At 42.5% G+C, this 144,179-nt stretch overlaps 1 protein-coding gene across 1 annotated transcript; it reads left to right on the forward strand.

Moving 5' to 3' along the window:
- Nucleotides 1-16,507: 16,507 nt before the first annotated feature.
- Nucleotides 16,508-86,600, forward strand: PFDN1 (prefoldin subunit 1). Its single transcript, XM_036241412.1, has 4 exons — nt 16,508-16,574; nt 19,030-19,196; nt 43,227-43,311; nt 85,666-86,600. Exons 1-4 carry the CDS (start codon nt 16,542-16,544, stop codon nt 85,747-85,749), a joined length of 369 nt encoding a protein of 122 aa, XP_036097305.1. The 5' UTR covers nt 16,508-16,541; the 3' UTR covers nt 85,750-86,600.
- Nucleotides 86,601-144,179: the final 57,579 nt, after the last annotated feature.

Below are 144,179 nucleotides of genomic sequence, written 5' to 3' on the forward strand. Positions count from 1 at the left end.
AGTTCACTGCTCACGTGTCTTTATTTATAGATGCACATTGATTTCTACTTTGTTCTAAAAGCTAAGAAAACAGGGGTGGCCCTGGCCGGTTTGGCTCAGCGGTCCAGAGAGACCCGGGTTCGGTTCCCACTAAGGGCACGTACCTCCGTTGCAGTTTGTCCCCGGCCCTGGTTGGTCCTGCAGGTGGCAGCCACTCAAAGCATCCCTTTCACGTTGATGTTTCTCTCCCTCTCTCTTCTTCTCACTCCCTCCCACTCTATCTGTACAAAAAATGGAAAGATGTCCTAGGGTGAGGATAAAAAAAAAGAAAAAAAAAGAAAACAGGTGAACAGGACCCAGGCTCTGACCCCTAAGAGCTTGCACTATAACAGAAAAGATAGACAATTAAACAAGTCATGACAGTCAAGAGTCAAGATAGCCCTGGCTGGTTTGGCTCAGTGGTTAGAGTGTCGGCCCACGGACCAGAGAGTCCCGGGTTCGGTTCCCACTAAGGGCATCAGGGACGGTTGCAGTTCATCCCCGGCCCCTGTTGGGGTCGTGTGGGTGGCAACCGGTCGATGTGCCTCTCTCACATCGATGTTTCTCTCTCTTCCTCCCTCTCTCCCTACCACTCTATCTTAAGATAAATGCAAAAATGTCCTTGAGTGAGGATTAAAAAAAAGAGTCAAGATAGTTATCATGGTCAGTAAAGATGTCAGGGACTGAGGCTGTTCCAGGGGTCAAGGAGGCCACTTTTGTGAGGAAGTTAAAGTCAAGCTAAGGCCAAAAGGATGAGTAGATGTGGTCTAAGGGAAGGGGATGAGTTTTAGAGTATCTGAGCAGAGGGATAGTTAGAGCAGAGAGGAAGGATGATGTGAATGAGGAAGTGAAATGAGTTTGTTGTGATGGGAGTGGAGACAGCAAGGTTGGGGTCTGCAGAAGCAGTAAAGAGGCTGCAGAGGGAGGGCAGGCCTGATCATGCAGGGTCTTTAAGATTGTGCCAAGGAGTTTTGAACTGGATCCTCAGGGCGATGGGGAGCCAGCTGAAGATTTTAAAGTAAGTGTGGGTAGAAGGTGGCATGATGGGATCTACTTGGGGTAGATGACTCAGTCTACATTGTGGAGAATGGGCTAGAGGGGTAGCTATAGAAGAGCAGGGGGACCGGTTAGTTGGTAGCTGTTATAGTGACTAGGTAGTCTGATGGTAGTAGCAGTGGAGAAGAGAAGTATATGAATTCAAGAGAAATGTAGGAGGTATGTGGAGGATAAGAGAAAAGGAAAAAGAGTGAAGGATGACACCGAATTCTAAGCTTGTATGCTGGGTGAAAAGCAGTGCCATCCACTGAAGTGGGCCACACTAGAGAAGGAGAAGCTGATTAGGGGTGAAGATAGATAGATAGTTTTGGTCACATTAAGTCTGAAGTGGTGATCACCATGTCAGTAGGGATATCCAGTGCACAGTTGTAGAGCCAAGTCTGTTTAGCCCAGGAGAGGGTTGCGGGTTGGAGAGGTGTCATCGTCCTGGAGAGAGTGGGGAATTGTATAATTAAGACAATGCAGCCCTGGCTGGTTTGGCTCAGTGGTTAGAGTGTCGGCCTGCAGTCCAGAGAGACCCGGGTTCAGTTTCCGCTGAGGGCGTGTGCCTTGGTTGCAGTTTGTCCCTAGCCCTGGTTGGTCGTCTGGGTGGCAGCAACTCGATGTGTCCCTTTCATGTTGATGTTTTTCTCTCTCTTCCTCTCTTCCTCTCTCTCCCTCCCACTCTATCTGAACAAAAAATGGAAAAAAATGTCCTTGGGTGAAGATAAAAAAAACAAAAAACAATGCAAGCTGCTCTAACAGGTAAACTCCCAGTCTCAGCAGCATATCACAGTAGTTGATTTTTTGCTCAGGTTAAGGCCAAAGTGGGTGCTCCTAATCAATGGGTTCCCCAAGCAGTAGTTTGGGGACCCATATCCTTCCATCTTGTGTCTCTGTCATCTTTATTTTATTATTTTTTTTTATCCTCACTCAAGGACATTTTTGCATTTATCTTCAGATAGAACGGGAGTGAGAGGGAGGAAGAGAGAGACAGAAACATCAACGTGAGAGAGACACATCGACTGGTTGCCACCCACACAACTCCAACTGGAGCCCAGGACAAACTGCAACCAAGGTGTGTGCCCTTAGCGGGAACGGAACCCGGACTCTCCGGTCTGTGGGCCAATGCTCTAACAGCTGAGCCAAACCAGTCAGGATGATTTTATTATTAAAAAAAAAATTGTTTTTTAAATTGATTTTAGAGAGAGCGGAAGGGAGAGAGGGAGAGAGATAGAAACATTGATTGGCTGCCTCCTGCATGGCCTCCCACTGGGGATCAGGCCTACAACCTGGGCATCAATCCTGACTGGGAATCAAACCAGTTACCTCTTGGTGCATGGATCGACGCTCAACCACTGAGCCACACCGGCCAGACTCTGCCATCTTTAAAAATGACTTCCAAGGTCACTGAATGGGCAAAATGCATGAAGGATGATGAATAGGCGATTCTAACACTGGCATCTACATTCCACTGACAAAAGCTTATCACATGGTCACACCAACTGCAAGAGAAGTGGGAAAATGTAGTTTAGGTGGGTGCCCGTGACAAAGAGGAAGTGAGTTTAGCAATTAACAACTGGCCACTGGCACAGGAAGGCACAGAAGTGGATAAGATCACTTGGCAAATCTGGGGCTTGTACTCACTCATGTGTCCTGATTTTTATATGCCAACACAGGCACCGGACAGATAGGAGTGAAGATAAGCCACTTTCCACCTCCCCAGACTCATGTTCTTGGAAACCAACGGGAGAGAATAGGCTCCAATCCATTTTGGTCCCTCTTGTAAGTTGGGCAGACCTTCTGGGTGTAATGATCTTATACTAGTTTGTTGTATTGGCTCTGACACTGGTCTTCACTGAGGCTGGTTGCCATTCTCCCTCACTTAACTTTCCTTCACCTCAACAAGCATTTGTCAAGTATCTGCTATGTGTGAGGTATAATGTCCAGTTCTATAAACGTAGCAATGAATAAGGCAGAGGCCCCTGTATTCACTTGCTTATGTGTTTATTGTCTCTCTCACTAGAATGTCAGTGTCATAAGTAGGGTCTGTGGTTTATCTTGCCTACAGCTATATCCCCAGCCTCCAGAACAATGCCTGATACATAGTAGAAATTCTGAAAATAAATAGATGGTTGAATGAAAGCCCTTTGGGAACTCACATCTGTAATGAGTGCTATGAAAGGAGAAGAGCAGGGTTCTCTGGGGATGGCCTATAGCACAGTGATGAAATCTGGTTTAGGGGGTCCAGAGAGGTGTTCCTGGGGAAGACATTTTTAAGTTTAGAATTATAGGATAAGTGAGTGACAGACAGATGAAAAGCATATGCAAAAGCCTGGTATGAAAAGGGCGCAGGAGGAACAAAGGAAGTTCAGATGGCTGGAGCCTAGAGGAGAAGGGGCAGTACTGTAAGAAGAGACAGAAGGGGCAGGCACTGATCAGACTGCATGTGACCTTGAGACACCTGCTATGTCCCTGTATTTTGATCTGAGGACATATCACTCAGTGGCTTCTTTGACATGCAAACATTATATTTCAAGTCATTGTTTAAAGAGGGCAATTTTTACTTTTATTAGTGATTCTCACATCATTGTCTCAGTAATGTTGAACTGGGATTGGACTTAAGATTCTTGTCTGCCTGACCCTACTTTCCATGCAGACACTTCTTTTTAGCAAAACAGGCCAAAACTCTTCTTTTTGCTGCAGCGGGTGGGGGAAGTAGACAACTGCCTTGATGTGCTCAATGCTTTTACATAAGACCTCATTCAATTATCACAACCCTGGAAGGTTGGCACAGGTATTCCCATTTTATAGATAAGAAAACCAAGTCCTAAAAGAAACAAGAATCTCTGCAGTTAGGCTCAAGTGAAATGCATCTCTCTAAAGTAGAGCTTTTGAAGAAAACACGAGTCTTTATTGGAAAAATAACAACTATGAACTGCTCTAACAGGCTGCAAACTGGCAGAGTTTGAGAAGAGAGTTGCAAAGGAGCCAACAGTCCGATGAGTCAGATTAGATAAGCAGCCAGTCAGAAAGTATTCATTGACTTCCAGGGTGCTTAGCACAGCATTCCAGAAGAGTAAAATGTGCTCCTTGCCCTTAAGGATCTCACAGTCTCCTGGGAGAGACAGACAGACAAGTGAACTATAATTTCAGCACCGTGTAAGAAGTTGTTCTCACAGAGGTATAAATTGAGAGTTAGGGGAGCACAGGAAGATCAATAAAGTTTACTGTGTGCTCAGCACTGAGCTGGGGCAGGGAAGATGTACAAGAGCTGGCAGTTTTTTATTTTTTTTATTTATTTTTTTATTTTTATTTTTTATCCTCACCCGAGGATATTTTTCCATTTTTTGTACAGATAGAGTGGGAGGGAGAGAGAGGAAGAGAGAGAGAGAGAGAGAGAGAAACATCGATGTTAAGAGACATATCGAGTGGCTGCTACCCGCACGACCAACCAGGGCCGGGGACAAACTGCAACCGAAGTACGTGCCCTTAGCGGGAACCGAACCCGGGTCTCTCCGGACCGCAGGCCGATGCTCTAACCGCTGAGCCAAACCGGCCAGGGCGAGCTGGCAGTTTAGATATTGACCCAATCTCTCTGTTCTTTTAGCATCTGTTCATTCATCCCACCAACACCTATACAGTGCTGATTATGTGACAAGTACCAGGAACAATGCAATGAACAAATAGACACAGTACCCACTCTCAGGCTAGTAGAGGAGATAGCCACTTAATAAATAATTACTTGGACCCACAAAATTACATAACATATCTATAGAATATAAGTGATAATGCATTTGCCTGTGGGAAGAGGAACCGAGAATTAGGGGGTCAGGAGCAGGGAGCTAATTTTCTTTTCCTGTTATATAGTATACTGTTTTCATTTAATATGCAGTTATTGTATGAATTGCTTTATTTTCTTTCTTTATTGTTAATCCTCACCTGAAGATATTTTTCCATTGATTTTTAGATAGAGTAAAAAGGTGTGTGTGGGGGAGAGAGAGAGAGAGAGAGAGAGAGAGATGTGAGAGAGACACATTGATTGGTTGCCTCCTGCACGACCCCGACCAGGGCTGGGGATTGAACTTTCAACCCAGGTATGTGCCATTGACTGGGAATCAAACTCGTGATGCTCTGGTCCAAGGGTCGACACTCTAACTGCTGAACTAAACCGGCCAGGGCTGAATTACTCTTTTTTTTCTCTCTCTCTGTCTTTTTTTCTTTTTTAAAAATCTTTATTGTTGAAAGTATTACAAATGTTCCCCCCTTTTCCCTCCACTGACTCCCTCCTCCCCGCTCCCATCCTCCTCCTGCTTTCCCTGCACTATTTTCTGTCTCCATTGGTTATGCATATATGCATATAAGTTCTTTGATTTATCTCTTGCCATCCCCCCATCCCTCTTCCCCCTGAAGTGAATTACGTTTTTGTGTTTTTTTTTTATCCTCACCCGAGGATATTTTTCCATTTTTTGTACAGATAGAGTGGGAGGGAGAGAGAGGAAGGGAGAGAGAGAGAAACATCGATTTTTTGTTTTTTTAAAGTGAAGTTTAAAAATAAACACACAAGTAAATATACTATTAAAAACCGCAATAAATGTCATGCAGAAAAAGTGTAAGGTGCTCCGGGGGAGGATAACAGGAGGAACTACTTTAAATTTAGGAGTCAGTTAAAGGCCTCTTCAAGAAAAGGGCCTTCAAGCTGACACCCACAGGTGTAGTTGTAGGTGACGGGGCAGAGTGCAGGTAGGAATGTTCTAGAGGAGAGCCAGCATGTGTAAAACCTGGAGGAAAGAAAAGGCTTGGTGCCCTGGCCCTTTTGGCTTTGTGCAGGAAAGAATTCAAACTCCAACTAGCATGAAGTGAAAGTGAGTTTATTAGTGAAGCCGAGACAGACAGAGCAGCCCCCTTTTAGTGGAATTTGCTTCCTTTATTAAGGAAGAGGAATATTCAGGATTCCGGGAAAGGGGTGGAGATTTCTTGGAGAAGCTCTGTCAGCCATTTTGTGTCCTTGTAGGGGCTTTCCATTTCCAATCATGGCCTTGCTAGGGGTTACCATTAGGTGAAATTAGCGGCCATTTTGGATCAAGCTGGTCTCTGCCTTTTTTTTCCCCTTTATTGATTTTAGAGAGAGAGGAAGGGAGAGGGAAAGAGAGATAGAAACATGGATGAGAGAGGACATCGATTGGCCGCCTTCTGCATGCCCCCCACTGGGGATTTGGCCCACAACCTGGGCATGTGCCCTGACTGGGAATTGAACTGGTGACTTCTTGGTGCATAGGTTGATGCTCAACCACTGAGCCACACTGGCCGGGCTAGTCTCTGCCTTTTTAAGCTATAAACCTGGTGGGGGTGGTTTTATTTCCTTGTTCACATTTTTGGTAGCTGCTATTGTCTGCTGCTGTTTCACCCACATACCCTATCTCAGAAGGTAAGTGACTACAAAAAGGAGCCCCATGTTCCTGAGACAAATGAAGCCTCTTGGCTCCAGATTCTTTTGTGTGAGATGTAGTAGTAGTCTTGCTGGAATCCACCAAGAGATGCCACAGGGTGAAATGGCAGGAACTATGGCAGGGAATTCAAGACTTCTGGGCTCTAGTCTTAGCTTGGATACCAATTTGCTATGTCCTTGGCTTATTGCTTTTCCTTGTGAGCCTCATTTTTCTCAACCAGAAGAACTCAAAGGTCCCTTCCAGCTCTTTGAATCTAGGATTCTTTTCTGAAATTTGTACACAGGACCCTGTGCTTCAGATGGCAGAACACAAAGGAGGTATGTGACACATGGATAAACAAATAGTTTTCCCCTTGATTTTATATGGCCTTTTGCCCTCAGATTCTAATGTTCCAGAATAAGTATGCCTGTTAGTGACTTCTTATGCAATCTACTCATCGCTGTGGTTAGAAGGAAGAACCTGTGAGGTCTTGAGGCTACTCACCCACAGCCAACCAACCATGCTTTGCTATCTTCCCAAATGAAGGCTGAGGCATTTGACCTTAGTTGAGGGGACAAAAGGAAGTGGTAAGTTCCACAATCCTATGAACAGTTGCTGCTACAATTTGTCTTTAATGATGCAGAGAGACTTAATGTCTCTGAGCTACAAAAGCCAAACAGCATTAAGTCTTAGATTCAGACCCCTCAGAAGGGACCCTCAACGTCCAATGATCTGAGGACTCCATTGCAAAGCAAGACTGTTACCTTGAGGTCTTTGACCAGCACTATCTGGGGAAGAATTGGGGTTCACCATCATGAAGTTCATGTAACCACTGAAATGAAATAGACTTATTCAGAGAGAGAATTGAAAAAGTTGAAATTTTGGCAGCTAAGGTATAGTGGACATTTATTTTTTCTCTCTTTGTGATATGCATTACCTCTACCTTTGATAGTTACATATTACACTCTTTTTGAAATATGTTTTTATTGTTTTTTTTTAATCCTCATCTGAGGACATTTTTGCATTTATCTTCAGATAGAGTGGGAGGGAGAGAGGGGGGAAGAGAGAGAGAGAGAAGCATCGATATGAGAGAGACACATCAACTGGTTGCCAACCACACAATACCAACTGGGGTCAGGACAAACTGCAACTGAGGTATCTGCCCTTAGCGGGAACCGAATTCAGGACTCTTTGGTACGCGGGCCGACGCTCTAACTGCTGAGCAAAACCGGCCAGGGCTTATTGATTTTTTTAGAGAGAAAGGAAGGGACAGAGAGAGAAACATCAATCAGCTGCCTCCTACATGTCCCCTACTGAGGATCAAGCCTGCAACCCGGGCATGTGCCCTGACTGGGAATCTAATTGGAACCTCTCAATCCATGGGATGAAGCTCAATCCACTGAGCCACACTGGCTGGTGGCACTTGAGTCTTTTGTAAAAAAAGACACTTTTCCCAACTTAAGCTCAGTCCATGTGTTTTTTTGCGGGGGTGGGGGTGGGGTGAGGTTGATAGTCCTAGCCTTCCAGGAGGGCTAGATGACCTACACCCAGCCAATAAGAGCATTCCATGTCTCTGGCAATTGTGACTGCTTCAATGATGGACACATGACTCCAGCTAGGCCAAGAAAATCCAATCCGAACACTCTTCTGGAACCAGAAAGGAAAGAGGCATTGTCTCTTTCCACTGTGGAGGCTAAACTGGTCAAATGCAAGCCTGGAGTTGGTTGTGGCTATATACAAGGTAACAAGGTAGACCATGTGGGGCTTCCAGTTTTCACTAAATTTCTTGCTTATTAGGTGCTACACGTTTTAAAAATTTAAACAGAAAAAATATTAAATTTTTTAGCTTCTCACAGTTAAAAGTAAATTTTAAAACTTTTGGAGCTGCAAATGTTGGTGCTCTGGGGAAAAAGCTTTAGTCACCTTGTCCTAGGTATAGCTCTGAGGGCGAAAAAAACATTCCTTTGTGCTGGAACTTTCTGGTGCCTATTTATAAAATGCATGGGGAGTTTTGTCCAGATTTCAACTCAACCTCATTGTATTCCTCTTCCTGTTCTAAAGGTCTGTGAACTTTTCCCGTTTGGGGTAAGCTGGTAGATTCTTCACTAGGCTTTTGATTTCCCTGATATTATTCCTTTCCTATTTTGGGCAGTCTCCTATTCTTGGCTTTTACGTCTGGTAGGCCCCACACCCTTACTTTCTCTGGTGAGCAATGGCATAACTAACTCAGCCTTTGTTATGCTGTTATCCAGCTTCATCTCCTACAAAGGTTTAAATCATTAAATTGACTTATATTCACTTTTTTTGGACTTCTCATAAACAGATTGAATCAGATGTGGCAAGGTGCCTGGGAAAAGCCACCACCAGTTCCTGCCTCCGACTCACTTCCTCTCCTTGAACAGTTTCCAATGACTATTTCATTTGGTACGTACAACTAAGCCCCCCATTTGCCTCCTAGGAAGGTCCCAGCCCCAGACCTTATTTTGTCAGCTAGACGAGTTACCTCAGATTTTCTTGGCAAATGTGTCACTTGGGGAGGCTTGGTCCCCACCCCTGTCCCTGAGGCCCTCAAAGAACTATCATAGCCTTACAAATGCCTCACCCCATTCCATCCTTCTCTTAGACAGACAGTTGTACATAATTTATTTTCAAAAGAAACAGGTGCAGATGTCCCTGTTATTAGGAGGCTGTCTACTTAGGAGAAAGTTTTAAAAGCCTTCAATTCTGTTTAATTCAATTTAATACTCTCAGAGGCTGCCCACAGGCCAGAGACTTTCCTGTTATAGACCTTTCCTTGCCTTGGGTGGGATGCCTGAGATCTTGAAGTGAAGGGTCTGGAGACATCTAAGAAAGGATGACAGAGCAAAGGGATGTGTGGAACAGAAGTGAAATAAACCAGATGGCAGTAGGTTTATAAAAGCTATAATTTCGAAATGCTCATAGCAAATACAATGTTCCAGGCACCATTCTAAATGCTCAATATATGTTGCCCTGGCCGGTTTGGGTCAGCGGTTGGTGCGTCAGCCTGCGGTCCAGAGAGTCCTGGGTTCGGTTCCCACTAAGGGCACGTACCTCGGTTGCAGTTTGTCCCCGGCCCCAGTTGGGGTCGTGTGGGTGGAAACCAGTCGATGTGTCTGTCTTACATTGATGTCTCTCTCTCTCTCTTTCTCCCTTCCTCCCTCCGGCTCTATCTGAAGATAATTGCAGAAAAATGTCCTCGGGTGAGGATTAAAAAATCAATAAATAAGAATCTTTAAAAAAAAATGTCCTCTGGTGAGGATAAAAAATAAAATAAAAATATAAAATGAAATAAATGCTCAATATATGTTAATTCATTTAATCCTCATAGTGACCCTTTTCATGTGGGGAAACTGAACTACGGAGAGATAAAATCACTTATTTAAGGTCCTATACCTGATACATGAAAGGGCTAAGATCTGAATTCAGGCAATCTGCCTCTAGACACTACATTGCCTCTCCCCAAGGCTCTAAAGGTTGAGTGAGCAACTATCCCAGCCTGCCCAGGACTGAGGGGTTTCCCAGAACACAGAGTTATCAGTGCAAAAACTAGCATAGTCTTGGGTGAAACATGATGGTTGGTCAACCTTATACAGAAAAGTTATCAAAGAAGATGTTTCTCTAGTTATTTAAGTGATGCAAAAGCAGCTGAGAAAAGGCAGCGTTAAGAGAGAACTTGCTCAAGACAAGACAGGAATTTTGAAGAGCAGATAAACTCTGGGGCTTTCCTCTCCTCTTCCACTATTTTAGGTCTAACCCCGTGGTGTCTGGATGGCTACTCTAATTCTGATTTCTCTTCTGCTTTTTGGGAATCACTCCACATAAAACAGCCATGGTAATCTTCTGGAAAATAAATGTGACCAGTTACTCCCCTGCTCACAACACTCTTTGCACTCAGTGACCACAGGGTAAAACCCAAGTTCCTGAGCTTGACCAGGAAGGCCCTCATCTATCTCTGTCCCTTTCTCTTAGTAGTTAACATGCTTCCATGCTTCAGCCATACCAAGAAACTTGTATTTCCCCGAAGATACCAGGTGTCTTCACCTTGATGTTTTTGTTTCTTTTTTTCCTTGCCACAAACTCCCATGTTTTCTATAAGACTCCTGATTTAGGAGCCCTTCCTCTGTGTTCCTCCAGTTGCTGGGGTCACTTTTTCTATAGCAAGAATTTTCATATTTTCTGATAACTCTCTATATCCACCACCGTACTATGAACTGCATTTTTATTTATCTGTAGGTTCGTCATACTTGACATATAATAATGGCTAATGTTGATTAGGTGCAAATATATTAGGCACTTTTCAAGAATTATCACATTTAATCCTCATAACAATTGTGAGATGGATACTATTATTATGTCTATTTTACAATTGAAGAGATGGAAGCTCTGAGAGCTTACATAATTTTCTTTGGAGTCTGACATCATTGGTGGAAATGGGATTTGACTAGGATGTCAGACTCCAAAACTTATACTCTTAACTACTCTGCTAAACTCCCCCTCAAAATCAATGAACCCTTTGGAATCTACTGTCTTACAAAGCTGTGAAAATCAAATGACATGATTAATAGAAATGGCTTTGTAAGCTGAAAAGCTCTGATGTCAAAAACTGCTCATTTCTCCCCAATAACTGATTTCTGTTTTCCTTTCATAATAATTGAATTCCTGGTGTTTAACTAGACATATAGTTGCCCATAATGATAACTGTATTTCCCAGCCTCTATTGCAGCCAGGAATGGCCATGGGTTTCTTTCTGGACCAATGTGATATGAATAGAACTACACCTACAACTCCTAGGACATGCCTTTAAAAAGGAATGAGCCTGTCTTTATTTCCCCCTTCCATCTAGCTAGGCTTTGGACATGGTGGTGATGAGTTATCTTGGATCATATGGATAATATAGAAAGGGGACTGGGAACTCTGGCATTGTGAAACTCAGATACTTATGCCTGGATGATTGTGGCAAAGAGAAATAAGCTTCTATACTGTTTCAGTCATTGCTATTTTGGATCTCTTTTATAGTAGCTGAACCTATACTTTCAACTAATATAGTCTACAGTTGTCCCTCACCACTTTGCGCTTCGACTTTCACGGCTTCACTCTATCGCGGTTTTTTCAAATTACTATACTATACTATACTATACTATACTATACTATACTATACTATACTATATTTGAAAAAACCGCAATAGAGTGAAGCCATGAAAGTCGAAGTGCGAAGTGGCAAAGGACAACTATATAAATAAAAAAAATCCTACTTCACAGAGATTAATTTATTGTGGTAGAGTCTGGAACTGATTAACCGTGATAAACGAGGGCTGACTGTATTCAAAGGGGGATGGGTTATTCTTATTCCTACAGAGTGGCTTTGAGACTGCATGCAGACTATATCATAAGAATTAATGTTGTCTTCTCAGTAAAGGACATTACCATTCAACTAGTTTGCTCAGGTCAAAAACTTAGGAGTCTTTGTTTTCCTTGTAAAACAACTGTATTGAGGCATAATTGACATACAATAAACCAAATACATTAAAGTGTACAATTTGATAAGTTCCCACCCAAGACCATCTCCACAATCAAGAGATCATAAACATACCCATCACCACAAATGTTATCTAATGCTGATTTGTAATCTCTTCCTTCTGCCCTCTCCCCAGTTTCCCTCACCTCTAATCCTATCTGGCAACCACTGATCTTTTTGTCACTTTAGATTTGTTTGCATTTTCTAGAATTTTACATACATAAGATCATATAGTGTGTTATTCTTTTTTTTTTCTAGCTTCTAACCTTATTTGGAGGTTAGAAATGATCTTTGATTCCTCTTCTTTCATTGCCACCTCCTGCCCCCAATCCATTCCTTCATCAAGTTCAGTAACCTCTACTTGAATACATGTACTTCTCTCTATCTCCATTGATATTATCTTTGCCTAGATCACCATCACCTCTCTCTCTTGTACTATTGCAATAATCTTTTAACTGGTCTCTTTGCTTCCACTCTTGCTCCCTCCAATCCATTCTCCACCTAGAACCCACACTGATCTCTTTAAAATGGGATTATATTAGTTTCTTCAGATAATTTTAATCCCCTTCTTGAAACCATTCAGTGGCTTCAGATCACACTCAAAATAACATTCTAACCCCTGACTGTAGCTTATAAGGCCTTTAATGGTCTGGCCCCTGTCCAACTCTCTGATGTTATCCTCTGCTATTCTCCCTATCCAGCTTCTTCAATTTGTTCTTCAAATATGTTAAGCCTGTTCCCATCCTGAACACTTTGCTCTTGCTATTCCTACTGCCTGGGTTGTTCTTTTCCCACCTCTTTGCATAGCTGGCTCATTCTCATTTTTTTGGTCTCATCTCCTTCCAGAGAGCTTCCTATACCTAAGTGGCCTCCACCTAGTCATTTCCTAATCACACTGCTATTTTCTTCTTTATTAATATATAAAATTATTTGTTTGCATGTGTATTATTTGTCTTTCCCCACTGGAATAGGTGCTCTATGAGGTCAGGGAGTTTGTCTTTTGCTATATTATATCCTAAGGGCCTAGATCAGTGCCTAACAGATGTTCAAAAAATATTTGTCAAAGCAATAAATAAGTGTATTGAGCATGGGTAAAGCAGAGCTGAGGGACAATAAAAAATCACTTTTCTAATTTGCACAACTGATTAAACCGCAGAAGTAGTATATTACTTTACTAGTGAAGTCTTCGGTGTGAAGTCTGGTTTTTCTATGAAAATAATAGAAGAAAGCACATCTTGGTTATTCTCTGGGCACATGTCCAAATACTGCAGTCTTGAGGGCTTTCATAGATGGTCTCTTCCTGCCATTTTAGAGGCTCTAGAAAGAGATAGGAAATAACTTTATTTTGAAGACCCAAATGAAAAGGAGATATGGCAAAATAATACAATGGCTTCTAGTCTATAACTGTTATTACATTCTGCCAACTTTATGCTCAAAGAAAGTTTTATTTTCCCCCAGATTTGATTCACTCATGTGGTATCAAGAATTAACATAAGAACTGGTCTGGAACCATGAATCTCCTAGGGCTTTGGTAGAAGTGAATGTGAAGCTACCGCGAGGAACGTTCCCACAGCCCTAAGTGACATGTAGACACTAAAGATAAGTTTTTAGAGTCATATGAGAAAATCAACTGTCATAAGAAAGACCAGCAGATACTCCCAATGGAAGAATTCACATCCGAAAACCTCAGGTGATAAGACATTGTAAAAAATTTTTAATTATGTTAAATATGTTCTAATTATGTTCACTACCAGGCAAGATTGTATTATTAGCCCTGGCCAGTTTGGCTCAGCGGTTAGAGCGTCGGCCTGCGGTCCGGAGAGACCTGGGTTTGGTTCCCGCTAAGGGCACATACTTTGGTTGCGGTTTGTCCCCGGCCCTGGTTGGTTGTGCGGGTGGCAGCCACTCGATGTGTCCCTTTGCGTCGATGTTTCTCTCTCTCTCTCCCTTCCTCTCTCTCCCTCCCACTCTATCTGTACAAAAAATGGAAAAATATCCTCGGGTGAGGATAAAAAAAAAAAAAAAGATTGTATTATTACATACCATTATGAAAAAGAAAAGAGCAGGTAGATTGCTTCCACATTTTGGATGTGAATTTGCTGCTATGAACATAGATGTGCAAATATCTGTTCAAGTCCCCGCTTTCAATTATCTTGGGTCTACACCCAGAAGTGGGATTTCTGGATCTTATTAAAGAAACCCCCACAGATATCCCTTGCCTTTTCCACCAAGTGAGGACACAGTGAGGTCAGCAGTCTGCATCCCAGAAGAGGACCCTCACCTACGCATGTTGGCTCTCTGATCTCAGACTTCCAGTCTACAGAGCTGTGAAAATAAATGACTTATGAGCTACCCAGCCTGTGGTATTTTGTTATAGTAACCTAAAAGAACTAAAACATATTGGATTAGGGCCACCCCAAGATCTAATTTTAATATGATTACTTCTGCAAATAGACGTCATTTGGAGGTACTAGGTGTGTGTGTGTGGGGGGGTGGGGGTGGGGGCGGGGTGGAGGAGACACAATTCAACCCCTAACACAAAGACTAAGAGAATTTACTCCTCAAAGACTCTTCCTGAAGAAATCCACTGAAGATTTACTTTATCAAGGAAGAAAAATGACCAAAGAAAATAAGAGAGGACTCTTTCCTAAGGTCACATTGCTGTTAAGTTGTGCAGGTAATACTTGAACCCAGGTTGTCTGACACCTTAGCTCATGCTCTTAATTTTTATATTATACAAATATCTATGAAGAGTATTTAAAAATCTCATGAAGAACAGGAAAATATCTGAGACTTTCTTTAAATTTCAATATTCAGTCATTTACTGATCACCTATAATGAAATTCTAAGAAGACCCCCCAGAGTAAAATTAGGCCCTTTTTTTCCTTTCTCAAATTAAAGAGTGATGGCGAATTTTCTTCTGAAGAATTCATTCTCATTGAGTGTTTAATTTGTATTCTTTCAGTGAGGCATTGTGATAGGTATTCTGAGTAGAAGTGCTGGGAGTCCAATCATTATTCTATAGTTTTTATTTCAAGGACTTTACAGTCTAATAAGAAAAAAATATTTTTTCATCCTGGCTGGTGTGGCTCAGTTGGTTGGACATCCTTCTGTGCACTGAAAGTTTGCCAGTTTGATTCCCAGTGAGGGCACATGCTGAGGTTTCAGGCTCAGTTCCCTGGGGACAGGTAGGAGGCAGGAGGCAGGAGGCAGCAGGCAGGAGGCAGCAGGCAGCAGGCAGGAGGCAGGAGGCAAGCTGATCCATGTCCTGTTTCTTTCTCTTTTTCCCTCTCTCTTCCTCTCTTTCTAAAAATGAGTTAAAAATCTTTAAAAAAGAAAAAAAAAGTTTTTTTAAAGGTAAAAAGTGTCATGTGCCTTCAGAGAGGAACAGATGTAATCTTGAGGAGAATACAGAGGAGAGATTATTTTTGATCTGTTCAATGAGTGAGATTAAAAAAAAAAAAAGAGGAGGAGTTGACCTTGAAAAACAAACACGATAAGGGTAACTACATCAACTTAACTACAACTATTTATTGAGTACCTACTGTGTGCATGGTGAGATGCTTGGAGCTTTTCATTCTGATCTTATTTATTCCTCACAGTAACCCTGTAAGGTCAATATTGTTACTTCCAAATTAAGGGAGATGACAAACTCTATTGCCACACCACTAGTAAATGGAACCAGACAGACCTAGGCTCAATGTAGACCAAACCTTCAATCCAGATCTGGCTGGTTCCAAATTCCTGCCGTTTACCCTAACTCACAAGTTTTCAGAGTAGGTAAAACAATCATTTTCTCCATTTTCAAAAGTCAAATTTCTATCCATCCTTCTTGTTCAAATGCTAGGTCTTTTACAGCAAATTCTCAAAATGTGGTCTGCAGATGACTTGCATCAGATCATAAGGGTTGTTTGTAAAAGTACAAATTTACGGGCGCCAATCTCAAAGATTATAAGTAAATAAATTTGGGACAAGAACCAGAAAATCTGTATTACTATTTTTTAAAACAAACTTAGTTGGTCTCTCTTGAGAACCGCTGTGTCAAAAGATCTTCCAGGAGCATTCAGTAGAAATAAGTTCTTTGAAAGAACACTTCAATAGCATTCTAGTCTTCTCCATGCTGGCATACTTGCGGCGCGGGCTGATTTTTTTCTCATCCCTGACATTATGCGGACTAGCTGAATGACTGTAGAGGTTTCGGCCTGATCCACATACATCTCAATTTAAGAGCACAAACTAAGCTATTTGTCAAAATGCTTAAAACAATACACGAAATCTGAGTGTTGTGTGGTGTCTGGAAGGATGAGAAGCAGGGCAGGCCTGGTAGATCAATCACATGGAGAACACAGACCATCGGAATCCCGGTTATTTCAAGAGCTACTAGCTGGGGAGAAGGGAAGAAGCCCGACTAACTCGACTCATGCGCAGGCGCAGAAGAGAGGGAACTAAATCTCCAAGGAGCGCCCTTCCCCCACACTCTTTCCGGCTTTCTCCCGCCGCGCAGGCGCAGAGAGTGAGCCAAGATGGCGGCGCCCGTGGATCTCGAGTTGAAGAAGGTAAGAAAGCGTCTGGAGCATACCGAGGCTTCTCTTTGGTAGCTAAGGTGACTGTAGACAAGAATATCGGGGAAGTTTGAGTCTTTTAGCAGGAAAGAGGCCCCAGGGGACTGGGGGGTGCTTTTCTAAGGCAGGACTGGGTCTCCTTAGGTTGGAGTTGGGGGCGAGCGGCTTTTGCTGGAGCCGGTTGGGCTGGGTTTGGTTGAGTCTGGTGGGCCGATAGCTGGCCTAGCCCCTTGTTTCGAGCTCCAGAGCCGTTTCGTTGCGCTTGGCGCCTTCAGGTCCATAGTAAGGTCTGAAATAAGCGTTTTATATTGGAGCTCCTTACTACGGGTTGCCCGAGCTGAGGCATCTGTAATACTGCATCTTAATTTGGTTTGAAGAACTCCAAGCCCGACCTGTGTTTTTAGACCACTTATTCGATCCCAAACCTGAAAAGGTCGCACTACAGTTCAGTCAGATATGCTCATAGTAATGTTCATCTCAGGGCTTTGGCTCCCCACCCCCACCGTTTTTGGAGGAGTTGTCTGAGAAAGAAACAAATCCCGTAAAGGTTTCCAAATAAAATTGATATCAGGAGAAATTAGGTTTCTCTCTTAAATTGCTTTTAAATGTATTGTTACTCAGAAACGTTTCCACCAACAAAGAGTCGTCAGTATTCTAACACCACTACCGACCCCAAACCATATTTTTGGGGGGTAGAGGAGGGGAACGGGGATTGAAAAGAATCCTAGGCTTCATCTACTTGAAACCTATCCTTTTGTAGAAAAGGAAACTGGGTTCCAGAAAAGACTCCGTCAAAGGTTGGGGCTAGAATCCAGTATCCCCTGCCTCACCTTTTGGCTATTCGTTTAGGTTCTTCAGAAGAATACATGTTACTTAAGACTGCTTTCTGGTCAATCTGTGCAAAGTAGTAGGACAACAAATAGCTGTTGATCCTATTAAATGCAGCTGTTTGTTATTGCAGTATTTATGTGTGTGTATGACTTATTTTTTGTCATTTTTGTTTTGAAACTTGTATATTTGGCCCTTATTGGTGTTCTTTCAGGCTGTAGTATCTCAGCTTTAACAATATACTAACTTCCTTAGCAAACTATGTACCCAGCAATCAGGTAATACCTGTAATTTTACATGCAAAACAAAATTCACTTTAAGAATGCTTAAAGTATTCTAAAAGTTTACATTTTTTATCCTGTTAAAAGTTCAAATTTAAGTCAGGGTCTAGTGAAAGAGTTAATAGTGTACAGCTGTGAATGGACTTACCTCCCAGTATTTGAATTTTTTGCGAAGAAACCTGTGGACAATGAATGCAAACCAAGAAAATGATTTCAGCCTTAAATTGGATAGTTTTGACAACCAATTAAATTAACTAAAGAAACTTGTTTTAAGATTTTATCTTCTAATTATGTATTTATTTTTGTGTGTGTGTGTGTGTATATATATATATAAATATATATATATATATATTTTTTTTTTGGCCTGGAAACTAATAGGAAATTTCAGGCTCCTCCCTTCCCCCTAAATAAATCTTTTGAAACCTTACTTGTAGGTGAGAACCAAGTCAAAATAAAAATTAAGCAGTAGCCTTTGCCATATGTTGCAGCCACAAATGTTAGTATTAAGGCATTAATTTAACAGCATGTGAAAGTCATTCCAGGCACTTCAACAAGAGTATCCAAGAACTGTGTTTATCTTTGAGTTAAGTGCACACACCAGTCAAATTTGGCTTGGCATGTGCATATGAAGATGATGATGCAATTCTTCAAAATTTTTTTCTTTTTTGTCTTTCTCTTAAAAATATTTATATTCTGGATGTTACTGTAGACAGTAGAATAAAAAAGATACCTGAACTAGAGGTCAGAAGAAATGGATTTAAGTACCTGCCTTTTCACCTGGTTGTTATTTAATCCTGTGCAAGCCACTTATATCTTTTTAACACATTTAGTTACTTAATTTGTAAACTGTTATGGTGAAACTGCCACTTTAACTCATAGGATTTGAGAGGAGTAAATGAGATATTTATTATGTCCCTCAGTGTTCTCATATTAATATACCTATATTAATTTTTGAAACAAATGTGGGAAAGTGCTTTGAAACCTAGTTGAGTAATGCAAATATAGAGAGTTGTTCCATTTATGGTTCTTGATTTGGAACTCTGGGTTTCATCCTCTGACTATTGCATTTATTTCATTACTCCTTGGGAACCTGCTACTTGATGTGCTATTATTTAATGTGCATTTGTTTCTGCTTCTTCAAATAGATTCCATATTCTGGGGATAGGGTAAATTCAGTATTTAGTTTAGTGACTTGATTGATTACAATTATACTCTTATTGATGTTTGCTTTAGACAGCTTTGTCTCTGGTTAGCATGCTTTATTTTAACATACTTAGATTTGACATAAATGTTTCCTATAAAGTATTTTATCTACTAAATCAAGGACTTGTTTTTATTAGGCCTTCACAGAGCTTCAAGCTAAAGTTATTGACACCCAGCAGAAGGTGAAGCTTGCAGACATACAGATTGAACAGCTAAACAGAACGAAAAAGCATGCCCATCTTACAGATACAGAGATTATGACTTTGGTAGACGAGACTAACATGTATGAAGGTGTAGGAAGAATGTAAGTAAATTATGTCCTTAAGGGGGTTATGTTGGGAGATGTTTTGTCTGAAATAAATCATAGAAGTTGTTAATTTTAAAACTTGGGTTAAAGTGTCACAGTAACTTTAAAGATGATCTAGTTAAATGCCTTTTTTATTATTTTTTATGAGAATCTGAATCCCAGATAGATGTGTTTAATTTTTTTTTTTTTTCAAATTGTAAGAGAAAGTTTATTTAGACAGTCACAGAGGTAGAAATGAGCTGTAGGAGAAATGGGTTCAGGAAACAAGGTACACTGACAAAAAACAGGCCCTTGGAGCTTAGGAGAGAGAAAGGTAAAGCTTATGCCCAGGGAGGGGGTTAGAAGAGGGGGCCAGATGTGTTTAATTTTAGACTTTGAAGTACATTTCTTAAATATTTCCCTCTTCTCTCTATAATTAGATACTTAAAAGTGTGTAACTTTAATGATAAAAATGTGATTTGTCATGAAAAGATGTTCATAGTAATTGTGTGTGTAAATTTATTTAATTAGTTGTAGTTTTAACCTCCTCTTCCCTACCTAATTTATTAGAAGTCATACAATACAAATTATAAATCTTTCATATACCCTAAAATAAAAACATTCAATTGTCATTTAAATATACTCATTCTGTCATACATGAGATATTGAAACCAGTTTACCTTTTGTTTGCTCTAATTGTTATTATGTTTAACATATAATAACACTTCACTTTTTTCTTTTATGAGAGAACAGATCTGCAGCGTGTTTTCTGAGCAGTAAGTAAGGAATGGAAAAGCCCTTAACTACAGGTCACATTCCATCACAATGAGCTAAAAGGAGAAGACTGATTTTGGGAGGGGGGATAGGAGGAGGAGGGTTCTTCTGGAATTTGGTCTTTGACTGTTACTTAGTAAGTGGACCATTACTTGAAGTTTGGAGAGCTTTTAGTTCGAATGGAATTTGACCTTAGTCTTGGGATGACTTGTTTTGTGATTGATTTGAAGGAAACATAACATGTGTAATTTAGTAATGGCTTTGGAATGACATCATGAGAAGTAGACCCTGCTTCTGACTAGCTAATCCATATCTTTCTGGAAAACAGATAGATTATGATAAACTGTTCATCAGATTTGCTCTTTCAGAATAAACAGTATACCACAAATACGTTTTGACTTCAGAGTTCATATTTTTCATTTTAGCTTGTTTTAAAGAAAGAGAATCCCAATTTGAGAGTTTGTTACTGGGGCACAAAGCATTGAGTTGAGAACAAAGGAGAACCCTTGAATATGTGTCTATGTAGTATGAAGTGAATTGTTGGCATTCATGACAGGATAATTTTATCCTTAATGTGAATATCCTTAGGTCTTAAAACAGTAATGCAAGCTTTTCTAGCATGGTTAACATGTTGTCCTTGGATTTCACATCACTACATTAGCCTGTTTGCAACAGCTAAAGAATCTTTTTCCAAAATAGAAAAACTCTTTGACTATCTTTGGCTTTTGAGCTACCAGTGAAGTTTTTATTTTTAATTAGAATAATTTCATTTATTGAACATTCTACAGAAGTGATAGGAGTATTGCTTTTTTTGCACACTGCCTGAAGTGCTACAGATAGGTTGCATTCCACACAAAGAATTGTAGAATTCAAAGGCTGGAATATGAATTAATGGTAGAACAGTAGTATTTCCAGAAGAATTATTTTAGATTATGTTTTTAAAAAGCAATATGTAGTTTTAAATGTTTGGATAAAGTAGAACTCCTATATGGTTTCAAATTTTGGTTTTAAATTTGACTTCTGTGCTTTTTGCATCTCACTGGGAGTGTGCGTTTGACCCTGCATTGTAGGGGCATGTAAGGTGAATAGTGTTTGTTGCTTGGCTAGAGTATTAGTGCCCTCAGGAAGAAAAGACTTGCTGAGTATTAGTCTGGTCATGAGGAGGTTCTTTTTCTTGATTCTAAACCTGAAATATCTATTTCTGAATTTATAGTCTTGGGTAATCTTGAATATCATTGTGATTTACTTTTAATTCTAGTCTTTACCTTACGTTGTCTTATCTTTTCCTTTTTGAGTATTATTTGGGAATTCTAATTAGAATAATAATTTTTCTCAAATTGTTGTTTTGAAACCATGACTTATAAAATCCAAAGCACTCCATTTTTGTTTTAGAACCTGCAGTAGATTTTTGCCACCACTGAAATGAAGGCCTCATTATATCTTGCCTAGATTATTGCAGTAGCATCTTAACTGTTCTTTCTGCCTTTATTCTGTCTGTCCAAATGCATTCTTACACATCTGCCCGAGTTGATCACATCAACTTTCTTCATAAAGTCTTCTGTTCATCCTCTGTTTTCCACAGGATAAAATTTAAACTTGTTAGCCTGGCATTTATGATCATTCATAATCCATCTTTAATTTATCCTTTTAGCCTCAACTCCTCCCACTTTCTTTTCCCAGACTCAAGATACCTTATAAATTTCATCTCATGGACTTTCTTCCATTGGTTTTGGGTTATCTGTTGAGAAGAGTTTGAGTCTCATGTGAACTTAAAACATGTTTTAATTGATTAGTGCTGTCTGTCATGGAGTAGCACATATAACTAGAAATTTTTATCCTTACCCTTGTCACATGGGCTTCCTCACATGTGCCATGTTTTGTGCTTTATTGCTTTTGCTCATTTTGTCCTTCCTGGCCTGAGATATTCGACTTGCCTTTGTGAAATTATCATCTTTTAAGACGTAGCTCATATTCTCTTCAGATTATTCCCTTCTGGCAGAGTTAATCACATTTCTGGGATGGTATCAGCGCTTTTTGTTCCTATAGCTAGTAGAGAACACACACACACACACACACACACACACACACACACAGCGCGCTTTTGTTCCTATAGCTAGTAGAGAACACACACACACACACACACACACACACACACACACGGAAAGGGAGAGATTGATAAACGGACCAGTGTCTCAAACTACATTGTCAGCTCTGTGAGACCACATACATACATATTTATTTTTGTTTCTTCAGTTCTTAGCATAATGTCTGGCACAAAATAGATGTAAAATGTGTGTTGATTTGAATTGAATGTGATTCTCTTGCCTAAAATACTGCATTTTCTTTTGGTTCTTTAGAAAGAAAATATGTTTAGAAAATGTCAGAGACTTAGTATTAGACTTTATTATTCTGTTTTAATATTATAATTCAATAAAGATGAAATTATAAAAGTAACAGATATTTTTACTAACGTCAACGGAATTGTTTCTGACCAAAATTATGTCCTTTGATCTGACTCAATTAAGTCTTTATTAAATTTATTGAGAAGGTTGACTAATTCTAAGTACCAACCAGTTGCAGAGAGATGCAGTCAGAACTGATTATATAGAAAAATCCAAGCCTTTGAAATTAAGGTGAGCGCAGTATAACTCTTGGAGAATAAAGGCTATTCTATGTACAACAATATCAATATAATTATATCTATTTTACCTTGCTCATGTTCACATAGGATGAAAGTCAGATTTTTCTTTTTAGGGTATGTATTTAGTTTACGAAATCATTGCAAGCCCAGATGCCTTTCAGGTCACAAATATGGAGAATTTGGTAGTGTTAAATACCTCTTATATATGGCTGTTTTGGACTTAAAACAAGGAAAATTAAGCTGCAGTGTGAAAGGTGATGAATTGCTATATACTGTAAGCTCTGCGTATTTGTTACTCAAAGCTATATTCCATCCAGTCCCTTGGCATGTTGCCAGCACATTTTAGTTCTGTTACTTCATATTCTTTGGAGAGGCTGTTATGTAGCCTGATACTACTACCACCAATTTCTAGTTTTACTCCTTAAGCTGTTTGTGAGCTGACCTCACCATACTGCTTTGAGAACTATGATGAAAGTTACAACTGTGGAATGATCTGTCTGAATAGTTGGAAGTGTTTGTCTTTGCATCTTTCTAGCATGCAAGGAGGGAATCAAATAAATATTACATAAATGTTTCTTGTATCTTTTTTTTTGAGTAAGAACTTGTTCATAATGGTATATGGTAGTTTTCTTCCTTTTTACTTTGCATAGAAGTAGAGTATTTTTAAAAAAATAGGTTTTTAATGATTTTTTTAGAGAGAAAAGAAGGGAAAGAGAGATAGAAACATTGATGTGAGAGAGATAAATCATCGATTGGCTGCCTCCTGTATACCCCTCACTTGGGATTGAGCCTGCAGCCCGAGCATGTGGCCTGACCACAAATCAAACTGGGATCTCTCAGTCCATGGGACCACGCTTAATCCACTGAGCCACACCAGCCAGGCTAGAGTCTTTTTTTTAAAAAAAAATAATTACATTTGAAAGTACACATAAATGACATTTAACCATGCTACTATTTGAAAGGACCATCATTAGGATACATTTCAGACTTATTTTTTATTAACAATAAGTATGATCCTGAGCCTAATTTGATGTCAGGTCTATTATTCTAATATCCTTTTGCTTGAGCATTATATAAATAACATTTCTTCTTTCCAAAAGAGACAAATTAAGCTTTTTATTTTTTTAATATGAGAGGAACTTGAGTAGATTAGCCTTTGAGAATGATTAGTGCCTTTTTAAACTTGAACCTAACCAAAAATAACTTTGTACCATATTTAAACTAATTTAGAGATATGCCACCATTCTGTGGGTATTTTTTACATTTAAGGAACTAAGAATGAACAATGGTATAAATCTACCAACTAGATAAGTGTCTAGCAATGCAGAAATTGCTGTTTGGGAGCAGTGTTGCTATTTCTACTTGTTGAAGTAATTTGATGGTTGATCTCTAATGGTTAAAAGATCCAGAAGTGTAAGACTTGAGATAAATGTGGCACAGGTAGAAAGTGAAAACAGTAGGTCTATTCCTGATTGGTAATAAATTTTTAAAAATATATAAATAATTGAGTAATTTTTCAACTAATTAGGATGTAGAAATCTGAACTGTCCACAGCAGCTTGGTTGAACTGCCTGCCCTTTGTTTAAAATGTTATGTTGGTTTTGTAGTGATTTTAATTGTAAGTTTGGATGTTGATCTGTAATTTGAATCATGACATTTAGTAAAGCCAGGATGAAATTTTTGCAGTTTCTCTAAGTTTAGTTATGTAAATATTAATAGAAAGGGATCTAGTCATGCTGCCTCAAATTTTGCAACTCTCTTATAATTTCGTATGGATGTAGAGTTGGTATTCCAGTCAATTTGAGATATTTTTAAAGTGAAAAAATAGTTGTATTATATTTTATTCTTAAGAAATTGGGAAATAAAATCACAAATGGTGGTGTAGTAAATATTGTTGGTATTATAGTAAAAAATAGTTTATATTCTCACTGCAATCAAGTTTAGATATTTTTAGTGCTTACTATAGGAGAAAAAAATGTGTAGATTACTTTTGTGAGAGCACATTGCAAATTCATAAGCTCTTTTTATGCTCTGTTTAAAGGTGTTATCTATATTTTAGAATAGAGAAAATGAGCAAAGATAAAATAACTTTTAAAGGTAAGAAGGAATTTTAAGTTATTTTTTAGATTTTATTTTAAAGTAAGAGGAGTTCTTGATGTTGAGCTGCTTTTACTAATAGAGTATGACCCACCCTTCATGTGTTTTTATACAGAGTCATTTAAAGTCATGGCTTTCATTGCTCAGAGTTCTAAGGGAAAAAACACAACTTTTCCTGTTGTGTAAGGAAAAATGACTTCAGTTTTGTTGATGTTGAGTATGTATATAACCCCAGATGGGCACACTCTCTTCTTCCACAGATGTGATACTCTAGGGAGAGGAGATTTTTGAGTAATATTCTTAATTTCCGTAAGTGTCAGTGATTTAAAAACTTGGTGTTCATTATAACTCTGCTGTACTGCTGTGTAGAATGACGTCACTGTTTTTATGCTAAGGGAAGTTAACAAACATTTACGTAGGAATTACATAGCCATGTTTCTTTTGCAGAAGAGAACTTTTAATAATTATTTCCCTTCTTTCCCTCTCATGTCCTCCAGGATCCGAACAATTTCTCTGAAATACAGGAAATTAATTTTGAAAAGGTGCTAACTAGAAGAAGTCTATTTTTGTTTTGTTTTTGTTTTAATCCTCACCTGAGGATATGCTTCTATTGATTTTTAGATAGAGCAGGAGGAAGGGAGGGAAGGAGAGGAAGGGGGGGGGAGAGAGAAACATCGATGTGAGAGACATCCATTGGTTGCCTCCCACATGACCCCAACCAGGATGGGGGATGGAAATGCAGCAGAGGTATATGCCCTTGACCGGAATCAAACCCATGACTTTGGTCTGAGGGCCATCACTCCAACTGCTGAGCCAAACCGGCCATGGCTAGAAGTCTATTGTGAAGGACAAAGAAAGTTATTATACTTACGTTGGGTTGTACGAACATGCTGAACTTTAAAAAATATATTTTTATTTGTTTTTGTTACAAATGTTTCTCCTTTTTCTCCCATTGACACCCTACTCCCCATTTCCCCCACCCCTTCCCCAGCTTTGTTGTCTATGTCCATTGGTTATGCATGCATGCATATAAGTTCTGTGGTTTATCTCTTCCCCCACAACACCCTCTCTTCTGGGGTTTGTCAATCTGTACCCTACCTCTATGTCTCTGGGTCAGTTTTGTTCATCAGTTTGTTCAGTTCATTATATTCCACGAATAAATGAGATTAAATTTTTTTATTTAATGTGTCATTGTAGGTTACTTATTTTAGGCATGAACTTGTTTTAAAAAAGGTAAATTTAATTGATTCATTTCTTTGGGAGATTTGCTTCTGCATTTCCTGACATCACAAGGCCTGACCTTTTTTATATATATATTAAGCTGAAAAAAAATTAAACAAAATCTGCTTTTGTTGCATGAAGTAGCAATTATTCAACAACACAAGAGGATACTACAGTGTATTCTCATTGGTGATAAGCAAGAATCAATTGTAGTTAACTGAGGGAAGAGTGAAAAGTACCATTACCTTGTTGATCCTATGTAAATAAAAATAGCCTGGCTGGTGTGGCTCAGTGGTTGCACCAAGAGGTCATTGGTTTAATTCCTGGTCAGGGCACAACTTGCTATCTAATCTCTTTGAGAGAGGACTGAAGTGTTCATGTCGAGGAATATACCTGCTTAGAAACAACCAAAAAGCTCAGAAAAAGTATTTTAACCTAGAAGGTGTGAGTCAGTCTATATATATATGAACACACACTTAATAATGACTTATTTTAGCCCTGGCCGGTTTGGCTCAGCGGTTAGAGCGCCCGCCTGCGGTCCGGAGAGACCCGGGTTCGGTTCCCGCTAAGGGCACGTACCTCGGTTGCAGTTTGTCCCTGGCCCTGGTTGGTCGTGCGGGTGGCAGCCACTCGATGTGTCCCTTTCACATTGATGTTTCTCACTCTCTCTCTTCCTCTCTCTCCCTCCCACTCTGTACAAAAAAAAAAAAAGGAAAAATGTCCTCGGGTGAGGATAAAAAAAATAATAATGACTTATTTTAGTATTATTTTCTTATTATATCAGGAATTGCTGTGAACTGCAAATGTTCTTTGCCCAGATGGAATAATTAGGATTGCAATGTGTTGCATGCACCAATAGTGCCTGTGGCTTTGTGAAGAATGTATGCTCAATTTGTTTTTAGAATTTAGGTTTGAATGGACATATCTAGGAGAATATCTTATTGTCCTGGCCAGGAGCTTGCACTAACTCTTGTTCTAATGAAAATCTGTTGCCTTGAAATGGGCCCGATTATCTAGAAGACATTATTCCTTTGGCTTTGAAAGAGGACTTGAAATGTTCTTGTAACAAAATTTGCACAGCAGCAGGAGCCCAGTATTAAAAGTGTATCTTTAAATAGATAAGAACATGACTGCCGTAAGCTGAGCCTTTTACATTGTTTGGCTCAGGGTAAAAAGATTTGGACCACAATATGCATCCTGTATGTGTTTGTCTGACTGAGTCTTTTGCATTTGTGCCAAATATATTTATATTTCGCTGTGACTTTCTGCATTTGTACCAGGAGTCTTCTGTTCTGTTTGTGTCCTTCAGTACTTATTGGGTAGTAATTTTTTACTATCCAAGGGTTATATTTTATTCAGTGTTACATTGTAACCTACTAGTGAAATAAAGATCACATCTTTGAACAAGTTGTAGCACAGCTTGATGCTTATATGTGGAAATGTTTGGGGTTTGATGAGGCCACAGTAAAAGTGGTAAACATCAGAGGTAATTATTTACCAGAATACTTAGAATACCAAATAGTGACCAAAAATAAGCATCATTTTAAAAATAGAATAACATACTACTGCTTCCATTTCAGGAATAACAGTTTCATTTAAAAATACACAGTGATTTTTAATTAGAGTAGATTGAACCTAGCAGTGTGTAAATTACTCATCCAGAACAAAGAATGTTTACATGGGATTGGGTTCCTGAAGGGACTATGATTCTCTAATAGTGACAGTGAATTCTCTGTCCTCATCTGATTGGACCTATCAGTAGTGTTTAGTCTAGTTGATCTTTCTTTCCTTCTTGAAGCACTTCTTCCCTTGGTTTCAGGATACCACCTTTTGGTTTTCCTTCTATTTCATTGGTCATTCCTACTGTCTCCTTTTTTTAAAATCCTCACTGAGGACATTTTTCCATTTTTGGTTCAGATAGAGTGGGAGGGGGAGAGAGAGAGAGAGAGAGAAACATTGACGTGAAAGGGACACATCGAGTGGTCGCCACCTGCACAACCCAACCAGGGCTGGGGACAAACAGCAACCCAAATACATGCCCTTAGCAGGAACCGAACCCGGGTCTCTTGACTGCAGGCTGATGCTCTAACCTCTGAGCCAAACTGGCCAGGACTCCTTTTTTTTTCTTTATTGATTTTAGAGAGGGAAAGGAAAGGAGAGGGGGAGAGAGATAGAAACATCAGTGAGAGAGAACATCAATAGGGTGCCTCCTACATGCCTCCCACTGGGGATTGGGCTCACAACCTGGTCATGTGCCCTGACCGAGAATCGAACCAGCGACCTCTTGTTGCATGGGTCAGTGCTCAACCACTGAGCCACACGGGCCGGGCCCTACCATCTCCTTTACTGTTTCCTTTTCTTTCCCATTTCCAAATATTAGATTGACCTTGGACTCAGCCTTTAGATTTTTTTTTTTTAATCCTTACCTGAGGATATTTTTCCATTTATCTTCAGATAGAGTGGAAAAGAGGGAAGGGGAGGAGAGAGAGAGAGAGAGGAACATCTATGTGAGAGAGACACATCGATTGGTTGCCTCCTGCACTACCTGAACCAGAGTCAGCAACTGAAGTATGTGCCCTCAACTGGAATTGAACCCAGGACTTTTTGGTCAAGGGCCGATGCTCTAACTGCTGAGCCAAACTAGCCAGGGCTGGATTTTTTTCTGTTCTCTTATCTGTGCTCACTCTGTTAGTGATCTCATCCAGGCTTATCTCTGACAACTTTATTTTTGTCTTAGCTTAGACCCCTTCCCTGAACTCCAAATTTGTGTATCCACCTGCCTGCTTTACATTTGATGGTCTAAAAGACTTCTTAAAATTAACTTGACTAAAATAAAATTGTCACTGTTTACAGTTTTGCCCTGGCCAGTGTGGCTTAGTTGGTTGAGGGTAATCCCATGCACAGAAGAGTCACTGGTTAGATTCCCAGTCAGGGCACATGCCCGGATTGCAGGTTCAATCCTCAGTCATGGTGTGTATGAAAGACAATTGATCAGTGTTTCTCTCTTTCTCTAAAAATCAATGAAAACATATTTAAAAAATAAACCAGTTTCTCCAATCTTACTAATTTTCAGTAAGCGGTTTTTGTATCCTTCTAATTCTTGGACTCATCTTTGACTGCTCTCTTTCAAATTCAGTCTGTTAGCAAAGACTCTGTTTTTAAATGTTGTCCAGAATCTGAATATTTCTACTTACCACCACGCTGGTCTAAACTACCATTTGATTATTGCAGTTGCCTGTTAACTGGCTCCTTGTTTCCATCCTTGACACTTTATTTTTTATTTTTTTTAATCCTCATCCGAGGACATTTTTCCATTTTTTGTACAGACAGAGTGGGAGGGAGAGAGAGGAAGAGAGAGAGAGAGGGAAACATCGATGTGAAAGGGACACATCGAGTGGCTGCCTCCCGCACGACCAACTAGGGCCGGGGACAAACTGCAACCGAGGTACATGCCCCTAGCGGGAACCGAACCCAGGTCTCTCCGGACCGCAGATGGACGCTCCAACCGCTGAGTCAAACCGGCCAGGGCCCATCCTTGACACTTTATAGTTGTCTCCAACTGAGTAGCTAGAGTGATCCTTTTCAAACACAAGTCAGACCACTCTAGACAAAACCTTCAGGTGGCTTTCTGTTTTATTAGTGAAAAAGACAAAGACTTTTGTAGTTGCTGGTCTCTCTTCCTGAAGCCTTCTTCCAGATGTCTGCATGGCTTACAACTTCTCTTCCTTCAGCTCTTTGCCAAAAAGTCACTGAGGCCTTTCATGACCACCCTATTTAAAATTACATACTTCCGCCCTGGCCAGTTTGGCTCAGCGGTTAGAGCGTCGGCCTGCGGTCTGGAGAGACCCGGGTTTGGTTCCCGATAAGGGCACGTACTTCGGTTGCAGTTTGTCCCCGGCCCTGGTTGGTCATGCGGGTGGCAGCCACTCGATGTGTCCCTTCACGTCGATGTTTCTCTCTCTCTCTCCCTTCCTCTCTCTCCCTCCCACTCTATCTGTACAAAAAAATGGAAAAATATCCTCGGGTGAGGATAAAAATAAAATAAAATAAAATAAAAAAAATAAAATTACATACTTCCACCCCCACCTACTTGCCTCCTTTACTTTTTCTTTGTTGTTGTTGTTGGCTTTATTTTCTCCATGGCACTTATAACTATTTGGCATAATGTAGTACTAATTATCTCTTTCTTAAGTCAACTTCATTGAGATATAACTTATATACAGTAAAATATACTAATTCTAAGAGTACATTTGGCTTGGCTGATATGGCTCAGTTGGTTGGAGTATTTTCCCATATACCAAAAGTTGGAGGATTTGATTCCAGGTCAGGGCACATGCCCAGGTTTTGGGTTTGAGCCCCAGTTAGGATGCATGCAGGAGGCAACTGATCGATGTTTTTCTCTTACATCAATGTTTTCTCCCCCTCATCTCTGTCTCTCCCTTCCTCTCTTTAAAAATCATTAAAAAATAAAATAAACATACTCTCAAAAAAAAAAGTACATTTGGATGAGTTTTGACAAATGTAACAATATAGGACATTTTTATTACCCTGAAAAGTTCCTTGCTACTTCCAAGCCAGTTCTCTCCAAACCCTGCTCTAAGCAACAGATAATCTGATTTCTATCACTGTCAATTAATTTTGCCTATTTTAGAACTTCATATGGACTATATATAAATAGAATCATTATAGTTTGTACCCCTTTGTTTTTTCATTAAGCATAATTTATCCATGTTACGTTTATCAGGCCTGCTCAGGGACTGTAGGTTGGGCTTCAGTTCCATTTATTTTAGTACTCTTGCTTCTGCCCTCTTCCTCTGTTTGCCAGCCTCATCTTTAGGTTGGGTGAAGAAGGTCCAAGGATTTCTTTCACATATGACAACATCCAGAATTAGGAAGTACCATGTTTTCTGTGTCATCTTTGTTAGAAAGAAATGATTCCCAGAAGTCTTCAAAAGGGCCACCTCTCACATTTCATGACAAGAACTGAGCCACATACTTGGGCTTCTATGTTGGAGGATGGGACTGCCGTGATTGGGAAAGACCAGTCAAGATTCACCCTAGGATTCACTTCCCTGAGTCACTTGGGAAAGTGGAGGGTACCTAAACAAAATTGGGGCTCTGTTAATAAGGAAGAATGGATATGGAGTAGCCAACCATTAGTTGTCTGCTATAATTATCAACAGTAATCAATACATGGACCAACAATTGAGGGCTAGCTACATAAAAACTGTTGGTAATATACTTAGGATGAATTAGGGAGAGTTTAATGAGGGAGTATAGGTAGGGAGCTATTGAAGTAATTTAGGAGTGTATTAGAAGCATAAATTAAGGTGGCAGAAGTAGAATGGAGAGGAAGAGGGTCAGTATGAAAGAAACTGATGAGTCGGTGATAAAGTGGGAATGTAGGGGACAGGAGGATACCTGTAGGTTTGGGACTTAGGTGAAAGTGGGAAAGTGATGATGTCATTGATAGAAGCAGAAGTTGAGATGGGGATACTGCTTTTAGGAATGTTGATATGGGTAGATAAAAGGAGTTAATTTGGGACATGTTGAATTTGAGGAGATGTGGAACATACAAGTAGAAATGACCATTAGATGATGCAGACATCGGACAAATAATAGGGGTTGGTACTGTTTTGAGGGTCATTAGACAACTTGAAGCCTTGAAAATAAATGAGTTCTTGGAGCGACTTTGGGTGGAGATAGCTTAGCTGAGAGCCTTGCTTAATGTTTGCAATAGGAGCCCTGGAAGAGAAAAGGCGGGATGAGTTTATCATTGTAGTAGCTGATGAAGGGAACATGGATAGCATAATACCCAGATGTAGCAGCATTCCTTAGAGTTAGATTTGAACATATCGTATTCTGTAGACTTCGTTTGCCTGAGATATGGCAGGTCTAGGTACTGTATTTTGGGGTTATAATCTATGTTATTTTATTGTTCAAATGGTTCCTCTTTGGCCATTGGCTCTTTTAGGTTGTCTCCTGTAACCATTTGTTTATTTACTTTATTATTATTATTATTATTTTAATCCTCAAGGACATGCTTAGGGAGAGAGGGAGGGTGGGAGGAAGGGAAAGAAAGACACATCATGTTTCAGTGTGAGAGAGAAGTATTCATCTGTTGCTTTCCTTATATGCCCCGACTGGGACTGAACCCACAACCTAGATATGTGCCCTGATCGGGGATTGAGCTGGTAAGCTTTCGGTGCATAGGACAGTACTCAACTAACTGAGCCACTCTGGCTGGGCCCCTGTAGCCTTTATTTAACATGTCCCCAGTTTGTTTGTTTTTTTTAAATTAACAGACTTTATTTATTTATTTACTTTTTGTTAATCCTCACTGGAGGATATTTTTCCCATTGATTGTTTTTTTTTGTTTGTTTTGTTTAAGTGAGGGTGGGAGGGAGGGAAGGAGGGAGAGAGAGAGAGCCAGAGAAACATTAGAGAGACATTGATTGTTGCCTCCCAAAACAGGGCAGGGATCGAACCTACAACTCAGGTATGTGCCCTTGACTGGGAGTCAGACCTGCAACCCTTAGGTTAGAGTGCTGACCATTGACCCACTCTGGCCAGAGCAACAGACTTTTTTTTTTTTAATTTTTAAAAAATTTTTTATATTTTTATCCTCACCCGAGGACACCTTTCCATTTTTTGTTCAGATAGAGTGGGAGGGAGAGAGAGGAAGAGGGAGAGAGAGAGAGAAACATCGATGTGAAAGGGACACATCGAAGTGGCTGCCATCTGCACGACCAACCAGGGCCGGGGACAAACTGCAACCGAGGTACGTGCTGCCCTTAGTGGGAACCGAACCCAGGTCTCTTTGGACCACAGGCTGATGCTCTAAACGCTGAGCCAAACCGGCCAGGGCCAACAGACTTTATTTTTTAGAACAGTTTTAGGTTGACAGAAAAATTGAGCAGAAAGTACAGAGATCTCTCACATAGCACTTCCACCCAACCCCCAAGTTTCCTTTATTAAAGCATTGCATTTGTGTGGTGCATTTGTTACAATTGATGAAGTCATATGATTAACTGAGGTTCATTGTTTACCCAACCTAAAGATGAGGCTGGCAGATACAGTTCTATAGATTTTGACAAATGTATAATGTCTTGTATCTGCCATTACAGTATCACATAGAATAATTTCACTATCCCCCAGATACCCAGTGCTCCACCTATTTATCCTCCCTCCCTCTGGTGACCAGTGATGTTTTTACTGTCTCTATAATTCTGCCTGTTTCAGAATGTCATAATTGGAATCTTCCAGCATATAGCCTTTTCATGTTGGCTTCTTTCATTTAGCAATAAGCATTTAAGTTTCCTCCATGTCTTTTCATGGTTTGATAGTTCACCACCCCCACCCTATTTGGTTTTGGTTGTTCTATTGCTTAAATATGTTTTTTTGTTTTTTTTATCCTCACCCGAGGACATTTTACCATTTTTTGTTCAGATAGAGTGGGAGGGAGAGAGGGGAAGAGAGAGAGAGAGAGAAACATAGACGTGAAAGGGACACATCGAGTGGCTGCCACCCACATGACCCAACCAGGGCCGGGGACAAACTGCAACCAAAGTACATGCCCTTAGCGGGGACCGAACCTGGGTTTCTCTGGACCGCAGCCCGATACTCTAACCGCTGAGCCAAACTGGCCAGGCTTTTGCTTTCTTTTTTATTGATTTTTTTTATAGAGAGAGGAAGGGAGAGAGAGAGAGTGAGTGAGAGAGAGAGAGACATCAACGTGAGAGAATGATTGAATAGCCCCATAATGAAATCATTTGGAGAAGAAAGAAATAATGGTCTTCAAAGTGCTGGATTAGGGATAATAACTGCAAATGAGCTCTGAAACTTACCTGTGATCTTTCTGGCAGTGAGTGCGAAAAGGGAACGCAAGAATTCCACACCAGCCCTGGCCGGTTTTGTTCAGTGGTTAGAGTGTCGGCCTTCAGACCAGAGAGTTGCTGGCTTGACCCTGGTCAAGTGCACATACCTTGGTTGCGGTTTGGTCCCGACCCTGGTCAGGGTAATGCGGGAGGCAACCAATTGATGTTTCTCTCTCTCTTCCTCCCTCCCACTCTATCTGAAGATAAATGGAAAAATACCCTAGGGTGAGATTTAAAAAAAAAAAAAGAAAAAGAATTCCACACCTGTCATTAACTAATAAAAGGAAGAACCTATATCAGGTAGTCATGAGTCAAACTTCCTAACACTGACTACAAGAAGAATTTATTACACTTTATTCAGGCACTGGTCAGCAACCTTATGTGTAATAGTATCTACACAGCACTTTTACAAAGGATTTTCATGTGAATTTCTCTTGTGTGAGTGATTCTCAACCCTTTCACAATTAATATTTTCTTTTTATAAATGCTTACTATCCTGAAATAAAGTTCATAGATAATATCCTATCTGCACATTTACTCTGTAAAGAAAGTCACTACCCTAACTAATATAAAAGAGAAAATGATTAAAAATTTTTGAATTTTTTTTTTTTTTATCCTCATCCGAGGACATTTTTTCATTTTTTGTTCGGATAGAGTGGGAAGGAGAGAGAGGAAGAGAGAGAGAGAGAGAAACATCGACATGAAAGGGACATATCCAGTGGCTGCCTCTCGCAGGACCCAACCAGGGCCAGGGACAAACTGCAACTGAGGTACATGCCCTGAGCAGAAACTGAACCTGGATCTCTCTGGACTGCAGGCCGACGCTCTAACCGCTGAACCAGACTGGCCAGGGCAAAATTTTTGAATATTTAAAAATGCTTGATCTCAACTACTCTAGAAATCTCAATGAAATAGCCCATTGTATCTACACAGATTTTTATTTTTTTTTAAATATGTTTTTGTTGATTAAAAAATTTTTTTTTTCTTTATTGATTTTGGAGAGGCAGGGAGAGGGAGAAATAGAAACATCAATGAGAGAGAACATCGATTGGCCGCCTCCTGCATGCCCCCACCGGAGGGATCAGGCCCGTAATCTGGGTATGTGCCCTGACTGGTAATTGAACCGGGACCTTTCAATCCATAGTGGATGATGATCAATCCACTGAGCCACAACAGCCTAGGCTTGTGATGAGAAATTTTAAGATTTGCGTTCTGCCCTGGCCAGGTTGCTCCGTTGGTTAGAGCACTGTCCCAATGTGCCGAGATTGTGGGCTTGGTCCCTGGTCAGGGCACATACAAGAATCATCCAAAGAATGCATAAATAAGTGGAACAACAAATCGATCTTTCTCTTTCTCACTCACTCTCCTCTCCCCACCCCCAAAAAAGTCAATAAAATAAATTTAAAAGATTTACTTTCTTAGCAACTATCAAATATATAATACAGGTCTTTCTTGATGCTGTGCAAATTTTAGGATTGTTCCATTTCTTTTAAAAATGCCATTAGAATTTTGATAGGGATTGCTTTGGATCTGTAGATTGCTTTGGGAGGTATGGATATTTTAACAATATTCTAATCCATGAGCACAGAATATTTTTCCATTTGTGTTTTCTTCATTTTCTTTCATCAGTGTCTTAATAGTATTCATTGTACAGGTCTTTCACCCCTGCTTGCTGCAGCTCTGTCTGTCTCTGTATCATTCCCCTTTCTGACTTCTCTGTGTCCCTTTGTTGCCTTTCTCTTTTTCTCTTCCTTCTCTTGTTTCCCAGCTTTCACATTTTACCTTGTCTGCCAAGATGTGCCTCAATTCTTATCTGTCTTTTTGATTATTGCCACCCTAGTGGGTATGATTGTGCTTTTACTTTGAACCTATCTGTGTCTTTTTATTAAAAGTGGATTTCTTGCCCTGGCCAGTTTGGCTCAGCGGTTAGAGCGTCGGCCTGTGGTCCAGAGAGACCCGGGTTCGGTTCCCGCAAAGGGCACATACCTCGGTTGCAGTTTGTCCTCGGCCCTGGTTGGTTGTGCGGGTGGCAGCCATTCGATGTGTCCCTTTCACATCGATGTTTTTCTCTCTCTCTCTTCCTCTCTCTCCCTCCTACTCTATCTGAACAAAAAATGGAAAAATGTCCTCAGGTGAGGATAAAAAAAAAAAAGTGGATTTCTTGATGATTGCATATAGTCATGCTTTTATTAAAAAAAAATTTTTTTTTCTTTATTGATTTAAGAGAGAGAGGAAGGGAGAAGGAGAGAGAAACATCATTGAGAGAGAACATCGATTGGCCATTTCCTGCATGCCCCCACTGGGAATTGGGCCCACAACCTGGGCATGTGACCTGGCGGGGAATCGAACCGGCGACCTCTTGATGCATGAGTTGATGTTCAACCACTGAGCCACACCGGCCAGGCACATATAGTCATGCTTTTAAATCCAAGCTGACAACCTTTGCCTTTTTATTGGTGTGTTTAGATCATTTACATTTCAAGTAATGATTGGATTGAAATCTACCACCTTACTACTTGTTGTCTATTTGTCTCATTTGTTCTTTACTTATTTTCCCCTCTTTTTCTGCATTCTTTTAGATTATTTTTTATGACCCTCTTTTACCTTTATTTTTTTTTTAGCTTATTAGTCCTCAGTAAATAAATTAATTAATTAATTAATACACACACACACACACACACACACACACACATACACACTTTTTTCTTCTTCTTTTTTTAGTAAAATATTTCTTGCCCAGCTGGTGTGGCTCAGTGGTTGGGCATTGACTTGTGCACCAAGAGGTCACCAGTTCAATTCCCGGTCATGCCCAGGTTGTGGGTCAAATCCCCAGTGGGGGGCATGCAGGAGGCAGCCAGTCAGTGTTCTCTCTCATCAATGTTTCTGTCTTTCTCTCTCTCTCTCCCACTCTGTCTAAAATCAATAAAGAAAAAAAATTTTTTTGTTAGTTTTGCCCTGGCTGGTTTCGCTCAGCGGGTAGAGTGTTGGCCTGAGGATTGAAGGGTTGTGGGTTCGATTCCAGTAAAGGGCACATACCTGGGTTGCAGGTTCCATCCTTGGCCCTGGTTGGGGTCATGTTGGAGGCAGTCAATTGATGTGTCTGTCTTACATCGATGTTTCTCTCTCCCTCCCTTCCTCCCACTTTATCTGAAAATTAATGGAAAAATATTTTTGGGTGAGGATAAACAAGAAAAATTTTCTTAGTTTAGTGGTTATCCTAGTTTTTATAATATGTCTAAGTTATCTCAATCTACCTTTTTTTTTTTTTCAGTCCTCACCTGAGGATATTTTTATATTTATCTTCAGACAGAGTGGGAGGGGGAGAGAGAGAGAGAGAAACATTGATGTGAGAGAGAGACATACTGACTAGTTGCCACCCACACAACCCCAACCGGGACTGGGGATGAACTGCAACTGACGTATGTGCCCTATCTGTGTCTTTTTATTTATTGGCTGGAATTGAACCAGGGTCTTTCTCGTCCACAGGCTGATGCTATAATTGCTCAGCCAAACTGGCCAGGGTTCAATATACCTTTAAATAATATTATGCCACTTTATCTTATTTTTTTTTAATTGATTTTTAGAGAGAGAGGAAGGGGGAAAGAGAAAGAGAGAGAGAGATAGAAACATCGATGAGAGAGAACATCAATTGGCTGCCTCCTGCGTGCCTCCCACTGGGGATTGGGCCCATAAGCTGGGCATGTGCCCTGACTGGAAATCGAACCAGCGACCTCCTGATGCATCTTAAGCGTCAAATACCTCCCGCAGTTTCATTTTTTTTAGTTATACATTTTACATATGTTATGAAGCCCACAGTATATTATTATTTTTCTTTGGATCAGGAGATGGCAAGCTTGTCTTGTAATGGGCCAGGTAGTAAATATTTTTGGCTTGATAGCCAGTCAAGTGACTTTACTGGCTATATCTTCATTACAATGGTCTCTTTAACTCTGCATTTGTTGTGAGAAAGCAGCCATAGACATTATATAAATAAATGGTTCAGACAGTCAACTATCTTTTAAAATGATTAACAATAAGAAAAGCATTTCTATCTTATTCATCTTAATGTATTCTGTTTCCAGTGCTTTTCATTTCTTTGTAAGTTGCCATATGTTAATATGTTATCATACTCCTGAAAGAACTACCCCTAACATTTTTTTATAGTGTATGTTTGCCAGAATAAGCTTTCGCAGCTTTTGTTTGCTTGAATTTACCCTTTATTTTTAAAGCTATTTTGGCTGTGTATGTAATTCTGGGTTAATACCTGTTTTCTTCGCTACTTTGAACATGTCATTCCACTGTCTTGTGCCTTGCATAGTTCGTGACAAGATGTTGCTGTAACTCTTTTTTTTCCCCTGTAATGCATCATTTCTGTGACTTCAAGATTTTGTCTTTGGTTTTCAGTAGTTTGATTATGCTACATCTAGTTTTTTGTTTTCATTATGCTTGGGTTTCTCTAAGTGTCTTGAAATTGTGGTTTTTTAAAAATTTGTTTTTGAAAATTCCTGTCCATTGTCTCTCAATATTTCTCCTGATCCATTTTCTCTCTCTTCTACTGATCTTTAATTATACATATGTTAAACTGCTCAATATTGTTTCTTATGTCTTGTGTGCTATATTCTATTTTTTTTTTTTTTGGTTGTTTTACAACTTTTTTCCTTTGTTTTTTCGTTTATCTTCAAGTTTACCTGAATTTTAACTCCCCCCCCCAATTAGGAACACTGTAATTTATATTCTGTGCTTGAGATTTTCTGGCCCATTAGGTTGAATTTGAAACACAACCCATGAATTGATTGTTACACATTCTTAGGGGACATTTTTGTTTTTTCACTACCAAGTTATCAATAGACACGTTTCTTCTATTTTACTCTGGCTAGAAGTTTATTTCTTGCCAGTAAACACTGGCAAGTTGGCTCAGTTGGTTGGAGCATCATCCTGGACATCAGAAAGGTCGTGGATTTGATTCCCAGTCAAGGCACATACCTAGGTGGTGGGTTCCATCCCCAGTGGGGTATGTATGGGAGGCAACCTGTTGATGTTTCTCTCTCTCCTTTCCCTTCTCTCTCAAAAAATAATCAATGGACATATCCTTGAGAGATGATTAAAAAATAAAATTAAAACATTATGAAGTACGCCCTGGCCGGTTTTGCTCAGTGGTTAGAGTGTTGGCCTGCAGTTCAGAGAGACCCGGGTTTGGTTCCCACTAAGGCCACGTACCTCGGTTGCAGTTTGTCCCTGGCTCTGGTTGGTCGTGCGGGTGGCAGCCACTCGATGTGTCGCTTTCACGTCGATGTTTCTCTCTCTCTCTCTGTTCCTCTCTTCCTCTCTCTCCCTCCCCCTCTATCTGAACAAAAAATGGAAAAAAATGTCCTCAAGTGAGGATAAAAAAAAATTATGAAGTAGCCCTGACCGGTTAGCTCTAGAGTAGAGCGTCGACCCATGGACCAATGAGTCACGGGTTCAATTCTGGCCAATGGCATGTACATTGGTTTCGGTTTGTCCCCGACCCTGGTCAAGGTCGTGCAGGAGGCAACTTTCTCTCCTTCTTACTCTATCTGAAGATAAACAGAAAAATATCCTCAGGTGAGGATTAAAAAAAATTTTTTTTTTATTTTTAAATTATGAAGTAAAAGTTTTTGCAGATATATCTGTGCACATGCAAATAGTTTTTTTTTTTTTTTTTTTATTCTCACCTGAGGACGCTTTTCCATTTTTTGTTCAGATAGAGTGAAAGGGAGAGAGAGGAAGAGAGAGAGAGAAACATCGACTTTTTTTTTGTTTGTTTGTTTGTTTTTTTTTTTTTTTGTTCAGGTAGAGTGGGAGGGGGAGAGAGGAAGAGAGAGAGAAACATCGATGTGAAAGGGACACATCGAGTGGCTGCCACCCGCACGACCAACCAGGGCCGGGGACAAACTGCAACCGAGGTACATGCCCTTAGCGGGAACCGAACCCGGGTCTCTCGGGACCACAGGCCGACGCTCTAACCGCTGAGCTAAACCGGCCAGGGCTGCAAATAGTTTTTATTGCCAGTGGAATAAGGCTAAGAAGCAAGATAAGCTTATTCTTCCTCACCTTTTTCTATGCCACTTAATTTGTGGATGCCCTGAATGCCATTAGAATATGCTTTCACATGTCCTCTAAAAATTTTCAACCCAAACAGCATTATGTTCAGGTGACCATACTTTGGAAGGGTACCCAAAAGACATCATCTGCTCCTGGATTGTGTTTGGCTAAGTAAACAAAGTGGAAGTCACATATCATTCTGCAGAACAGTTCAGAACACATCCTCTGAGGTTTCTCAAAGAAAACCAAAAGCTGCCCTGGCCAGTTTGGCTCAGCGGTTAGAGCGTCGGCCTGCGGTCCGGAGAGACCCGGGTTTGGTTCCCGCTAAGGGCACGTACTTCGGTTGCAGTTTGTCCCCGGCCCTGTTTGGTTGTGCGGGTGGCAGCCACTCGATGTGTCCCTTCACGTCTCTCTCTCCCTCCCACTCTATCTGTACAAAAAATGGAAAAGTATCCCTGGGTGAGGATAAAAAAAAAAAGAAAGAAAACCAAAAGCCATCATAAAAATGTATCTTTCTTGATGACATAATAGCAAATAAATGAGGAAATAGCAGGCTACATGCCCTTGAGAGTTGACAGTGCAAGGACACATGGCATCGATTTCCAATGTAGAGGCCTTTTACAAAGCAGTGACTTGAGTCTAGATTATGTCATCCTGAGTATTGTAAGCACATTCTGTGCATATCATTTGTCATATAAAAATAAGTTCCCTCTTCATGGTTTATTTTTCCTTTTTGGCACATTCTGAACTCCAGAATGTTATATCTGCTATTTGGCTTTTCATAAACTATCAGGCAGGATCTCTGTGAGAGTCTGCTTTGAGAGACTGTACATAATTATTTGTGATACATGACTCTTAATTACATTGTCATGGTATATCTCTTCAAAATAGCATCTGATCATTTATTGCCTTTTAAACAATAGACAAGGTGTTTTCTAAAGACTCTTTTCGGAAATCTACATGTTTCTTGGAGCCTTTCCCGATCTCCATACTGTGTATCTTGGGCATTTTTAAATGTGAGGACTAAACCAAATTTTCTGTAACTTTATTGTTTGAATTTTGACTTTGTAACTACTCTTTAAGGTAGACATTTGAGTTTACTCAGTACTTATCCTTGTTTAAAACTTGCATGGCTCAGATGTACTTAGGCTTATAGTAGATTGGCTAGCTTTGGTGACATCTCTCTGGCCTTTGAGGTTGGCACAATCCAATATAGCTACCTTAGGGAGGGGCGGTGTGGCTATGGAAAAACATGTTTTTGTTGTTGACTGTTCTTGCTTTCTAGTAATTTTATTTTTTGCTCAAGGGATTTAGTATCTGTTCAGATAATTTATTTTTAAAGGCCACATAAGTAATGACTTGACCTCTAATCTTAGATTTGAAAATTTCCCAGACACTAATAAAGATAATGTCTGATGACCTATTCTTTGAGAATACTACTCACTGGCCAGCAATCAGTGCTATTTAAAAATGTATACTTTACTCTGAAAATGACTTCCATGGCTAAAAGACTTTTTTAGAAAAATTGTGCGTGTAATGACATAATTTGGTGACTCGTAGGCCTAGATTTAGAATACTTTTTTGCATGGTGACACTGAGACTTAGTACAGTTCTAAGCAACTCTTCCTCAAATATTGTACCAAATACAGATGCTCTTCAACTTAAGATGGGTTATGTCCTGATAAATCCACTATAAGTTGAAAATGCATTTAATACATATAACCTACTATAAACATCCTAGCTTAGCCTAGCCTACTTTAAATGTGCTTAGAACACATACATTAGCCAACAGTTGGGCAAAGTCATCTAACACATAGTCTATTTTATAATAAAGTATTGAATATCTCATGTAATTTATTGTGTATTGCTTTCATGCCATTGTAAAGTTGAAACATCGTTAAGACAACTCATCATAAGTTTGTAATTATTTCTGAGAAAACTATTCTATAGACCATAATCTTATCAAAAATAGCACCTGTAGCTTGGACTAATAACAACATTTGGACACACATGGTTATAGAGTAATCCTTGTTTTGCATGAATATATCGGTAAGATTTTTACAAAGGATCAAGTTATGAATGAAGACTAGGATGATCAGTTAAATTATCTGGGCTGTCCACATCAGGACACAGGCTTAATAATTAGTAGAACAAAAGAGACGTTCACCAGACCGTATTAATATGTGTGACAAGGTATATTCATGAAGAAGAGGTGAGGAAAGCAGTTTTCTCCCAGATGTCTGGGGAAAATGAGAGTTGCCTTTTTTGGTCTGTTTTTACTTGTCATATCTGTAATAACAGACCCTCTTGCTAAGAACCTATTGAGATAGTGTTGTTTTGGTGAGGTTGGTAGAGGAAACTGCATATTGCTACCTTGATGTTTGTTTGTTTGTTTGGCTTTTTGTTAAGAGATGATATTTAGTTCTTTGTTAGAAACTTTAAGTTATGTACAAAGAGAAGAAACAGTTCACTTAATTAATTGTAATCTTTCATTGAAATCTGTTATAGCCTAGTTGGACAATCCTGAAAGAGATTTAAGTGATTGAGGTTTTCCCTTACTTCCAGTGGAAGGGAAATATTTCAGTTCACTTACTTGAGACTATAAAATAGTTTGTTCTTCTTTTCCCTACAGCAAGAATTATGAACATAAAGTCACAAAACAGATTCAGTGTTAATTTTTAAAGCTTCCCCATATTTCCATCCTCATCAGTTGTAAATAATACGCCTGACTGGAAAATGGAAAAAATTGAAATTTTCCACTTGTGCATTTTGAGCTTTTCAGAGGTATTATACACTCTGGAAATAATAATAAAAGATACTAGGCTTTATACAGTGCTTTGTGTTAGGAACTCATATAAACACTAAAGCATTGATCCTCACACAGTACTTGATTGTGACTTTAAAAGGTCATGAGTTACTGCTGTTAACAAAAAAATAAAATAAAATAAGATTGGAGGGAGAACTCTAATGTATAAATATTGTTTAAAAATATCTAGATAAAAGTTGATACAGATAACTGGAAAAATAAAAATTTGGGGGATTCTTATTGTTTGTTAACTTTCCTCTTAACTTGTAATAGATTTTTATCCCTTTCTGTTTTTTATTTCCCTTTTGTCTATGAATTTACTTGAAGCCTGATTCCCTTCTTAGATAAGGCAAAATTTACTTTTAAGCTTTTATTCCTTTTTTGCCAAGAAGGCTTAGACCTGTGGCAGTTTTTGGAGTTTGTCACATTAACATGATGCACATTATTAATCCTGAATTGGGAGATTATTCCTCTGGCTTTCTTAGTTTAATATTTGTGATATATAGCTGTTGATTTTGATGAATAAAGTGGTCATGTGGCTTAATCTTCAATTGTTTTGTGTTTTGTAGGTTTATTCTTCAGTCCAAGGAGGTAATTCACAGTCAGCTGTTAGAGAAACAGAAAATAGCAGAAGAAAAAATTAAAGAATTGGAAGTAAGTTTTGAGTGAATATTTAAGTAGTCATCTTCTAGGAAAAAAACAATTATCTCATTGTGTCATAGTAAATTAAAATGTATCCCTGCTAAGGTCATGTCATTATCACTTTCATTTTTAAAAGAAATATGTCTTTATTGATTTATTATTATTACTATTTTATGCAGAACAGAATTTTATTTAGGACATCTGTAAAGCAGATGGGCTGAGTCCAAAATGGCCTCAGCCTGTTTTTATTTATTTTTTAGAGAGAGAGGAAAGGAGAGAGAGATAGAAACATTGATGTGAGAAACATCTGCCTCCTGCATGCACCCTACAGGGGATCGAGCCCAAAACCCAGACTTGTGCCCTGACCAGAAATTGAATAGGGACTTCTCAGTCCATGGGACGACACTCAATCCACTGAGCCACACTGGCCAGGCCGGGCTACTTTCATTTTTTAAAAATTGTGTTAGCTCTATGAAGTAGTCAAATTAATGGCAGTGTATAAGACACAAAAAAGTCTCTTGAAACTGTAGGGAACTTTGAAGAAGATTAGATGCTGTTATCCTGAGTGTATTTTCTCCCTTGTGTTTGAATGAATATATCTGTTTTTAAAAAACAAAAATAAAAACACAACATGCCCAACTGGTATGGCTCAGTGGTTGAGCATTGACCCGTGCACCAAGAAGTCGCTGGTTCAGTTCCCAGTGAGGCCACATGCCCAGGTTGTGGGCCAAATCCCGAGTGGGGGCATGCAGACGATGTTCTCTCTCATCGATGTCTCTGTCTCTCTTCCTCTCTCTCTAAAATCAATAAAGAAAAATTATTTAAAAAATAAAAACACTGCCCTTGCCGGTTTGGCTCAGCGGTTAGAGCATCGGCCTGCGGTCTAGAGAGAACTGGGTTCGGTTGCCGCTAAGGGCATGTACCTAGGTGGCAATTTGTCCCCGGCCCTGGCTGGGTCACGTGGATGGCAACCACTCGATGTGTCCTTTTCACGTTGATCTCTCGATCTCTCTCTTGCTCTCTCTCTCTCTCTCTCTCTCTCTCTTCTTCTCTCTCCCTTTGAACAAAAAATGGAAAAAATGTCCTTGGGATAAAAATAAATAAATAAATAAATAAATAAATAAATAAATAAATAAATAAATAAAAACAAACATTGCCTGGCTGTTGTGGCTCAGTGGATTGAGCATCACCTATGGACTGAGAGGTCCCTGTTCGATTCCTGGTCAGGGCACGTGCCTAGGTTGCAGGCTCAATCCTCAGTAGGAGGCCTGCAGGAAGCAGCCAATCAATGTCTCTCTCACATTGATGTTTCTGTCTCTCCTTTTCTTTCTCTCTAAAAAAATCAATAAAAACATTTAAAAATAAAATAAAAATAAAAACACAACATATATTTAAGTACTACATATTGTGGTGGTAGGGCATGAGCATGGGTAATGAGAATAGTAGTTAAAGGATCTTGATATCTCTTTGATGCATTGTGATTAACATAGATTGGGTTCTAGACAAAGACCAAGTATTAAGCTATAATTAATGAACTGTCTGAAGGATGGTGCTTCAATGAGGAAAACAAATTATTATTATTTTGTTTAGCGAAAAAGATTAGTATAGGTAAACATAATTTAGTGAATTTTTGGAAAATTGGAGTTTATTATTAAAATGTCCTTATACATTAAGACTTTTGATGAGATACTCTTTTTGGGCTTTGGTGAAAGGTGCATTCTGCATATAGTAAAAGTTGGACTGGAGAAAAACTGGTTATTTCTTTGAGAACAAGATTTCCTGAGATGGGGTGGATACAATGACTTCATAGGTCACTTTATCTAATTTGTGTGAGTACTATTTGAGGCAGTGGTCCAGAATCTGAGTCAGCCCTCTGCTGAATTGGTGAAACAATCCCTTGCTCTCTGGGAATTTTTCAGGGGCACTAACTTGGTATGGTCTGGGTGAGCATGTAGTGGCTGATTTTTGTTTGACTACGGATGATAATTTAAACAAACGTAATAATAGATTTGTAGTTTAGAAAGATGTATTATAAAAACAAAACAAATAAGCATACACACAAAACAAAAAAGAAAAAACTGTTATCCTGCAGTAATCAGGTTATCATGTCCTATTTTATCATTTTTGTCAGCCCAACTATGTAGATTGAATTTTATATTCTCTAGTGTTTTCAAACTAAAGTATCTTAACTTGTCCAGCCAGTGTGGCTCAGTAGATTGAGCATCGGCCCATGGACTGAGAAGTCCCGATTCAATTCCTGGTCAGGGCTCATGCCTGGGTTGCGGGCTTGATCCCCAGCGAGGGGTGTGCAGGAGGCAGCTGATTGATGTTTCTCTCGCATTGATGTTTCTCTCTCTCTCTCAAAAAAAAAAAATCAATAAAAACATTAAAAAAAAGTATTTTAACTCCAATCACAGCTGTTTCACGTAGATAACAAAAATATGATTTTGCAACTAACTTTAGGTAAATATATCTAAAAATTGTCCATGTGAATAAGTAGCAAGATGCAAAATAATATGTATAAAATTCTCTTACAATTTTCATCTTGGATAAATTGTAACTTTTATAATTAAAAAAATTAATTATCAAGGTAAAATTGCCACAGATAATAATTTTAGCATATGATTTAGTTTTGATGAGTATTAGGAAATTTATTTTCTAAAAGTTTCCTTTCATAGATTTTCAAATACTGGTTAAGTAAGTATACTGATATGTCAGTTAATAGAAGTAGATTACCTGATTTGTTGGTTCCTGTTTGAAATGCTAGATATAACTAGAAGAAATTAGCAGAGTTAAACCCTAGCTTATACCCTAGGAAGTTATTTTGTCTTATTTTCTTTTTAATCTTTCATTTTACTGTTGTTTATTTTATAAAAGCAATATAAATGCATTATAAAAAAGAAAAAGAAAACAAATGATAAAATGAAAATATAACCTTCCCCTCTTCCCTGCACACCCCCATATGTCTCCTTTGCAGTCATGTGTATCATTCCAAACTTTATTTTATAAACAAATTCATACATATATAAACACATTTTTTTAAAAAGGAGTAATTATTCTGTATGTACTGTTCATCATTTAATATCTTTCCACTTTAATAATATAAATCTAGTTTATATTTAATTTCTTGTTTTCCATTTCTCCTACCATTGTAGGTAGGAGAAATAGTCAATTATTGTATGAGTCCTACCTCTACATTTAGTATATTCTCTCAAACTGCCCTAACCTGTATTGTTAATAGTATCACCCACTACATACTCTGTCTTTCCTGAAGCAATCCTGTACTTTTCCACTGCTGTACCTTTATAGCTTTGTTACTTCAGCCTGAAATGTATGAATGTGTACACAACTCACATGTGCACTCATACACACAAACATTGGTAATTGTAGTGTTCAGATTTTCTTCCTGATATTTTTCTGCTTATTTAGTTATTGAGAGAGATGTATCAAATCTCCCTTTATGATGGTGTTTATCAGTTCCTCCTTAGTCTTTCAGTTTAATGGGCAGTAGTATTTAGAGACTACTATCTGGGTGCTGTAAGTGCTCATTATTGCTGTACACATAATTGAGAGGATATGTTTCGTTTTGCTTAATATGTTTAGGAATTTCTCAGCTTTTTGAAAGGTAACATTCCACTGACTTCTGGCTTCCATTGTTGCTATTGAGAAGTCATCTATCAGTCTAAGTGTTGTTCCTTTCTTTTTTTCCCCTCTCTAGTTACTTTTCATGTTGTTTCTTTTTCTTTTTTTAATCCTCACCCGAAGACATTTTTCTGTTTATTTACAGAGAGAGAGAGAGAGAAACAGAGAAACATCGACATGAGAGGGACACATCAACGGATTGCCTACCAGCCAGGGCTCTCTTTCTTTCATGCTTTATAGTTTCTCTGGGATATGTGTAGATGTGGATTTAGTTTTTTTACTTTTTTCGTAATCCTACTTGGATTAAGTTAGGCTTTCTGAATCTAGTGGGAACCGAACCCGGGTCTCTCCAGACCGCAGGCCGATGCTCTAACCGCTGAGCCAAACCGGCCAGGGCAGGCTTTCTGAATCTAAAGATTAGTGTCTTCCATCAATTCTAGAAAAGTTTTGTTATCTGAATATTACTTCCCTGTTTTCTCTATTAAATGGCATTTTCTTTTGGAATTTTTCCTCCACCTATAAATCATCTACAGTAGCATCTTAACTGGTTTTTCCATCTCCAGCTTTCCCCCTTCCAATCCTTTTAACATATTTAAGTTAGAATGACTGTTGTAAAATGTTAAATTTGGTCATATTGTTACCGGAGAGCCATCTGAGTCTGAGGGGGCTCTGCTCCTTGGCTCTTGTTACACTTGCAAGAAAGAATTCAGATGCGTGATAGAAAGCAGTGTTGAAACAGAGCAAGTGCATTTGTTAAGAATACACTTGGCATAAAGCACAAGGGGGCAACTCAGCTAGTCTGAGTGCCTCGCCTGGTGGGGGGTGGGGTTCAAGGGTTTTATACTCCCCTATAGGTTTCAAGGTTCCCCTGCCTGATAGACTAGATTTCAAGGTCCCCCTGCCTGATAGACTAGATTTCAAGGTCCCCCTTATACACTGTTGTGGCTTTTCCCAGATTTTGTGAGAACATCTGGCGATTTTACCTTGGCAAGTCCCAAGACTGCTGACTTCTTTGTTCAGTGGGTGAGATAAATTCCCCTTTTACCCTCTTCCCTTCCTCCTGCCCTAGCAGCTATTCTGAGTAACATCCCCCCTCAAGTGATACCATCCGATGCTTTTTTTTTAATCCTCACCCGAGGACATTCTTCCATTTTTTGTTCAGATAGAGCGGGAGGGAGAGAGAGGAAGAGAGAGAGAGAGAAACATCGACGTGAAGGGACACATCGAGTGGCTGCCACCCGCACGACCAACCAGGGCCGGGGACAAACTGCAACCGAGGTATGTGCCCTTAGCGGGAACCGAACCCGGGTCTCTCTGTACCGCAGGCCGACGCTCCAACCGCTGAGCCAAACCGGCCAGAGCGCTTTTGTTTTTTTTTTAATTTGTCTCCCAGACTTCATCTGTCCTTCGATTTAGCTGGCACAAATGGTATTAATTGGGTCTTGATTCTCTGTTTTCCCAGGCTAGGGTGGTTTAAGCTATGTATTGTCTAGTTAGGGAGAAGCGATAAAAACCATTTGCTCTCAAGTGTCCTTGGTTGGGGAAGATAAGGTTTTGCAGTTCACAAGCTAGCTGTAAGCTGTTTGGTCTTGTTTAATTTTCTTGTCTTAGTTCCCCCATTCTACTTGCCCAAGAATTCTCCTAGCTTCTTACTATCATGCTACAATATTACTTCTCTTTGTAAAATCCATCATTATTCTTAGGGTAAAAGTTCAAACTGGTTAACATAAATGACTTCTGTTTATTTTTCTCTTCTCTCTGATTTTTTCAGCCTTTTCTTACACTGTATGCTTCAGCCATGCAGAGAAATATTCTGTTTTTATAACTTGCTGTGCTTTCTTTGTTTCTACTAGGTCTTTGTAAAAGTAGTTCTCTCTAACTACGAGGATCCTTAGGGTCTTAGTTTAGGATTATTTATCTTGAGAACCATTTTCTGATTTCTAGATCTTAAATTAGGTGCTTTTTCCTTGTTATCCTTAGTTTCATAGCACAACGTGGGAATTTGGGTATATGAGCTCTCACTAGTTGAAGTAATTACAAATATGGCTTCCTATTACTTGCGAAGCTAGATACAGATTCAGAGCTCTAAGTAGTTTTCCCCAAGGCCTCCTTTCAAATATGTAGTCTCTTCTTCTGGGCCCTAGTACGTCTCACCAGTTTAATTTGTTTTGTCTTAATCCTGTTTAATTATCATTAGCATTGTTAATTTCTGCCCTCAGATTCCTTACAGTTAAATTGGGGAGACACAATTTATACATAACTGTGGAGACTACGGGCCTGACTTTCTATTTAGCAGGTTTTTAATCTCTGAAGCAGTAAGGTTATTTTTGGTCTGGGTCCATAGGTCCAGTTTTTTTTTTTTTTTAATTGATTTGAGAGAGAGAGAGAGAGAGAGCGCAAGAGAAATGTTGATTTATTGTTCCACTTAGTTGTGCATTCATTGGTTGCTTCTTGTATGTGCCCTGATGGGAGATCGAACTCACAACCTTGGTGTATTGGGACAATGCTCTAACCTAGTGAACTACCTTGCTAGGGCTCATAGGTTTGGTTTCTGATCAAAGCAGTTAACTTGGCCTACTGTGTGTACGCCTCCTCTCTTCCCCTCCCAACAGTCTGTATAAACTACACTATAAATAAACCTTTTCTATGACCTGGCGATGGTCTGATTCAGGTTCTCTAATTTTTTATTTTTTTTTAATCCTCATCCGAGGACATTTTTCCATGTTTTGTACAGACAGAGTGGGAGGGAGAGAGAAGAAGAGAGAGAGAGGGAAACATCGATGTGAAAGGGACACATCGAGTGGCTGCCACCCGCACGACCAACCAGGGCCGGGGACAAACTGCAACCGAGGTACATGCCCTTAGCGGGAACCGAACCCGGGTCTCTCCGGATCGCAGGCGGATGCTCTAACTGCTGAGCCAAACCGGCCAGGGCGTTTCTCTAATTTGATAGCTCATTTCCATTAGTATTTCATAGACTCTCTTTTATTCATCTCTATTCTTACTGTTTTTTTATGTTTGCCCTCTCCAGAATTTTTTTTTTCTATCTTTCTTTATGAGTGCAAAGCTTACTTAGAATTTGTTTAGCTTTTGATAACTCTGTTGTACTGTGCGTACATTGTCAACCAACTGGGTGGCCTTACCTGCTGGCCCTTTTCTCTTACAGAACAGAGGTGGGGGTACTGTAACCCTGTCCTCATGTGCCCTTGGTAGGGAGGTAGTTATATTACTAGGAAGGTAAAGACAAGTAGTACTGTTTTAACCTTGGAAAGATAGTCTTACTGTTTCTCTTTTTAAAACTCCATATTCGCATTTTAATACCCCTGTGGGTTATTCGTCAGACTATAATCACTTAGGTGGGATTGTTTAACAAAAATTTTCATAACAGACTCACAATATAATCATGTTAAGTAGATTTTATATTTCCTTTATAAAGATGATAGATCAGATTCTGAGAGAGAATATCACCATTTCATCCTAATAGTGATTAGTAGATCAATCAGTGATGCCGATTCTTGTCAAGAGAAAATATAAAGTGGTTGCTTTAGCATTACAGATAACAGTGTTCTTGATGTCATTGAAGGAATTTTCTATTTTTAAAAATATTGATAATACAACTCTTTAAAGAAGATGGCTGAGTATATACCACATCATATAGTATATGTTGGTCTTAGAAAGTACAAAGCATAATTATTTATTTATTTGTTCTCACCTGAGGACATTTTTTCCATTGATTTTAAAGAGAGTAGAAGGGGGGGGAGAAAGAGAGAGAGAGAAACAAATAAACATTGATATGAGAGAGACACATCGCTTGGTTGCCTACTGCACGTGCCCTGACTGGGGCCGGAGATTGAACCTGCAGTTGAGGTACGAACCCTTGACTGGGAATTGGACCCTCGACCTTTTGGTTTGTGGGCCAATGCTCTAACCACTGAGCTACTGGCCAGGGCCAAAGCATAAATTTTTTAAATGACATGAATATAATTGGGATTTGGAATTATGACTCTGAGTCACATCTGTTTTTGTAAAATATATATATTTTTAAATGTACAGCATTCTACAAAGAGAGAGAAATCTTTTTGTTGAGAAAAGTTAGTTTTACTTAAAAGTTGAGTTAAAACCTATTGATAGCCCTGGCCGGTTTGGCTCAGTGGTTAGAGCGTCCGCCTGCGGTCCAGAGAGACCCGGGTTCGGTTCCCGCTAAGGGCATGTACCTCGGTTGCAGTTTGTCCCCAGCCCTGGTTGGTCGTGCGGGTGGCAGCCACTCGATGTGTCCCTTTCACATCGATGTTTCCCTCTCTCTCTCTTCGTCTCTCTCCCTCCCACTCTGTCTGTAAAAAAAATGGAAAAATGTCCTTGGATGAGGATTAAAAATAAACACAAAAAACCTACTGATAGATTGAGGAGATCTATAGAGTGAAAAATACATTCTGTATTTTTGTTTACTTTTGGGGGCTAATAAGGAAATACTTAACTTGTGGACTTTTTTGCAATTAGGAAAACTTAGATTCAGCATTCAGATGAGCCAACACTCAATTTCTGACCCCTTGCCTTATGAATCTCAGCTATTTGGAATCCTTGAGATAACTAAGGTTTCATTAATGTATTTGAACACATTTTGCCCTGGCCGGTTTGGCTCAGCGGTTAGAGCGTCCACCTGCGGTCCGGAGAGACCTGGGTTCGGTTCCCGCTAAGGGCATGTACCTCGGTTGCAGTTTGTCCCCGGCCCTGGTTGGTTGTGCGGGTGGCAGCCACTCGATGTGTCCCTTTCACATCGATGTTTCCCTCTCTCTCTCTTCCTCTCTCTCCCTCCCACTCTGTCTGTACAAAGGATGGAAGAATGTCCTCGGGTGAGGATAAAAAAACAAAACAAAAAACACATTTTGTCCACCATACTTTTATTTCTCTTCTTTGTTCCAGGTGGGGGCCCGAACAGGTACTGCCTCAGGCTAGTCTGCCTTTAGTCTAAAGCCCCCATTGTATTTTAGGCACGCGCAAATACTGTTTGACTACTTTCCTTCCCCTCTGCTCTGACGTGGTTACCCTCCTTTTCACCACCCTGGTTAGCTCAGCAATACAAAATAAAAATAAGAATAAGGAAACTCAGGACATTGTGGCCTGCATAATGCCACTTGTGACGCAGAATGTTACAAACCCAGGGTTGTGAAATAGCTCTCTAGCCCATGATATAAGTAAAGTCTAAGAAACTGTGTAAAAGTCCTGACTCTCACAAAAATGGCAATTTTGGTTACACAGTGGTTCCTGAAACAAGAAGGAAGAATAGTGGCAAGAGAACTGGATAGGAGGTGCCTGTGACACTGCAGTTGGCTGAGTTCTGAGACTCTGATGAGAAAATGTTTTCGAGTTCTCATGATTGAGGAGATTTTACTCTGCCTATTGAGGATAATTTTTTCCATAGTATGGGTGGTAGACACTTGGATGGATGTCCAGTTTTTGCCCCAAGTATTTTATTTTAGAACTGGTATTATTATGCATATGATGGTGGCCTCCTTGGAGGTGATGTTAAGTGGACACTATGATGTGATAGGCACTGATTCTTGTCTGTCTTTTCAATGAAGAGAGAAGGGCAGGTGAGAGCAGAGCCAGCGACAGAATGTTTTTTATACATTAAACACGAATTACACCCAATAGTTCATCTGCTTGCATAGCTCAAAGTTTAGAATCCATTAAAAAGTTAGTCATTTATTTTATAGTGAAATATAACTTTTACAGAAATATAGAAATATATCTTAGAATCCATATAGCTTAATCAATAATTATAAAATAAATACTTGTAACAATCATCCAGGCCACAAAATAAAAAACTGGCAGGACACCAGAGCCCCTCCTCAACCCTCCCTTCCTAATCACAGTGCCATCCCTGTTCATTCCTCCCCACCCCCAACTACTACCCTAACTTTTGTGATAATTATTTCCTTTTTTGAAAATACTACCGGTGTATCCCCAAAACAGTATAATTTAATCTTGCCTGATTTTGAACTTTTTATGAACCAAATCACTATATATATTTTTTTTTTGCCTAGCTTATTTTGTGTTTGTGAAGCACATCCATGTTTCTGGAGATTGTGATTTGTTCATTTGCATTGCTAATATGGTATTCTATTAGATAGATGTACCATGATTTATCATTCCTGACAGTTCGTTTTTACCCTTAACAAGTCAAGATGTCCTCATAGAATGTTTGCACAGTTTAACTCTTAGCCTCTTGCTGAGGGAAACTATTTTTTCAGAGATGTCCACTCACCTTAACCCAGCAAAATTTGCATCCTGGAGAGAAGTATACAGTGTCTCTACTCTAAAAATTAGTTTGACAATTTCCCACCTTCAGTAGTAGCTAGATAGCTAGGCACCAGAATCTTTTTATTTTTATTTTAAAAACTAATTGCAAGTTAGTAAATTATCTCTTTTTTGTTTTTTGTTTCTTTGACTTGGGGAGTATCCCCCCCCCTTTATTGATTTTAGAGAGAGGAGGGGGGGGAGAGAGAGAGAGAGAGAGAGGGAGGGAGGGAGAAACATTGATGAGAGATAACACTGATTGGCTGCCTCCTGTATGCCCCCCACTTGGGGTCAGGCCCACAACCTGGGCATATGCCCTCACCGGGAATTGAACTGGTGACTTCTTGGTGCATGGGTTGAAGCTCCACCACTGAACCACACCAGCGGGCTGACTTGGGGAGTCTTAGTTGAAGTTTCTCTTATTGTCCCACACATTGGGATTTCAGACATGAATACACATCCCTTTATAGAGTTCATTTGCATTCTCAACATTTATAAAAATGGATGTTTGTTTTTAAAATAGTTTTTAGTTATTTAAGACAAGTCTAAAAGAGCCTAATGGTTGGAAACTGTAGAGTTTATAATGAACTATATATATTCTCTATGTCCTGGTGTCTTAGGGCTTAATGTAGCTATGTAATCCTCCTCTGTGGCTTTCAGAGGAGGGGCATGAGTCTGAGAAACCCTCTATTTGCTCTTTTTTCTGGTTGAGTATTCTTTATTGGTTCTACAGGGGTTTACAGCTCTAATACAACTAAATAATACAATAATTAATAATAATACAAGATTAAACCCAGTGTTTTGTGTACCCACAACTAAACCTTTGTCCACCTCTATATTATCAATGCCTTGGTCAGTGTATATGTGTTATGATCCAAGTGCTAATATTTGCCCAAATATAAACTATCTATGATATATTTAATCTCTTCAATGGAGATATTTCAGATCTGGTGAGAACTTAGATGTAAACAGTTCAAATAGATGTGTCCTACTAACTAGACAGCCTTTTTTATTTCTCTGTAAAATTATATTACAGAGATCTTTACACATACACTCCTTTGATCTGTTCATTGATGTGCAACTTCATTTATGATTAAGACAAAGGAAGGATTTGCATTCCAATTAGCCCAGATTAGCATCTCAATTTGGTTATTTTTTCTTTCTGGATACATTCCCAGGGATCCTTTTTTTTAAATCCTCACCTGAGGACATTTTTCCATTTTTTGTTCAGTTAGAGTGGGAGGGAGGGAGGGAGGGAGGGAGGGAGGAAAAAGACAGAGAAACATGAAAGGGACACATTGAGTGCCTGCCACCCGCACAACCCTACCAGGGCTGGGGACAAACTGCAACCAAGGTACACGCCCTTAGTGGGAACTGAACCCGGGTCTCTCTGGACCACAGGCCAACATTCTAACCGCTGAGCCAAACTGGCCAGGGCATTCCCAGGGATCCTTGATTCCCTTCCTTGGACTACTTGTCTATACCCATACCAGATTATCCCTTTGAATGCTTCAGAGGGGTGTTGACCTCAATCTTCCCTACTGTATGCTTTATATAGTCTATACTTTTCTTTCTTACCATAAATATTTTTCCTTAGGTCCCCTTCCTCCCATGCCTGAGAGTTACTCTGGTCATTTTCAGCCTGTTTAGAGAATGATTGCTTTTGATGAGTTAGATTGTGAATTTTAGTTCATGTTATTGCATGACTTCCTGCACTTATAACTAGATGGTAAGATGAAGTTAATCAGTACACTGTACTTGAGATCTTACAGCTCTTATTCTGAGCAGTAAATCACAGGTCTCCTCTGACCTGAAGTAATAGATGCTGGCTAGAAGAAGTGAATTGTTCAGTACTCAATGTGGACAAGGCCACATCTATGTTAATGAGCACACTGTCCATGTCAGCTCAGAAGAATAAGATCCAAACTGGTGTTTGAACAATAAATGGAGATTTCCAAGTCTACTAGATTTAAAACAGAGCATTCATTACCCTAAACCTCTATTTAAATGCCTTCTGTTGAGTTAGGAGTTCTGGATTCTAGACCTTGCTCTACTCTAAGCCTTAGTGTCCTTATTTGTAAAAGCAAAAGGGTTGGATTAGAAGATATCTAAGGTCATTTCTATTAAATTTATCATTATAACCTTGGTCTTTTATGAATTGCGACTGTAGGAGCAAAAATGCCCCTTCAAATGAAAAGATGAAGGGAGGCAAAGAAAAACAAAAACAGTTTTCTTTCATGTGCAGATCATTACCTTAATTTAAAATGTTAATTGGAATCTATTTCTGAAGCTAAAATAAAAGTAGTCTACCCATAGCTTTGCCAGCTAAAATGTAATACAAGGTGACAGTATCTCCTTGGTAGTAGTTGCTTCTTCAATCACTGAACTCAGATGTACATGTGATGGCCTAAAGGTAGTTTATATTAGACATCACCTGCTTTAGAAATAATTTGGGAATAGAGCTGTATAATAACTTACTAACACCACATACATAAATTAAAATAACATACCTAGGAAGACATTATTATTTTCATTTGTAGTGCTTTGTCAGACTGTACTCTCTCATAAAATACATGATACTTAGAATAGTGGCAAAAAATGTTCAGAAAATGTTGGTAAATTATTAAGTTCCTTGAGTTACATGGACATTTTATAAATGGTATCTTACTGAATTTTATAACATTTCTATGAATTTTAAATTGTTGCAGATAGTTATACTACTTAGGGCTTTATTATTTTTATTTTATCATTTTAATCATTTTTCAGAATTTTCACATTATTTCATTTATAAATACAGTGTCTATGAGTGATGCTGTTTTGCTAATTACAATTAAGTAGAGTAGTTTCTCCCACCTCACCTTGTCTTGCTTTCATACAAAAATCTCTCGACTGCTATCAGTATAATAAAAATATTTGAATTCCATTACTATTCATGAAGCCATTCTTTTGGGTACATAATTAACTTGGGAGGAATTTTTTCAAAATGGACACAGATGCACTGTACTCCTAACTTTTGTATAAAGCAGTTTAGTTCACTTTATTCTGCTTTTGTTTTTAAGAAAACACATGTGAGGGTGGAACAGTACTCCAGGTCAGGAAGCTTTATCAGTTTCCATGATGTTTTATGTGTACTATGTTTTTATATAAGACTCTAAAAGCTCAAACTGTGTGTGATGCTATAAAGACATGGAAAATGATTCTTCCTTAGGATTGGAGGAAGTGATGACTAGTGTTTTTTTGCTGGTAGTATCTGATAATCCCCCTCCCTTTAGCTATTCTAGGCAAGTTTAGTTGTCAGGCGTTGTCGGACTAAATTGCTAAAAATAACAAATAAGGGGGAGGCTGTTCTAAGGCTAGCTCTTGTCACTGTCTGTAATCTGTTTAATTTAGTTCCTAGGGAGAAAGGGCAAAAGGAACATGGTGCCATTCTCATTGAATGGATTTTTTGTTTAAAGTGCTGACAAGAACATTGTTCGAACTCTCCCTTTTTCCAAACCCTATAGGGCTTATGTCCCCACATCCATTTATACTGTGGAGCCAGAGGTGGAGCTCAAGGAGCAGGCTCTGATCAGTGGTTGTGGCAGAGATTAACCAGGAGATTATGGTCTTTTTTGCGCATCTTTTAATGTGTCTTTGACAGTGGAAAAGTGCAGTTAGCCTGTGAGAGAGGGTGAGAGGGAGAGGATGGTGATTAAAAATGGGGGGAGTTAGTGTGAGAATAAAGAAATCTTTCTATTTAATTACTGTCCTCTAGTTCAGTGTTCAGAGACTTAGGTTGTTTGATAAAATAATCATACATGTGACTCCAGTACAACTGCATGTAATTTTTACTCACTTTGCCAGAATAAAGTTTTCGTAGATTTGGCTCTTGACCTCTGTGTGCCTTAACTTCTTCCTAATAATAGAAATAACTTTCTGTAAAGCAGAGATAGCCATCTAGTACTTGTTTATAAAGCTGTTGAAGATCACGGAAGGAATGATTTAAATGCCTTTTCTAGCCCTTGCTTTGTATTTACCAGTGGTGGAGTGTGTGAAAACTAGGATTACATTTTTATTTATATTTCTGGTGTTCTACATTCTTTGTTAACTCACCTGAGGGTTTACTGATTTTTATATTCTGAAATTGCATATTGATTTTTTTGTATCTGACGTCCTATCCAAAATCTTTTTCTTTGTGCAATTCTTTTTTTTTTTCCTCCTTCTTCTTCTTTGGCCTGAACCTGACTACATTAATACCAAAGGCAAAAAATGGATTGCTTTTATTAGAGATTCTTGGGGGATGTCTTGGGAAAGCCTATGTTAATGAAGATCCTGATATTTACCTAAAGCTTTGAAATCTGAGCACTTGGACACTGCAGGCTTTGGGAATGTTTACTTTTAGACATTTCTTAAGTTACCAATCTTCCTTACTCTCTAATTTAATGAAATAACAATTCTAACTGAACTAAAGTGTCTCAGATGTATAATTTAGAACACTGTTCAAAACCGTCTAGGCCCTACAGATGATAAAATCCCATGGGTCATGTGGAATGACATATATGGTAGCACTTTAAATCTTTACAAGTAGCACAAGACAGATATCTTTTCTGGTCATTTTTAATCAACTCTAGAAATTTGTAAAGAAAAACATTAGTTTCCACTCAGAGCCTGGACTATCTTTGGAGTTCATATTCATAGCCTTCATTAATCAGACTCTGTCTTCTCTCTTTAGAGAAGGCATGAGAGGGAAACAAAATGATAGGTGATGTTGGAAAACATGAGGAAGAAGGAGCTTCTGGTACTATCTGTAGTTGAAGCCTTAAACTGGATCAAGTTTTGAACTGAATTGTAAAATATTGATTGCCAAAATGTTTAAGCTTTGATGCTTTCAATATCAGAGGCTGAACTTTTTCACTTACAACTGATTTCTCCTTCCTTTGGAGGACTAAACAGTTCCAAGATTCATGCATATTTTTAAAAAGTATTATTAAATGTTTGTTGTTGTCTTGATTATACAGATTGCTTTGGGATTGTGTCTAATTATGGAAGCTTTTTGTTCTTATGTTCAGTCTTCTACATAAAGAAACCTGTAGTCTATTGTACTTACTACGTGCCATGAACTATTATAGGCAGTGAACACAAAATTAGCAAAGGCCTGTTGGTGCTTGGAGCTTATATTTTGGAGGATGAGAGGGGAGACAGATAACATAATTGATGAAGGCTAAAAAGAAAAACAACACAGGGTAAGGAGACAATGATGGGAGTGTATGAGCTTTTTTATATAGTGTTGACAGGGAAGGTTTTTCTGATAAGGTGATATTTGAGCAGAGGCCTGAGAGCAAACTGAGTACATCTGGGGGAAGAGGGTTCCAAGCAGAGGAAACAGCAAGTATAAAAACCTGGAGGTAAGAGCACAATTGAGGAGTTGGGAGAAAAACAGGGAGGCCAGTTCAGCTGGAGCTGAGTGAGCTTGATAGAGAATAGTAGGAAACGAAATCAGGTATCAGGGTGATGATTATATAGGGCCTTGTAGGCCGTAAGAAGGATTTTTGGATTATGCTTTGAAACTGGGAATATTTGGAGGTTTTTAAAAAAAATTATTTTGATGCAGAGGATAAGTCAAGTTTATTTTTTTATTTCTTTTTTAATCCTCACCTGAGGATATTTTTCTGTTTATCTTCAGACAGAGTGGGAGGGAGAGAGAGGGAGAGAAAGGGAGAGAGGGAGAAACATCGATGTGAGAGGGACACATCAATTGGCTGCCTCCCGCACGACCCCGACCAGGGACCTGGACGAACCACAACGAAAGTACGTGCCCTTGGTCAGTGGGCTGATGCTCTGACCGCTGAGCAAAACCAGCTAGGGCTATTTGGAGGGTTTTGAACAGAGGAATTACATGATCTGATTTACATTTTAAAAGGACCAGTCTGGCTGCTGTGTTGAGAATAGATTATGGGGGGCAAGAATGGAAACAAGGAGACCTGTTAGGAGGCTGTTGCATTATCCAAGTGAGAGAATGATGGTAACTTGGACCAGGGTGGTTACAGTGGAGGTGGTCAGACTCTGGATATATTTTAAGGTAGAGCCAAGATGATTGGGTGTAGGGATGAAAAAGAAGAGTCAAAATTTTGGACCTGTGATTGAGGAATCATACCTCTTTTCTCATTCTCCTGTTAAAGAGATCTTGAACGAGTTCGTGGGAGAGGAGGCATTTCACCTGGGCCTTGAAGGTCAGTTAGAATTTTGCTGGATAGGGCTGGGGCCGAGGAGAGAACATTCATATCAAATAAATAGTGTAGACAAAAATCTGGAAGTGGAGTGGTGGAATGGAAGGTTGGAGTGAGGAATGAGGCTGGAAAAGGCCAAGGGAAAGGAGTTAATGCTAAAATGAATGAAATCAGCATTGTTTCTACTCACTTTGTGTAGGTGCTACTTGTTCTGGGGCAAGTAGTTATTCCCAGTGCCAATGCTATTCTTTCAGTGTATATTCAGTACACAGCAGTCCGTGTCTACTGAGCTCCACAGAGATTCCATATGTTTATCGGAACAGATGTGTGATTGATAATTCACAGGTCAGTGCTTTTTAGTCAGTATTCAAGTTTCAAAAGTAGTTTTAAAAGCAATGGAGCCCAGCTGGTGTAGTTCAGTCGTTGAGCATTGACCCATGCACTGAGAGGTCGCCGGTTCGATTCCCAGTCAGGGCATATGCCCAGGTTGTGGGCCTGATCCCCCGGTGGGGGGCATGCAGGAGGAGGCCAGTCAATATTCTCTCTCATTGATGTTTCTAGCTCTCTCTCTGTCCTTTCCTCTCTCTCTAAAATCAATAAAGAAAAAAAAAAAATAGCAATGGAAAATTTGGTTTGGGCCATGTTAACCTTTGAGATACTATTAGACAGTTGGATAGATTAATCTAGAACTCCAGGCTAGTGAAATAAACTTGAAAATTATCTATATATTGTCAATTAAAGCCGTAGAACTAGATTAGGTCAACTAAGGAGAAAGATTAGCTAGAGCAGCGATGAATGAGGTTCATGATCCGAGTCCAAGGGCACTGCAGGATATAAAGCTCTTGATAAAGGTATGGACTGCAATGAATCCAGAGGACTGAGTGAAGACCCACATGGGCAAGCCTCTTCTGAGAAGGGGCCAAACTGAAGGTATCAGTTCCTTCCATGGTTAGGGGGCTCTTGAGGCCCTTGGTTTGGTGCCAGCAGGGGCTGTCAGCTCAATTAGATCTGAGTTGCAAATGCTTTGTGTCCTTCCCTTACTAGCATTGATTTGGAGCTGGGCAGACCTGGTCTGCTGAGGGAAGCAGGTTTGTTTTCCCTGGGAGGGAAGGTAGAGGCCGACATCAAGTTAGACTCAGAACTGAACACTCTGTCTTTGGGACCATACTGCAAAGAGTGGTTGAACACAGTTCATTTACAGCACTGGAGAAAGGAAACCCTTCCATGTCTCTGTGGTAACTTGAGTAAAATTTGAGGGTACTTACATGGAAGTAGGTACTTACATGGGTGAAATCAAACATGCGTGCTAGTTTTGAAGATTAAAAGTTCCCTAAAGGGCCCTGGCTGGTGTGACGCAGTGGTTAGAGCATTGGCTTGCACACCGAAGGGTTGTGGGTTTGATTCCCAAAGGCACGTGCCTGGGTTGCAGGTTCAATCCCCAGCAGCCTTGGGGTGCATGTGGGAGGCAACCAATCTATGTGTCTCTCTCACATCGATGTTTCTCTCTCTCTCTCCTTTCCTCCTCTTCCCCCTCCTCTCTCCCTTCCACACACGAAAAATCAATGGAAAAAATATCCTTGGGTGAGGATTAATAAAAAATTTTTTTAAGTTTCCTAAAGGGATTTTGTCATAACCAATACCTTCACTGTTCCCTGTACATATTCATATACATGCACACACATACAGGCACTTTCCTACTCTCTTTCGGTATATGCTAATAAAAGCTTCAACCTTCAGAATATTTTTAAAATTCATCTTACTAATTCTTACCAAGTAGTAGGTACTGCTTTTCTTTGCTCTGATATGCCTTGGCATAATTAAGAATATGAATTCTGGAAGTATTTCATCGTTTCTAATGGCTGAGTAGTATTCTGTTGTATATATGTACCACATCTTCTTTATCCAATCATCTGTCAGAGGATACTTTGGTTGTTTCCATGTCTTGGCCACTGTAAATAGTGTTCCAATGAACATAAGGGCGAATAAATGTGAATATCTTTGTGAATAAATGTTTTCAAATTTTTGGGGTAGATACCCAGAACAGGTGTTGTTTGGTCATATGGTAACTCTATTCTTAATTTTTTAGGAACCTCGATACTATTTTCCATAGTGGCTGTACCAGTTTACATTCTCACTGGCAGTGAATGAGGGTTCCTTTTCTCCACAACCTCTTCAACAGTTGTTATTACCTGTCTTGTTAATAACAGCCATTCTAACAGGTGTGAGGTGGTATCTCATTGTAGTCTTGATTTGCATTTCTCTAATTGCTAGTGTAATTGAGCATCTTCTCATATATCTGTTGACCATTTGTGGCAACATGGGATAGACATCGAGAATATAATGCTGAGTGAAATAAGTCAGTTAGAAAAAGCTAAGATTTCACTCATATGTAGGATATAAAACTGAAACTCAGACACAGAACAGTATTGTGGTTACCAGAGGGAAGTGTGATGGAAGATGATTTGACTTTGGGTGGTGGGAACACAATGCAAAATACAAACCATGTATCATAGAAGTGTACATTTAAACCCGATACAAACTTATAAACCAGTGTCATCCCAATAGATTGAATTTAAAAGAAAAAGAATGTGAATTCTGGAATCAAACAAATGTGAATTTGAATTCCGACTCTGCTACTTACTTCCACTTGGGTAAATTACTTATTATCTCTAAGCCTAAATATCCTTTTCTATAAAACAGCAACAACAGTATTGATGGAGAGGGACCCCTTTGTCTCCTGCTTAAGTATGGAACCAACTGAAAGGCAGATTATTATAAACTTTTTTTGTATTTTTTACCTTTATTACAGATAAAGATTAGGTTGAAGAATGTGGCTTAGGTGTGCAGCATTAATAATGGTTCCTAATACTGGTCTAGAATTAGGCATATAAGTTTAATGAACTTACCCAACAAATCTCTAGAAGTGTGGGTCAACTACAGGTCTCTACAGAAGCAGGCAGAGCTTGTCTGTCAAACTCTTAAGGAAAATGTGTACCATCTGCAAGCAGTTTCTTTTCCCAAACATGTTAAACAGAAAAGCCACTAGTCTTTTTGAGAGGAGATTGAGGAGGCCAGGACTATAACTAGTTAAGCTGCAGATGAGTCCTGCCTGGTGTGGCTCAGTTGGATGAGCATCATCTCATGCACCAAAAGGTCCCTGGTTCCATTCCCGGTCAGGGCACATGCTCAGGTTTTGGGCTCCATCCCGAGCAGGGGGTGTGCAGGAGGCAGCCGATTGATGTTTCTCTCTCATATTGATGTTTCTCTTCTCCCTCTCTCTCTAAAATCAATTTAAAAATCATTAAAAAAAAACACAAACCAACTGGAGGTGAGAAAGATTAGCATTTCCCCCTTATAGAACGTATCTATCTAACTTGTAACAAGATACGTGTAAGTCACTTGATGCTGTGCCTGGCACGGAGTAGATATTCGATAAGTGCAGGTTTTGTTTTTTGTATATGGTGGATGCTTAGTAGCTTTTTACTGTTTGAGTATATTGCTACCAGATACTTGTATGATGAAGCTGTCTTTTTTTTAATTTGGAAAAAAATGAGAGATACACAAATGTACACAGCTAATATAACAAACACCGTGTCCTCATCATCTAGATAACAAATGTCATCATTTTTTAATATTTAATCTCTTTTTGGTTTGTTTTTTTATCCTCACCCGAGGACACTTTCCCACTTTTTGTTCAGATAGAGCGGGAGGGAGAGAGAAAGAGAGAGAGAGAGAAACATCGACGTGAAAGGGACACATCGAGTGGTTGCCACCCACACGACCCAACTAGGGCCGAGGACAAACTGCAACCAAGATACGTGCCCCTACCGGGAACCGAACCCGGGTCTCTCTGGACCGCAGGCCGACACTCTAACCGCTGAGCCAAACCGGCCAGGGCGAACCCGGGTCTCTCTGGACCGCAGGCCAATGCTCCAACCGCTGAGCCAAACCGGTCAGGGCTTTGTTTGTTTTTTACAAAAATAAAACAATACTAATGAAATTGAAGTCTCCTTTGTTACATCCCTCCCAAATACCTCAGTTCTATTCACTAAAGGCAAATACTAACAGGTATTTGGTGTGTAGCTTTCCATTCCATGGTTCATAGTATCTTATATTCAATAAATAACATCATACAAGTGTGGACAAAAAGTAGGTTAATAATAATAGTAAATAATACAATAATTAATAAATTAATAACAATACAATAATAAACTTTTGTGTACTCACAACTGTAAACCTACTTTTGCCCACCCCTGTGTTGTTCATATCTTTCAGTAACTTGGATTTTTTGAGCTCTACCCACACTACTAAATATATATAGTTTACTCCTTTAATTGCTGTAGGGTGTCCTGTAAGAACATGCAAGTATCTATATGTTATTCAAAGGACCCATTGTTGATCGCTCCAGTATACACCATGTAAGTGTGGCCAAAGGACCCAATGACTCCTTTCATGTGAAGCATAAATATGGCCATTGGTAGGGCTAGTCAGTGGGCTCAAGGATGCAAGTGCCAGCAAGTCAGTGATATTTGTTGCTCTTATTTCCTAGTAGCTGTGGATTCTGTAGTGAAGCCATCTCATAAACTTGGTGACCTCTGCCCATGTTTTAGAACTGGAAATCACGTGTGTATTTCACAGAACCAGAACCGTAATTAGGGAAGGAGGAGGCGATTAGAGTGGGGATCCAGGATTGCAGATTCTAGATTCCAACCACTATATCCTTCACGTTTACTCTGAAAGAAGTGGGGATTCCTAGGCCATGGTTGGATAGTCCCAATAGCTGGGCCTTCTCATTTTAGTGATTCTTTTCTTATAAAACGATAAGTTCCTTAAACACCAACTCTGAGTAAAGAGAGTATAAGTGGCTTCTAAGTGGCCTAGCATCTGGAAATTGAAGAAAGGGCAAAATGAGAACCACGCCTCGAATCATGTTTGCAAAAGAAGTGTGCCAAGTGCTCTTTTATTATTCCAATGTCATTATAAACTTAATTGGTGTTATGTCAGCTACTTAGGTCAGAGCCAATAGCGTATTAAACTTTATTCTGTTTGTACCAGTTCCATGGTAACTTGGGTGGGTGTGGAGTTAGGGACAAGTGGCATCTGTGATGTCTGGTCTATAGAGTGATTTCATCATGATATGAGCCCTGCATCACTCTGGATGGAGCAATGTCACTGGGTGATGTGACCTGACCTCTCAGTGCCTCTCCACACACTCAGAGTGATATGAGCAAACACCCTGGGTTGCTTGTCTGACCTAGAGGTTTAGCTTAGAGTTAGAGAACAGCAATTTCTTGGTGATACTGACAGGTATAACTATGTCTCTTAATGAAAAGAAAGGGACATTTTTTGAAAGCTTTATAAATAGCTCTTTGATATTGGAGTATATTTGTTGTTCTCCAGCTCTGCCCTTTGCTGACCTCTACAAATCAGCACAGGAGGTGCCCATGAGTCATTCATCTGTGCTCATGGTGGCTTTGAGCTCTTGCTTATTTTCACTGTCTCCAGGTCCTTTTATGGGTTTCCGGTTGCCATATCTCTGTTTTTTTAGTTGTATAAATATGTTATTCGATTGGAAAGTAGTACTGTGATCACATAAAAGTTTCCTTACCCTTGTTTGTCCATTGGCTCTCCCAGAGTGCCTTATTAACTCATTAATCTGAATGTTTAGTGCTTCTGCTGATAACATTAAAGTTAATTTTCAGAAATTAATTACATCATTTTATTTTACCCTGGCCAGTTTGTGTGTGTTACTCTTAAGTGTTTGGGTGGAGTAGAGATTGATTTGCTGTGAAAATAATTTATTAGGAACTTGTCTTGCCATGCCTGTTTTCCTATCTTTTCTCCTCTGTGATGCAACATTTTGAGAAAAGTAGGAATTATTTTTTATTTTTAATTGAGGTAAAATTTACAGTGTTGTGCAACCATCACCATGTCTGATTCTCGAACATTTTTATTACCCCCAAAAGAAACCCCTTACCCATCAAGCAATCACTGCCTGTTTCTCTTTCTCCTAGTACCTGGCAACCATTGTCCATTCTGGATGTTCATATAAATGGATCACATAGTATGTGGCTTTTTGTGTCTATCTTCTTTCACTTAGCTTAAAGTTTTCAAGGTTCATCTTTGTCATACTATTTAGCATGTATCAGTACTTTATTACTTTTTATAGTGGAATGATACTTTATTATATGGATATACCACATTTTGTTTACTCATCAGTTGATGAACATTTGGGTTGTTTCTCCATTTTGGTTATTATGAGTAATTCTGCTATGCACATTCACAAGTATTTGAGCACCTGTTTTCATTTCTCTTGGATATATATGTAGGAGTGGAATTGGTGGGTCATATGGTAATTTTATCTTTTAACTTCTTGAATAACTGCCAAACTGTTTTCCACAGCAGCTGTATCATTTTACATTCTCACCAGCAATATTGGAGGGTTCTAATTTCTCCACATCTTGTCCAACATTCATTTTCTACTTTTGATTATAGCCATTGTAGTGGGTGTAAAGTAGTATCTCATTGTGATTTTTATTTGCATTTCCCTAATGACTAATGAAATTGAATATCTTTTCATGTGCTATTGGCCATTAATGTATCTTATTTGGAGAAATGTATGTCTTTCTGCTGTTGAATTGTAAGAAAATAGAAATTCTTGAGTTGTTTGGACAGAAAGTAGGATTGGTCTGACCTCAGGCTTTTGCTGCACATACCTGCATGCTAGTCTTGCCCTCACTGTTGAGTCACTTACGTTTCAAGTCCAAGAATCCAAGATGTTGCCCTTACTTCCTCATTCAAAAGATACAGGTTTATTCACCTACCCCTTTACCATGCCTACCGGCCAAACTCCACAGTAAACGCTGTTGATTTGATCTTTTGCTCTTGTACGACTAGGGCAGATGAAAGACACAAACTGTAACAGTAAAAATTTGTTTTATTCTCTCTCTCTCTCTGTTCCTCTCTATCCCTCCCACTCTACCTGAACAAAAAATGGAAAAATGTCCTCCGGTGAGGATTAAAAAAAAAAAAAAAATTTGTTTTATTTGTTTACTTGGAAAACATGTAGAATTTTAATAGTCCTTACTGTCTTGGCTTTCTGATCCTGGAGAAGCAGAAATAAAACAATGTATACTGGGAAACTAATTGCTTTTGTAAAATTTGTTTTCATGAGATTATTTACTATGTACATTTATTTTTCACATGTGATATGAAACTTAGGAAAGTATTCTATTTGGTTTGTAGTGATTAGGGTTTTTTGTTTGTTTGTTTTTAGAAAGGAATCAAAGACCCCCAGGGTTGTGATACAGGTAGTGGTCTCTGTGCTTCCTTTTCCTGATCTCTATTTCTCAGTTCCTCCAACAGACAAATACTTGTCAAGTTTATTACACTGTTAGTACATTTATACTGCACACAATTCATAGCTGTGGCATTTAGTGGTCTCTGGAGGACATTCTTTTTGCTCCTTTATTTCCTGAATGAAGCATTTCAGCCCTTCCAATCATTTCCTTGGGCATAATTATACTGACACTTCTACAACTCTTGTGTTGGACCTGTGCAGAGCCCAGTGTCTCATTGAAGATAGGTGTAAAATTGTCCTGACACTCCAGAAAGTGTGCTCTTGGGGCTAATCTGTGACCATGAAAATACCAGATAATTTTCCTTCTTGGAATTTTTTGGTCAGGTCTCAAAGAGCCATAGTGAGGCCACTTGATGTAGCACTTACCTTCCCTGCTCCCAACCATTTCTGACATGTTGTCACTGTTCCTATTTGAACACATCCAGTGATTTCTAGTGATCTCATCCTTTTTCCTGAACTCTTCTCTTGGTTTCTGACAGTTTCCCTCCCTTTTAGTGTTATTCGCTGGTTCTTCTCTTCTTTTCAATCTTACTAAATGTTGACTTTCTACAAGGCTAAGTAATCCTCATATTATGTGTTTTTTTCTCTGGGAATTTCAACCTTCTCATAGCTTCAAGTGCTACCAATGCAAAATTATATCTCTAGCTCAGGCTTTTATGAACTTGAGACTCAAACTAAACTGATAATGTTCCCTTCCAAACCTGATCCTCTTAGAGGTTATTCTTTTTTTTTTCTTTTTAATTTTATTTTTGTTACAGATTTTTACCCCATTGACACTCTTCTCCCCATCCCCCCTGCCCCATCCCTGCCTTTGTTGTCCATGCCCATTGGTTATGTGTACATGCATATAAGTTCTATGGTTTATCTCTTCCCTCCCCGCACCACCCCCTCTTCTGAGGGTTGTCAGTCTGTACCCTACTTTCACATCTCTGGGTCTACCCTATTCCTCAGACTTTTATGTTCATTACATTCCATAAATAAGTGAGATCATGTGGTATTTGTCTTTTTCTGCTTGGCTTGTTTCGCTTAGGATAATACTTTCCAGGTCCCTCCATGTCGTCTCAAAGGATTAGAGATCTTTCTTACAGCTGCATAGTACTCCATTGTGTATATGTACCACAGCTTTGTTATCCATTCGTCTACCGATGGACACTTGGGCTGTTTCCAGATCTTAGCTATTGTAAACAATGCTGCTATGAACATGGAGGTACATATATTCTTTCTGATTGGTGTTTTAGGCTTCTTAGGGTATATTCCTAGATGTGGGATCACTGGGTCAAATGGCAGTTCAATTTTTAATTTTTTGAGGTAACACTATATTGTTTTCCATAGTGGCCACACCAGTCTGCATTTCCCACCAGCAGTGTACTAGAGTCCCCTTTTCTCCACACCCTCGCCAACACTTGTTTGATGTGTTGTTGATGGTGGCCATTCCGACAGGTGTGAGGTAGAGGTTATTCTTGACACCCCTCTCCCAACTTCTAATATCTAATGAAGGTTATAGTAAAGTACTTGGTGAAGTCCTCTTGTTGATTTTTCTTGTGGATATTTCTTAAATCTGTTTTTCTCCATCTCCATTGCCACCACTAAGATAGTGTTATCTCTTTCCAAAACTATTGCAATGGTCTCCTAATAGGTTTCTCAACATTCACACTTGTATTCTCTAATCCAGTGCTTCCCAGCCTTCTGTACATTACAGCACCCAGAAAGTAATATTTGCATGATTCATTGGGATAAGTGTGGACAAAGGATGCTTAAAGTTGGAGGCAACTGCTCAGGGGGGCTTTGACTGCCCTGAACCTACCCAGCCTCTGTAGGAACTAAAGAGATCAGTGTTTTGGGCACATATGTTACCTATTTATGATTCACTAGGAATTCTGTGGGAAGCTTTGTTCTAACTCATTCTCAACATTGTAGCCAGAGAGAATTTGTTTTCAATGGAAATTTGATTTTTATCAGCCCTGCTTAAGATCTGGTGGCTTTCAATTATCTTCAAGGTAAATATTAAATTTTTATAAAAGACTTTTTTATTGATTTATAGAGAAAGAGGGAGAGAGAGAGAGAGAGAGAGAGAGAGAGAGAGAGAGAGAGATGTGAGAGCAAAACATTGATTAGCTGCCTCCTACACACCTCCTAATGGGATCAAGCCTGCGACCTGGGCATGTGCCCTGACTGGGAATTGAATTGTGTAAATCTTTTTTTTTTTTTATCCTCACCCGAGGACATTTTTCCATTTTTTGTTCAGGTAGAGTGGGAGGGAGAGAGAGGAACAGAGAGAGAGGGAAACATCGATGTGAAAGGAACACATCGAGTGGCTGCCACCCGCACGACCAACCAGGGCCGGGGACAAACTGCAACCGAGGTTCGTGCCCTTAGCGGGAACCGAACCTGGGTCTCTCAGGACCGCAGGCCGACGCTCTAACCGCTGAGCCAAACCGGCCAGGGCGAATTGTGTAAATCTTTTTGTGCATAGGACGACACTCAATCAACTGAACCACATTGGCCAGGGCAAATTTAAAAACAAAATTTTTTCTTTATTGATGTTAGAGAGAGGAAGGGAGAGGGAGAGAGAGATAGAAACATCAGTGAGAGAGAACATCAGTTGGCCGCCTCCTGCATGACCCCCACTGGGGATCGGGCCCACAACCTGGGCATGTGCCCTGACCAGGAATTAAATTGGTGACCTCTTGTTACATGAGTCAATTCTCAACCACTGAACCACACCGGCTGGGAATATTAAATTTTTTTTAACTCATCTTTATTGTTGAATGTATTACGGATATTCCCCCCTTTTTCCCCCATTAACTCCCTCCTCCCAAATCCCACCCCTCTCCAGCCTTACCCACACTATTGTCAGTGTCCATTGTTTGTGCATATATGCATAGAGGTTCTTTGGTTTATCTTATCCCGCCCTTCCTCCTCCCGATCCCTTTGAGGTTCATCAGTCTAACAACCAATTTGTACTTCTTAATTCCTTCATCTTTTTCAACCATCCTCCCTGCCCCCACCCAACTGACAAGCAACAAAAAGTTCTCAGTATCTGAGTCTATTTCTGTTCTGCTTGCTCATTTTGTTTGTAGATTCAGTTGTTGATAGATATATTATTGACATTTTATTGTTCATATTTTTGTTCTCTTTTAAGAAAACCCTTCAACATTTCATATAATACTGATTTGGTGGTGATGAACTCCTTTAGCTTTTTCTTGTCTGGGAAACTCTTGATACGTCCATCGATTCTAAATGATAGCTTTGCAGGATAGGGTAGTTTTGGTTGTAGGTTGTTGCTTTTCATCACCTTGAATATCTCTTGCCACTCCTTTCTGGCCTGTAAAGTTTCTTTTGAGAAATCAGCTGACAGTCTTATGGGAGCTCTTTTGTAGGTTACAGATTGCTTTTCTCTTGCTGTTTTTGATTCTCTCTTTGTATTTAACCTTTGGCATTTTGATGATGATGTATCTTGGTGTGGTCCTCTCTTTGGGTTCATCTTGTTTGGGACTCTCTGTGCTTCCTGGACTTGTATGTCTGTTTCCTTCACCAAGTTAGGGAAGTTTTCAGTCATTGTTTCAAATAGGTTTTCAACTTCTTGTTGTCTCTCTTCTCCTTCTGGCACTCCTATGATGCGAATGTTGGCATGCCTGAAGTTGTCCCGGAGGCTCCTTACACTATCCTCATTTTTTTGGATTCTTTTCTTTTTGCTGTTCTGATTGGGTGTTTTTTGCTTCCTTATATTCCAAATCAATGGTTTGCTTCTGGCTTCACCTGCTCTACTATTGATTCCCTGTAAATTATTTTTTATTTCAGTCAATGCGTCTTTTGTTTCTGACTGGTCCTTTGTTGTGTTGTGGATGTTCTAAGTTTCTTGGAGGTCTTCTTAAGTTCCTTGAAGGTCTCAACTAAGTTCCTTGAATGTCTCACCAAGTTTCTTGAGCAACCTTATAACCTGTTTTCTGAACTCTACAACTGATTGGTTGCTTATCTTCATTTTGTTTAATTCTTTTCCTGGAGTTTTGTTTTCTTTCATTTGGGACATGTTTCTTTGTCCCCTCATTTTGGCTGCTTCCCTGTGATTGTTTCTGTGTATTGGGTAGAGTTTCTATGTCTCCTAGGCTTTGTAGGGTGGCCTATTATTGTAGGTCTCCTGTACGGTCCAGTGGCACAGCCCCCTTGATTGCCCCAGCTGGACCCTTGAGGTGCACCCCTAGTGTGGACAGTTCATCCTTCTCTTGTAATTGAGTCTTGATTGCTGTTGGTATGTCAATGGGAGGGATTTACTCGGGCTGATCAGCTGCAAGGATTGGCTGTGCCCACTAAACTCTGGCCTGTGACTACCTTGGAGGATCAGCTGTGTAGGGGCCCATCACACAGAGCAAGACTTACTTCCTCAGGGCTCTGGTACCCACTGAGTTCACTCATTGAGTGTGTCACTTGTGGAGGTGGTGTTTCGATGTGGTCTGGAGCTGTCCACTGTGTGTACTGGCTCGGGGGCAAGATCAGCCATTGCCTGTGTTCTATCTAGGGCCACCGGCATAAGCTACAAAGTGATCTGCCAATGGCTGCTGCTTGTGCTGGGCTTGGAGGTACACAGGAAAAGCCAAGTTGTGAACCAAGGCTGGCTGCTTCTAGTGCCAGGCCTGGGGCCACTTAATGAGAAGTATGGAGCTCGCTGAGACCAGATGCTGCTTGTTTGAGAGATTTTAGGAAACTGAAGCAGGATCCAAGACAGGCAATCCTATAGTAAAGCCTTTGGAAACAGTTTGGGTGGGCCCGAAAGTTGGGTGGGCCCGAAAGTTGGGTGGGTCAGGGCGGGGCAAACAGTGGGATCCAGGTTGCTGGAGTCCCAGAAAGGGTGGCTGTCTGCCACTCCAGGGAAGGGCTCACCAAAGGAACATCAGCCTCCTCCAACACATCTGTCCAGGAGAAAGCTGCCTCTGCAGCCCTCATCCTGAGGCCAAACAGCTCAGTTCTTCCCTGTACTGTATGTCTCTGGCGCCCCTCAAGTTGCCTCCCTGCCCAAGCTTACAGGGAGCATGTCAGAGTAAGCGGAACTGCCTGGCCCTGACCGGTTTGGCTCAGCGGTTAGAGCATCAGCCTATGGTCCAGAGAGACCCGGGTTCGGTTCCCACTAAGGGCACGTGCCTCACTTGGTTGCAGTTTGTCCCTGGCCCTGGTTGGGTTGTATGGGTGGCAGCCACTTGATGTGTCCCTTTCACATCCATGTTTCTCTCTCACTCTCTTCCTCTCTTTCCCTCCTACTCTATCTGAACAAAAATGAAAAAATGTCCTTGGGTGAGGATAAAAAATAAATTAAAAAAAAAAAAAAAGGAACTGCCTGGGGCTCCAGCAGCCATAGCCTCCCTCTGCCTCAGTTCTTGCTGGGTTTTCCAGCCTGAAGTTATGGGGACTTCTCTTCCTGGCCCTAGAACCCTGAGCTGGACCCCTGGTGTGGAACGGGGACACCTCAGTCCTCAGGGAGGACCTTCCCAGCTGAGGTACCCTCCTGATTTTTATTTGCCACACTTGGGTATGGGACCAGCCTGTCTGCGCCTCCAACCCTCCTACCAGTCTCAGTGTGGCTGCTTCTGCTTCTGCTTCTGCTTCTGCTTCTTTAATTTTATAGTTGTAGGACTTCCATTCAGCTTGATTTCAGGTGGTTTTGAATGATGGTTGTGATGTAGTTTAATTGTAATTTTGATGTGGTTGTGGGAGGAGGCGAGTACTGTAGTTACTTACACCGCCATCTTGACCAGAAGTCTCTGGAATATTAAATTTATTTTTATTTATTTTTTCCTCACCCAAGGACATTTTTTCAGGGAGGGAGGGAGGGAGAGAGAGAGAGAAAAACATTGACGTGAAAGGGACACATTGAGTGGCTGCCACCCACATGACCCAACCAGGGCCGGCGACAAACTGCAACCGAGCGAGGCACATGCCCCTAGTGGGAACTGAACCCGGGTCTCTCTGGACCACAGGCTGATGCTCTAACCACTGAGCCAAACCGGAATATTATATTTTTTGTGGTGTAAGACCCTGCACGATCTGATTACAGCATCACCAGCCTCATCCTTTTAATATTCATTCTCATATGTTCATATTCTCTCTCTCTTCTCTCCCTCCCTCCTTCCCTCTCTCCCTTCCGTCAGCCTTACTGACTGTCATTTAGTTTCCAGACATGCCGTGTTCCAATTGACCTTTGCACATGCTGCTGCATTTGCCTGGAATTGCTTTCCCCAACTCTAACTTCTCCACTTAGTTAATTCTTACTCATCCTTCAGAGTTAGTTTAAAACTGCTTCTGTGATTTCCTTGAGTATACTAGGTGTTTCCTCCATTAGACAGTGTGCTTTTCCCTCAGAGCCCTCTTGCAGTGGTAGTTAAATGACTGTGTATGAATAAGTGTGTGACTTGCTTGTTGGATTTGACATGTTGGTTAAATTAATTATGTGTCAGTTCTTGGTGGTGAGGATGAAGCATTAATCAAGTCCAACAAGTTCCCTATTCTTATGGAGCTTACATTGAGATACAGATAATAAAGAAATAAGCAAGAAAATATCATGTAGCAAATGTGATGCTTTAGAGAGTTACTCCGTTTTTTTTTTTTTTTATCCTCACCCGAGGACATTTTTTTATTTTTTGTTCAGATAGAGTGGGAGAGAGAGAGGGAGAGAGAGAGAGAGAGAGAGAGAAAAACATCGACGTGAAAGGGACACATCGAGTGGCTGCCTCTCACACGACCCAACCAGGGCCAGGGACAAACTGCAGCCGAGGTACGTGCCCTTAGTGGGAACCGAAGGTCTCTCCGGACCGTAGGCCGACGCTCTAACTGCTGAGCAAACTGGCCAGGACTAATTTTTATCGATTTTTAGAGAGAGAGGAAGGGAGAGGGCGAGAGAGATAGAAACATAGATGAGAGAGAACCATCAACATTGATTGGCTGCCTCCTGCACAACCCCTTTGCTGGGGATCGAGCCTGCAACCTGGACATGTACCCTGACTGGAAATTGAACCGGCAATCTCTTGGTACATGGGTCGATGGTCAACCACTGAGCCACACTGGCTGGGCAAAAGAGTTCCTTCTTTGAATTGAGTAATCAGGGGAGTCATTTTTGAAAACGTGAAATTTCAGCTAAGGTCTGAATGAAAAGAAGCAACCAGCCACCTAAAAGTACCTGGAGAAAAATCATTCCAGCTAGAGGTACAGATGGTACCTTAAGGTTGGAATAATTTTGATGGAGTTGTTTAAGCAGTGAAAGGGGAAAAGAGGGGCAGTAAGGTTGGAGTGCTTGGCAGGGACCAGATCATGCAGGGCCTTATTGCCCAGGTTAAGGAGTTTGTATTTTATTCTCATTGTCATAGGAAGATAGTAGAGGATTTAGAGCAGAAAGTAACCTGATTTACATGTTAAAAATTCACGACAAACATTCAGGCTTGGATGATGGAGGCTTGGACCAAGGTGGTAGCAGTGGAGCTGGATTGAATGAAGAATATGATTTAGGAATATATTTGGAAGTAAAGAGCTGCTGATGCATTGGATGGGGAATATGAGTTTGCTTTAATCTACATATAAACATACATATTTTTAAATCATACAGATTTGTTTAACTTGTATGGAGAACATATAAAAAATTGGGCTAGACTCAGGATGCAGGGGTGAAATTGGTGGAGGAAACATCAATAACTTAAGATATGCAGATGACATCTTACTGGCAAGAAGTAGTGATGATTTGAAATGACTTCTGATGAAAGTGAAAAAAGAAAGTACTAAAGCAAGATTGCAATTGAACATCAAGAAGACAAATCATGACTACAGAAGAAATACACAGCCCTGGCCAGTTTGGTTCAGCAGTTAGCGCGTTGGCCCGCAGACCAGAGAGTCCCGGGTTCAGTTCCCACTAAGGGCACTTACCTCAGTTGCAGTTTGTGCCCGGCCCTGGTTGGGGTCGTGTGGGTGGCAGCCAGTCCATGTGTCTCTCTCACGTTGATGTTTCTTTCTCTCTCTCCTTCTTCCTCTCTCTTTCCCTCCCGCTCTATCTGAAGATAAGTGCCAAAAAAATCCTCGGGTGAGGATTAAAAAAAAAAATAATATGCAACTCTAACACAGACAATGAAGATACCAAAATTTTTGAAGATTTTGCTTACTTAGGTTCAGTCATCAATTTTAATGGAGACTATAGCCAGGAAGCCAAGAGAAGGCTGAGATTCAGAGTGGTGGCAATGGAAGAATTAGGAAAGATCACCAGTAGCAAAGATGTGTCATTAGAAACCAAAGCTGAGATCATCCACACCCTCATATTCCCAATTACTATGTACAGATATAAAAGTTGGACAGTGAAGAAAGCTGATAAGAAAAAATCAATTCATTTGAAATGTGATGTTGGAGAACTCTATAGGTACTCTGAAATGCCCGAGGAACAAGTGGGTTCTAGAGTAAATTAAACCTGAAACATCACTAGAGGCAAAAGTGACAAAACTGAAGCTGTCTTACTTCAGTCAGAGTTCTTTGGAAAAGAAAGTAATGCTGGAAAAAAATAGAAGGCAGCAGGAAAAGAGGAAGACTAAATGCAAGGTGGATTGATTCTATAAAAGAAACCATAAGCATGAGTCTACAGGAGCTGAGCAGGGCAGTTGAGGACAGGACATTGTGGACATCATTCACAGGGTCGCCAGGAGTTAAGAGCCGACTCATCTGCCCATAACACATGTAGGGTTTGTTTGTTTGTTTATTTTTTATCCTCACCCTAGGACATTTTTCCATTTTTTGTTCATATAGAGTGGGAGGGAGAGAGAGAAACATCGATGTGAAAGGAACACATCAAGTTGTTGCCACCCGCACGACCAACCAGGGCTGGGGACAAACTGCAACCAAGGAACGTGCCCTTAGCGGGAACCAAACCCGGGTCTCTCTGGACTGCAGGGTGACGCTCTAACCACTGAGCCACACTGGCCGGGGCACACATGTAGGGTTTAAAGAGAAGAATAGAATTGGGGATGGCTTCTGTGTTTTGTTTGTTTGTTTCTTTGGTTTTTAAGTTGAACAGTTGGATGAGTGCTATTCACTGAGATGGAGAAGACTGGGAGGGGATGAGGTGACTATAAATCAATTGTGTTTGTTTTAGGTATGTTAAGTTTGGGCTTGACATCCAAGAGGATATGTTTTGTAAGTAATTGGATGTATAAATCTGGAATTGAGGGGAGGTCAGGGTTGGAGATATAAATTTGGGAGTCATTTAAATTAATGTTTACAACAATGAGGCTAGATGAGAGTTTCTGAGAGAACGTATAGGTGGGGAAAAGAGAAGTTCAGGGACAAGTTCCTGGAAAATGCCAACATTTTGAAGTTGAGCAGAGGAATAGTCAGCAAAAGAGAACTTAGAAGGAGTGTAGCAGTGATGGAGGAGGAAAGTAGGAGTGTGGTATCATGACAGCTAAGAGAAGAAATTATTTTAAGAATTGTGTTGAATGCTGTTGATGAGTAAGAATGGATTGAGTAAAAAGGGAATAGAGAAGTAACCACTGCTTTGGGCAACATAGAGCTCATTGGTGAGCTGGACCACAGATTAATAGAGTAGATGGACATGAATGGAGAGGTCAGGAGCAAATGGGAGGTAAGGAAGTGGAGGCAGCTACTAAAAACAAGTGGTTTAAGAAGTTTTGCTAAGAAGGGGAGGAGAGAATGGGAGTAGTACCTACAGGAGAATGTGAGATCAAGAAAGACAAAAAAGTGATTTGCCTCACCAAGAAGGATGTTATAGAAAAAGAGAAATGGAAGAGTAAGGAGAAATAAAAAGGATAACTGGGGGAATGAAATTTTGAGAAGGTGAGTGGAGATGGACAGTGCCCAGGTGGAAGGGTTGCATTTTGATAGACGCAGGGACACTCCATTTTAGCAATAGGGAAAGAAGGGAGTGTGGAGGTGGAGGTGGAGGTGGAGGTTGGGTAGTGGATCTGGTAGTGGGAAGAAGAGGGAATCCTTATCAGATTGCTTGTATTTTTTCAGTGGGCTGGGAAGAGGGTGAGGAGGGGAGAAGAGGAGAGAGTATAGGAGATTTGAGGAGAACAAGGTATGAAGTAGTTATTTTGAAGAGCAGACAAGTGAACATATTAAGGAAGTTTAATAGGATATCCACACAGTGTTGTGTGACCATTTGAGATTCACCATCCTGAGTTTAAAGGCAAACCATTCAGCACAGTTAAGTGATTTTCACCAGCAACATTCAGCTGTTCAGGTACAAGCATGGAGTTGTTAGATGGTTGGGTTTCACTTGGGTTGGCATTTAGCCAGGCAAGTGCAGCAGAAGGAGAGAGTGGCAAAGGAGAAAAGGGTGTTTACAAGGGGAATAAAGATCAGTGATAGACTGGGTAGGAGGGGAAAAGGCCATGGAAGCATAATGGATAATAAAAAACTTGCTGAGTGATGAGGTTGAAGAAGTGCTGGAGAGAGAGTTATCAGATAGAAGTGATCTGAAGAACAGAACTAGGAAGGTAGTGGTAGTGACATTGACATTTTGGAGGTGGTGTAATGACTGGTGTTGACAAGATCTCTAGGATATTACCATGGATCGGTCACTGAGTTGGAGTAAAGTAAAGATTGTGAGGAGAAAGGAGGTCATGGGATTGGTGGATCATCTACATTCTTGTTGAAGTCACCTTGAATGGTGGAAAGAAAGACGGTGAGTCATCAGGGAATGAGGGACATTCCCTAAGGATGTTGGTAGATTGCAGCAACAAGGATGGGGAAGATGATGGTAAAGCATGGTGCCACAGACTTCAAGAACCAGGGTTTTTGGAGGGAAGAAGAGAAATAGTTTGGCAGTTGGCTGAAGGAATGAATGGAAGGATGGATGGATGGAAATTTATGCTTTTATTAAGTAGCTCTCATTGAAAATTAAAAATCTCTGAACTGCTGGATGTGGTTCTACTTTTAAAAACTCCCTCCTTTTTACCAGAGGATGGCAAATTATATAGCCTCCTGGCCAGATCTGGCTTGCTGCCTGTTTTTGTGTTTCTAGAACACAGCTACCGGAATTCATTTATACCACACCCATTTGTTTACACATTGACTGTGGCAGCTACAATGGCAGAGTTGAGTAACTGTGAGAAAGACTACACAATGACACCACAATGCCAAAGATATTTACTGTCTGGTCCTTTATAGAAAATGTTTGCTGACTCCCACTTTTGAATAGTAGCTGTCAAATTTTAGTGTTCCTCAGAATCACGTGGAGAGTTGTGAAAACACAGATTGTTGGGCTCCACCCCTAGAATTGCTGATTTAGTCAATCTGAGTTGGGGCCCAAGAATGTGCATTTCTAATACATTCCCAGGTGTTGCTGATGCTGCAAAAATTTTTCAGGGAACTCACTTTAAGAGCCATTGCTTTAGCTATTTAAGGTAGTGGTCAGGTTCTTTCTTCCCTTAATCTTCTTTGAGCCACATGTTCCTACCTACTTCCGCTACTTACCACTTGACATGATGTACTGGCTTGTCTCACCCTGTTTAAGCCCGGTGCCTACACAGGTCATAATTCTGTGCATGAAGCCTGGTCAGCGCCATATGCTTTTGAGCAGTTGCCCCTCCTGGCTCTTCGCTTACCAATGAGCTTGCTTTCTACGTTCTTCCCTGGGTTGTTTGATGGACGGACTCTCTCTGGGACTACATGAAGCTGGTGCATTAGGGAGAGATCACCTAAACCCTAGAAGGACTAAGAGGCCAAACACTGCTGTTTGGAGGAAATAAGAATTTCCCCCATCAGTGTGCCTCTGCTGTAAGGTGCTTGAGTAATGTAAAGGTTCCTTGGAAGTCTGACCCCATATGGTACCCAATGTCAGAGTTTCTTAGCAGGGAAAAGAAACACCTGGGAGAAAAACAAGGTCAGTCAGCTGGACCAAGTCTTTCATCCTTGTCTTTCAGCAGAGGAACCTCTTTTTTTTCCCTGTGTGGCAGAAAAGGGGCTGTATTAGTTATTTATTGCTACGTAACAAATTACCCCCAGACTTAGCAGCTGAAAACAACAAATATTTCTTTCTTTTTTTTTTTTTTTTTATCCTCACCCGAGGACATTTTTCCATTTTTTTTTTTTTTTTTTGTTCAGGTAGAGTGGGAGGGAGAGAGAGGAACAGAGAGAGAGAGAGAGAAACATCGATGCGAAAGGAACACATCGAGTGGCTGCCACCCGCACAACCGACCAGGGCTGGGGACAAATTGCAACCGAGGTACGCGCCCCTAGCGGGAACCGAACCCGGGCCTCTCAGGACCGCAGGCCGACGCTGTAACCGCTGAGCCAAACCGGCCAGGGCAACAAATATTTCTTATTTCAGTTTCTGTGGGTCTGGAATTTGGGCATGGCTCACTGGGTGCTAGTGGCTCGGGTCTCTCACAAAGTTACTATCAAGTTGTTGGCAGGGCTGTGGTCTCACCTCAAGGTTCCACGGAAGGGCGAAGAGGGCTCTGCTTCCAACCTCACTCACATAGTTGTTGGCAAGCCTCAGGCTTTTGACACATGTGGTCCTCCCAGGTGGCCTCATGGTGTGGCAGCTGTCTTCCCTTAGGAGGAACAGTCAGGATGTGTGTGTGTTGGGGGGTGGGGTGGGGGGGGAGACGAGAAGAGAAACCTCTTAAAGATCTTCTCAAAGCAGTTTCTAAAAGATGCAGAGACAGTAGCCCCTTCTAAGATTTCTCTCTATTCTCCTGCTTCATGCCTAAAATTGATTTGTCTTTCTTTTGCTAGTCATATATATAACTTTTTCAGAAGTTGCCTTGTAGCCTAGCTATGTCCTTAATGGTGAAGTGGATGTACCTGAAGAGTTCACAAGTGAACATGTGTCCCTGGATCAGTGGTCTCTTGGGTTTGGCCTTTCCTGCCCCTGATGAGTGCTCCTTGCCCATCTGCACGTTCGGAGCTCTGCATAGCTCCTGCTCTGTAGCTCTGCCATCTCTGTATCATTTCCCTTTCTGACTGTGCCCCTCAAAGCCTTTCTTTTTCCCTCTTCCTCCTCTTCTTTTCTGGCCTTCTCATTTTACCCCTTGTCTTCCAAGACATGCCTCCTCAGCCCTCACTGAATTCTTGGCCTCTTGCTAAACTTCCCCACTGTGGGCAGCTGGCACCCTCTGGCCACTTACAGTTCCGCAAACTGAGAGAACGTGAGCATCATTGAGGCTCTTGGGTTTTTAATTTGGAGGTCATGGGAGACAGTGAGAAGGTAGAGTTTGCCTCAGGTTTTTTAAAATTATTATTATTATTATTATTAATAGTAGAGCTTGAAGTTAGCAGCTGTCTGAAGAAGCTGAGGATTCAGCAAAGAAGTGTATGGCCAGGGTAGGTTAAACTCAAGGTCAGAAACATGGAGCTCAGAGCAGAGGGTCTCTGAGCACAGATCTCACAGAACATCAGGGGCAAAGGGAACCAAGACTGTCTGTCATGCCTGCTGCCCCTGTAGACTGGATTGGAGGCAGGGGACAAGCCAGCAGGTCTGCTTTTATCTGCCATGTCTCCCCACTTCCCTGAGCTACATTGTACCTCTTACTTATTTTGTCCTTAAGAGTTCATTTGAAGAAAGAGTTCTGTGGCTAAAGAAAAATAAGGGAGTAGGGACACTGATGTTGTCCAAATTGTCATTTTACAAATGGGGAAATAGAGGGTGAGGGCGGGGGGACTCTGTTCTGTACCCCAAGAAATGATAAACAAAGTATTTAGAGAAAGAGAAGACAAACTTCCTGAGAAAAGAAAATGTCTGTAGAGATAGCATCACAAGATGGATTACCTCAGGAGTCTATTTGAGAGATCATGTCATGTCAGAAAAGTTCTAGGGACTTGAGTCTCTTTCTTCTGTGAGAGGATAAGAATGCAATACCAGCCCCTCAGTCTGACTCCCAGAAAGAACCTCCGGCCAATGAGCAATAAGTCTAACAATTTCAGTTCCCTGTCCATGCTGAGCCCCACAGGAAATCTCAGAATTTCACATCAGGACAAGGCCCCACAAGAATGTCGCTGCACCCAGAGCTCTGTGGTTTGGTGTCACCAGAGACTTTCCTAGGGAAAGAGTTCTGAGGGAGATTGCTCAGCAAGACAAAAATGCTGCAGCGAGGCCAGCAAATGCCTTCCCAGGACTCCTGGTGGAGGTTTGGGTTTAAAATGCCTCCTGGAGTTTATATAGCATAGCCCCCTTGTAGCTTCCAGCAGCCCTGTTACTGAGCAATTTCTCAAGGATTTCCAACTTCAGGATGTGGGAAATTGGGATGGTTGGTTTTACATGTTGGCCTGATAAGGTGTAAGGACCTGTTCTGTTTGTGGGAGTAAGGCTTTGATGCCCCAGGATCGGTGAAGTTTGAGTTGTAGACCTATGTATATCCAGGAGCAGAGGTTAGAGGGCAATGCCCCAAACTACAAACCATCTTGAAGGGTGGCTTTGGTGGGTGTTCCTCAGTCATTCAAGTCAGTGGGGAGAAAGAACTAAAAAGGAGCAGTAGCCCTGGCCGGTTTGGCTCAGCGGTTAGAGCATCCGCCTGCGGTCCGGAGAGATCCGGATTCGGTTCCCGCTAAGGGCATGTACCCGGCCCTGGTTGGCCGTGTGGGTGGCAGCCACTCAATGTGTCCCTTTCACATCGATGTTTCCCTCTCTCTCTCTCTTCCTCTCTCTCCCTCCCACTCTATCTGTGCAAAAAATGGAAAAATGTTCTCGGGTGAGGATAAAAAATAAAAATAAAAAAATAAAAAGAAGCAGTATATGTACAGGTAAATCAGTAAGGCATCATTTCCTATAATAAATGCATTTTTATTCAACAGGTATTGAATTATTATTATGTGTCGTTCATTCTTCTAGACACTGGGACTGTATCAGCAAACTAAAAAACTCCTGCCCTCACAGACCTTTTCTTATAAGGGAGGACAGACAGACAGATTCTGCTGGTGGTTGATAGGTGTCATGGAGGAAAGTTGGGGTGAGAATAGGGAGTATGGGGCTGCACATAATCAAGAAGGCCTTTCCCCTAAGGTGACGTTGAGAAGGGCCGACAGAAGTGAGGGAGCAAGTAATGTGGCTATCTGGGAAAGGTTGTTACTGCAGAGAGAGCCAGAGGGCAGAGGCCAGGCAGGAGCACAGCAAGTGGACTGGAGGGACAGCTCAGAAGACATTGTGGCTGGAGCTGAGAGGGAGTTGTGGGCGGGGAGGTCAGCGAGTCAGCTGAGAACAAAACTACATGATTTTTTGAAAAGTTGTTACCTTTTACTTTGAGTAAAAACCTATTGGAGGGTTTTAAAAAGTGTTAAAAGATGACTGTGGCCACTGTGGAGAAGAAACTGAAGGGGGTCAAGGGCAGAAGAACAGAGACCACTTATGAGGCTGTTCGTTAAGGTCAGATTCTGGATACATTTTGAGATAGTGCTAACAGGATTTGTTGGTTGGTGGATATCAGCTGTGACAGAAGAGTCAAAGATGACACCAAAGTTTCTGTCTTGAGCAATTACAAGAGTGGAGTTATTTACAGGAATGGGGAAGGCAGGGTCCACAGAATTGACTAAGCAGTTTTAGGAAGAAGCTGTGGAGGTCATTGGCGCCTTCATTCTCTCCGTTGTCTCTGACAGTCTTGATTTGTATTTGGGTCAATTCTACCACAGTTTTGGGGGGAGAAGTATGGTCCCATAATACTAACTTTTAGGGATCCTTACTTATGCCTGTACAGTTCAGTGTGGTTAGAGGCTGTGGGTCCAGAAGAGCCTTGGAGTAGATTCTGTCTCTGGGGGAATCCCCCATTTCAGGTGCTATGTTGGTTTCCTAGGGCAGCATAACTAATTACCACAAAGTGGGTGGTTTAAGACAACAGACATTTATTCTCTCATAGTTCTGGAGGCTAGATGTCCAAAATCAAAGTGTTGTAGGGCCCTGCTCTCTCTGAAGGGTCTAGGGAAGAATTCTTCCTTTCCTCTTCTGAGCTTCTGGTGGATGCTGACCATCCTTGGCCATCCTTGGCTTATAGATGCAACCCTCCACTTTCTGCTTCCATCAATGTATTGCATTTTTCCTGTGTGTCCCTTTGTCTTCATGTGGCATTCTTATTATGAGGACACTAATCATTGGGTTTAGGGCCCAGCCTAATCCAGTATTACCTCATATTAACTTGGTTACATCTTCAAACACCTTATTTCCAAATTAGGTCACATTCACTGATACCAGTGGTTAGGACTTTAACATATCTTTTTATGAGACAGTTCAACCCACAACAGATGCTTCGGTCTGAGTTTGACAAATGAGAGTCTTTTGGGCTTAGATGTATTTGAGGATGAGATAGGACCTATTGAAATACAGTTAGAAAACAGGTCCCTCTGTGCTAGGGATCCCGTCTGCTGGGATGAAAAAAAAATTTAATGTCCAGTAAGTTTTTGTTTTTTTTTTAAATCCTCACCCAAGGAGAGTTCCATATTTTGTTCAGATAGAGTGGGAGGGGGAGAGAGAGAGAGAGAGAGAGAGAGAGAGAGAGAGAGAGAAACATTGTTGTGAAAGGGACACATTGAATGTCTCCACCCGCACAACCCAACCAGGGCCGGGGACAAACTGCAACTGAGGTAATTGCCCTTAGCGGGAACTGAACCTGGGTCTCTCTGGACCGCAGGCTGACGCTCCAACTGCTGAGCCAAACCAGCCAGGGCAGTTCTGTAAGTTTAGTTAAAGATTTAAAAATAGACAAGTTCATTTTGCATTATTTTTTTGAATCTTGAAGACTTTAGGATATGAAGTGGTAAAGTCATAACTGGAAGTGGAAGACAGAACAAATAGACATTATGAAATGAAGACTTTCAAAGCTAAGAATTACTTTGATTTTGATCTAAATTTTATCTGAATCGATTGTCCAGAGGCCGGGGCAGTAGGTAGAAAAGCTCTTGCAGATGATCCAAATTTGTGCTTTGCCAGTTGGGGCAGCAAGTCGGCAGAGATGGAGTGCAGCAACCTGGGGCCCTGAGCCCTGCGCCTTGAGCTCCGGCTGACTACCAAAGGAGTACAAACCTGTGTGCTCCACTAGCCTTTTCCCTAGATTCCCACGGGGCTGGATGCCACATGGCACTCACTGTCTAGCTACTGCCCCCCTTCTCTGCAGCACCCAGTACATGTACATTCTTCAGTGGTGTGTCAGGAGTTATTAGTATTTTCTTCTTTTTAACTCACCACAAGTACAGTCTAAAGGTTGTTTATCAAAGGAAGTTTACGTTCCCATTCTGATAATCACAGTGATAGGACTATATCAGGTTTAGCAATATAATTAAACAAAATTCTTTAGCAATAACATACACTTGTGGTGACCGTGACCAGATAATGGTTACATGAGTTTTTTGTTTGGTTTTTTAATCCTCACCTGAGGATGTATTTACTGGTTTTTAGAGAGAGAAAGGGGAAGAGAGAGAGAGACATCAATTGGTTGCCTCCCATACATGCACTGACCAGAAATTGAATCTGCAACCTGGGTATGTGCCCTGACTGGGAATTGAACACGTGACATTTCGGTGCATGGGATGACACTGCAGCCAACTGAGCCACACCAGCCAGGGTGGTTCTGTGAGTTTTTATGGCGTTCCTGTTGTTTGTAAGGAATTGTGTGCAGGTTGGACAGATGGTAGATAGGTAGAGATAGGGCTCTTTCTAGTCTTCAGGAAATTTGAAGTAGGGACTAGGTAAACAGGAATAAAAACTGATTAAGATTTGTGGATGCCATAGCATTTCGCATACGGGGGGGGGGTATCTAAATGTATCATTTAATAAGTATCTGGGCAGAGAGGGAGAAATTGGAGGCAGGGATATGAAGAGAGGTTTAGTGGTGCAGGCCTTGAGCAATAGAGGCATTTGTTTAGATTTTCCTGCAAGGCCTGTCAGACCAGGCTACTCACCTGTCCTCTGCCCTAGCTTTCCCTGGGTCTCCTGGGTACTCTAGTGGTCAGTGTGAAGCCACGGTTGCTTGTGCGAAGGTAGGTTTGCGAGAAGGGCACTGGCTGTGTCTGGACTGCCTGGGCCAGGGCTCTGCATTACTGGCTCCAGTGTGGCTTAGTCACATACATCCTTGGAGGGGATTATTTTGAATATTCCTTGAAAAGGGACCTTCATTTCATGTCTGTTAAGTGGGAATGCAGCCACAACTATGTCTTCAGGGCAGGGACCAGTGGTAAAGCACCATACTTCTGGGGTGACCACAGGGCAAATAATGTACAGGCATCATTTCCTTTGACTAATCTTTTGAAATCCTGGTCCAGATGTGACTCCTGAAAGTAAAGTTCTTTGTCTAAATTGAGATTTTTAATTTAGGACCCAGATGGGAAAGGAGGTAAACTTCCAAAAGGTCTGTTTTACTCAGTGTGTCACTGTCCTGGATTCCTGGCAGGCAGCAGTTTCATTAGAAAAGCAGATTTAATCCTGACTCATCTGCCTCAGTGAGACGTGTGATACAACTTTTTAGGGCTCACAAAGCCTGTCATGTCGCTGGACAGAGCAGAGGGTACACTGTCCATTCTGCAGTGGTGGCGGCTACAGGACCTGGCCAGGGCCATGGAAAACCTTCAGAGACAGTCTGCTATGGGGCCGGAACTTTGTCCTGGAATTTCCTGGCCTTTGTCTGGTGTATCTTCATGTACCCAGACGACTGTTTTTAGAGTCTACTTCCTTCTGGGGAAGAGTGCTACTGCCTTCTACAGCGCTCTGCTTTCTGTACCAAGCGACCTCCTCCCCCCACAGGTCAGGGATCAGTTATGTGTACCTGGCTCCCAGTTGACAACATGCTCCTGGAAGTCACTGGTCACAGGGTAGAAGCCATGACCATTGGGCATAAAAGTCACATCTGCCAACATAACCCGTTCACCCTAACCCTTGTTTTCTTTCGCATATTGCAGCAGAAAAAATCCTACCTGGAGCGCAGTGTGAAGGAAGCTGAAGACAACATCCGGGAGATGCTGATGGCACGAAGGGCACAGTAGGAAGCCTCTAAGGAAGCTTTTCCCCTCCCATTCCTGGCAAGGACAAGGGGCCTGTGCAGGGAAATGGCCTCTGCTTTACCCTGATGCTGTTTTATCTGGATGGTCTGGTAACCCTGTTTTTTCTACATCACCCTGAGCCCTTCAAAACCCACCCCTCTATTATTTATCCTGGCTCTGCCTGCCACCCCTGCCTAAGACACTCCTCCCCTGGGTTGAGTCATGAACTCCCCAGAGAGGGAAGATGGGAACCAGGACAGATAGGGGAGCTCTGCCCATGCCCCCTACTAGTCATGGTGGTCAGACCAATAAAAGGCATCTGTGCCACTCTGCCAAGTCTGCTTTTCTTGAGCTGACAAATGAGAACAGAGAGGTAGAGGCTATCTCTATCTGAGCTCTTCCCTGTCCCAGTGCATGAAGCCTTCCCCTCTTTTGCCATTTCTTATCCTTTGAGTAAACCCCTCAGGCTAACAGCCTTCATGGAATGTGCAGATAAGAAAGGAGACCAGGGCATAGCTGAATTTTAAGTGAGGACAGCAGTTCCTTGGTGGCAGTTTGCCTAAAGATTCCTGCTTCCTCATAAACATTCCAAAAGAAAATTCAGTAATAAGCCAGCAGCACCTCCAAGACTCTCCCCCTTTGGTCATTGTCATAAGAGGGGACACGATGATCCTGAGGCCTCCTAGAGACTCAGGGGCAGCGGTGTGCTGGACTGGCTTACACTAGCTTGGGAGAGCCAGTTACTCAATTTTCAGGAATTTTGTTGCAAGACAGTTGTTAAACACAGCCATTATTAAACATTAAATTATGTAACTTTACAATTAAATTATTAAAGAACAAGGGTAATAAATGTTCAAAACATCTCTCTTCCTAATAACTAAATCGGCTGATGTATATTTTTGAGGTTAACAGTCTATATTGTATCTGGACAGTGGAACTACTACATAATGGTGCACTCTTGTGCTTCTCTTCCCAACTCCACTCAGAATATCATGGTAGCTTGACATCAGCTGTGGTGGGACCATTTACTCCACAGAAATCAGGTGATGCTACAAAAATGTTTTTTTGTTTGTTTTTGAAGAGCTGTTAGTTAAATATTTATAAGCACATCACGGCTCAGAGGGAAGTGGGTAGGCTGGCAGCTCAGCGCCACCCTGTGGCCAAAGCTGAGATAAGTGGCTGACTGGTTTGAATTATTCTCTCTTTCGTTGGGGGGGTAGGGGGGGCGCGGCGTCGCATATTTACCAAGAGGCCCTTTCCTAGGCTCTGGATAAAAGTAGGTATGGCTCATTGGTGAGGGCCCCGTGACCTAGCTGAAGGCTACCCAGTCTTGGGACTACTTTCCTAATGACACCCACTCTGTTCATGTAGCAGAATGAAAAGGTAAATAGGCTCCTCATCATATACTGGGCAGTGGCCACTAGCTAAGACACCCAGGACTTTATCTGGAATAATTCAGACAGTTGAAGTTTAGACATGTTTATTGAAACATACAGGGTGTTAGCAGAGTAATCAATCAGTGGTATGTTACATTACGCTACTACCTTGAGTGTAATTTAAAAATTATAAATATGTATTTCATAACTAAGCCTTTGGCCAAAAAAAAAAGGAAAATCATTTAGCACATTTGTGAAAGGCCAATAGGAAATGGATTTTGAACATTAGAAAGATCAAGTCATTGAATTAAATAGCTAATCTAGAATCCCACTGTGTTGAAGTGTCTGCGCAAAGCTAGTCATTTCTTTCAGCGATCAGAAGAGATGGGGGCAGTCACCCCTGGAGGTGGCAGAAGAGTTGGCAGGACGGCAGGGCCAGGCAGGTCAGGTGAGCATGTCCCAGAGACAGCAACAACAGAGAGCAGTCCAGCAGGCTGTGAGGCAGGTAGATGGGCCCAGGTCATCCCTTCTTTGGTCTTCCACCACATACACTGGCATGGAGAGGAGAGGTGAGAATGAATGAATGTGGCAAAAGCCCTGGGCCCTACAGCAGAGCCCAAGCCTTTTAGACCAGGGGAGGGTTCCGGCCACTATGGATGATGAAGGGAGGAAGGGTGGCTGAGCTCCACAGCTGCTTTCCCTCCTCCTCCTCAGGACACACATCCCTGCAGGGCCAAGCACTGGGGAACCTATACGGCAGCCAGAGTTGAGATCAGAAATGTCCATTGCTATCTGGTCAGTGTTGGCTAACCCAACTTGTTTTCTAGACCAGGTGGCACAATGTCCCATACCCTATTGGGGTCTGGGGGGAATGTTTTATTTAAATACAGCTAAGCTCTCTACCAAGAGTGAAAGAGTAACCACAAATCTTAGTTTTTCATACGTGGGCAATGCACAGTATCAGAATGTGCCCCTACCTTTGAACTTGTACACAAAGCAGTGGAAGGCAGGAGCCTGTCACTCTTCCTTTTTCTCAGAATGGAGTTGGAAATCTGAGCCCTGTCAGGACTTAAGTGCTCTGTTAAGAGATTGGAGTGCAAAACAAATCCGCAGGTCAAGGACCCCAACCACCCTTCACTCGTCAGCTGACTTTCATCCAACATCAGCCTCTCTTCCTTTAAGGACATCCCTAAAATGGCTGATGATGATCAGCCTTGGCCTCAGAGAATCTGTGGCCATTTTAAAGAAAATCTCAAGAACCACCACCATCATCAGACTTAGGTAAAGGCAATAAGGATTTTAAATTTTTTGAAAGTCCATGAATCTTATCAATTAAACCAGTCCCTTGGCGATCTTCTTTCAGTTCTATTTTTGCACATCTATTTATACACCTCCTCTCTTTGTAACTTCCTCTTTGGAGCCTTGTATAGGAGCTAGAATATGCTGGGTTAGTAGTGAGCTTTCCAAGTTCTCCCATTGTATCACCTGATACAAGACATCCCTTTCCCTTCTCTCCAGGCACATGTTTAATCTCAGTCTACTTTCATTTGGCCCCACTCAGCAACACAGGCAAAATTGTTCTGGGTCAAAAGACAAGACTCACCACCGGGAAAGCCAGTCAGAGAAGACAACCATTTATTCTGAGGCCTGATAAGGTGTATTACCTGATTTAGTCCTAACAGTAATCTTGAGGTAGATATTACCATCATTCCCTATTTGACACATAAGGAACTCCGGGTTTACAGAGGTTAAGTGTCTTGTTCAAACACACGTGACCAGCCAGAGGCAGGGGTAGGATCTGAACCCAGGTCTGACTGGGATTGAAAAGGGACCAGGAGTGAATGGGCTCCAGGACAGTCCTCTCACACCAGCCAGAGCCCACCCTACCCACTGAAGGCCTGGGTATTCCAGACTCCAGGGTCACCGCAGCAAGGAGGCAGGGTGTCATCTGCCCAAATGATGGGCAGCTCTGGACAGGGAAACTAAGGACACAATTGGCTGTGGAACTCCTTGCGTAATCCCTTCCTGTATTCTCCCTGCCAGAGCACTAGCTCTGCTGCCCCCTGGTATAGAAAGGCCCCCTCCCCTGCCAGCTCTAGAAATCTGCTTAATCCAGGCCTGAGACCCAGCCCAAGGTTGGGTTGCCATATGAATGGTCCTACAGTTTCTCTTAAGCTGCCGTGTACTGAGGTGTTCACAAACGGGCTAGGACCTGTGCTGAGGGCCTTCCATACACAGTGCCACTCAGTCTTCCCAACCCTGTCCCCTCACCACTTCCCTCCTTTTAGAACCACTGACCCTCAGGCAGTTTAGCTAGGGAGACAAACATGTCCCAGTCTCACTTCCTCTATCCCTTTCTCCTTTATTTAGTTCAGTTTGTCCTTGCCAGGGCATATTTTGCATGACAAACGCGGAAACCTGGGGTGATAAGTACTTTGAGCTCATTACTCCCAGACAATGCCCACAGACGTTAGAAATAATCAGTCTGGCAATAGAACAGAGGACTTCTGACCAAGGGCTGCGTCAGCCTTGATAGGGGTGGTTAGTGCTGTACACACCTTAGAAACCCAATCACTTATTGCCTGGAGCACCAAGTCTTCCTTCCAAAGCCCTTATGACTTTCCTTTCCATTAGCAGAGAACAGAACCTCTGTCCTCAAACTGTCAAGATGGGGTGGTGGAAGGGGGTGGGGGGTGGGGGTGCAGGTGTGGAGGTAAGAGTGACTTGTTGAGGAAATCCTCACAGTTCCTCATATTTTACAACTATATCTTCTTAGATGCCTTACCTGCCTGGAGGGTCCAAGGTACTGCACCCCCAGAGGGTGCCCTCTGCACTGAGCTGCATGGCCTAGTCTGCCCCAGGATAGCACCCCATCTGGGGGCCACTGCTCCTCACCTCCACTCTCTCTTTCCCCATCCCTGCCACCCAATGAGTGAATCTGCCTGAGAGTTTCTACACCACCCTGGCTGGTCAGCCAGTATACAACCCCTGCTGCCTGAGTCCTGGGCCCTGACACCCTCCCTGGGTACTTGAAGCCAGGGGACCCATGTGCACTGAAGCTTCACTAGCAGCGCTGGTTATCCAGCAGGAGCTGAGGCAGAGTCAATGCCAGTGACTGGTTCCCCACCCAGGCCACATGGGCTTCCTCACCACTGTTTTCTTCTGGCAAGCAGGACATAAAAAGGGGGCAGAACCATGGTTATGTAATATGTTAAACATTAGAGGAAGCTGGGGGAACAGTATATAGAAACTATACCTTCTCTGCAACTCTTATGTAAGTCTAAAGTTATTTGAAAATAAAAGGTTTACAAAAGATGAAAAAGGGGGAGGGATCAAAGAGCAGTGGGTGGTGGTGGTAGAGCAGGCACCGCCCTTCCCAGGCAGTTGAGCAGTTGGTGCCTGCAGGGCTGCTCAGTTTGCCTTCCATGCAGATCAAGTGCCCCCCTGTGGTCAGCTTGGGGACAGGACAGGCAGGGCCTATCAGTTTACCTGCACAACAGCCAAAAGGCTAACTCTTATTCGCTGTCTAGTATCTCAGTAGCCAAGACCACCCTGTTCAGCCAGTGCCAAAAGCCTGTGTCCTGGACCCAGACCAGAAGGGGCTGAAGGGACACTCTATTCCCAGAAAACAGTAGTTGAATTGGATATCAGGTCCAGAGGAACCCTTCACTGGCTTGTGTCTCTTGCCCCCAAACAGCCCTTTGGCACCAACCCACAGGGTTTTCGGCCCCAACTCAGGGTGGGGCCTACAAAGGGGCTTTGCCAATGTGAATGCAAGTGGGAGAGGGAGATGCAGGGGGTGGGGTGTATGGCATTACAGTTGTGACCCAGAGGCCCAGACTAGGTCAGAAAGGCCCAGGCAAGTCTGTGCAGAGCATCTTTGTCAGGGCTCCCACTTACCCTCTTGCCTTTGTGCTGGAAGCAGAGTAGACAGATAGAAGATGCTTGGAGGCATACAGCCCCTTCTACCCAACTACCTGTCCACCAAGCCCTGGGATCTTCTACAGGGTCACCAGCCCGTCCTCCAGGGCCACCACCCACTACAACCTAGCCCACCAGACACATCAACCAGCAGCTCCAAGTTCTAGGACTACCGTATTGTGCAACCCCAGGGGTGCCACTCGCAACATCTGGTTCTGGACAGGCAATGGGCAAGTGGGGCTCCAGGGGCCAGGGCAGAGATAACTTGCAAGAAATGTGAGCAGAGGCCTTTTCAGATGAAGGCTCCTGTCAGCTCTTTCCTGGAATCTGAAACCTTTACTTGCTCAGCTCAGACATTTTAAATGATTAATCAGGTGCTGGTGGTAACGGAGCCTTACTAGGCCCATCCATTTGTGAATGCATCTGTAATTGGTCACAACCAGGAAGGCTAATAAGAAGCAAACAAAAAGATGGAGGCCTCCTACAGAGTTCTGACAGCCGGGGCCTTCTTGCTCCAGGAACTAGGAAGCCGCACCTTGGCCTCTCGCAGCCCAGACCAGTGATGGTACCCAGAGCCGCTCCTCAGTTGCTAAGACCACCACAGCCACGGCACCTTCCAAGAAGTGCCCCCAGGGGAAATGACAGCTTTGCCAGAGGCAGGAGGCTTGGCGCCTGTGCTTATCTCAGCTGCCCTCGGCCCATCTTGAGAATCAAAGCCAACAGAAGACACCGGTCAGCCTTCCCAGAGGTATCAGGGTACTAGAAAAGCTACCCTGCTGCTCAGACCAAGAGGCAGGGAGGGAGGGAGGGAAAGATCTCAAAGCATTTTAGGAGTAAACTCTCAAGGTAGCTATAGGATGGATCCTGTCCCTTCCACGCAGGGGCAGAGGGGAGAGCACACGACTTGCTGAGGATTTGCTTCAACTTTCCATGGATGTGCACATGTAGTAGGATGACATCACTCAGCACGGGGGGCTGCACTGGTGAGGAAACAGGTCCTAACGGCATTGCCACTGTGTCACCTGCAGAAGCCCGTGAGCACCAGGTGAAGTATGCTGAGGGGGAGAGTGATGGGGAAAAGGGTGGCTAGGAATCGCAGAGGCAATCAAGTATGTCGTTTTCGCTGGAGGCTGATGGTTAAGAGCAGGAGAGGTTAGGGATATCTTCCACTCTCCTCATCCTCCCGAGGGAGGTGGGATATGGGGCTGGCACAGCCTTGGCCCTGGCTCTGCAGCAGCAGCTGCCTTTGCCTGCTAAGCTTGGGGCCTTCCCAGGCCTCTGCCTGCCCTGTTCCTCAGGCCTCCTTCTGTAGCTTCAGCTCTGGCCTCTTCTGTGAAGCTGTGCACCAGGTGAGGCCATGTCTCCCAAGTCTCTGTTCCACTCTCTGCATCAGTGTCCCAGGATACCCACGCCAGGGTAGAACAGACTGGGAGCTGGCCAACCAGTTCACCTGCCCACTCATGACATCACTGACTGCCACCCAGCTGGTAAGTCATTCAGCACGTCATCACTCTCCAAACAGTGCCCAGTGTTTATGTGGATTGGTCTAAAAAGGGTGAGAGCTTGCTGACCTGTGTGTGGGTCCCTGTTCTGACATCTCCAGAAGTGCAGCTGCCACCATCCTATGAGGAATGCAGTTGCTAGACAAGTCAAGCAGCTCTCTCAGCTAAGACAAACAGAGATGATGAGTCTAGTGAACCCTAGCCCCGTCTCACCCAGAGCATCCAGAGGAGGGGTGGGACCCAGCCTTCCGCCCCCAACTCAGTCACAAGGCCAGCTTGCACTTTAGCCCTGTCCACCTCAATGTAGACCTGATAGTTTTTTCATAAACAACAAAACCAATTAGGTACACTGCCATCACCTCCTGTGGCTCTGTCCTTGGGCTAGACCTGCTGGGGCCACTAGGACAGGGCTGGTTGTAGACCCTGGGACAACTGAGATATCTTGGACAGAACTGCAGATGAAACTGCCTTGGGGATCACGAGGCCAGTCATTTTTTAGAAAGAAGAGGATGCTGAGCTCAAAGAAGGGAAGTAACTTGACTGAGGTTGTGTAGTAATCAAAGGCAGGTCCTGGCTTATCACCCAACCCTCCTGCCCCCTGGCCCAGTGCTCTCTGCACTTCAAGATTAGGCTCCCTTCAAATCAGCAGCCTGGCTGCAAGTGACCTGGAATGTGGCTATGTATGGAAGGGTGAAAGGCCTCTCCTCTCTGCAGGAGGACAAGATTTAGTCCTCGCCCTGTTCCAGAGTATGTTTCTGAGAGAGTGAGCTCAGAACAGCGTTACCTCAGAATAGCGTGGGAGATGGAGTGAGTTTCAGGGTCCTTCCTGGCAGCCATTCAGCAATCTCCAGGCAGGCCGGCGGATATGCTGGCCCAGAACAAGGCACCTCCTGGGGGGAAGGGGATGGGGAGCTGGACCCTCCCCCTCAAGAAATCTCGACTTTCCTTGGCCACCCACCCCTTGGATTGCTTCATTGTTTAAGGACAGTATCTATGTACATGGGCTCTGGAGGGTTGCTGCCCAAGTGCCAATCTTGCCACTGCCACTGACAGGCTGTGACCCTGAACACAGCTTCCCTGTGCCAGTCTTCTCATTTGCAATGGGAAGAGCAGTACCTAAGAGCCTACGTTTTATGACAAAGACAAGACGGTGTAAAATGCTTGGCCCAGGCCCACCATAAAGCAGAGGGAAGACTTAAATAGGAGCCACCTGGTAATGACATCGTACAGAAGAAACCACCAAAAACAGGCTTTCTTATTCTGGGTCTGTGTGTAAAGAGGGGCTCCTGCAGCCGGTCCATGTTCAGATTCGTATTTGTATGTGTGGCTCCAAATCGCCACAGGATGGCAAAAGCGGAGGAACTGGCAGTCTGGCACAGCTGCTCACAGGGAAAAGGGTGAAGAACCCCCAGTCCCTGGGGGAGAGGCTGTGTATACTGAGAGGCAGTGTACACACAACTTCAGCTGTTGAGACCCCTCAGAGATGAGAGGGTGAAATATTTAGAAAACCCATTTTCTTAGGTAAAGGGAGTAAGGAAACCCTCATGTAGGATGTGAGTGTTGGCTGAGATGTGATGAGACTGCGACTATCAAGACAATGTAGACAACTAAGGTCTGCAGGAAGAACAGGCTGTGAACATGATATGAAAGAAAATGGTCAAGTTAGAAGGGATGTACATATTTAAAACACTAAAACCTGAAGAATAAGGTGTTTCTACTTATGCCAAGAGAGAGAGAAGAAAAGAAAAAAAAAAAAGAAAGCAAAAGCCAATCGTGTGTGATCAGCCCACAACTGAATCTCAAAAATTCCATCAGGACGGGTGGTCTTATTAATTGATTCTCAGAAAAGGGATTGAACTTTCTGGGGACAAGAAAGTATCTTTATATTGTAAATAATGGGGGTGGGGGGTGGGGGGTGGAGTATGTGCCCCTAGCAGGAACTGAACCTGGGACTATCTGGTCCGCAGGCCAAGGCTCCAGCTGCTGAGCCAAACCAGCCAGGGCAAGAAAGTATCTTTAAAGAGGCAGCTCTCCAGTTTTCTGGCCCCCTCATCATTTAGGGGGAGGAAAAAAGCAGAAATGGGGTAAAGGAGCTAAAAGCATTTTCTGTCCATGGTCACAGAATATTAAAGTGAAAAGATCATCCTCTCCTTTCACCCTCTCACCTCCCAAATGGAGATGCTGCAGAAGAGAAGATTGTGAGGAGCCCGAACAGCACGTGTGAGAGGGAGCGCACAAATGCACGTCACTTCTCCTCTTGCAACAGCAGTGCTGGAAGCTGACCAAAGATACTTTCCGGTAAAGACCATGCTATTCTACAAGTGGGAAAGTAGAACTCACCCCACTTAAATAACAGAAAATAAGCCCCCCTCTCCTCAACACACATAGAGTAGTACCAACAAAAGAATAAGTCAAATGCAGGGCCATCCCTGCTACCAACTTGGGAGTTGGGCAGACCCAAGCTGAGGTCCTGGTTCTGTTCTTCATTGCTAGGTGACCTCTTGGAGCCTCTGCTTCCTCCTCTATAGGAAGGAAAGACAGTTGTAGAAGCCTACTGCCTTATATATAACATGGGGAATGAGGACAACAGTATTAAGACAAGTCAAGAAAAAAGATCCCAGTTTATAAATGAGAACGTTTCATCATGGGGATATTTTTTGTTTGTTAATCCTCACCAGAGGATATTTTTTGATATTTAGAGCACGTGGAAAGGGAGGGAGGGAGAGAGACATCGATTGGTTGCCTCCTGCACAGCCCTGATGAGACTGGGGATCTAACCTGCAAACCAGGTACGTGCCCTTGACCAGGAACTGAATCCGAGATCCTTCGATCCTTGGGCTAATGCTCTTAACTGCTGAGCCACACTGGCCAGGGTCATCATGGGAATTTTCAGTAAGATCATATAGTACATTTCAAATGTTATCCTTCATAATTAAAATATATTTTTTTCTTTATTGATTTTAGAGAGAGGAAGGGAGAAGGAGACAAACATAGATGCGCAAGAACATCAATTGGCTGCCTCCTGCATGCCTCCCACTGGGGATCGGGCCCACAACCTGGGCATGTGCCCTGACCAGGAATCGAACCGGTGACCTCCTTGTGCATGGGTCGACACTCAACCACTGAGCCATACCGGCCGGGCTGTCCTTTATAATTTGACACACATTCCACTTACCAATGTTTTATGCCCGTAGACTAAAGAACTGAGGAGTCAGGCAGTCCGGTGCAGCACCTACATTCGTATTCGTGATTGCTGGCCCAGCAGCACGCACCCCAGGCCCATAGAGTTCAGGGTCCTGCACATCCACAGACATGCCACAAGCTGACAGGAAGGTTGAACAGCTGTGGGGTGGGGTGGGGTGGGGTCTATCCAGATGAGTTTATAACATGAAGACTTAGAGATAATTTTAGTTTTTTGTAAATCTGAGACGATAACCAAGAGCCTCATGCTGGTTAGAGAAGCAGCCACCAAAAGGCAACTTCGAATGGTTTACTAGGATGACAAGACCCATTTCTGCCACGAGACTTCGGCAAATAACCTCATACAACCAGAGAGGAAGAGACACTTTAGAAGAGCCCCTGGTTCTTGTTTAGTTTGGAGAGTAGGACACAATTTTTCTTTTATTCTGAAGTCAGCCAAGAAACAGAGGCCTGGTAGGGCAATGATGGGGAGGAGTACCTGGGATGAGAACACAAGCAACAGGCGGTTCCTAGACACCGCACTGTGCCACTGAAGTCTATCCCGCTGCCTCAGACAGATGAGAGAAACCATGGGTGTGAGCTGGGGAAAATGTCACCATAAAGATAAAAGGGAGAGCAGGGTCAACAAGTTTGAGAAGCGTTGATGTCATGGGTGACATTAATACAGCAGAAGGGAGGAAGCAATTCATTGTATCATGAGTGTATTACTAATGTAGTTTTTGGAGAAATAAGTATGCTATACCAAGCAGAAGAAATTAAACGAAAATCCAGAGGAAAAAAAAAATTTGATCATGCCCAGAACATGACAGCTCCGTGTGGCAGGGGAGTAAAGACCTCGAGGCAGAGAGAAATCTCTAAGGCCTGGCAAACCCATCATGATCTTGCTCACAAACTGCTCAGAAGTTGAGACTCATGGAAACCAAGGCTGTGAATGAATGATGGTGGCTTACCTGACCCAGAGCATGGCCTAGCCCACAAGCCCCTCATCATGCCAGTCACCTTTTCATGGCTATTCCTACCCAGCGTGATATAGCCCACACCTCACTTACTGCCGAACTGCAAAAGACACCAATGTAATCAGTCATAAAGCTGGGTCTTTAACTGTGGAATAACCACAACACAAGGAAGGAGGAGCAGGCTGCCTTGCCTTTCATCATGAAAGGTTAGGGCACATAAGAGCAAGCAATCCCACTGAAATACCCATCAGACTCCATAATGATGTGTAGATTTAACCCAATTCTAATAAAAATCCCAGCAATATTTTTTGGTAGATAAACTGATTCTAAAACCGATGGAAAGGCAAGAGAACTAGAATAACAAACAATTTTGAAAAAGAATGAAGTTGGAGGAATCCCACTACCTTATTTTAAGTAAGATTTAATATAAGGCTACAGTAGTTATGGTATTGGCAAAGGGACAGACACACAGATCAAAGAAATGAATAGAGGACAAAGACCAATATAAACATAGCTGATATCTGACAAATATGCAAAAGCAAGTCAATGGAGAACGGGCAGTCTTTTCAAACAAATGCTGAAAAAACTGGCACATGAAAAAAAACCCTCAATCATCTTATTAAACCTCTCATTTATGTAAAAGGTAACCCAAAGTAGACCATAGATTTAAATGTAAAACTTAAACAAAAAAACCCAGAATTTTCATGACCTGGGCTTGGGCAGCGAGTTCTCAGACCTGACACAAAAATATGCTCTAGAAAAGAAAAAGATAAATTAGACTTAATAAAAAAAAAATTTTGTTATTGTTGTACATGCCCCTAGCAGGAACCGAACCCAGGACTCTCTGGTCCACAGGCCGATGCTCAACCGCTAAGCCAAACTGGCCAGGGCAACTTAATCAAAATTTAAAACGTTGGTTCTGTGGAAGACATTATTAAGGGAATAGTCTTTAATAAAGGATTTGTATTTAGAATTAATGCTAAAGATGGAAAACTCCACATTGAGAAAACAACTCAATTTAAAAGTGGACAAAAGACTTGAACAGACTCTCACTCAAGAGTAGAGATATAAGGAGAGCAAATAAGTACATGACATTATCATTAGGCATTTAAAAATGCAAATGAAAACCACCATGAGATACCATTATTACACCTATGAGAATAGCTAAATTGAAAAAAATATATCACCCTGGCCAGTTTGGCTCAGAGGTTAGAGCGTCGGCCTGTGGACCAGAGAGTCCCAGGTTCGGTTCCCGCTGAGGGCACGTACCTTGGTTACAGTTTGTCCCTGCCCTGGTTGGGGTCAAGTGGGTGGCAACCACTCGATGTATCTCTCTCTTCCTCCCTCTCCCTCCTGCTCTATCTGAAGATAAATGCAAAAAAAGAAAAAAATACATAATATCAAGTACCAGTGAGGATACAGAGCAACTAGAACTCATTCATTACTGATGGGAATACAAATGGTACAGCCACTCTGGAAATCAGTAGCAGTTTCTTAAACACATATTAATTGTATCCAGAAATTCCACTCTTGGGTATTCCATTCCCCTTAGAGATGAAAATTAATCTTCACAGAAAAACATGCATATACATTTATAATCACCAAAAAAGTGGAAATAACCCAGCAGTAAAGTACCCTTCAGGTCTTGCCCTGGCCGGTTTGGCTCAGCGGTTAGAGCGTTGGCCTAAGGTCCAGAGAGACCCAGGTTTGGTTCCCGCTAAGGGCATGTACCTCGGTTAATGTTTGTCCCTGGCCCTGGTTGGGTCATGCAGGTGGCAACCACTTGATGTGTCCCTTTCACGTCGATGTTTCCCTCTCTCTTCCTCCCTCCCCACTCTATCTGAACAAAAAATGGAAAAATGTCCTCGGGTGAGGATAAAAACAAAACAAAGTACACTTCAGGTCTTAACAGAATACAACAGCAGTTACACACTGATTTCACTTGTAAGGCAGTGTCCCAGGAGGACATTCCAGGGCAAAACCCATCCAGCCTGAACCTCCCTGGGCTTGGCCAAAAGTACTGGAAAATCTGAAAAGGCCAAAAGCTTCCAAATGTACTATTCTTCAGGTCCCTGGGGTTCCATAAAGAGGTAGGGGGTGGTCCCCTCCTCACCTCAGTTGCAGTTCCATAGTATCTGTTTCCCATATTGTTGTATGTATGTAGTTCCTTTTGAAAACATTAGAAAAATTGGAAAACTTTTGGTAAGTCTGAAATGGTAGCCATGAAGGATCTAGACTTGCTGCTATGCAGGGCCTCCCAAATATGGATGGTCATATGCGTGGTTACCTACATGATGGACCCTCCAGTATCCACCCCAGGGGACACATTCTGCTTGAGGAGCAATATCTTCTCTGTCTAGAATCAAAGCTGAGTGACATTATCCTGACTCCCTTACTTGGTGTCTGACCTTTCTGGAACTTAAGGTTTTGTTGCATGCTTCTTTCCAGTTTAGTAAGGGTTCCACGCCTTCATGCCCAGCTTGTTCTTTGTACCTCTGAACTTGTCTCTTTCATGCCTACACAAATGTCTGCCTTCCTCCAGACCTGAGGAGCTCTGTCTCTGGTCCTGGCAGTCCTGTCTTCCTCTGCTGGTGTCCTTCACTGAAGAGGAATTGGAGAAGTCCGTCCCTCATTGATAACAGTGTGACTAAGTCCAATAGACATTTCCAAGTTCTTACCTGACCTCCTAGCAACATCTGATGTCACTGATCACTCCCTGCTTAATTCTTCTCTCCATTTGCAGGACACCCCATTCTCCTGGTTTACTGCCTCTGACTCCTTTTCAGGTTCATCATCTACAACTCCACTTAAGTTTTCCTTGAAGCCCAGCCCTACACACCACCATTCTTTCCCCTCCATATTTTACCCAACTTGATCTCATTCACTCCCACAGTTCCAATTACCACCAATATCGCAGTGCTTCCCACATTTGTATCTCCAGCCCAACCTCTCCTCTAAGCTCCACGCTTACATGACATCTATACCTGAATGTCTCATAGTCACCTTGATACCTCAATCTAATAGGTTCATAGCTCAACTTGACTTTCTTCCTTTGAACTAAACATGATTCCTTTTCTTTGTTCCCAACCTCCATGAATACCACCACTAAGCATTTACTTCCAGTAAAAAGCCCAGGAATCGGCCCTGACTCTCCCTTCTTCAATCCCTATATCCAATCCATTACCAAGTCCTGTTGATTTTACTTCCAAATAGCTCAAATGCATTCATCTCTCTCCATCATCACCATGTGAACTTGAGCCCCCTTCCAAACCGTTCTCTAAATGGAAGCCAAAGGGATCTCTCAGAGTGCAAATTTGATCATGTCATCCCTTTGCTGAAAATCCTCCAATGGCTTTCCACCACTCACAGGACAAAAACCAAATTCCCTAACTGGGGTATGAACCCCTTGTCTTGCTCCTGCCTGTTTTTAATCTGTTTCCCAACATCTAACTGCTCTCTGCCACACTGATTCTAGTTTCTCAAATAAGCCATGTTCTCTCTTGCCATTGGGCCTTTACCTGCTCTTCCTACAACCATTTTGCCTATTAATACTTATTCACCTTTCAGATCTTCCCCAGACTATGCTAGCTGGTCCCCCTTTTATGTTTTCATAGCAATACATATCTTCTCTTCATAGGAAAATAGACTGTCAATTATTACCTGTGAGATTATTTAATGTCTGGCTCCTTCCCTACAGTGTCAGCCCCATGAGGGGAGGGATAGGGTCTGTTCTGTGTGATCCATCACCTAATACATGGGCGCTGTTCAGTGTTTACTGAATGAATGTGGGTCCTTGTAGACTGCGGGTGCTTCTCTGGGAGTTTGCAAGGGGCAAATCGAAGAGCTGCTCTTCCCAGTTTAAAGTGCCCCAAGGTGATGCTGTGATAAAACTGGGTTAGAATCTTCTAGTCTGTGACCTCACTGGAGTAAAGAAGTTTTCACCAAAAATGCAATATATTTTTTAAAAGCGGTTAATTCACAGTAGCATTAAAACTATAATGTAGCCCAGCCGGCATGGCTCAGTGGTTGAGCGTTGACCCATGCACCAAGAGGTCGCCAGTTTGATTCCCAGTCAGGATGCCTAGGCTCAGTCCCCGGCTGGGCGGGAGCGTGGGGGGGGGGGGCATGCAGGAGGCAGCCAATCGATGTTTTCTTTCATCGATGTTTCTATCTCCCTCTCCCTCCTCTCCCTTCCTCTCTCCCTCCAATCAAAAAAAAAAAAAAAAAAAAAAGAGAGAGAGAGAGAGATAGGGAAAGTACTTACAAAAACAACAACTATAATGTACCCCAGAAAAAATCCAATTTTAAAACCAACAAAGGATATACAAAAGGTATAAGAAGAAAATTATATGACTTTAATGAAGGATATAAAAAACAAAAATAAGAGGAGTGATACCATGTTCATGATAGGGAGACAATTCTGTAAATATGTCAACTCTTTCTCTACTCTGTAAATTGCATGTCATCCCAGTTAAAGCCAAACATGGTGGTTTTCCATAGAAACTGACACATTCATCCTAAAATCCAGATTAAAGAGTGAAAGGCCAAGAATAGCCAAGAAAATTCTGAGGGAGAAAAATGGGCATGTGCTGGGGCTCTGACTCTAGCCCAGTGGTATATGGGATCTTGGTATGTGACGAACCTCTCTTCAAATCATTGGGTAAAGGATGACCTAATCAACACATGGTACTGAACTATCAAAATGGAAAAAGAAAACCTGAACCTTATCCTATATCATGATCTAAAATAAATTATATGCCCTGGCCAGTTTGGCTTAGCAGTTAGAGCACTGGCCTGTGGACCAAAGGGTCACAGGTTCGATTTCCAGTCAAGGACACGTACCTGGTTTGCAGGTTTGATCCCCAGTCCTTGTTGGGGTCATGCAGGAGGCAACCAGTGTCTCTCTCACATCCATGTTTCTTTATTTCTCTCTCCTTCCTTCCGTCCCTCTCTCTCTCTCTCCCCCCCCCCTTCCCTGCCTCCCTCACTCCCACTTTATCTAAAAATCAATGGAAAAAATATCCTCAGGATTAACAAAAAAAAGAAAAGAGACAGTCAGGGAGAAGATATTTACAAACCTATAAAAATGATGAATATTAGTATGTGGAATATTTTAAAACTCCCTACAAATCAGTAAGAAATGACAAACAATGGAAAAAATGGGCTAAGAATATATAAAAGCAATTCAAAAGATCTGTAAAAGAAAATCACCAAAATTTTATATTTTTATGTTCAAGGTCACTAGTCATGAAGGTAAGTTGGAAAAGTGGAATACCATCTCACACCCATCACAGGTGCTAAAATTTAAAAGTCTGTATGTAGATTAGGTATTTTTTAAAGAAAGAAAAAAATGGAAATTGTGCACTAGTTATTTATTCCAGTTACAGGAGGCAGCACGCCTGGAGGGAGCACTTGGGTCTTGGCTGCTCAGTCTAAGTTGTCCAGGAGGCAGCAGCAGCAGATGGCGGACAAGAACCCAGCCACAGCCGCCTGACACCCGTCGTAGTCCTTCTTCCTTTCCCGTTCCAACACGTACACTGGGGGCGGGGGCGGGGGCGGGAGAGAGGGTAGGGAGGGCAGGGGAGAGAGAAACCCAGTCAGGGGCAATATGAGCAGAGCATCCTGTGCTGATAGCACTTAGCATGCAGTCTGTGGACGTCCAAGTGTTGGCTGTCCCCCTCCCTCTCGAGACTGCCGGCTCCACCAGGGTGGGAGCCACACCTACCTGGTTCACTGGTCCAGTCCCATGCCAGTATCTGGCACACCATTTCTTGAATGTATAATAAAGGTGACATCTGCTCAGCAGCTGTCAGACCACTGTTTCCTGCCACCTCCCCTTCCCTGAGATGACTGAAACCCAAACCAGCACCTTTTTTGATGCTCGACCAGTGATCCAGTTTGCAGTGAGCCCAGCCTGCAGCCTGATGTGGCAGGTACTGGCTGAAAGCTTTATACATTCTCTCATTTAATCCTCACAGCAGCACTGTTACCATCACCATTTATAACTCTCAACACTGTTTGCACAGTGTGAACTGGTAGAATCCCTTTGAAAAAGAACTGGGGTGTGGGGTTCACACTACTTTGACCTAGAAAATCTGTATCTAGGATTTTCCTACAAAAATAATTCTTTCTGTGTTCAAAGATAGGTGTATGGCCCTGACCGGTTTCGCTCAGCAGTTAGAGCGTAGGCCCACAGACCAATGAGTCGCGGGTTCGATTCCGGCCAAGAGCATGTACTTCGGTTGTGGTTTATCCTGGTCGGATTGTGCAGGAGGCAACCAGTCAGTGTGTCTCTCTCATATAGATGTTTCTCTCTCCCTGCCTCCCACTCTATCTGATGATAAATGGAAAAATATCCTCAGGTGAGAATTAAAATGTTTTTATTGATTTTTTTTTTGAGAGAGAGAGAGAGAGAGAGAGAGAGAGAGAGAGAAACATCAATGTGAGAGAGAAACATCTATCGGCTGCCTCCTGCACACCCCCTACTGGGGATCGAGTCTGCAACTGGGTCATGTGCCCTGACCAGGAATTGAACCGGGACCTCTCAGTCCCTGGGACGACGCTCAATCCACTGAGCCACACACCAGCTGGGCTCGGATGAGGATTAAAAAATAAAAGATAAGTGTATGCTACGTCTGCTGCTATATCAAAATAACCCTAAACTAGGAGTAACCTCAATGTCTGTCAACTGGAGACTGATAGCTGAATCAAAACATACTGCATCACAGAATTAAAAAGAACTAGGTGGTTCTTCCATGTTGCCAATAAATTAAGCAAGGAATAAAAGCAAGGTATACAGCAGTGCTTTGTTTTATTTGTACAATGAAAAGGATACACACAAACACACATATATACTCAGAAGATTCTAAAAGAATACAAGAAACTTAGAGGTCAGGGGTGGGGAGGGGTAGAAGCTTTTACTTTTCATTTTACATTTTTCTCAAATCCAGGCTTATCTGATTTCAGAGCCATACTCAAAGCTGCCCCTCTACTTTCGTTGCTCGGGTCCTGTAGGCAGGAGGAGAGCCTGTCCAGTTCTTGCAAACCTTGGACCTCTTCTAGCCTCTGCCACAAATACTGGCTCCAGGGGCTTTGGGGGCAGGTGGCATTGCCCGACCTGGGATCCCTGGTGGCGCTGGCTTCATTCCTGGACTGCCTTCCCCGTGTCACTGTTACCTAGACACCTCCCTTGGCCCGGCTTCACCTAACCTGTACTCCAAGTTATTCTTGCTCCTCTCATGGCCTGATCTGGTCCCTGTGACTTGGATGAAGGCTCAAAGCAATTCTGACACCTCCCTCAGGCCTTGGTGACTTTCAACCCTGGGCAAACGCTGGGGAGCAGCAAATAATCAAATGGCTCCCCTCCCTCCAGCTCAGAGACCAGCACCCTGCACTGGTGCAATTCCTAAGGCAGCCCCATGAGGCAGGAAACCCCCAACATGTCAGGTCCCAAACAGCCCACTGCCAGGGTTCCTTTTGCATGTTTCCCCCCTTCCAGCAACACCAGCTGGCGGCACTTCAGAATATATCAAAGCAGCCCCAGCCTCTTCACTTCTTCCCAGTTGGGTTTGGGTTTGGGTTTGGGTTTGAGCAGGCAATCAGGAGTCCACCTGAGCCCAGACCTGGAGAAAGGGGGCACCAAGGAAGTGGGTAGAGTCAGCCTCTGCCTCTGCAAATCCCTGAGGATTCAATGGTCTTCCAGGCCCCTAACGCTCCCAGTACCAATCTCTGCTCACCCATGAGGATGAACATCATGCTCTTCTCTCCTGTCATCAGCATGGACCCTCTGTTCATGACACCCCATGCTGCTGCTACCCACCTCTGCCAGCCTGTCACCTCAGTGGTACCTGTGTCGATGCCTACTCATCTGACCCTGAAAATAGTGCCCATCCCACCCCTTGGCCTTCCCTTGCCACTGGCCACACTCACTGGACTCATAGTCTCCTTTTCCTGGAAATACACCCTCCACATTTCTGTTCTGCCTCTGGGGCCCTCCACCTCCACCCTGGATTGCTGGGACATGGGACCAAAGCATCCTCAGCCCAGGCACCTGCCTGCTGCTCCTAGACTCAGCTTTCATCCTTTTCATCATCATTGATGAAGTCTATAAAGTGCCACACATTCGCAGGCAGGGAACATACTGTTTTCCCATGTACAGAGGAGGCAACTGCATGAGAGGGCTCCACAGTGTGTCCAGAATCAACTAGAAGGTGGCATTCGCATGTCGATTTTGTTTGTTTTTTGTTATTTAATGTTAAGTACACACATTTTAAGTTTTTCTTTTTTAATCCTCATCCAAGGATATTTTTTCCATTGATTTTTAGAGAGAGTGGAAGGGAGGGAGTGAGGGGTAGAGAGAGAGAAACATCGATGTGAGAGAGACACATTGATTGGTTGCCTCCTGCATATACCCTGACCAGGGCTGGGGACTGAACCTGCGATCCAGGTATGTGCCCTTGGCAATGGCAGGGAATGGAACCCTCAACCCTTTTGTCCTTGGGCCAATGCTCTAACCAGCCAAGGCTAATTTATTCTTAATAATATATATTTTTAAAACGGTATGTATACACACAACTAAACAGCAGGGCTCACACTTGCAGACCTAGCCATATTGGTAAGCACACTCCCCCAGTTCTACACTTAACTGCCCATGTCACTGCTTTGCTCAAAAACATCTGGGCTCCTCCTTCCTACAGCACTTTCTCCTTGGCCAATTAGACTGTTCACAGTCAGATCCCGTGGGTCCCATGGGTCTGTATCTGGCCATGTTCAGCAACCCCACAACTAGCCCTACCCATAAGGGCCTCAGGTCCCCCACAGCCGCATTCCCTTGCTTTTGCAAGACCCGGATCAACCTCCAAGGAAGGATTGCCCAGCCGGTGTGGCTCAGTGGTTGCGCGGCAACCCACGCACCAAGAGGTCGCTGGTTCAATTCTCGGTCAGGGCACATGCCCAGGTTGTGGGCCAGATCCCCACTGGGTGCCATGCAGGAAGCAGCCAACGGATGTTCTCTCTCATCGGTGTTTCTGTCTGTCTCTCCCTCTAAAAATAAAAAAACTTAAAAGAAGGCTGCTTCTTGGCACAGCACACCTCAGCCTTGACAGCCTCACAGCACATTTCCTTTCAGGAGACTTTTGAGTTCTCTTTGGGAAGCTATTTCACAAGTCAGGGAACCCAATTCTAGGCGCGTGCACAGTGTGAAAGCTAGTACTTGGCTAACTAATAATCCAAAGAAAAGTGTTAATTCTATGTGTGGAAATTCTGGGCTTCAAGTACCAAAGCCTGCAGAGGTGACTGCAGGACCCTGGTCTCTGGAAGGTTGGAGAGGACAGCTTTGCCGTGAGGAGGCAGGAACCAGCTTGGGCTGGATCCACAGAGCAGACAGAGCTGCCCTGAACCCCCAGCAATTCTGGTGGCTTCAGTGGGCAAGGGGTGCAGCAGCACAGCCCTCTGGGGCCAGAGACTGCCTCACCCTGCAACACACAAAATGACAGGTTGCAGGGGGCACTAGCTGTGTTCTCAGAAAAGCCCTGTCTCCACCTCCCCAGACCTCCTCCTCACCAAAGCTGGGCCCAGCAGTTACAACATCTCTTCCCAGGAGCCTGAGGTTCAGCAAGAAGTGTGTGTGTGTGTGTGTGTGCGCGCGCGCGCGCGCTTGATAGGTGGGGTAGGCAGTGGGTTCTCGTCAAATTCTGGACAGAGGCAAGGAAGGGACCCTCCCCACCTGATACTGTCACTCCAACCCAGACACTGTTCTAATTTAGTGGGAGAAACCAGAATTGGGATGTCAGCACATAGATTTTAATAAGACATATCAAATTGGATTTAATAGGCTCATCTACTCATTGGCCATGTAACCTTGGATAGGTGACAACCTCTCTTTGCCTCAATTCCCTCTGCTCTAAAATAGGGGTAACATTAGTAATCTATACCCCACAGGGTTGCTGGGAAAATGAAGAGATCAGGCATGTAAAATACTCAACTGTGCCTAGCACATTATAAAGTTCTCAATAAATGTTCATGGATGTTATTACTGTTATTCAAATGGCAATGACCCTTCGGCAGACCCTTCCTCTGACTGAGTAAAGAGTGGGCAGGACTCTTGTAGACAGACCCAGACAGGTAGAGAGAAGGAGGGCTCGCCCAGACTATGGGGAGAAACCTCAGAAATAAACAAGAGGTGAGGGGGCAGAGTCATAGGCTGTTCTGGGAGCAAAGGGCCTGTGATAACAGCCAGGCCCTCACTGTACAGAGGAGGTGAGAGAGGGCCAGGCTGAGGGAGCGGGTGAACAGAGCCAGGCCCGCCTCCAGGAGACCCATGGTGGGAGACATCGGAATGCTAGAGGGGAAATGCCAGGAACTCAAGGTCCTGCCCTCATGCCAACTCATGCACACACATATACAGTCCCTTCAACTTGCCTTTGGCCTCAACCAACCACGGCATCAGAACCCAAGTTCAAGGTTGGGGAGTCATCTTTGAGAAGTATGACTCTGAGGAGTTCAGACAGGGCTCAGGACAGAGCTGCTTCCCAGCGCAGGAGACAGGGAGTTGATATACTGAGCCTGGGACAGAGGAGGGACCTAGCTAGCATGGGAACAAACAGGACAGCAATACGGGGCTGTGACCCAAGCACCCAGAGAGACCTCCTGCGTCCTGACTACCAGGCCCACACCTAGTGACAAGCCACCCCATCACTGAAGGCCCAGGTGCCCTGGATCTGTGGCCCCTCACCCCAGCAGGAAACCCCACAGTGGGTCTCACAAGCACCTGCCTGAACCATCTGCCACTTCTTAGCTTCCCTGTACAGACACTGACACCCGTGAACCCTCAAACAACCTCTTCCCTCTCTCCCAGCCAGAGGAATGGCTAGCCTGCTCACGGCAGAAAAGTGCCCCCTCTCCTCCACGGCAGCTCCAGGAGCAGCTGCCTGATTCATCAGTGGGCCCCTCCCAGGGTTCAGGCCAGAAACCTCATCTGAGGTAGGGTTACTGTGTAAAGGCTTTTCCACACCTGACACAGATCTTTCTGCTCCTCTGAGAAGCATCTGACCTGCTATCTGGCAAACTCTTCCCTTCATCCTCCAGCATCTAAAACAAACCCAAATAAGGCAACCAGCAGGGGTCTGAACCTGCGGCCACAGTGCTAAGCACATACTCTGCCTTCTCCACCCACCCCCAGCTCACTCCTCTGCATGCCTGCCTTCTTGCTTGGGGCTCCAGTGCAGCTGCCCCAGCTTGGGCCCACCCCTTCGCCTCTCTCAGCTTCAGTGTCTTGATCTGCAAAAAGTGGGGTTGCTAGTGGTGTCTGCAGTGAGGCTCCAAAGAAATCAAAATGCGTTGGCAACAAGATATCACTTGGATCCTATTCTCTCCCCTTCCAGCCCCTGCAGCCATGTGCCGAGCAGTAGGCAAAGTCAACAGTCAGCCTGGGGAGAAGAAAAAAGTAGCAGAGGGTTCCCTTCTCCTCCTGCTCATCTCCACGCTGGAGAGTGGCTGCCACCTCTCAGAGGCCTTCTTGAGTCCGGCCCATCAGGATCTTTCTGACTCTGAACGGCTGTCCACCCACTGTCATTACAGTCGTTCGGGAAGGCCTCAGAAATACCAAGCAGTCCTTAAGAAGAATGCAGCACCGAGACAGAGATGGGCCCAAGGGACACCTCCAGATGACAAGAGCAGGCTACAGAACAGCACGTTACAGAGTGCTCAGGACAGAGCTTGGGCCTAAGAACAGGAGACCTTCCTTTTGTATGCCAGCAAAGTTTTCATTCCTGGTCACTGGAACAGAGCAAGAAAGGACTGTCTCAGAAATGGCTGGTTTACCTTCAGGGTTGCCAAGCGCCCTAACTAGACCAGGAGTTCCTCAAGTGCAGGGCCCAGATCTTCTCCACAGGGCCCGAGACACATGGAGGGCAGCGCGAGGTGGATGGGAACTAGGAGCCTGCAGTGGCCATTAATACGCAGAGCAGTATTTTCCATCCAGGTACAGGAGCTACAGTGGGCAGGGACAGGGACAGGGTCCCTGCCCTACTCACAAGGCCGTGTGGCTCACGGTTCAGGTCCTCACCACATCATGGGCTCAGAATCTACCGGGACACTGGTAATTGTTCTTAGTGTCCCTGGCATGCGTGGGTTTGGAGAATTTCTGATAAGAAACTAACACAAGAGAATAACCATATTCCCATCAAAGTAAGAATTTCACAACCAGCCATCTCCACTTCCTAAGTGGTCTGGTAAATACCGAGGAGCACCGGCCTAAGGAAGTCTTTTCCAGAGGTAGAGAGACCATGGCAGGACACCTAGATATTTCAGAAAAAGATTTTCCTTTCCCTAAGAAAAAAAATTACATATAATTCTAATCATGCTAAATGTTGTGTAAGAACTGGATGAAGTGAAAACAGATAAGAACCAGCGGACATGGAGGATACTACCATGTCTGCACAAAGTTGCCTGAGTGTAAGACAAGTGGCCTCAGCCTCGGTCAGTGGGCTCAGGGTTTCAGGTCCCAAGATAGAGCCTGGTCTGGGGACAAGGCCAAAAAATGAGCTCAACTGGGTCAGGAGGGGCCAAGCCAGCGAGAGCCAGCAGCCCCTGGAACAAGCCGGCTGGACTAAGATGCACTGCCTGGTGCCATCCCACCTCCGAGGGACAAGGGTGCCCCCACAATCACAGCTAAGTATTGTCAATGATAGGTATGTGTAAAACTGGAACGATAACTTTGTGAAAGCCTATCAAATATCAAAATGAAATATGATGTTACAAGTGACCAGTTGTGGTCATGTTGGAATCTAAAATTAGATGGTGAATAAAGCTGACTTGGTCTGCAAGTCTAGCCCTCAGTGGAGAAGGGTGATTCATCAGAAACTGACCTTTAAAGACACTTTGCTGCTGTGTTTTAAAACTCTTACCCAAAAGAAATAAAAGCAGGGACTCGAATAGGTATTTGTTCATAACCATGTTCATAGCAGCATATTCACAATAGCCAAGAGGTGGAAACAACCCAGTGTCCATTGATGGATGGATGAATAAACCAAATATGCTCTATACCTACAACAAAATATGAATCAACCTTAAAAAGGAAATACATTCTGATCCAAGCTACAACATGGCTGAACCTTCAAGACATTGTGCTAAGTGAAATAAGCCAGACAGGCAGACAAATACTGTATGATTCCACTTATATGAGCGCCTAGAACAGTCAGATTCATAGACAGAAAGTATGGCTGCAGGGGTTTGGCGGGGGGGCGGGGGATTATTGTTTAATGGATATGGGGTTTTAATTTGGGCAGATTAAAGTGAAAGTTGCATAACAATGTGAATGTACTTAATGCCACTGAACTGTATACTTAAAAATGGTTAAAATAACTTTTATGTTATCAATATTTCACCACACACACACAAAAACCCTACATTATTTCCTCTGCTTATTCCTGAGGCTTCTAGATACCTCAGCACCCTCGGGAGGAGACGCCAGAGCTGAGCCTCACGGCAGGCAGAACTCTGTATGCTGGTGGCTCAGGGACACTGTGTTCCACAGCAGTTTCAGATCTCTTCGGTTTGGTAGTGAATCAATTCTGCAGTCCCCTGGGGCCAGCCTGGGCTCCAGCCAGCTTGAGGCACATCGTAGTCACCCAAAAAGTCCGCCCTGCCTGTGTGCCCACCTGCCCTGGCCTGACCCTCCCTGCCTGCTCCAGCTGCAGCTCACAAGCTGAGGATGAGCTGAAGGAGAAAGAAGCTGCTGCTGCTGCTGCTGCTGCTGCTGACACTTTGCTCAGTCTCTCTCCCTGCTCTTGGTGCTCACTTCTCATTTTCCGGACACAGCCAACCCTGCAGACATCTTCCCCAATTTAAGGAGCTCACAGACCACTTGGAAAAAGAGCCAAGACCTAGTGAGGAAGCACACACGGGGTGGGACCAATGATAAACACAACTGGAGTAAAAATCAGGGCAGATCCTTACGGTGCGCTAAGGAGAGAGGAATGTCAATCTTGCTGGCCTGTCCTCCTTTCTCTTCCCTTATGTTAATAGAAGAAAATGTAAAGAAATAATAGCTAGTGAGTGGCTCGCCCAGAAATGGATATCATTTGAGACAGGCCCTGGCTGTCACTGCAGCTCCTACAGACCTGGCTTCTCAATGACAGTCATCATGGCCCGACTCCCGTCCCAAGGAGGGATGGTGGTGACGGTGATTAATGCACTATCTGTTATTTCATACTCTGCTGAGTAGCAGGAAAGATGCTTTGGAATCACAAAGTAATGAGAGAAAAGGCAAGAGTAGAACAGAAATAGACTCAGAAACCACAAATTCCCAATGCCAGTGAATGGCCCCTGAATATAAAACAACTGCAGTGATTTTGGAAGCTAAGCAGTAATGAGACAAAGTATTATTTTCCTGGTTTTCAGGCATGGGGTTACAGTAGGGGAAATGGAGAGATTACTCTGAGGAGAGCCGATTCTTTGGAACTTGCCCAGATGGGCAGGGATCACCAAGGAGGTAGCTGTTGGGTTTTACCAATGAGTGTCCAGGCACAGAAGGGCACAGGCTGCTCTGTTATCGGCAATATTAGTCTGACTCACACTGAGTGCTGGCCTCAGGAGTCTCGTTCAAACAGTACCCGCTGGGATTTTTAACAAGGCAAATATTGGCGTATCGTTTTTACTGAACACAAAGCATGTTGTTATCTTGGGCATACAGACCACAACTGGCTTCAACACGTACCCGATTCCTGCATTACTGATTAACAGTTCTAGCAGATATGTTTATGCAAAACATTCCAGGTTGTTTTCTTCCTCCAGTCAGGCTTAATTTTTTGACAGTAAAAATAGTCACCTCGGTTTAGAGGCCTGGTGCAGGTGAGTTCTAAGGTCAGGGATGCAACAGGGTGAGCATTCTCCATGAACATGGCGAGGAGGTGATTCGAGGCAGATCTCACTTGTGAGGACTGTCCCCGCCCGAACCCTTCATTCCCCGTGGCACACTGCCCACCGCTTCAAGCAACTAAGGCCATCCTTATAGATCTGGAAAGAACTGGGGGTAGGGGCTGGGCTCTGCCAAATGACCCACAGCAACGCCTGCTGTTCTGTAATACTGCCACAAGCCCACGGCCACCCAAGACAAAGGGTCCTGAAAACCACCACCTCACCCACTGCGAGTGCCGTTTGGCAAATGTGAGGCCGGAGACTTCCCCAGCGGAGAAAGGGAGGCAGAGGGGTGCCCTGGCCTGTTGACTGTGACTAGAACTCTCTAGCCTGGAAGACAGGGCCGGAGTTTAGGGAAGCAACTTCCTTCCACAGTCAACTCTACCAGTTCCAGTCAGCTTGTCACTAAAGCTCAATGAAAATAGTCTCCAACATCATGACCAGCCAACCGCGTTTCCACTGAAACAAGAAGAGACAGGCTAAGCCTTGTGATGAAAACCCTGTGGTGAGATACTAAGGGGTTAGCTGTGCAGGTGGAGTGGGGCAGGCAGGGAGCCTCCAGTGTGTCAGGAATAACAGAAGGTATCTGAGCAGTGTTTAGCTGTCCGAAGTGGTGGGTTTATGTATAGCACCGCCGGCGTGGAGAACGGGCACTCTCAGCCCACTCTGGAAGCCGCACATGCAGGCTAGGGCACACTCTTGCAGCCCTGCTGCCATCATTAGCGGGGTGCCCGTCCCCAGACTGCAGCACAAGCAGACCCCAATCTCTCGGGCCTAGCAACTCGCCAAGGAACACTTTAGAGATGAGGAGAGGAGGCTCTAGCGTTGGATACCCTGGGGTCCACTCTCAATGACACCTTGAAGGTATGACAACCTCTCCCAACTTCAGTTTGCTCACCTGTCAAATGGGGATAATAATAGCACCTTTCTCTCCGGGCCAGTGACTAGCAGGTAGCAGGTACTCAGTATATGCCAGCTGCTGTGATTACTCCCAAGACAGAGACCTAAGGACAGAAGGCAGGACTCCCTCATTGCCAAGACATCTGGAAGCAACCAGGGAGAGGTGGCCCCACAGTCACAGAAGACACCTTCAGAGGGGCCCCTTGGGAGCCTTTATGAGTTCACAGTTACCCATAGTTGCCCATGGACAGGGCTTTTTTGAGGGATGGGGAGGAGAAATAAAGGAGAATACTGAACCTCCATAAAACACCCATGATACATATACCCCCAGAAGCAAAATCTATTTTTATCCCATTAAAAATAACTCAAATACAATCTTGTACAATCTCCCTAAAATCCTCTAACAAGGTCCCTCAGGTTACCAAATAAACTCATTTCAAGAGTAAATGCAAAAGGTCAGAGGGAACGAAGATGCTACGAAAAAAAGTCTAATAGAAATTTTTTTCCCTTAAGAAAAATGCATCAAAATTTTTCCTAGGCTGTTCCCCACTTATGGTCTTTAAGCGGGTGTGTCCCTGGGAGAAGGATCTGATGCCTCGGACCCTAAGGAGAAAGCTCTTCACATCACCACACACACCCCAGGTACAATCCCTAGAAGAGTAATGTATGTGTCACAGAAGACACCTTCAGAGGGGCCCCTTGGGAGCCTTTATGAGTTCACAGTTACCCATAGTTGCCCATGGACAGGGCTTTTTATGCATATGTGTGTGTGCGTGCGCGCGCGCGTGTGCGTGCATGTGTGTGTGCGCGCACGCGCGTCCGTGCGTGCGTGGAGGGTGGGGGTAGGGCTCTACTCCCTTCTCCAACTTCAGAAACCGCTAAAGTCTAATAGACTGAGGGTGGGTAAGCACATCGCTAGGGAGTGTGCCACTTTTTCCAATCAGGATCCCAGCCTGGACCTGTAAGACACCTTTGATCGCCCTGGCCAGTTTGGCTCAGCGGTTGAGCGTCAGCCTGTGGACCAGAGTGTCCCAGGTTCGGTTCCCGCTGGGGGCATGTACCACACACACACACACACACACACACACACACGACACCTTTGATCAAATAAGGAAAAAGCCTGTGAGCCCAGCAGTGGGAAAAGGAGGGGTGCTGTACTGGCCTCTCAAAACCAAAAGGGTTGCAGCCCTGATAGCAGCTGGCGTCCTGGCTGCAAGCTGATAAGGTTTTCCCATAAGCCCACAGGAAAGTCAACAGTCCCCGGAGAAGGGAGCCACTCCCTCAAGGAGCCAAGGCAAATCTGGAACAGCAGAAAATCTGGGCAGGCTACGAATACTGCCAGGATCCACTCACTGGTCTGCCCTGAGGGTCTCTCGGCCCCTGCCCGACTGTCCTCTCCATCCCTGTATCCCCACAGTCCAGGTCCTGCAGATACAGGTTTGCTGGACTCGGGTTACGCCTGCTATACTTGGCATAGTCCTTTTAAGTGAAATGCAGTTCCCTTAACCTTTCAGTTTCTTCACCTGAAAATGGAGACATGCTGTTATGCACTGACCTTTTGGGATTGTTATAAAGATTACAGGATTGACTCCTCAAAAAACAGCTAGTTTAGTGCCAGGCACAAAGTAAACAGACAAAAAATTATAGCTATTATTGTTGCTGTTATTTTATAAACTAGATAAAGGACTAAATGGAAAAGCAATCTATATTGTAGATCTTTCTACTGTACTAAGATTTTTATTTTTATTGAATTTATTGGGGTGACACTGGTTAACAAAATTATATAGGTTTCAGGTGCACAATTCTACAACCACCATATGTACACTGTATTGTGTGTTCACCACACCAAGTCTGTACTGAAAATTTTATTTTATTTTATTTTATTTTTTATCCTCACCCGAGGACATTTTTCCATTTTTTTGTTCAGGTAGAGTGGGAGGGAGAGAGAGGAACAGAGAGAGAGAGAGAAACATCGATGTGAAAGGAACACATCGAGTGGCTGCCACCCGCACGACCAACCAGGGCCGGGGACAAACTGCAACCAAGGTACATGCCCTTAGCGGGAACCGAACCCGGGTCTCTCCGGACCGCAGGTCGACGCTCTAACCGCTGAGCCAAACCGGCCAGGGCTGTACTGAAAATTTTAAAAACAAGAGTAATTTAAACGGGGGTAACTCACCACTCACCCCCACGTGATCAGCAGTGTGAGACTGACATCTGAAATGGAGACCTCATTGAAAACTGATCGCTGCTCCTTAGTAAGGACGTGCATATTCTGCAGGGCTGAGATGCTGCTGATGATACCGGACTTGATGAATTTAAAATGAAGAGCCCTGGCCAGTGCAGTTCAGTTGGTCACTGGTTAGATTCCTAGTCAGGGGACATGCCCAGGTGGTGGGATCCATCCTGTTGGGGCATGCAGGAGGCAGCTGATCAATGTTTCTCTCCCTCATTGATGTTTCTCTCTCTCTCTCCCTCTCTCTCTCAAATCAATAAAAATAACATTAAAAAAGAGTTAAGAGAATAAAATGAAGATGAAAACAAAAACCACCCAAGAACACTTTTATGTAGTATGATATTAGCTGCAAATATATCCCCTGGATAGAGATTAATATAGAGTTGAATTTCAAAAAGGGGTTGCATCATAAAAAAAAAACTAAACATACACCAAAAGCTTTATACCAAAATGTTGAAAACTATCTCTGGATAGCAAAGTTATGGGTACTATTTACTTTCTATAAGAAAGAGATATTTCTGTAATTTAAAAAGTTCTTTTAAAAACAGGCCCCCCCTCTGTGTGTGAGAACTGGGGTGTACCCCAGGAGTCACAGCCTGGGGCAGAACAGAGCTACACTAAGTCAGGTTTGCAGAAGCCACTCCTCTGGCCCCAGTCATGCTGGACTCGGTAACCGCACCGTGTTATGCCTGCTGGGCTAAACCCTCATTGGTGATATGGACACCAATCCTCATCTTCATTGTCACCAATTGAGTTACAATCATCCTGTTGTGCACGTGCTACATAGTAGAGCATCTCAGCTCTGGGGAGCCACAATATAAGTAGAATAAAGATTTCTCCCCCCTGTGGCTAACCACACTGACCACTGGGAAGCAGGAGCCAGGTGCCTATGGGCACCATGCCACACCGTCCATGTACAGATCCTGGAGCCGGCCCCTCCAGCACAGCTAATGCCTCATTATTATTTGGAAGGGTAAGTCCCAGGAAAGATCCCTGCCACCCTAAGTGACCCACGTTCACAGGGAGAGCCAACACCACAGCCTTGGCTCCAATCTTAGAGACTGACCTACTCTAGCCCACCCGCACCTCCCAGTTTCCCTTGATGCCTTTTACCCAAAGCAGCCTTTTTCTTGCCCACCAAACCAATTCCCTCATTGTTTGTATCAACCTTTCAAAAGCTTATGTGAGACTTCCGGTCAAGATGGCAGCGTAGGTAAATGTGGTATTGAGTCCTCCCACAACCACATCAAAGTTACAACTGAACTACAGAACAACCATCATTCAAAACTGCCTGACATCAAGCTGAATGGAAGTCCTACAACTATGGAACTAAAGCAGCAGCCACATAGAGACTGGTAGGAGGGGCAGGCTGGTCCCACACTCACGTGTGGCAGATAAAAATCAGGAGGACACCTCGGCTGGGAAGGTCCTCCCTGAGGACTGAAGAGTCCCCATCCCACACCAGGTGCCCAGTTCAGGGTTCCAGTGACAGGAACAAAAGTCCCCATAACTTCTGGCTATAAAACTAGCCCTGGCGGTTTAGCTCAGAGATTATAGCGTCGGCCTGCGGTCCGGAGAGACCCGGGTTCGGTTCCTGCTAAGGGCACGTACCTCGGTTGCAGTTTGTCCCTGGCCCTGGTTGGTCGTGCAGGTGGCAGACACTCAATGTGTCCCTTTCACGTCGATGTGCGTGTCTCTCTCTCTCTCTCTCTCTTCCTCTCTCTCCTTCCCACTCTATCTGAACAAAAAATGGGAAAATGTCCTCGGGTGAGGATAAAAAAAAACCAAAAAAACCAGTGGGAACTGAGGCTGAGGGAGGCTGAGGCTGCTGAAGCCCTAGGCAGCTCCTAAAGGGTCTGCACATGAACTTACTTGGACTCGCTCCCTCCAGGCTCCAGCACGAGGGAGGCAGCTGGAAAGGCACCAGAGACATACGGGGAAGAACAGAGTTGTCTTGCATGGGGGCAAGGGTTGGAGAGGCAGCTTTCTCCTGGACAGACGTGCTTTCCGAGGCCTTTGCTCCTTAGGTGAGCCCTTACCCCACGAGGCCAACAGACAGCAGTCATATCTGGGACTCCTGCAACCTGGCTCACACTATCTGCCCCACCCTGGTGATTCCCTGAGGCCCCGCCCCACCCAACTTTCAGGCCCACCCAAGCTGTTCCCAGTTGCTTTACCATAGAAATGGCCAGTCTTGGATCCTGCTTCAGATTTTCCTAAATTCTCTCAAACAAGCAGCATCTGGTCTCAGTGAGCCCCATACTTCTTGTTAAGTGGCCCCAGGCCCAGCACTAGAAGCAGCCAATCTTGGTTCACAACTTGGCTTTACCCGGGCACCTCTAAGCCCAGCACAAGATGCAGCCACCTGCAGATCACTTTGTAGTTTATGCCTGGTGGCTCTGGGTAGAACACAGGCAGTGACTGACCTTGCCCCAGAGCCAGCACACTCAGTGGACAGCTTCAAAACACTGTGAAGCACCACCACCCAATCACCTCCACAAGTGACACATTCAAGGAATGGACTCAGTGGGTACCAGAGTCTTGCTGAAGTAAGTCTTGTTCTGTGTGGTGGGCCCCTGCACAGCTGATCCTCCAAGGTAGTCAGAGGTTGGTGGATAGTGGGCACAGCCAGTCCTTGTAGCTCATCAGCCTAAGTAAAACCTTCTCATTGATGTGCCAACAGCAATCAAGACTCAACTACAATAGAAGGGTGTAAAGTCCACATGAGGGGTGCACCTAGAGGGCCCAGCTGGGAGACCAGTGGGGCTGTGCCACTGGACCCTACAGGACACCTACTACATAGGCCAGCCTAGGAAGCCCAGGAGACATAACAACTCTACCTAATACATAGAAACAAATACGGGGAGGCAGCCAAAATGAGGAGATAAAGAAACATGTTCCAAAAGAAAGAACAGAATAAAACTCCAGGAAAAGAACTAAATGAAATGGAGATAAGCAATCTAATAGATGCAGAGTTCAAAACGCTGCTTATAAGGATGCTCAATGAACTTAGTGAGAACCTCAGTGAACTTAGTGAGGGCCTCAAGAGCATAAAAAAGGACCAGTCAGAAATGAAGGAGGCACAGTCAGAAATGAAGGAGGCACTAACTGAAATAAAGAATAATTTACAGAGATTCAATAGTAGAGTAGGTAAAGCTAAGAAGCAAATCATCAATTTGGAATATAAGGAAGCAAAAAACACCCAATCAGAACAGCAAAAAGAAAAAATTATCAAAAAAATGAGGACAGAGTAAGGAGCCTCTGGGACAACTTCAAGCATTCCAATATTCGCATCTTGGGGGTGCCAGGAGGAGAAGAGAGAGAACAAGAAACTGAAAACCGATTTGAAACAATAATGACAGAAAACTTCCCTAACTTGGTAAAGGAAACAGACATATAAGTCCAGGAAGAACAGAGAGTCCCAAACAAGATGAACCCCAAGCCCTGGCCAGTTTGGCTCAGCGGTTAAAGCGCTGGCCCGTGGTCCAGGGAGACCCGGTTTGGTTCCCGCTAAGGGTACATACCTCAGTTGCAGTTTGTCCCCGGCCTCAGTTGGGGTTGTGTGGGTGGCAGCCAGTCAGCGTATCTCTCTTATATCGATGTTTCTCTCTCTCTTCCTCCCTCTCTCCCTCTCGCTCTATCTGAAGATGAATGCAAAAATGTCCTCGGGTGAGGATAAAAAAAAAAAAAAATATATATATATATATAATGAACCCCAAGAGTCCTACACCAAGACACATCATAATCAAAATGCAAAAGTTTCAAAACAAAGAGAGAATCTTAAAAGAGGCAAGAGAAAAGCAGTTAGTTACCTACAATGGAGCTCCCATAAGACTGTCAGCTGATTTCTCAAAAGAAACTTTGCAGGCCAGAAGTGGGTGGCAAGAAATATTCAGAGTGATGAAAAGCAAGAGCCTACAATCTATCCTGCAAAGCTGTCATTTAGAATCAATGGACATATCAAGAGTTTCCCAGATAAGAAAAAGCTAAAGGTGTTCATTACCACCAAACCAGTATTATATGAAATGTTGGAGGGTCTTCTTGAAGAAAAAGAAGATAAAAAATATAAACAAACAAAATGGCAATAAACACATATCTATCAACAATTGAATCTACAAACAAAATAAACAAGCAGAAGAGAAACATTCTCATAGGTACAGAGAAGATTTTGTTGGTTGCCAGATGGGAGGGGGGTTGGGAGAATGGGTAAAAAATGTGAAGGGATTAAGAAGTACAAATTGGTGGTTAGACTGACAAAGGGAAGGGGGGGAGGGGGCTGGGAAGAAATAAACCAAAGAACTTCCACGCATATATGTATAACCAATGAACACAGACAACAATGGGGGTAAAGGCAGGAGGGGGGCAAGAGCAGGGAGGAGGGGGATCAATAGGGGGGAAAAAGAGGAACATCTGTAATACATTCAACAATAAAGATAAGTTTAAAAATAAATAAAAGCTTATGTGAGAAGTGAAGGGAAAGTGTGTGTCACGGTTTGAGACTCAGTAAAAGTAGTATTAGAGCAGAAAACCAAGGCTGCACTGGAAGCAAGAGGACTAAGAACAATGAAGCAAACCGGTTTCCCGGGGCCAGCCAGGTCTGGCCGACCCAGCCTGCCCCCAGTCAGCAGGTGCCAGGCACATCCCACTGGCCAGCTGAGCAAACTGGATCTGCAGACTAGTTGCCTCTTCATACTCCATTACCCCTGAGTGCTGGGCAAGCCAAGACTTTTGAAAAGCAAAACAGTGTTTTGCATAAAGTATTTGACTAAAACAGACTGTAATGCTATCTAAGAAGATGGAAAAATCCGAGGCCATCTTTAGGAACCTGCAGTCCCCCAGTCCTCATGACCCTCAGGTCCACAAGGGACTTCATCAAAGTGCTGGGCCTACCTGAGCAGACTGTCAAGTTAAAGCATGAATTTTGTGGATGAGAGTCCAAGTTGGTGTTAAGAGCCCAGTACACTCACTACAGCCCAAGCTCTGCTTTTGTGAGAAGAAAGGAAGAGTTGCAATGGAGTGTCCCCAGACAGAACATCTTATTCCTAGAGCCTGCCTTCTTTACCACTGTTAACAGTGCTTGTTATTGCTAATTTTGAAGTATTTTAAAGATATTTCTTAATGGAATATAAAAGTTAAACATACAATTTGAAATCAGACACACCTGGGTTCAATTCGTGGCTCAGTGAGTTACTACCTGACTTTAGGAAAATTAATTCATTTCTGAATCTCAGTATCCTCATCTCTAAAATGGGAAACCACCAGGACTGCCGTATGGGTTACATAAGATAGTGTACACAGAGCACCCGAATAAGATCTAATTAGAAGTGGTAACATATGTAGCACCTGGCACTAAATTACAGAAAGCACTTAACTGGCACTTAACAATTATTGAACAAGTGAGTGGTGATTCCAACGGAAAAAGATGAAATTATAATATATTTTTACTCATGCCCAGCCGGTATGGCTCAGTGGTTGAGAGTTGACCTATGTACCAAGAGGTCACCGGTTCAATTCCGGGTCAGGGCACATGCCAAGGTTGTGGGCCAAATCCCCGGTGGGGGGCATGCAGGAGGCGGCCAATCAATGTTCTCTCTCATTGATGTTTTATCTCTCTCCCTCTCCCTTCCTCTCTCTAAAATCAATAAAGAAAAAGAATTTTTTTAATAAATATTTTTACTCATTCATGAGAGGCCACATGACACATGGAAGCATGTCAGGCTCTGGGGTCAGACACCTGGGGGAACATGGGCAAGACATTGTAGCTTCTCTGAGACTCTGGTTCCACACTTGTAAAATCTGGATAATACCACTTACCCTGAAGGACTTCGATTCTTTGCAAGAACTGAAGCCATGCCCATAGAGCTCTCAGCCCAGCGTCAGGCACATTAATAGGGGCTCAGTAAGTGACAGTCATTGAGAAACACGGGTTTGGGGGCTAAAATGGCAGATTTGATTCTCAGCTCCATCACTTCTTGCTGTGTGACCATGAACTAACACAAGTCAGCCTTCCTCTGCTTCAGTTTCTTCATCTCTAGGATGGGGATAAGAAAAGACCTCAGAGGGTGATTCTCAGGCCTAAGTGAATTAATATATAAAAGTGCCTGACACACAGTAACTATTTAAGTATTAGTTCTATTATTTAGCTAGTGTTTATTAACTATTTAGTAATTAATAGTTAATATTAAATGTTAAAAACTTGGGCCACTGGGCTCAAACTCTTCTTGTTTGCTGGCTTTAATCTAGGAATTGGTATCAAACACCCAGATTCTCCAGTCCCAGCCTGCAAAGAGGCTCAGAAACAAAGCCTGTCCAGTCAGAGCTAAGAGGGAGTTCTTTCTAGTTCCAAGTTCCCGGAGCCGTCTTTCTGGGCAGGACACCAGAAAACGTCATGACTTTTTAGCTCTTGATAAAGCCACTTAAGAAGGCCTTTTCCTCCACTGGACTCAAAAGCAATGGCCAGCTTAAATTTTTCATTATGAAGACTCTATAGCAGTGGTTCTCAAAGGACACTAGGTGATTGCGGTCACCTAGTGTCTAGAGACATTTTTGATAGTCATACTGAGAAGATATTATTGGCATTTAGTGGGTAGAGACTAGGGATGCTGCTAAACATCCTACAATGCATAGGACAGCCCCTTCCACCAATAAAAAAGAATTATCTAGCCCAAATGTCATTAGTGCTGAGGTTGAAAAACCCTACCCTATGGGAAAGTTGTTTATGACAAAGTGGGGGAAAAACAGAACAGACAACGTGTCTACACTACAACAGCAGCCAGGTACAATGGACACGTGCATGGATGCAAGAACTGCCTAGGAAATAAGAACATAGAAATGATGTGAGATAATGGGGTATTTGGACTACGAGGGGAATTTTAAGTTTCCAATGGGCGCTATTACTACGTTTCAGAACCAAAGAGAGAGGGCTAGCACTCAGTGGAGGAAAGAATGACCCAAAGCTACAACTCTCGGTGCAACCTCACAGAAACTCCATTTATATAACATGACTCTCATTTCTGTCCATCTATTACTGTTATCATTATACCCGTACAATATCAGCATCAAACTGTCTTGAGAACAAAGTCTCAGGTCTATAGATCACAGAAACAGAGTTTCTGTCAAACTATAGATATCTTGATCTCAATTGTGTTAAGCCCCTTGCCCATGAAAGTGGACCACACCCTCACGAAACTAGACAAAACCACTACCATGGCTGATATCAGGACCTGATACAATAATCTACTCCCTACCCTGGCCCCAACCATTCAGTAAAGTCCACACCCCCAACTCCCTTAATCATCACTTTTTCTGTATATAATCTATCCTCATGCAGGCCTTCGGGGAGTCGGGTTTAGAGCGCTAGCTTTTCTGTGTCTCTAGGCTTGGTACCATTTCCTTAACTAATAAATCTCTACTTCCTTCGCTCCAAGCTCTGGTTTGTGTTGTATTGGGCTTTGATGTCCAAAAGCAAACGGACCCCTTTAATCCTGTAATATAGGTTCTGATGATTCACGCATCTGTGACTGCCAGCACTATAACAGTGCTCCAGCCCAATACACAAGGAATATGCCGCTCAGGTCCCTGACCAAAAATAAAGAGTAACACGAGAGAGGGAAAAACAGTGCCGTGTTTTCTGCAAATTCACGTGCAGAGTCTAATGACTTGAAAAAGCTTATTCCAGAATCTTGCCCTGTCCTCTCTCCTGCATCTCTCTAAACTCTGCTACATTTTTAATTACTCAGCATGTAGTTACCAAAGAAGAGGTCAGTCAAGTTAGACAAGGTCTTTGCTATCAAGAAGCCTTCAGAGAGTAGGGAGACCTCATTCTATATGAGAACCAAGACTGTAAAATGACAGGCCACAGCAGTGCTCTGAAGGACAGGAAGCTGAGCCGGACGGGGGCGTGGAAGGCACCGCTCAATGTCCCTGAAGAGACACCTGAGTAAGATGGAAAGGATTAATAGGGTACTTTTACTGAGTCAAGAGAGGTATGAGAAAACTCTAAAGCCATGCAGAGAAAATACCATTTGCAAAAGTCCTGTGGGAGGAGAGGCCTGATGAGGCTGAGGAACTAAACAGAATCTGGTTGCAGGGCAAACCATGAAGGGCCTCAGTGCCTTTCGGAATGTTGGCCTTTATCCTAATAATAGAAAATTATTAAGAATGGCAAAAGAAATGTTTAAATCCTTAACACGTAGAATTTTTACTCTGGCATGCTCAAGGGTTAAGTGAGAAATTGCTCCCAGCAAAACCTCTGCATCCTCAGATAAATGAAAACCTCCAACCTATAACAGAGAAACCCAGGCCAGTAGCAAAGCCTCCAAATGAAATGGAAATCAAAAGAACACTGCCAAGAGTAGGAAGGGGCAGTTCCCCCCTCCCCACCCCCACCCCCACCCCCAGGCAAGGATCAGCAAGTTCTAAGCTCAGCGAGCCATGAAGGCCTGCACCATCTCTGAGGGAGGGAAAGGCGGAGAGATACAGCTGATGCCAGAGCCCTTGTCGAGAGCCACAAATCCCAGGAGGACCCTGAAAACAGCCCATCTTTTCCTGGTTGAGGGGCCAAGTTCAGGCTGGATCAGACCCACTCCCCCATTTGTCCCTAGGTTCTGAGCTTTCATCTGCACAGGCCCTGAGGATTCATTCTTTCAATAGATCTTTCTGGATGCCCTAGGTACTGTGCTAGGTCTGAACCGTACTGTCTCCATCTCCTACTTCTTCCGTGTTCATCTTCTCCCCCCTCTAGATTTCCCTCTGGTTCTGGTCTCTTTTCTCACAGCAGAGTATGTATGTCCAGACCCACTTTCTGGGTCAGACACCACAAGTTTTTAAATTCTGACTGGCCTGGCTAAACTCTTAAAGGTGCTGGTGGTGGGATATAAAGGCACTTTTCCAAGGAAGTCCATGAAACTGGGGCGTTAGAATATTCAAATGAGTGTCCCAGGCTACATGCTGAGATTTGAGAAGGAGAATGGAGGTGAAACGGACTGAACAAAGATAAACTGAGGTTAAGATACAGAGTATTTGGCAAGAGATCAACTCTTGCCATGAAGAAGGCAGAGACCAGGACAAACTAGGCGCCAAGAAGGAAGAAGCACAGGAGGTGCAGAGCACACCCAGCAGGCCTCAGGCAGATCTGAAGGCAGCCGTGGCCCTCGGTGAGGCCGCCTGCGCTGGAGAGGGGGCCTCGGACCCGTGTCTTCGCAGAGAACAGGCCCAGGCAGACAGGTATCAGAATGCTTGCTCCACCACTGCCCAGTTCTGACCTTGGGCCAACTCTCTTCTTTAGTAAGACCCACTTCTTAGGGCTGTCATGCCAATTAAACGATGAAGGATATACGGTGTTCAGCACCAGGCCTGACACACAGCAAGACCTTAGCAGCAGCTCCTTAGGGCCACTCGCAGGATTCTGACAGAGGCCAGGAGGAGAAGGAACCCAAGGGTAGGCCTGAAGGAGGCCTCACACAGCCGCGTGCAGGCAGGGCATGCTGGGGAGGGCACACTCGGCCATTCGACAACTTGAAATCGAGCAGTGGAATAACTTACAGACGCCCCTACCTTCGAGGAGCTTATATTCCAGCGGGAGGAAAAAGGCAGCCAAGGAACATGTAAACTGTATGTCAAGTAGGGAAAAGAGATGAGAAGCACGGGGCCAGAGAGAGTCGAGTTGGGGTGTTACATTAACTGGGCAGAGGGAGTGAGGAGGTGGATGGAAGGCCTCCCTGACCAGGTGACAGCTGAGCAAGAATCAGGACAGAAGCTGCATAGATTTCTGAGGCAAGCAGAAGGCAGAGGGAAAGGGAACAGCTGAGTGAACAGGGCGATCTGTGAAAGTGGGCAGAGCAGGGAGGTATAACTGCAGAAATGGCTCAAAATGGTCCTGTCCTGTTTAACGGGATACTGAGTTGTTTTTCAGACCCACGGGACTAAAACTGCATGTCATGCAGCCAAAGCATGCGCAGAGAAGAGGACTTTGACCTCCAGCTGCACCTGGAACCAGTCTCACCACCTGTTCCCTCTCCCCCACATCGCTGACACACACACATACAGGGAACCAAAGGACCAGGACATCACCAGAACCTGAACACCGGAACCCTTTCAGAAGTGAAGGGTCCACTGTCCGGAGAGATCCAGTGCTGATGCCCTTTACCATAAATGGCTAAGTTCCAAGGTCCTCCAATTAAAAGTTGCTCCACCACTGCTTCCACATACCTGGTCCATCTAACCCCTTAAAAACCCTTAACCTAGTCCAGGGAGCAAGAGAGATTTGAGGCACTATTAAGTCTCCCACCTTCTCAGTTGGTGCCTTCTCAATCATAAACGTTTCCTTACTCCAAACTCTGATGTTTTTAATTTTGGCCTTTCGAAGTGTTGGGCCCACAAACTTGGGTTCTGTAATATAGGGGGGCAGGGCAGCCTACTCACAGAGGGCTGTGCTAGTCACCGTAACAATTCTGCTTTAATCGCAGTGACATGGGAAGCTATGAGGGGGTCTCGGTAGAAAACGGCAGGGGCAAGAGCATGAGGAGGGAAGCAGTTATGTAGCTATGACAGCAGATGGGGTCACTTTGGGGCCACCCCACAGCTGCCTCAGGCCAGTGGAAATTTTCAGGGTAGATGGGAATGACCCTTAGTCACTGTCTTTGCCACCTTTCATGAGAGCTTCCTGTCTTCACCACCCCAATCCACCCACAAGCAAAAATTCAGAAAAATGTTGTGGGCTGAGAAAGGGTACTAACTTCCTTAGTGTTAGTCAAGGTGCCATAAACTGTCAAAGGCATATTACTTTACTCTTCACCACATTCCTGTAATCCCAGGTTCACAGGTAAGGAAACAGAAGCCCAAGGAACTGGAGAAACTAAACCTAGATTCCTAAGCCAGTGCGGCTTTTTGGTGGCACCATGCAGTGTTCTTGCTGGGACATTCTGTCATCTGACACCTGGCAAAGAAAAAAGGTACTGAGCTGGACTTGATGTTAGAAAGGCTTCCCAGGACAATGAAAATGCCTGATCGGAGATTCTGATGAAGAAAGGCTCGAACAAGCCAAGCTGTAATTCTATACCTCCAGCCAATTAGCCAGAGATGCCAGACCATTAAATTCCTTCCCCTTCTATCCTCACGCTGACTGCTGAGAGCAGTGTCAGACAGCAAGAGAGTGTGCAGAAGGAGAAACATGCCATTCTATCCCCCTCCCCCTCCCATTTGTAACAGTGGACTAAGGGAGAGGCTGCCCCGAACTTCTTACTGGTTGGCCAGGGACCCAGCACGGCACTCTGGAGCAGGCGCTCTGCTTTTGCTTCTTCAAATTACAAAGAATCATAATAGGGTCACTTTTAGTTCCCCATCTACAGGCTTAGAAACCCAGGCCAACTGGGCTTTCGATTCCATGGGGGCATCCCAAGGACTCTGTTGAAGTAGAATTTATTTTAAATCAATTTGTTGCCAGATATCACAGTCCTAACCCAGAAGAGCATGTATAAAACCATACCTGGATTCAAGAGTGAAATAGTAAGGCAAGGGTCCCAGGGAAAGGGACCAGATACTTGACATGAAGTCACGCCATCTTTTGAAATGGTGGCATTTCCATTCATCCAACACATAGTCCCTGAGCATACACCTTGGTCAGCACTGCTCTAGGTGCTCTGGAAGCTGCGGTGAAGGAGAGAACGAACTGCCTTCGTGAAGCTTACTAGGGGAGGCAGGCACCCTCAAAAACCAGGGAGGCTGCCCTGGCCAGTGTGGCTCAGTGGATTGAGTGTCAGCTGGTGCATCAATGGGCCACCCACAGGTTCAATTCCCAGACAAGGGCACGGACTTGGGTTGCAGGTTCAATCTCTGGCCCTGGTCGGCACACGTGCAGGAGGCAACCAATCCATGTGTCTCTCACATTGATTGTTTCTCTCTGTCTGTCTCTCCACATCCCTCCGTTCCACTCTGTCTAAAATGCAATGGGAAAAAATATCCTCAGGTGAGGATTAACAAAAAACATAAAAATAGAAATATAAAACAGGGAGGTTAAGGAACCTGTCAGGTCCTAGGGTTAGGGGTTTGAATCAAACTCAATCACACTCCACTTACCTCGATTTACTAGGAAACTGGTGCCCTGCTGTAATTACCAGGTTTTTGTGGGTTTGGGGTTTGGGGGGACAGGAGAGGGAACGGGTGTTTGATATCGCTGTAGGATCTGTACTGGATTACAGCAGCAAGGCATCAGGAGGAAATCCGCACTTAGCTTGGAATCAGGATTTACATCCTAGCCCAATCTCACTAAGCCTCTCAGGGCTTCACTCTGAATCGCTCTAAAGAGAAGGTTAGCCTAGCAGGAATAGTAAATGGTTTCCTCTTACCTAACAATTCAAGTCTATTCATAGTGCCTGGAGCCACATTTGGGAAGAGCAGAAAGAGCCACAATTGATTAGCGATGTCTGCCATGGGCTTGGAATGGTGACAGCCTGGGCGATCATGGAGGGCTCTCCCACTTTGGGAGCATTTAAGGTATCTGAGTAGAAGTCTTTTTAATTTTGGTGACAGAATTAAAAGACCTTTTCTTTCATGACTTTCTAACCAATTCCCAGAATGTTCCTTAAAAAGACAGATTGCCTATTTTCTGATATGAGACTAAAGATATTGTTCTGTTTAATTTTTAACTTTAAACAATTCTGTTACTATGGCACTTGTTCAAGAACCTAGAAAAAGTTTTGTTCTTTAGACTGCTTCACTGAACAGGAAGTTCACCTCTCACCGCTGGGACAGTGGTAGTGTTCTCAAAGGTCTCCCAACACACATGCCCTTTGGCAATGTGGCTTTGCCTCCCCATCAAGGAGTGAAGTCTATTTCCCCGCCCTGAACACATGCTACACAGACCTATGGCTGCTTTACCAATAAGACTGACGAAAGTGACGTTCTGAGAAATCTGGGTGAAAGGTAGAGTTATTTGTACTATTTCTGCAATGCTTTTGTAAGCCTGAAATTGTTTCAAAATTAGAAGTTAAATAAAAATCTTTTTGTTTCTTTTTTTTTAAAAAAGACCTGGCAGCTTTCACTTTTGCACTCTATCATGGAAGGGGCCCAACTACCCAAGGCTGTCTTGCTGTGAGGAGACCCAAGCCAGCTACACTGAAGGGCCACATGGAGGGAGGGGGAAAGAGAGATGCCAGACATGTGATTTTTTTTTTTTTTAATAACAGTTTCTTGTTATATGAATCAGAAGTACACGATTTCACTGAAACTAAAACTATTGACAGAATATGGTTGAACTTAAACCTCCAACGGAAATGAGAGGGTCAAACAAAGCCAATATGAGTGGAGAAGCCCAAGATGGGTTTGGAACACACACAGGATAACTGTGTCTCAGCACGGTTCATGGTCTCTTCTGACCACCCCCCACTCCAGGCAGTAACACTGCCGGCATACTCCCCACCCTCTCTCCCTTCTGAAGCATCTGCCAAGCCACAAGGTGTCTGCCTTTGTATTGCAGGTATAAGATATGTATGCTATAAATACAAAGCCAATAAATCTCATTTGAGGGTAGAAAATACACATATTCACTGGTTATCATCTATTTGCCAGCCCTAGTATATGCCACGGTGAGCAGAAATAGAGCTGTCCTGCCAAGTCCTACCCAAATGACAGAATCTCTAAGATTTGGCTTGTTATATGGCAATAGATAACCAAAACTATATGTCAAACTTCCACCTATGGCAAAAAGCCTTAAATTCCAGTTTGGCAAGATCTGGCTGTCCAAATAGGTCTTTTGGACCTAATTCTTGGGCTGAGGTCAGTTTTGCATTCTTCTTGGCAAGTGCTTTTGTTTCCTGAGTTTCTTTTTATACATCCCTACTCTTATTTCAACATGATTTATCTTTCTATATGTCAAAGAGCATTAGAGGTTTTTTATCTTTTTTGTAGCAGGGTTTTTGCTCCTTGCATGGTCTCTGTTCCCTCAGAGTCCCTATGTTCATCTGTTTTGGTCACTATCTATCATTTCAGAGGCTTTTCTCAGTCCTCTTTGTGATCCTCTGTTGTTGGTTAATATTTAAGGCTGAGGTTCTGTCACTTGCAGCCTTAAGAGTCTTGACTAACACAAATGGTGAAAGCTTTAACTAAGGCAGCCAAGAGCAAGGATAACTGAATTCAGACATGAAGGACGTAAACTAGACAGAGCACAAAAACTAAGTGAATATGGAGAGAGGAGGTGCTTTGAAAGATGTCTGTATAGGGTGCCACTGAAACATGAGGGTGGTAAATTGTACCGGAGGTGTGGGATACGTAGAAGGCGTCATGGAGGAGGTGATATTCTGTCTGATCTCCAGGAATGTGCAGCTTGGAGCAGAGTGGGAAGGGCAGGTTAGAGTCCTTATCTACATATAGACTACTTAAAGGATGACATCCTGGACACTAGGCCGATGTAGTTATTGGATGAGACCTCTGGTAGTCTTGGAGGGGGTGGGTATATTTTGTGCACGGAGATGTGAAAGTGTTGAGAGCAAAGAGTGGAATGTTGTATACTGTCTGCCAAGAGGTCGTCAGCAACTCCTCTCACCCCGCACTCACAGGCCGCCCTTCTTAGAGCACGGAGTTTGTTTTACACAAATGTTTATAAGAGCCATTATTTATTATTCATAATAACCAAAAAGTAGAAACCCAAAGATCCATCAATAAACAGATCAATAAAAATGTGGTATATCCATACAATGAAATATTAACTGGTGGTACAAAAGAATGATACATGTTACAAAATATTAATGAACCTTGAAAACATTATATTAAGTGAAAGAAACTGTTCATAAAAGATCGTATAATATGATTCCCTCTATAAGAAATGTCCAGCATTCACAGACAATAGTGTGGGGAAGGCAGGAGGTGGGGTGGGAATGGGGAGGAGGGGTCCATGGGGGTAAAAAAGGGGACTATCTGTAATACTTTCAACAACAAATATATTTTTTTAAATGTCCAGAGCAGGCAAATCTATAAAGATAGAAGCAGATTAATGGAGGGGGAGGGTTAAGAAAATGGGGAATAATTGCTAGGGTACAAGGTTTCTTTGTGTTGTGATGAAGATGTTCAGAAATTAGATAGTGGTGATGGTTGTGCAACTCAGGGAGTATACTAAAAACCCTGGATTATATCATTTAAGTGGGTGAATTGTATGGTACATGAATTACCTCTCAATAAAGCTGTTATATTAAAAAAAGAGATGGTGACGATATCTACTTCCCCTCCCACTGAATCTGGACAGCCTTGTGACTTGCTTTGTACAACAGAATACTGGGTAACTGATGCTGTGCCAGTTCTGGGCCTAACCATTAAAAGCCTGGCAGCTTCTACTTTCAGCCTCTTGGAAGCTAGTTGCCATGTAAAGAAGCTCGGGCTAGATGAGAGACTACGTGCAGACAGAGGCCTCATGGAGGCAAACCAAGACCCCAGTCATGTGAGTCAGGCCATGCTGGACATTCCAGTGCCAGCCAGGTTGATAGGTGATTAAGTCACTCCAGTGACCCCAGAAGAGAGCACATGAAGCCAACTCACAGAATCATGAGAAGTAATAAATGACTGTTGTTTTAAGCACTGAGTTTGAGGTCATATCCCATATGATAGCTAACTGAAACACAATCTCTCTGAGCCTCAGATTCCATCTTTGTAACATGGGATTAATGTACCAGGTTGTTGGGAAGATTACAGAAGGCTAATACCAGGCACTGTGCTCAAGAAATACTAATTGTTATAGTTATTATTTTTATTAAAAATCACCCCAGGAGACCCCTGACATACTGCTCTCTGGAAAGTCTTATTCCCACAATCACCTGCTGCTTCCAATCACACAGTTTCAAAAAAGCTGGTTTCCTGAGGAAAAACAATGGTTTTTCTTAACTATAATTTCTGAAAAATGAACTCTGAACCATAAACAGACTACCAAAGAAGGTCTGCTTCGGTTAGCCACCTACCCACCTACCCACCTACCCATCCATTTAATACACCTTTATTAGGTAAGTCCTAACACCAGACTAAACCAATTACCAGATACCAATTCCAACTGCTAAGAAGACCCTCCCTCATTTGACAAAGAAGCCATTTCCACCTAGGTAGCTGTTACTAGAATTGGCTACACACTTGAACTTCAGCTTGCGAGATGGTATCTGCAATAGTAGATAAATCTAAAATCAACCAGTGGAGGAAAACAACCCTTAAATTTCCACAGAAACCTCGGATACATGGCACAGATTACAAGCCCCAAGGATGATTCTAACTGGGGATCCTAGAAGCAATTCAAAAGTCCCTAAGGGGTGCATCCCTTAGTGAGGGGATAAAAGGGTCCCATTCACAGAACCTGGACCCCAGGTGAGAGAAGAACTTGACCATCTGGCAGCACCTGCCATGTCTGGGTACAGAGTGGGTCCCGACAGTTAACAATTCACAAACTGATAACACAGAAAGAAATCCCATAGGAAAGGACATCAAACAGCTTCCTTTTTATTTTTTTTATTTTTTGTTTTCCTTTATTGATTTTAGAGAGAGAGATAGAAACATCAATGAGAGAGAACATCAACTGGCCGCCTCCTGCATGCCCCCCACGGGGGATCTGGCCCACAACCTGGGTGTGTGCCCTGACCAGGAATTAAACAGGTGACCTCTTGGTGCATGGGTCAACGCTCAACCACTGAACCACACCAGCTGGGCAAGGACATTAAACAGCTTCAATTGCACTTATGAAATCATGATAAACAGAGCCTTTTAATCCTAAGAAGAATGAAGATATTCTTTTCTCCAAAAGGCTGAGGTAACACTTAAATTATACCAAAGATAAACAAAGATGATGAAATTTATATATTCTGTAGGAGGGAACAAAGTCCAGCAAGCCCAGGAAGCACATATTCTAGAGAAGCCCATAAAGTTCCAAATCCACCGAATGCTAGTTCTAATCAGTATAAAAAATACAAATCCAGAAATGGCCTACGCACCATAGACCGTGAGGGCTGTGGGTGAAAGACAGCACCAGCAGGCCCCGGGCTGAATCTAAGGGGTAACCTAAATGTTGGGCTGACTTTTCTTCTCATTGACATATAACGTATAGGGAAGTGTACAAATAGTAAGTGTACAGTTCAAAGAATGTTTATACCCAGGTTAAGGTAAAGAATATTCCTAATATTCCAGAAGGTTCCCTTGTGCCCTTTCCTATCAATAACCAGCCCCGCCCTCACCCCCTATTCCACAGTCAGGAGTAAACACAATTCTAATCTTCATCACCATCTTATTTGTTTGGCTTGTTTTGGAATTTCACATAAATGGAATCATACATTATGTGGCCTTTCTTTCATTTATCACAGGATTACCTTGTCTTGAAGCAGAAAACCCAGAAACTGAAATTTATTTTCAGGAAATCCACCTCTGATGTCACAGACCTGGATGCCAACTACTCTAATTATACCGGTTATACTTCCTGCACTCTTCCAAGCATGTGTTATTAAAACTTAAAGCAAAACAGAATCTTGGATTGTAAAAGTATCCTTTCAAGATAAACCAAATCTTTTAAAGGTATTCAACCTATTCAATCTTAATACAGCCTCTGATCTGACACTATAAAAGTATTATCTTTCCCATATTGAGTGCAAAATTCCTCTTAAACATATTTTTCTTCCATGGTATCTGCCCATTCTAAAGAATCCTCAAATCCTGGAATAAAATAAGCCATCAATTCTGTTACTACTTTTGATTAGTAAGGGGTTAAGTTATAGAATAATCTCTGAAGCAGCCTAAGGCCCTAAATTCAGATGAATGTGGGTCAGAAAAGACAGGAGAGGGACAAGAGTATAACAAGAAGTTACAGGTACAGACTCTTAAGCTAAACTATCAGAATTCAATTCTGGGATCTGCCACTTCTAGCTGGGTGACCTTGGGGCAAAATCATTACTCTGCACTGTGCCTCAATGACTTCACTATAAAATGGGAATGACCTCATGGGATTGTTGCAAGGATTAAATGTTAATGTATATAAAACTCTTATGAAACCACGTGGCACATAATAAGCACTCAGTATGAAGCTGAAAGAGCTATAAGAGCAACCATTCTGCAAACGAAAAGGTTACGAGACAGTCACAGCAGTCACCAAGACATCTAGAACAGTGCTTCTCAAGGTGTCTCCTTCTAACCCTTCACAGACTGATCCTTTTTATAAAATGCAAGATCACATGCTTGAATGTAAAAAAAAGTTAAATTGCTCTAAAGGTTTTTAAATGTTTGCTCTCCCTTTCTGTACTTCTCTCCTCAGAGCCAGTGCAGAGTAAACCTTGAGTAGTACCGTTCCAGCACACAAGGCCTCACAAGCCAGCTGAAAACCAGCTGAAAACCAGCCAGCAGGTTAAATAGTTAGGAAAATATATTAGTCAAGAAAACCAACCCCAACAGCAGGGGCAAGAGGATGACTTGAAGGTCAACGAGCTGAGATAAAATAAACCCAACAGGCTAAACCTGAAAAATCAAACCGACGGCCAGAGCGAGGAGCCAGCTGCTCCTTTCCCCCACCAGTGTCTAGGAGGTGCCCTCGGAAACGTTGGCCAGGAAGTCATCAGCCCCTCAGGGAATAAGAGAAATGGAGGAAGTAGGCAGAACTGACTCAGGTTTCCTGAGAAAGTTCTCTCAGGGGTAAGAAGCCACCCTAAGCAGTCACCAAGCCTTGAGAATGTCAACCATGGCACACAAAGGGCGAGTTTCTTCTCTGTTAAAAAGTGGCAAACATTTCCTTTGGTGACATGGGACTGTGCACACACACACCCACATGTCCCCCTACATGCACCCCGTTCACAGTACCTGTGGTTTTAGGAGGCTCCTGAGGTCCGCCTTGCCAGCCATACTGTGGGTATCCTTGGTAGGGGTACCCTTGAGGAGGTGGGTAAGGTCCTCCCATAGGTCCTGGAGGGTAGACCTCAGGTCCCATTGGTGGCTGTGGATAAGGTGGGTACGGGGCCGTTGGACCGGGGCCCGAATATGGTGGAGGGTTTCCTTGGTTCATTAGGGACCTAAAAATGTACCTAAGAAACAAAAAATAAAAATTATTTGCATTTAATTGGTGGAAATAATTAGGAAAAAAATTTCAACCCAAGAGATCATTTACAAAATGCCTTAAAGGTATCTCAAACTTCTTGCAAATCTTCGGCTCTGCCCACTTTATTTCCTTTTCGCCATCAAAATTGGCAAATATCTTATATATCTGTTCATTTGCCTTTGTCTGCTTTCCCCACCAGACTATAGGCTGTGACAACAGAGATTAGGTCAATTCTGAATCATCACCATGCCCTAGATCTTAGCACAATGCCTGGCACAAGGCAGGCCCCTCAATAAATGTGTTGAATGAAGAACAGGATATTATTTTGTTTTTTAATTTTCTGAAATGTCCATAAATGTGACTGGACAGCTCTAAGAAAAAGACATGAAGTCTAATAAATTATAAGTCAGATCAGCAGATGGTGACCCAGTACTACCAATCCTCCAATAAACAGGGTTGGGACACACAGGGTCTTTTAACAGGTAGCATTGCCAGCAGTGACCAACCAAAGAGTGTAATGGCCACCACTGTCCTGGGCACTGGGGTGAGCTTGTTGCTCCCTCAGACCCATAGCTCTGAGCAGTGTGCTCAGTATCACTGGACAGAGGGCAGAGCTGTCTACAGAGGAGACTGAGCATCTCCCCTGACCATCCAGGTTCCTGGGACTCTGGAGGGCTCACCAGGGACCCCCACTTGTGTTTAAAGGTTTCTGCTCTCAGTGGTTTGCGTCTGTGAAGGAGACCATTGCTTCCCAGCCTCCAAGCCTGTTAACCATTCTCCTGGTTGGACTTCAAGTTCGAAAGGCCAGCGTCTCTTTTCTATTATCTCTTTTCTATCTCTACAGTACCCAACACAATGACTTCCAGAGTAAAGGCATTACTGGGGAATGCAAAGTCCATATGCTAGATGAACGGCGTGATACCTCTCATCTTGCTGCCTTCTACTGTTCCCCATCTCCAGTATTGCTATTTAATTTTTTACCTATTTGAGTGTTTTCTATCCCCAACTAAATAGTAAGTTAATAGAGAAGAGTCTCATACCCAAAATTTACTATTTTGAGTATTACTAAATACTCAGTAAATAATTTAGTAAGTACTTAGTATTTACTACATTTTACTTAATTATTTTTCATAACATGCAATCAATAAATGACTCTTTATAAAGAACAGAATAGCCATTAAGGGTCACCAGAAATATCTGAATTAAAATGAACAGACATTGCTGTTTGCCCACACAACAGCCATATCCAGATACCACTTTGTTAACAGTAGTCAGAATTCCAGTTAGGTATCCATCCATTCTTCCTGCAGTTCACGTTCTTCAGGGAAGCTCATCCTGTATCAGCTCCAGGGAGAGCCCAGTCTAACCTAAATCAATTCAGAGTACCTTCCTTTTGCATCAAGATTGATTCAAAGGAATCCAGGATTAAGCCAATCACACATGGCATCCTTGGCCACTGGGATTGGTTCTGAAGTGGTTTGATCAGTTTAAAGGCTGGGGGCTCTCCTAACACTCTCCCAACTTTCCCTTCTCCTTAACACAGGCACACACAAAGTCTAGCAAGGACATGTCCTACAAAATTGCCAACAGCCAATGTGCAGACCTGAGGGAGCCAGTCTTATGATGAAGTAGGCACTTCAGAAAGGCGGAGCAGAAAGGAGGAAAGGAATGTGATTCCAGATGACCATATAGCAGCTCATAAATCAGACAAAACCCCAGCTAATCTAAACTGCCGCATAGGATTTCCAGTCCTAGGAACCAATAGGAGCTAATGAACCCTTCCGAGTGACAGTCAACCAAACAGACATCATGCCTGTGCTGACTGTGTCGGATGCCGTGCTAAGCAGTGGGGTACAGAGATGTATACAGTTCATCCTCTTCTCTTGGGTAACCGGTTAAAAACAAACAAACAATAAGGACAGCGAATTTTAGAAAAGGTGGTAAACAGACTACTGGGTAGTAGTCTGTAGGAGTAGGAGGGAGTGGGGAGAGTGTCACTTGAGGGAAGTGATTATAAATTGAAACTTTTAAATACAGAATCAGAATGGTTTTAATTTTAGAGATCTCTTATTTCCTCAGGGGTCTGACAGGGATTCAGAAAAGAACTAGAATTCTTTCTCTTCTCTGCTCTCTGCCAACATGGTATCACACTCTGACCTGGGAATGGCCTTTCTGCTTACCCCAATGCAAAGGCTCATTGGGACTAACACTGCGACCATCACATGAATGTGGGCATATGTGGTTGCTGACCACTTCCGTATTTCCTCTCTCCTGATAAGCAGGCTTTGGTAAACCTGTGCAAAACCTAGAGAGCGCTGGGCAACACAGAAACCACTTTCATTAACCACTCTATGGTCATTCCATTATTTACTTAAGTCACAGAAGTAGAACACAGTTGCCATAGTTTACTCTTTCCTGAAATTTAGTGCGTATATTAGGTCAGACTGACCCAATTCCACCAAAACTGTAGTTTTAACTTGATTAGTCCAACAAGACCCTGCAGTAATAATATCCTCATTCTAGCAAAGTTTGGAACTTTATTTCTTAGGAGACATTGTTTTCCTAAGGACAATGAGCAGTGAGAAGGAAAAAAGCACAAAGTGTATAGAACTATTACAACTTCAGACCTCAATATTTCATGACTTTTTTTGACCCATCAATTTGCCTCTATTTCTCATTATCCTGTGTAGTTCTTTCCCTGGACCCTCAAAACTCTCCCAAACGTATGTGTCCTCCCTTCTTCTCCCTCAATTATGTTTCCCCTTCATCTTTGGTGTGTATTTTCTTCCTCTGCCTGGGGAATCACTTAATGTCTGTGGCGGGGTATCCCACGTGCTACTCACAGAGGCACATTAAAGATCATGAGCCATGGAGATGCTCTGGCTGTCAGGACCCCCCTATCCATGCACATTCTGTCCCTGTGTTCCTAAGACATAGTCATCTTAGATGAATAAAAATCTGGATTTGTTTCCAGTTTCCTCTAAACAAGGAGAAGAAAAAAAGAGAAAGAGAACAGCAAAAGTCACAGAAACAGCATTGTGCTGAGATCAAAGTCCTTTTGAAAAGTGGGACCGCACCCAGTAGGAATCAATTATTCCCAAGCTTGTAAGAAGCAAAGCAATAAATAAAAAAAAGATTACTGCCCTGGCCAGTTTGGCTCAGCAGTTAGAGTGTCAGGCTGAGGTCCAGAGAGACCCGGGTTCGGTTCCCGCTAAGGGCATGTACCTCGGTTGCAGTTTGTCCCCGGCCCTGGTTGGTCGTGCGGGTGGCAGCCACTCGATGTGTCTCTTTCACATCGATGTTTCTCTCTCTCTCTCTTCCTCTTCCTCCTACTCTATCTGAACAAAAAATGGAAAAATGTCCTCGGGTGAGGATAAAAAAAAAAAAAAAAAAAAAGAGTACCTAACACTAACTCAGTCTCATACAAACCACTTAGCATAACCAAAACACAAATGAGCTTTAAATTTAAGGTACTAAACTTTGTAATATGAACATTTTCCCTTATAAATTTGGTCAGGTGAAATTTAAGTCCTAATATGAGGACCCAATGTAAACAGTGAAATTTGTAGCATTAAAGACAAATCACAGCTCCAAAAGAGCCAGTGCAGATTGAGCAGCAGCCAAGACCATTAACAGGTTCCATTGAATGACCACTGCTATTCAAGGATCCCATTCAAGACATGTCAGTCACAGGATTAGCATATATTCAATGATACAATGAGAAAAGCAGAAATTCATCTTTGGGAAAGTGGCCATGGAGATAAGATCACTATAAAAACCTCATCAGCCCTGGCCGGTTTGGCTCAGTGGTTGGAGCGTCGACCTGCGGTCCACAGAGACCCAGGTTTGGTTCCCACTAAGGGCACGTACCTCGGTTGCAGTTTGTCCCCGGCCCTGGTTGGGTTGTGCGGGTGGCAGCCACTCGATGTGTCCCTTTCATGTCAATGTTTCTTTCTCTCTCTCTCCCTCCCTCCCCACTCTATCTGAACAAAAAATGGAAAAATGTCCTCAGGTGAGGATAAAAGAAAAAAAAAAAACTCATCAAAGAAGTGGTGCAAAAAAGAATATTTTCAAAGTTATAATTTTTGTTTTTTTTTAATCCTCACCCGAGGACATTTTTGCTTTTATCTTCGGATAGAGCGGGAGGGATAGAGGGAGGAAAAGAGAGAAAACATTGATGTGAGAGAGCCACATCGAGTGATCACCACCCACACAACCCCAACTGGGGCCAGGGACAAAGTGCAACCAAGGTACGTGCTCTTAGCGGGAACCGAACCCGGGACTCTCCGGTCCGCGGGCCAACGCTCTAACTGCTGAGCCAAACTGGCCGGAGCTCAAAGTTGTAATTTTTAAAATTACAAGATACCAGTAGCTTGGCATTGAACCTGCAGGCAGCACACTGGTGAATTTTCCCATGGAAAAATGAAACAGCCCCATTGGGAAAAAATTATTGATACTAATAGTTGAAGAGAGTCTAAGAAATGACTCGCCCTGTCACCCCAGCATAAAGCCCATACACACAGAACATCTAATCGACTTTTTATTACTTCATACATCAATGAAAGGACAAAGATTATCAGACATTTGGGGAGGGCCAGCAACATTAAAGACAGAGCACAACAAAATAGGAAAAAGAAAAAAAAAGCCCTAATATCCAACAAGAAAAAAGAACTAAACAAATTAGAGTACATCTACATAGTTCCTTTGCAGTCATTTTAATTTGTTTTTTAGGCATTATGTAATATGAAGTGTAAGAAAAAATTTAAAGCTACATATGCAGCATGATCCCAATATTCTTTAAAATATATACTGATATAAATATATATATATATATACATATATATATATATATACACTAACCTCCAGATAGTCCTGATTACCCCCCTGAAGGACTATAGAAACAATGTTCACATACCTAGATCACCTGACATACCTTATCCAGACCAACGATCATCTAGAGGATCACCGTCTAGGGTAAATCCAGAGGCAAAGAAGGCAGGACTGATTTTTCTCAAGAATGTATTTTTTACTATAAGAACTCTTAGCTTTTCTTTCTTCTTCAAAACACTCTGGGTTTTTGTTGCCGGTCTTTACCCTAAGACCCCTGGATAAATTTTTATCATTTATTTCTAGCAAAGCCTCCAGACTCTTTGAGTTTGTTCAACATATGTGGTACCCAATGTGGGATCTGAAGAACATGCCACTTCAATTCTGATGCTGCTGTTGGATTTGAGCAAGGTGCCTGCTTGACCCTTTGAGCTGCCATCTCCCCAGCAGCTCCAGGATTCCACCGGTGAGCTCTCTCAGTGCTGAAGCTCCTCCTTCAGCTGAGTTTTGGAGCTTTTATTCTTAGGTCCTCTGATAATGGTTTTTATAGTGGGCCACCCTCTTTCTAAATCTGTTATACTGAGACAGCCCCATTCTAAAATGACAGCTGGATTTATGGTCCATCATCTGCTATTTTGTGTTGACGGATTTCTGATAAGAAGGATAAGTTGGAATTACATGGCCACTCTGGGGATATTTCAAGATTCCATATTTATTGTGCACAATTAGAGAATCTTAGAAACGTTAAACAAGCTGAATGGGAGGTACTGTTCAACTGGTATTTAGAGGCCTCTAAAAAATTAAATGATTCGAAGATAGCCTTAACATCTCTTTTGTCTATTTTGTTCCTCCGTGACAGCTTTCAGGGGAATTTATCTTTAACATGGGACCTTCTAAAAAGTTCCCTCCTCAGGAAGTCTAACTAGTTACAAGGACAAACATTTATGTCCTTCCTCTGTGCCTTTTTAATAAAATGGAACAACTTAGCCAAAGTAATTTAAAATTCTAATGGTCATTAAGGAAAAACTTTAAGTCTACCTCAAGGGCCCTCCCTTAAAGAAAGAATTCCAAACCTCTCCAAGGCAATTAAATGCATTCTTTAATTGATATGCAGCAGCTTTTAAAAGACAAAATGACTTTAAAAAAAAAAGCTCTAAAAGGATCCTAAAAATAATGTTGCTCATCTGAGCAGGTGCTTTAAAATTTGTTTCTCCTGTCTGAAACTGGGTATTTGAAAGAATAACTTTTTGATAAAAAATTTGGCAAAATTGGAAGCTAAAGATCCAGGGCCTGATAGAAAAAAATTTTTAAGCCTCCTCCCTTAAGCTAAAATTAAACTATGTACCCAGAAGAAAAGAAGCAAATTATGAAGATGTAATTGGATGGGTAGGTTAACCTATGATGTCACTTAAATTATAACCCAATTCACTGGGAATTGAGAGCAAGATCCTTATTTTACAAATCTTAGCGAAACCAGAAATGTAACTTTAAAACAAGTTCAAAGTCCACCTATGTTTATCATTCTCAATTCCTAAGACTGGGGAGGAGGGGGGAGGCAATGAGGGTTTGTTTGTTTTAAAAAAAAAGTACAAACAATTGCTCTGGCTCCAAGACTCCTTGTGAAGGAGAAATAGAAACCTTAATTGTCTTCTCCACAAACATGAAGAAAAAGCCTCAGCTACCTGGACAAATAAACTTAAGTTATTCCAACTGTTTTAAGTTAGTAGGGTTTTGCCTTATTGTACCCGTCTCATTGCTGAAATTTTAAGATGAAACGATCAAGGTATCTCTGGTTGCATCTGTCTCTATATGTGTGTGTATGTCTACCTCTGGAGGATATTACAAGACTTAGTAAAAGCTCGTTTTAATTGGCTTAAAGGAATTAAGCACTTCTATAAAAAATGCTCAAAAATATGGTAGAAACTAACCCAAATGCTTTTTAGGATCATATGATCTAGGAAAATATGTTATATTAAAGCTGGATTGAGTTTGGCTGGGTTAAACAGGCATGTATTGAGAGTATTAGCATTAAGTTACACAATTCTTTTATTCAACCTGGGTTTGTCTGTCACGTAAGTTCATGCAAAATGTGTCAGCAAGAAAAACAACTAGGTATGATAAAATTTTTATAAGTAACCTAAACACAATTATTGAGAACAAAATAAACAAATGTAATGGGATGAAGTTTTTAGGTAAACTTTTCAGCAATATTTATGTTTCATGGTATGCTTACTTGGTTTTCCAAGATCTTCTGGAAAACTTACAGTTTTTCCAAGTTAAATGCTGAGTCAAGTTAAATTCATTGACTATCTAGATCATTTCTAACTCAGATAATATACTGAAACATTAATTGTTAAATAAGTCTAAGTTTATCTACTTTTGACTTCTTATTAAAGAGAATCAAAATATAAATTTGAATCTGTTAATAAGTGTTTTGTGCTTTGTTGAGAAAGCATGTGTTTCTAAAAATATGAGATATATTTGCCACTAAAAAAGACCTAACGTTTCTAGAGGTTATAAAATGTATTCATAAAATTGCCAATCTAAAGAATGCTAATTGCTTACTTTTTAGTTGTCATTAGAAATTAAGGTTTCTGAGGGCTAAAAATTCCAATTACTATGGAAGGAAATAATATGTATTTTTGGCAAAATAAGGTATAAGGTATGAAAATGCATTTTTAGAGGAATTGAAAGATACTAATTTGTCCTCAAATAAGTTGGTTATTTCTGAATGAGTGAGAAGAGACAAAGAAGGACAAGAAAAAGTTGTAGAAGGTTTGTGAAAAGGAATTTTGGGAAAGAAATTTTGTGTATGATCAAGATGAATAAGACTGAATGAATTTGTTAAAAGAGTTTTAAAAATAAGCTTTAATATCAGTAGTGTACAAAATTATATTCTTTCATCTGCTAAAAGGACAAAGTCTTCTTGTATTATTGGTATGCTCTAATAAGAGATTATGAAAAGAAAGCAAAAATTTTATTAAAATTATTTCCTGTGCCCTGTATCATCAGGTCTTTGATTCCTTAGATAAAGCACGTCTTTTCAATATTGATAAAGCTAAATTTTGCTTACAACCTTCTAACTTTCTACATTTGCTGGAGACATCTAATTAATTGTTACTATGATTAAATAGATAAGTATTGTTTCACAGTGATCTATGATCCTACTTAACCAAGTGTTTTATGTCTTTAATTTTTATTCTCTTGATTTTAGAGAGAGAAAGGGAGGGAGGAAGAAACACTGATAAGAGAGAGAAATATCAGTTGCTTCCGCACGCACCCTGACCAGGGATCAAACCCGCAACCTGAGTATGTACCCTGACCTAGAATCAAACCCACCATTTTTTGGTGTATGAAATGATGCTCCAACAAACTGAGCCACATTGGCAAGGGCATAACCAAGCATTTTAAAGCTTTTGATATGTTTAACAAGCTTCCCCAGAATTCAAAATTACTTTTCTTAACCTGAAAATAACTATGATTTTTCAGAAGGCACTGAAACATTTCAAAGAAAATCTCTCGTTATAAAAGGAGAAATTTAAACTAATTAGGCCTATTTGATATGCTAAAATTACATGAGAAGCATTGTCAAATAATTATATTGTATGCATAAATTATTGTTAAAATAAATGTTCTATAAGTTACATAAAATTTATAAGTATCTACAATATCCTGTAATACAATGTTTTCATTTGAAATTCTACTTATCTTAAAATATGTGATACAGAGAAAAGTAAAATTTTGTCAACTGCATTGTAATCAGATCAAGTCATTTACAGAGAGTCACTGTCTTACTCTAATACTTTTTGTAAATATGTTTCATTTTCAGAGAGATTCATGAAGAGGACTCTTAAACACTCTAAAATACAGGTTGCTGATAAAATTGCTGATGAGACCTTTTAACTGAGGATTTGCAGAACTCCAAGAAAACTTGGATTCATAAAACTGCTTAAAAGATCAAGATCAACAAGAACTAATAACACAGGATTGAATGAACTGATGAGTATGGTTATAATCTTTATGACTTTTTATTTGAAATGTTACTGGTTCTTTAATCTTTTGTTTTTCCAGATATATGGAAACCTTTTCTCTTAAGCTACCTATGACTTAGAGCAATTTGGTAAATTAAACCTTTGTGAGCAGAATAGAAACATTTATCCTTTTCTCCCTACACGATCCCTCCAGAATTCAGAAACTCTCAGTAAGTATTCTTATTCTCATGGCAATATTATTATTTCATTGATTTTGGAGAGAGGAAAGGAGGGAGAGGAAGAAAAAGAGAGACTGACTTGTTATTTCACTTATTACTATTTTTTTTATCCTCACCCGAGGACATTTTTCCATTTTTTATTCAGATAGAGCAGGAAGGAGAGAGAGGAAGAGAGAGAAACATCGATGTGAAAGGGACACATCGAGTGGCCGCCACCCACACAACCCAACCAGGGCCAGGGACAAACTGCAGCCAAGGTACATGCCCCTAGCGGGAACCGAACCCGGGTCTCTGTGAACCGCAAGCTGACGCTCTAACCGCTGAGCCAAACTGGCCAGGGCGTCACTTATTTATGTGCCCTGACCAGGAATCAAACCCACAACCTTGCCGTATCAGGATGATCTCTAACCAACTGAGCTACTTGGCCAGGGCCTTTGTGGCAGTATTATTGTTTGCATAATAAGAATCTGTCTCCTGCCCTGGCCAGTTTGGCTCAGCGGTTAGAGCATCGGCCTGTGGTCCGGAGAGACCCAGGTTCGGTTCCCGCTAAGGGCACGTACCTCGGTTGCAGTTTGTCCCCGACCCTGGTTGGGTTGTGTGGGTGGCAGCCACTCGATGTGTCCCTTTCACGTCCATGTTTCTCTCTCTCTCTGTTCCTCTCTCCCCCTCCCACTCTACCTGAACAAAGAATGGAAAAATGTCCTCGGGTGAGGATGATAAAAAAAAAAAAAAAAAAGAATCTGTCTCCTGCCTGGCTGGTGTGGCTCAGTGGTTGAGTGTCAAGATGTCGCTGGTTCAATTCCCAGTCAGGGCACATGCCCAGGTGGTGAGCCCAATCCCCAGTGAGGGGCATGCAGGAGGCAGCCAATCAATGTTCTCTTTCATCAATGTTTCTATCTCTCCCTCTCCCTTCCTCTCTCTCTAAAAATCAATACAGAAAAAGTATTTTAAAATAAATAGATTCTTAAAAAAATAATCTGTCTCCTTGCAATAGGACACAATTGGGAACTGGTTATATTACCAAGGCTTTGACTGGAATGTCATATTTGAGAGAAACATGCATAGACTCACATAGGATAAGACAGCTTTAAGGAATTAAGATTGACTTATGGAAGCCAATAAAACCCTTGGAAATACCAGCCTGGTAACCTACTTATAGGGTTCCCAGCAGCCTTCCTGGTTAGTAAGGAAGGTCACTTCCTGGCAGGTGCAGCAACCTCAAGATATTTTGGAGACCTTGAAAAGAGAGGACGTCACCCAAATCTACAGTATTATAGGCAGAATTTGATGGCAAGTCCTTGCCTTGGCTTTTTGAACCTCAAGAGGCCTTTTGAAGTTCAATCTGAAGATTC

This window comes from Molossus molossus, unplaced genomic scaffold (assembly GCF_014108415.1).
Source record: "Molossus molossus isolate mMolMol1 unplaced genomic scaffold, mMolMol1.p scaffold_m16_p_4, whole genome shotgun sequence".
NCBI classification, from domain to species: domain Eukaryota; kingdom Metazoa; phylum Chordata; class Mammalia; order Chiroptera; family Molossidae; genus Molossus; species Molossus molossus.

What these genes read in the sequence shown, in the direction of transcription:
- PFDN1 (XM_036241412.1), top strand. Translation starts at nt 16,542, where the DNA reads ATGGCGGCGCCCGTGGATCTCGAGTTGAAGAAG. An exon ending in TGGATCTCGAGTTGAAGAAG is followed by an intron (nt 16,575 to 19,029) that starts GTAAGAAAGCGT and finishes TGTTTTTATTAG; the next exon opens with GCCTTCACAGAGCTTCAAGC. An exon ending in AAAAAATTAAAGAATTGGAA is followed by an intron (nt 43,312 to 85,665) that starts GTAAGTTTTGAG and finishes CGCATATTGCAG; the next exon opens with CAGAAAAAATCCTACCTGGA.